Genomic DNA, 112,826 nt, shown 5'->3' with positions numbered 1-112,826 from the left:
AGAATCCAGTGTAAACCTTATTTTTCGTTTTAAAACATAGCGTTATTTAGAATTTCTTTTGTGACATGGTTTTCAATTAAATGATTGGAAATCGTCATTTAATTTAATGAAATATTATAATAAAACATTTCGTGGAAAAAATTCACATTTAAATATATTTTTTAGAAATAGGTTAAAAATTACATCGAAATTATATTTTCATACAAAGTTTTCATTGGTTGTAGACCATGAGCCTATAATGAAGCAAAATTTTCATGATTTTTTTACAACTTGTTTGTTTGATCGACAAAAACATGTACCTACTTAAAAAGTAATCAAAATTTTTGTAAAACAATTTAAGCAATAAATTATTTTTCTAAAATTGATCATAATTTGAAAAAAAAATTATATTTTTAACCGTAAAAAATTAATTTTTCTATAAAACACTTATGGTATTGTTATTTAAACAATACCATTACCAAATTTCCGGCTAGCGTTAAATAAACTTTCGAAATATGTTGAAAAAAAGTATTTTCCTATGCGTCAATTCCTCTTGGTGCAGGTAATGTAAAATTATCCGTTAAAAATCAAATTAATGGGTGGGTGGCCCGTTTAAAAAATAAAATTTTTGTTTAAATATCTATCTACCTTTAAATGAAATCATTGAGGCTTGAAGGCTTTATTTACTTAGATAATCAATTTTTATTTCTAAAAGAAATTCTTATAAGGAAACAGGAAATCATTTAACGTTAAACAATTTTTTTGATTGTCCACATCGTTAGCTTGTTATCATTGGTAAATTTACAGGATGATTCATGAACTCCACAAATATTCTTGTCTCACATAATAATCGTAAATAAACATAATTATTATAGATTTCAAGCTATTCGCATCGTCCGTGGGTTTTATAGGAGGCGTTTCCATTGTAACGATACACTACTTTAATTATAGAATTGTATGGATGCATTTATGACTTACATTGAAAATTTAATATTATTGTCTCACAAATTTAAATAAATAATTATGATAATTTACATTTGAAAAATAATATTTATGTAATTTGATTTCTTATTTTCTTAATTTTTAATGCATTAAGTTTAATTAATTAGTGTTTTTATATAATTTTAATTTGACATTTTCTATAATATTAACATGTTAAGAATTGCAATTTAGTCATAACAGCCTCCTTTAACGCCAAAATTTTTCACTGGAAGCGCTGGCATCGATTTTAGTGTCCCTACCATGACTACGAATATCTAACTCATAGCACACCTTAGTACCAATAGGTATACTTCAATGACTATATTAACCAAAAATAATTATCATTATCTTTACTTACAAAATAATATACTTACAAATAATTATACAATTTATCATTTGCATTATAACCTATACTAGCTGTGAACTACCCGCTTTGCTGGACAACATCCCCACTTGCACCCCTCCCTCCACATTTCCTTGCGTGGGATAACAGTTTTGTAATGTACACGTCATGCTCTTTTATTTGATACCCCACTTAGGTATATTTGTAAATATTCGATAATTCCTTCCCACTTTCTACCCTCCGAAGGTTAAAAGTAGATAAAAACAATAGATCTTTGAAGCTGGTTGTATATCGTGTCAATATTTGAGCTTAATCGATGCACAACTTTTTTATTTTTTGAAGCATATCCCTTTCAACCCCTATTTCAACCCCTTACTCTACTACAATATGGATGTATTATACATAAAAACCTTCCTCTTGAATCACTCTATCTTTTAAAATCACATCAAAATCCGTTGCGTAGTTTCAAAGATTTAAGCGTACAAAGGGACATAGGGACATAGGGACAGAAAAAGCGACTTTGTTTTATACTATGTAGTGAAGAGTATTATAATATAATAATAATAATATATGCATTGTAATTTTATTATTATAATTCTTAACGTTTTGTAGCCTTACCTTTTAAAGTATCAAAAGCATCGAAGCATTACGTCCGATTTTATATCTACACAAATAATTTAATTGCATTGTATTTTATTATTAGGTATATACAGGACGGTTTTTTTTTACAAAAGGGGGATATATAAAGGAATCTATTGAAATTTAAAACTTCTGACGATGTAGTCTTGGTCACTGACTTTGAAATTATTTACCCCTTCAAAAGTTTTAATTCAATAATGATCATGTTGAACCAGATTAGATATTTTTTCATTTCTTAAAGTTATGACATGAAGCGAAATTACTTTTATAAACTTAAGGAGATATTTAAGGATTGAATAATACTAGGGATTTCAATAATACTTGATAAATTCATTTTCTGATTAACAAAGTTTTCAAAAATTACAAAATATTCCTAGGTCATCGGTCTTTTTATTATTATTTTATCATTCAAAGTTGGCTGAAAAAAGGATGAATCATATAGATTATCCTTTTCAATTGGATATTTCTATATCAAAAAATCTACAGAGTGTGATAAAAAACTATCTAAAATATTCAGGCAATCTTGTAGTTTATACCATAAAAATATAAAATTGCCAGTGGCAAAAAAAAAAATTTAATTTAACTATGAATTCATCGAGACGACTATAGTTAGAGTATTGATGATTGAAGAGAGATATCTATATTCTCAAATTTATAAGTAGCACTTGCAAACAATACACCATATATTTTTGTAGTTGCTTGGTATTGTAAAGCAAAAAATAACACATTATTTGACTACAAAGCATATATTTGGTTTATTTGTATGTACCGTGCAATAAACCAAAACTTTTTTACAATACTGTAGGTTTACTTACAATCACTTTATGTTCTTAAATTCTTTGCATAATAAATTACTCTCGTTTTAAAATTTAATAAATATTAAAATTATTAAATGTGAATATTTGAGGTATAAAAACAAAACTATATTAATTTCTAGGAAATTTGAATTAAAATATTGTTCTCAAGCCAACAAAAAAAGCTCAAGTTGTATAAAATTTATTTGTAATATTATTATTCTAAGAATTTAATCTCTTGAAAAATCAGTTCTTATTCTATATGTTGATATGATAAATAAGTTATTCTCAAACAAATTTAATATTCACTGAAGTCGGATCATTAATAATTAATTTTATTTAAATATTAAGCTACTTTTACCATGATATTAACTATAAATTAAAAATTTTACTTTAAGTATTAAAATTGTTTAAAAAGTTCAGTATACAGCAAAATTTAATTACCATTTTTCCATAAAATACCTAAAATTAATTTTGGAAGTTCGTACACAAACGTATAAAGTGTTTTTGATATAAACCAGACATATCCAAACTTTTTTGTCTTGGATCTTTTGCTACGTTTTTCGATTTTTTTTATCACTTCAAATCAAGAATTCTCACTTCACGAATAGAAAAGTGAAGTTGGTTTTTAAAAATCTTTACTAGTATGCAAGATATGAACGTTTAAAATTCCCAATTAAACAAAAAGGAGATATCTACTAGCGACGCTGTGGATATCTCCTTTTGTGGATATCTCCGCTTGTGAGAGATGTCATGAGGTTTGGGAGCGAGCAAGTTACATTAGTATTGAAATAAGAAATTTTCTAACGACATATTGCAATTTTGTGGCATTTTAGAAGTTTTTCAAAGTATTCTGCCAAACTTACTATAAAAATGGTACCGTTCTTTTGGGGTATAGATTACAAATCTGTTTGGAGTTTTGGGGCTCCTTTTGCTATGGCTATATTTTGACTATTTTGCCATATTTTACGCCAAACTTCGTAGGAAGCAATTTTTATTCCCAACATTCATATATTTATATATAGGAACATGAAATTCATCGGGGTCAAATTCATTTCTGTTACTGACACCCATTCTTTTCAATACTTTATCCTTGCGGTTCAATCACATATTTACTCTCGTTTTAACGTGATTGACCAGGCCACTGAACAATGTCACAAGGTCACAACACTTCTCATTTGATATTTTACGAGTGCTATGTTAATTCAGGCTTTTTTTCCAGGGATTATTCGTTGCAACAAGCACAAGCACTCCAGGGTTCTTTTTTTTGGTAAAAAATTTGACTATTTAACAAAAGGTACACCAAGAAACAAGCCTATTGAAATTCTCACTTGTTATACTTTGTTCACACATGTGTCATTATATTAATTATTTTGCATTAATTTTAAAGATCTTAAGTAACTCAAATTTTAATGAGAACTTTCACTTTTCAATGTTTTTTTTGTTTTGTTTCTAATTCGCTTTTTTTTTTTATAATTATATCGTATAAAAAACATTATTTCACAATTTGTTAATCGGGTTCACACATTTAACTAAATAATTTATTATATCTCCGCCATTACGCTACTTAATACATCGCATGCTAGGTTTGTTCTTATATAAGTAAGAAGTAATACAATGAAGTCAAATCTGGAAAAGGGAGCTTGCTTCCCTGTAAGGTCAAATTTGGATAAGTTAGAAAACTCTATCCCTCCATCCAAACTCTCGCAGAGTATTCAAAATGAAGTACTCACCACCACAATTTTTGTATTACTTGGCAAGTATCTAATTGCCATGGCTGCGATCGAAATGTCAACCATAGAACACCATGGCCCAAAATTTGCAATATGATGAATGAGAGAGAAGACTGCTAGTTAGTTCCTATGTGTCCTTGTCTAATTTATATCTCATTGGCTAGATATTGCATCATATGATTATGACATATGACTATGAGAAGGACACATAGGAACTAACTGGCAGTCTTCTCTCTCATTCATCGTATAATGAAGAAACTCAACAAGAAAGAAAAAATATACAGCATTTTTAACGCCTGTTTACCCAGATTCATACATAATCGATCGGGTTTATCGGGTTTAACGAAATGTACAACGAATTGATAAAAAAAAAGCGAACAAACTGTAACTGTTTATGAACTATTTTGACATAAAAGCCAACCCTGTAAATGTCCATAAAGTTATAAATGTCTGCGATGTTGATGACTAATGTTAAGTGACATACACAACCCAATAGTATTTATCAAATCTACCCAACCATGCTACAATTAAATGACTACCGACCGTCTTTTTGTTATTGTTATTTTATAGACCTTTAATTTTAAATTATCAAGCCCTGATCTTTATCTTGGTGAAAAGAATTAGGGCTTAAACCTTAATTAAACATCTAACGAATTTTTTTTTTAGGTTGATAATCGTTATTTAATTCATTAAATTTTTATGACTAGCCTCCTCATTACAGTAGGTAGCTCAAGCTAAGATTTCAGCAGGTCTAAATTTTAATGGGCCCCAACTGTTAAATTCGCTGTATAAACTACTGGACTTGAGTTTTTATTTAACGCAGTCGGGTTTCCCACCTAACATAAGTCGTCGACTTTCATTTTTTAAATTTTCATTACTGCCGTATCTTTACTTACCCTCGCAAGATTTAAACTTATCGATTGACGTAAGAATTATCAAAATTGGCCCACGCATGGTCTCTAATGTGCCACATAGGAACACACATACATACACTTACTTTGCGTCGCGCAGTCGGGTAAAAAACATTCATTTTTGTATAATTTTCTTTTATTATTATCTCCGGTAAAAAATTAGCAGCAAAAGGGGTATTTAGGGCAAAGTTCAGACCGAATTTCGCTCGATTTAAAGCCAACACTGTATAAATCAATTTTTTTCCTATCTACTAAAATAAAAATTGTATATAAAATACCAACCTTTATCAAAAACTCTTTTTAAAATTATTATTAAGTTCGATTTAAATACTTGAAACACAAATCACAAAAGATAAAAATTCAAATTCACACATAATTAGAACTTCTAAGAATTAAACCTTTCACTATAATACAATCACACTTTTAATTATAGGGATAATTTATTTATAATTTCTTTGATTTAATTAATGTTTTTTTACTATAAGTATGTTTTAGCAAAGGTTTTAGATAAAAATTTCAATCATACAATGAATTAAAAAATTTGATTTAATAAAAACAGTTTAAAGAATTTGTAGTATTATTTTAATTTCATTACGTTCTTAAAATGAGTTCTTAAATAAACAAATTATATGAACCTTTGGTATCTACGAATGCTTTGGTTTAAGTTATAAGTCTTACAGAAAAATTTTCAAGTATACACTTTTTTTTTTAACAAATTTTTCTCCACAAAAAAAAAGCACAAACTTTTCCACAGCACTACCATTCCACAGCAGCGTGGTAATAAGAAATACCTCACACAACAATATAAAAGACTATTAAGAAAAAAAAAATTGATGTAGAGGATATCTACAAGAATTACATTAAAAATAATAACGCTCGCTGTTATTATAAAGACAATGGGAAATAAACTGAACGCGGGAATATTGTTTTATTTTTGTTTTGTTTTTTAAATTGAAGATAATTTTATATATATAACAAAAATTGTTTAGAATTTTATGAATATGTAGTAGATATAATACAGACTACAGAGAATTTTTTTCTGCATTAAAATTACAGGAGTTATTTTAATTTAAATAGGTTCAGTATCACGTACTAAATGTAAATGCACAAAATCCTTACAAAAATAGGCGGGGGAAGTGCCTCTATTTTAAGGAAAACCGTCATAAGCTATATCTCCATAACCGTACACTTCAGACCAAAAATCCTCCCTCCAAATTTGTAATGATTTATTCAGTATCTATTTTTAGAAAAAAAATAACTCCTGTAAATAAGTGCAAAAAAATTCTCAATTATCTGAAGCTGTAATGCAATATTCAAAAGTTTAAAGTAAATGTTTTAGGAAATTTGTAGATTTAAAAGTTAAGTTATTATCATTTTCTTGTTTAAACAAATATTAGAAGACATATCGGTCAAATAGTCATTAAGTAAATCGTCATAGTCGTATAAGTCTGATACAAAAAAAAATAGTTTACAAAAAATGTAGGTAATTTAATTTTCTACAATAAAGCTTATTACCATTTTTGGTCTAAAGTGCACATTTATGGAGATATTGTCTAAAACGGTTTTCCTTAAAATGAGGGCACTTCCTTCGTCTATTTTTGTAAGGATTTTGTGCATTTACATTCAGTACGTGATACTGAACTTATTTAAATAAAAAAATAATCCCTGTAATTTAATACAGAAAAAAGTTCTCTGTAGTCTGAAGTATATCTGTAGTAGATATAAATGTATCGTAATGTATATAAGTTGTGGAGGAACTCCGTCAACCGTGACATGTGGGCACCTGCACCACCTTCAACCGTGGGAGCAACGTTAGTTAATATTGTTCGTCGTTTGACAGCCAGTCACGAAATCTTCCCTTCTTCATTATAAGTTATAAGGATATGGCAATATATGATTAGATCGCATGCATTACATCCCTTATTTTTAAACAATAAAGGAATATAATCAACTAGTTATGACTGTTTAATATTTTTAAAAAAAGTTCTAGAATGATTATTAAGTGGTTGTACGAATTGGGGATGTAAATATCCTGTGGGAAATGGATTAAAAAGAATAAATTGTGAATGGCATTAAACGTTTGATCTTATGTGAATCTTAGACTATCATACTAGACTACCAACATCAATAACTTGGCCCAGATGAATCACCTTTACAAAACCTAATAAGTTGATTGCACTCTATCCCTGGATCTGCGTTATACGTCATGCGTTTCTTGAAATATGACTAATTTTCAATTGTTTACATGTAAATGGTATAGATGAAATAAATAGTCTAAGCACAATGGCGTCTGTTTTGCGCGGTACAGGATGTCACATCCCTTGATGTCTCATCCCTACAACAGCAAATATGTTTGGCGTCGCGGGATACTAACTCTGCATAGGTATTTGAAGCAAATTACATAAATGTCGCACAGAAATAAATCCGATAACTTTGGTACCGGAAGTTAAAAATAAGCTTTTTTTCTCGTCAATTTCCAATACCCTACGTGATTTATTTCTGTACCGCATTTACGTAATTCGCTTCGAAAACTTATGCAGAGTCAGTATCCAGCAACGTGAAGTACACTAATTTGTCACTAAAAAAAAAAAATCGAAATCGGTTGGCGTGATATTGAGTAATTCGTCCTCTAGGTCGTGCATACTTAATGCAAATGTAAGACTTTTATGATTTTGCTTCTCAGAACTGAAGCAAAATGAAATGGGACCACACGGGAAGCACCAGTTTTCAAATAGATAAAGAATCATGAAAATCGGTTAACCCAGTCGAAAGTTCTGAGGTAACAAACATAAAAAAAATACAGTCGAATTGATAACCTCCTCTTTTGTTGTTTGAAGTCGATTAAAAAACACAATTTTCAAAAAAAATTCACATTGTCGTATTCAATAAAAAATATATTTAAGAAAAAATGCCTTACAAAAATAACAGATGCCAATAATAAAATAAGCCTATAACTTCCCTGAATCCGATTACATGAATTACATAAGGATGTATTACATGCACATATAATTGTATGATCAAAAAACCCACCATTATATTTAATTAAACATCCATTTTGTATTGATCTATTATAATTATCATATGCATTTGAACATCCACGTTGAGTACGTTTTCTGTCGCCATGTTCTTCATAAATTTTCAAACAAAAAGCTGAGAGCGATTGTGGACATAGAATTTCCATACTATCATGTTTTTTTGTATTCGACCATAAATTTGGATCACAATAGGATGTATCATCTCCAGAACATTGATAACATTTTAAACGCGGTCTTGGAGGATATATTTTCTCTGTATTTCTTGTGGAAATTGAAGTAATATCACTAATTGATGTTACATTTAATGTTGAAGAATTATTGTCTGTTTTGGTATATTTTATATAAATTAATAAAATTAAATACGTAAATAAAAATAATTTCATAATATTTATGACAGATAATGAGTTTTTAGACGAACTGCATCTTGTTTTACAATAATTTACTAAATTTTTATATAACCATAGCTACTATATCTTAATAACGCATAGTTTTTACAATATAGACCGGTATCTAGGCCAGAAAGTTGATTGCCTCTCGGATTTGAATGCTACTCATATAACTTGCTAAGATTCTGTAAACAAATTTAGAAGGATTACATACTTGGTTTATCAAAATTGGATAAAACTTGGATGTGATAGAGCATAATTAAATTTTTTGGATTCTGATGACGTCATTAAGTTAAAAGATTCGATTTTTTTGATAACACAGGTTTGATCCGATCTTATTAGAATTTTTTTTGAAACCCACTAATTTTGGATCATCCTTTGCAGCTGTGATGTCAATTTTTCACTAGCTATCACTAATGTTCTGAATTCCGGGGCCAGGACTCCACATTCTTGAAACCTAGTAGAGCTAGGTTAATTTTGATCACAAATTTGAAAAGTAGGACCCAAATTTAGTAGAATTACATACTTGGTTTATCAAAATTGGATAAAATTTGGATGTGATTCCTGAATTCTCTTAATTGGAAACATTATTTTAGTCTCTTTTGATTGGAAAATTCAAATGAAATTCACTGTTAAATAAACCAGTAATTAAAAAAATGCAATGTGGACTAATAGGTAAGTATTATTATTTTTTAAGAAGCTATGTTGCTTATTTTCTGATAAAAATAACTATTTTTTCATATAAAAAATGTAAAATGTTTCGACTCTTGATGCAGAATTGAATAATTATAATTCCTGTTTTTATTTTTTGATAAAACTCACTAAAACCATATTTCATGCGCATTTAATCAATCTAAAAAGCGAATTTAAAAGCTCATCTTAAGAAGTAATTAAAAGAAAAATTATGTAGGTACATGAAAAATGTATTAATATTTAGAAAAGACAAGCGTGTGTCACTCTATATATAAGCAAGGGTTCTGTAGAGAATACAAATGGTATTAGCCTTTAAAACGTTCACGGAATTTTAACTTTATATGCCTACAGCACTGTTTTTACTACATCAGCAGTACGAATTTTGAAAAACTTTCAGAGAAGGGTTTTCGTGTCCGTCTCTCGGTAGATTTACGAGGACAGCAAAAAAAAGGGAACATTTAACAAATTTTTTGTCAAAGGGCAAAGGACCCAAGGGGCCCAGTCGGCTCCCTGTTGAAGTGGATCTCCACCAAAAAAAATTCGGCTACAAACCACAGCAGTTGTAATTATGGCACTGTACACCAGATAAGTTTATGGATCATTCATATTCCCTAATGTTGATAATGAAATTCACAAATTTCCAAAATGCTTATTAGAAACATTTTTAAAGTGTACTAAGTATTTATTTTTGTACATACTGAACCATAAAAACGTCTATAGCCTACTTCTTAATTTCAAAACTACTTTCTCAATAGGTACTTATAAATTTTTTTTTTATACCTATTCATAATTTTTTTTACCTTATAATTACTGTATTTTTTCTTTAATGTAATCATTCTTTTCTGTAATACATTTTTTTTAATAGCAATTATTTGCACTTTCGATGGTCTCATTTTTTTTCTTCTACGATTTATATAAACCTTGTTTTAATAAATTTTAAAATTCGGGCAATTTTCTATAAATATTTAAATATGTACCCTAGGTAAATATTTCTTTTTATTTATTTCTTTAATAAACTTACCTTTATCATTTCTCAAAAACGGAGATAAATAAATTCGTGGAAATTTCGCTTCATAAAAGACCACGCGATTCAAAGTCACAAATCTTTAAACTAGGATCCACCTTGATGAACCGATCATTTTTATCATTCTTTTTTTGTCGTAGGTGAAAAAATTCAATCGTAAATTTAAACTACAATCCAAAAAACTACAACGCTTAAATGATTTTCGATTCACTCTGTATATAAATATAGTAATATTGAATAACAAAAAAATGACAATTCGTATTTGATCATGATCAGACATCGCGTGCCAGAAAGTATATAATACAAGATATTCCTTTTTTGGTTGTTGACATGTTTGTATATTATGCAGCAGTGATTATTACCGATGATCACAATCAATATTTAATTTTGTGTGTATGTGTAATATACAGAATGTTCGATTTACATCGAGGCATATAAATATCACATAGAGTACATGCATTAAGCAATGCATCTAAGTAAGAAGTATTATAGGTGCTATATGAAATTACAAAAGGGACTTGTATCGTGGCTTATCTGTTGTAGTTCATCTATTCAACTGAGAAACTCCCAATCTCCAAGCGTCTTAAAACTATCTCAACGCATATCGAAGCTTCAACACATATATATAATACCTCTCACTTAGATGCATTGCTTAAAGCATGTACTCTGTCATACTCGTAAGATTTATATGCCTATATGTAAATCACACATTCTGTATATAGTTTGTCTAAAGATTTGTATTATATTATTACGTACCTATGTAATGTTCTTGAGTATCCTCTGTTCATGGAAGTAGTCGTTACACATCATCTTTTTAGATTGAACCTGGTTTCTTAAATAGCCATTTTAGATTCTATTCTAAACGGCAAGAGATATAGCCGCTAAAGAGGCGACGATGAGATGCTTGCCTAGAGCGCTCTCCATATTTAAACCACATCTGATTTTGTCCTTTATCTTCTTAGCAAATAGTTGATCTATAAATTTCTGTTTCAAATCAAATATTTGATTTATGATAATGTTCTAAGCCTCGTAGCTGAGAAAAACAGAAAAAATTTCGAGGATAGCAAAACCATTACAAACATAACGTGAGAATGATCTTCTAAGCTCATCTGTTATAAAAAAGAATAAAAAACTACGAATAATCGGTTTAATTTTCAACGTGTATCTTCTCAAAGAGTGATTTTATTGTAGGTAGTTATTGGTTTTTATTGGTACATTAAAATCCAGAAAAAAAAGTCTTTCGATTTGACAAAAATATATGTCACGTCACGCAGCTGCTTTGCACGTAGGCATAAATGTGATTTTATCGAATTTAAGAAAAAATAAATGTTGTTTGTTTATGTAGATTGAATATTTGATTAATACTTCTCTGATTATATTGTCAAGAAAATTCGACGCCATACATTTTGTAATCGTATGTATTGAAGAAAATTTGTCACCAGCAACAACAAAACTAATTTCCCAGGATTCCATTGCATTTATGAGTTAATGTCTGCAAGATATGTATAGAGAATTAATTAATAAAAAATTTATTTCCGAGCCGCCATGATGTGACATCATATAGGCAAAAATAATATGCATTAATTACTAATTTGTTGATGGCTTTGATAGTAATTTTAAGCTATGTTACCATAAACTTTATTTATGCATGCACGACTGTTGTTTTTACCAATATTACGTCACCAAAATGGTTGACAGCGTTTTTGCGATAGTAAGAAAGGTTTAGGTGGCTTTCTATTAGGAGAATCAACATTTTGAAGTACTTTTTTCAAATATAATAGAATGCCTTCTAATAAAAATCAAGAGAGATGAAAGAATTGAAAAAAAACCTCGAATACTAACCAAAATTCATCTGCAATTTTCAAATTTTGCAAATTTTGCAAATTTCAATCTGCACAGCCTGCAGGAAGACATACCTATTTCATTCTTGATTTTTCAATATTCTGTGTGGAAAGGTTTCACTTTGAATTTTGCTTTTTTTGGAAAGATTTTTTCTTTACAAACTGTTTCATATTTAAAGAGCTTTTGATATCAAATATGTAGTTCAAGGTAATATCAAATTATATGCTTAGATTTATTCGTAGGTACTATGTTACTGCATTAGTTTAACTTCATACATGTATGTCCTCATTGAGCTTTTTTTACCTATATCAAAAGCTACCCATATCAAAAAAGAGACAATATATTGAAATTTTTTGTTAGGATAACAAATAAATATATACATAAACATATAATATTATATAACGATGTCTCTGTTCAAATCAATAATGTTACTTTATAAACATTCAAATCAAAGTAATATATCTGTTGTGGGAATGAACGAAAATTTAGGAAAATAGTTATTGTACTAAGCAAAATAATTATTGACCGATGATACTTAGACTTAGGGGTCCGAGTTCGTAATGCCCTCACGTGTATGTACTTCATGTACTTCATGTATGTATTACCTAATACATAGATGAAATCACTTATGTGCTCAATTCTCGGATCAGGATTCCACATTCTTTAAACCTATTAGAGCTAGGTTAATTTTGATCACAAATTTGAAAAGTATGACCCAAATTTAGTAGGATTACATACTTGGTTTATCTAAATTGGACAAAATTTGGATATGATAGAGCAAAATTAAATTTTTTGGATTCTGATGACGTCATAAAGTTAAAAAATTTGACTTTTATGTTAAAACAGGCAAATTTGATCCGATCTTATTCGAATTTTTTTTGAAACCCACTAATTTTGGGTCATTCTTTTCAGCTGTGACGCCAGTTTTTTGCTAGCTATCTCTTATATGCTTAATTCCGGTACCAGGACTCCACATTCCTTATATCTATTAGAGCTAGGTTAATTTTGATTACAAATTTAAAAATTATGACCTAAATTTAGTTGGATTACATACTTGGTTTATCAAAATTGGACAAAATTTGGATATGATAGAGTAAAATTAAATTTTTTGGATTCTGATGACGTAATAAAGTTAAAAAATTCGATTTTTTTCATAAAACAGGCAAATTTGGTCCGATCTTATTCGAATTTTTTTTGAAACCCACTAATTTTGGGTCATTCTTTTCAGCTGTGACGCCAGTTTTTCACTATTTATCTCTTATATGCTTAATTCCGGTACCAGGACTCCACATTCTTTAAACCTATTAGAGCTAGGTTAATTTTGATCACAAATTTGAAAAGTATGACCCAAATTTAGTTGGATTACATACTTGGTTTATCAAAATTGGACAAAATTTGGATGTGATAGAGTAAAATAAAATTTTTTGGATTTTGATGACGTTATAAAGTTAAAAAATTCGATTTTTTTCATAACACAAGCAAATTTGGTCCGATCTTATTGGAATTTTTTTTGAAACCCACTAATTTTAGGCCATTCTTTTCAGCTATGATACCAGTTTTTCGCTAGCTATCACTTATGTGCTTAATTCCGGTACCAGGACTCCACATTCTTGAAACCTATTAGCGGTAAGTTAATTTTGATCACAAATTTGAAAAGTATGACCCAAATTTAGTAGGATTACATACTTGGTTTATCAAAATTGGATAAAATGTGGATGTAATAGAGCAAATAATAATTTGCCTATTTTTCTTTATAAAAGTTTCTAACACCAGAGATATATAATATAATAGTTGTCATTCGTCTCGTGTTTAGAGAGTTTATCATCTCTATATTTTGAGTAGAATTGTGAGTACTATTATACCTATGTTATATTTAAACAGACGACATTATTTTGTATTGTTAAATATATATTCTCTTTACTATAATATTATATATATTGTTGAATATAGTATCTAACTATATAGTAAAATATAGTAGATACAACATACATAGGTACCACAAAAGATTGATAACAAATGAAAAACTATATTACTGTAGAAGTGTGTAGGTATCTACTATACTATACCCATTTCAAATGTACCATATACACCATAAAATGATCGATTACATATCTTGTAAAATACTATACCGAGTGAATTTGTTAGAAATCTCTTAGATATGGTTAGATTTAAATCGTCAGATTGTTATAACCAATGAATGGTATTCGTTGTGTGCGTAGTTATGGTAGGGACAATAAAAACGATGCTAGCGCTTCCAGTGAAAAATTTTGATGATAAAGGACGCTGTTAAAACTAATTTGCAGTTCTTTACATGTTAATGTTATAGAAAATATCAAATTAAAATTATTGAAAAACACTAATTAATTAAATTTAATGCATTAAAAATTGTGAAAATAAGAAATCAAATTGCACAAATATTATTTTTCAAATGTAAATTATCATAATTATTTATTTAAATTTGTGAGACAATAATATTAAATGTTCAATGTAAGTCATAAATGCAATCCATACAATTAATTATATATGCATCTATACAATTCTATAATTAAAGTCGTGTATCGTTACCATGGAAACGCCTCGAATAAAACTCACGCACGGTGCGAATAGTAAAACAACTATTTTGGAAGCGAAACCTAAAGTACTGTTAATACTACCCAAAGAGTTTCAAAATCTAAGATACTTACTCAACCGACGACAAATCACTTCCTTATACAATATGCATACTATTGCAAATAACCAATAATAACATCAATCAATAAATATGTATCAAGCAGATTAGTGACACAGACCTTATGTTTCCCAGACAATTCTGATTCTCAAATTTGTCGCGAAGAGTTTCCTTCACAGTGGACACACTCTGGATGTGGCTTTCACCGAAAACCAAGGTAGATGTTCCACGATGCTTTCATCTGTGAGGTATACGTCCAATAGGTTTGGTACAAATTTGTCTGTGTTGTCAAAAAAATCGAATTTTTTAATTTTATGACGTTATCAAAATGCAAAAAATTTAATTTTGCTCTATCACATCCAAATTTTATCCAATTTTGATAAAGCAAGTATGTAATCCTACTAATTATAGGTCATACTTTTTAAATTTGTGATCAAAATTAACCTAGTTCTAATAAGTTTCCAGAATGTGGAATCATGGTCCCGGATTAAGCACATAAGTGGTAGCTAGCGAAAAATTGACATCACAGCTGAAAAGAATGACCCAAAATTAGTGGGTTTCAAAAAAAATTTCAATATGATCGGATTAAATTTGCCCGTGAATTCTAAAAAATCAAATTTTTATACTTTGTGACGTCATCAGAATCCAAAAAATTTAATTTTACTATATCACATCCAAATTTTATCCAATTTTGATAAACCAAGTATGCAATCCTACTAAATTTGGGTCATACTTTCCAAATTTGTAATCAAAATTAACCTAGTTCTAATAGGTTTCCAGAATGTAGAATCCTGGTCCCGGAATTAAGCACATAAGTGATACATAGCGAAAACCTGACATCACAGCTGAAAAGAATGACCCAAAATTAGTGGGTTTCAGAAAAAATTCCTTTTTTGTGGATGCTTTGCGACATACACTTTGACAAACTGCTTTTGCCTTTATAATTTCCATAAATTTGTTTCCTTATTAAAGATTTTCTTTTCTATTACCTGTATAAATGAACAGGTATAAAGTATAAAGGTTTATACATTTTGATTTCAACTGCTACACTAACAATACTTATACTATGTAACGATTGAAACATAATACTTTTGTATTGTATCAAAAAAGTACATTTACCTGTAAAAGCTTCAAGCTATAACGTAATAATAGTTTGGTATATTTTACTTGCTTATTGACATAACACAAGTATCTAATGTGTCTTTCGATTTATTTTTAGTTGTTTTACTTGTGTTAACATAGTTAAGCTCAAGATTATCATATACTTACCACCAAAAAGAAGAAGAAGAAAGCCTTGACATCAAAGTTTTATCTATCGAATTTACGATTTGTGTTAAATCACTTTTATGTATATTCAAGAACGGCACCCGCAAGTTTATCTCATCCCAATTTCCTACGACAATCTTAGGTCTACGTATTCAAGGTATTCTGCTCGTAAAATATCTATTGATAAACAAAAAATGTCCTAAATTAGAATAACTGTTTAACTCGATCTATATTCCGGACTCAGGCGATTGCGGATTGTAGGGAATTTATTTCCAATCTCCAATTTCGATAAGACTCAGTAAATAAGGTAATTTTGACCCAAAAAGTACAAAAATTGGGTTTATTTGATGACTGGTCGAATAGTTTTTGAGATATGGACTTAAATCGACCCAAATATTGCGATATCTCAGAAACTCTGCATCCAATCGTTAAATTAACCGGATTTTTATACTTTTTGGGTCAAAAATACCCCCTCCACCGAGTTTCATCAAATTCCAAAACAAAATTTTTTTTACGATTTTCTCGATTTTTACAAAGGGGTACCCCTTAAAAAAATTCCAAAAAATCGAAAAAATTTATTTATCTCCAATTTTGATAAAACTCAGTTTATAAGGTAATTTTGACCCAAAAAGTACAAAAATCAGGTGCATTTGATGACTGGTCGAATAGTTTTTGAGATACGGGCTAAAATCGACCCAAATATTGCGATATCTCAGAAACTCTGCATCCAATCGTTAAATTAACCGAATTTTTATACTTTTTGGACCAAAATTACCCCATCTACCGAGTTTCATCAAATTCCAAAACAAACATTTTTTTCCGTTTTTCTCGATTTTTTCAAAGGGGTACCCCTTAAAAAAATTGCAAAAAATCGAAAAATTTTTTTTATCTCCAATTTCGATAAAAGTCAGTATATAAGGTAATTTTGACCCAAAAAGTACAAAAATCGGGTGTCTTTGATGACTGGTCGAATAGTTTTTGAGATATGGGCTAAAATCGACCCAAATATTGCGATATCTCAGAAACTCTGCATCCAATCATTAAATTAACCGGATTTTTATACTGTTTGGGTCAAAATTACCCCATCTACCGAGTTTCATCAAATTCCAAAATAAAAATTTTTTTCCGATTTTCTCGATTTTTTCAAAGGGTTAAAAAAATTTCAAAAAATCGAAAAATTTTTTTAATCTCCTATTTCGATAAAACTCAGTATATAAGGTAATTTTGACCCAAAAAGTACAAAAATCGTGCATTTGATGACTGGTCGAATAGTTTTTGAGATATGGACCAAAATCCACCCAAATATTTCGATATCTCAGAAACTCTTGTAACTTGTTTTTTAAAGAAACACCAATACAAGAAGAAGAAGATGCAAGTGTTGGAATAATTTTAATTCTTTCTATAATAAAACGATTCTCTAGAGACTCATAAAGTATTTACAGAATTAATATTTATACTTACCACTGACCACTAAAATTATATCAAAAGTTATTCTCAAATATTTCCAAAGCATCATAAAAAATTCATATTTGTTTGTTTTAAAGTTCAAATATACTACAGCTGGCTGCATTAATATATGAATGACTATTTTAAAGTTGGATAAACCACAAAAACCACACCAATTATTTACTTGGATATTTGCTACTTCATTCAGATTTGAAATCATCTTTTATTAAATTCTTTTGTCAAGAAAATATGATGCATGATGTTTGGGGATTTGAAATTGAAGAAAGTTAGAAAAAAATCTGGCTTTATTAAGAAATTCTAATTATTATAGCTCAAATTTTCGAGAATGGATATCTATCGTAACACCTGTGTTTTTCATTGTTAATCTATTATTTTTGTATAAAAGCTTCGGCTAGACGAATTTTCTTTATTTTAATCCATTATCTCAAAAACCTTCACCATAGCCCACTCCGATTTTGAAATTTCAAATGTCACCTACTTCCTTGTGATACCTCATTTGAAAGGACATAAAATTCTCTCTTCGGCCATGGTAAAACAAATGAAATCGATCGATTGGTTCTTATGATCTCACTAAACAGAAGATAGAAGGCATGAATTCCATTTTCTGGGCAGTCTATCTGAAGGACTAATCGATCGAATACATTTTTATCATGGCTGGAGAGACAATTGTGTGCTCTTTCAAATGAAGGTATCACAAGGTAGGGGATGCGGAGTTGGTGGGGTAAAGGGATTAAACCTAGAATTTTCTAGGAACTAATTTTGAACTTCCCCGTCGATATCTAAATCGACGTGTTTTCACTCAAAGCAATAATCACGTCAGGTCAAGAGTAATTAACCGATTTCGTTTTTTTTTATTATGGTTGAATAGAGAATTTTATGTCCTAGGGACGGAGGGGTGAAACCTACAATTCTCTAGGTAACTGTTATGAACTTCCTCCTCGATATCTAAATCGACGTGTTTTCACTCAAAACAGTAGTTCTAGTAGTAGTTCTACCCTTTCTGGAATCAGTTTAAACTTGAGACAAACACTATATGCTTGGAACGCTATTGGGACCGAAGCCACCGACATTAAGATCGCAGAATAGGCTTACGATTGAGAACGTGGTGCTGGCTAACACCTATGTCTCACTAAAACTACACTTTGTAGCTCTATCAATTTCGTTTAAAAGATCTGTTCATATGAGACTTACCTTCTTGTAAGATACTCTTCAGGTTTCAGGTCTAAAAGGTTTCAAATTTTAAATAAAACAAACTAAATACATTTTTTTTTTCAATTATTATTTTAAAACGTATGAAAATTTATAAAAAAATTGATTTTTTTGTTGTTGTTGAAATATGAAAAAACTTTTCACATAATATAATATTTATAGATTGATTACAATATTTAATTAATTTAAATTAATTAATTAATTTATAAGAACACACATTGTGATTAATTACTTTTATTTGTATAAATAGAATTAATAATATATATATTTATTTAGACGAAACTTATAAATATAATTATTTATTATTTACAACGTTCTATGTGTATGATATGCTACAAATATAAATATTTACAATTTCAAAAAAAAATTAAAATTAAACGATTAATTTCGAAAATAAAGAAAGAAAATTGCACTTAAAAATCGTATAAAATTTATATTTATATTTGAGAAATTAAATTCGATTTTTTTTAAATTAACTAGCATAGAAAGAAAATTTATTTAAAAAAAAAATAATGACGGAATCGATGGAGATAATTATTTTATTTTAAGGCAGCAATTAAAATATTTTTTCATGATCAAAATAAATTAGAATATTCGAAACTTTTCCAAAAAAGTATAATACCAGAAATTTTGATAATACCTCGAATGTTTTATTTTTTGGAAGACTAATATTTGCAAAGATTTCTTATTTTCTTTTTGTTTATTATATTAGTACAATAAAATTATTTAAAAAATCATGGTAATAAGGAAAAAAAAGAGTTGCATCTTGGAAATATGCTACAATTTCCTCCATACCCCCCCCCCCCCACTTTGAGTAGTCGATTTTTCTGTAAGTTGTTACAGCCGAAATAATAAACAAATATGTTCAAAAATGCAGCTCTTTTTTCCTTAAAAATATTTAATTTGTACTTTTTTTTTTCAATTAACAAAGCTTTAAAAATATTTTCCAAATCATTAGGTACCTAACAGTTTAAACAAAGTAGAGCCGGGAACATAAAATACTTCATAACTTTTTAACGACAAGTATTTCGTTATTATGTCGATTTAGTTGTAATAAGTGCCATCTATGCCATGTAAAATAAATTAGAAATGTCCATAATTTAATTTAACAAAATCGAAGAAGAGCTTTTCGAACTTAAATAATTGCTAAAGCCATTAAACTGTAAACAACTAAGCATCAAGACCGGATATGAAAAAATAAACACGTAAACTGAGCAGGAATCGAATTATGTCGAGCACAGTATCTTGGTGTTTTTGTATTTTTGCTCTTTTATTTATAACTTTTGACACCAATTTAGAAATCAACTAATTATTTTATTTTTCCATTTATTATCCTTTATTATAGAAATTTTAAGGTTTAGATGGCACGGCTCTCAAGTAAAACCACTCGGCTCTCTTTTATTTCTAGTTGTCTTTCTAATCATTTTTCACAGCTTGTATTGAACGAAGTGATTTTTTGTATCCTTTTAATTTAAGGAGAAAGTAAATGCTCAAAAACAGCTTTAGTATATTCATAAATACCGTCAACTTCTCTTCAAATTGTCGATTCAACACGTTTCTGTGGCAATATCGTTTAAATATTTAGAAGTACTTATATTTTTGTTTGAACAACAAAGCCGTGAAAACCTTATTCAAACTTAATAGGATTTCCTCCTTGTTATAATGAGCCGAGGATAATTGAAAGTAATAATATCCGGAAAAAAACATGCTGTTCCCAAAAACAGGACGAATTTCGTTAAAAAAAATATTTTAATCAAAATAATTAAAGTCCGTTGATTCACCAAACAATTTATTGAGTACCATGCGGATAAACAAAAATTTTCCGTGTAGTCGTCTTTAATTTTATAAAATATTTAAAATTTAATTTAAATACAAAAAAAAAATTATATTTATAATTCTCTTAATTAATTATTTACAGTGTTTGTTAATTAAAATATAAAAAAATTTAGTGTACAAAATTTACATAATTTAAAATTAAAAACAAATAAATTATCTTAAAAAAAATTTTAACACTATTGTTTTGGTTGTTCCTTATCAATACGCATATCATCGATTTTCGCTACGATTTTTAATGCGGGTCCTAATTTCATACCCATTGCATTCATTAAATGGTCTTCTTTCAATAACATTAACGCTTGACCATCGATTTCTTGTAAATGGAAATCATCCACATAATCGGAACATCCTGGTAAATTTTTTATGAAATTACATACATCCGTTACCTGGAACAAATATAAAATATATTAATTCAACGATTTGTTTGTTAATGCTTGTAAAAATTTCCCCCAGGATTTGGTGGAATATTGTAGTAATTTGTTAAAGATTGCTTCGGATTGTTTGGTAGATTCTCTCAATTGTTTATTTAAGGTGATAGTAAACCTACAGTATTGTAAAAAATTTTTGGTTTATTTCACGGTACACACATATAAACCAAATACATGCTTTGTGGTCTTTAGCTTTACAATACCACGCAACTACAAAAATATATAATATATTGTGTACAAGTGCTGCTTATAAATTTGATAATATAGATATCGCTCTTCAATCACCAATATTCTAACTATAGTCGTCTCTGTTCATCAAATTAAATGATTCCCTTTAAAATGATTCCCTAATGAGTACTCCAAAAAGGTTTCCTCAATATGAAATAGAAACTTACCGTCCATTCAAGTGGATTAACTCTTGGCGTAAGATCGCTTCCCGTACTATCTTCAGTATCTTGTGGCGCATCAGGAGCTTCAGACGGTGATAAACTACTTTCAGCACCAGATGCCGTTGAATCATCTACATCCATATTCTCATCTTTACCAGAATTATTCCACAGTTTTCCATCTTTGTTCTTGTCATTTTTATTCGATTTTTGTCTAAAAAAATAAATAAATAATAATTAAAAACGAACTTTAACTTATGGGAAAATACAAATAAACAGGTCACGAATTTTATTGATTAATATTTTAAGTTTTCCCCATGAAAACAACTAAATAAATTTCCCAATTTTAACATGAACAATTTTAATCCAATTTTAAAATTGTGAGGCCGGCAATCTTGCTAGAAATGACAAAAAGCTGTCGGACACAAATTTTAACATCAATAGGTATTCGGGAGTTTCTTGAACCAATCTTTCTTTGATGACCTCTCCGTCCTGCAATCCGTTAACGTCAAAGCATTCCCGCTGTTCTTAAACAGCTCTAAATGGTCCATGGAGTAATAGCCAGGGGTGAGCCAACCCTTTTTTCGGTATTACAACGGAGCCTATGATCTAAGTGTGTCCTACGCCAGGACAGCCATCTAACCTAACTAACTTCTGCAAATTCTTCTAAAAATTGAATAATAATAATTACTCACCCTTTCGCACAAGCCATCGAACAAAATCGTTTATTCTTCTTGAACTTCGCTCGTAAATCAATTGTTCCACATAATTCACATTTAGCCATATCACCTTTTGGATACAAGTTATTATTGCCAGCATGCTTTTTACGTGGAGGTTCGTCTGATAAATCTTTATCATTTGCATGACTTGTTTTCAAATCATTTGTAACACCCGGTCGTGATACAGGGAATGGTTCTGACGACTCTTGTATAACAAAATCTTCTATCACATGTGTTAATACCTGTGGTTTAACCATTGCTTTTGGCGGTGGTGCTTTTTCTTTTGCATCCTCTATCGTGGGTAAGGTTGTTTGTGGAGGTTGTGTCGTTGGTTGAACAGTGGGTGCTGCTATTGCAATACTAGTTCCACCATTTGTTATTGCAGTATCACCCACAAGAGGTGTTGTAGTTAGTGTACCGTTTGTTATTGGAGCAGGAAGAGTTTGGCCGGCTGCAGGTAGTGGCGCAACGGTCGCTGATTGTTGTTGAGGTAATTGGACGGGCAGTATTGGCGTCGTTGATTCAATTGTGGTATTTAGTACTGGTTTGATATCTTCTTTTGTATCAACACCGGTTGTTGACGATGACAATGCTGAAATTAAATAAAAACTCAAATTAAAAACAATCATACCTCGAATTACAAGGAATTCATCATTTGAGATATGACTGAAACAAAAAAACCGAAATTGGGTTCCGAGTTTTAAAATATCAAGTCTTCCAAAGCAAATTTATTAAAAATTGTAGTAAACGCAACCGGTCTCAGATGACTACTTCATTCCTACCTAAAAGTTATATCATTCATGTATTACGTATTGCATATACATGATTTGAAAAATAATGATATTTTTAATAGTTATTAGTTCGTAAATGTGCTACCTCTAGCGCTACCTCTGTTCTGCATAAAGCGATTTCAATATATTGCGACATCAAAAAATCGTTCACTCACTGTATCATCAAAGAATCACTGACTTTTTCCACTTTTAGAACAATAACTACAATTTTTCCATTTAAATTTTTAAAAGTTCTACGTTTTAAATTTTTTTAAAAATAATATTCGTTCTATTTTAATAAAATAATGACAATTATTTTCGTTTAATTAAAACATAAATTTTATTAGTAATTAATAATATAAACAAATTGAAACATACATCATTCATTGAGATGTAAACTTGAATTAAAAAATATAAAAAAAAGATTATTGTTCAATGTTATGTTATTATGTGACTTCACAAACAGTGATTCTTTAATGAGTCATACGTAATATGTTTGTACCGATGTGATGCCATGCTGGTCGCCGGTGTACTCAGATTCACAAGAAATTCCCGTATATACGTACAACTTGTTACACTGAGTCCAAAAAACACAAAACAAACATAACATTAACAAGTGATTTTATTTTGCAGAATAGTTTGGAAACTACAAACTCGTCAAAACAATTTAGACCCCACAAAATCCGTCATTGAGAATGAATAATTTTGGCATGGATTTAAAAAATGCTCCTGAACGTAAAAGGGCAGGTTGTCTGTGGGTAACCCGGTAGGATAGTTTTTTTTCTTTATCCGAGAGCCACCAAGGTGCAGTCTTTGCATTCTTATTAGTCCATGTTAATCCAAATTTACTAAATAAGAGAAAAAGGAAGTAGAATCGAGTCACTACATCGAAAAAACTACAATTCTCTAATTATTTGCATTTGTAAATAATCCTAAAATTTTTCAACAGCTCAGCTTTTCAAGGTCATTTATTACTCTGTGATTAACAATATAACACCTTGTAAGGTGTTATCAAAAACCGATTGCATTACATGTTTCAACCCATAAAAAAATTAAATTTTCCATTAAATTTGTTTACCTTATTATTATTATGTAATTACCTAATCGTAGGTGTACTAATTAATTTTTTGTATTTATATTTTTGTACACACAATACCTAATAAAATTAAACAAATAAACTATTTAACTTTTTTTTATTGATATACATTTTTGTTTTTCTTCCTTTACTATGGTTCCGTACCAAAACAAATTTTAATGGAGCCCAAATATAGGTCTACGTTGCTAAAGGAAGCTAAAAATTGCAAATTGATAACAAAGTGATTCGTAGTACACCTTCGTTTAAGGAGGCGTTTCATGAAGGTAGAATGCTGTATGAACGAATGGAGCATCGCTCCTTAAACGACTTTTGTATGGTCTATTACGAATCACTTTGCTATCAATGGCTAAACTAACAGTCATCAAAAGTTATTTTCGCTTCAATGGACATATACCCTCAACTCTGGTACCGGAAATAGTTTTTATGTATGATACCGAACCTTCGACGGTTGAGTTCAATTAGCATTTAAATTTTATATTAACACATAAAAATTATAATTGTTTATGGTTTTTATATGTTTTCTACAAAACTATGGTTCATGGAAAAATCTTATTGAATAATCAATTTTCCCAATAAATTATTTATTTTTTTCATTAGTCAAAGTGAAACTATTGAAAATATTTTCTACTCTTCTACATTTTATAACTAGGTTGTTAAAAATTTTCCTTCTAAACATCATAAAACAAGAAAAAATTGGTCAAGCATAAAATTTTTAATGCTTCAAGGAATAAAAACAAAAACTCAATTTTTTTTTAAGATTTTAAAATTATGAGAAATCTTGTAACGTTTCGTATAAAAATAATATACATTTTACAAATTATTAGGTACCTCTAACCGGAGTTGAGATGGTTTTAATTGATTCTCACTAGTTTAGGATCTACAGCAAAATGGGTCCACTATTAAACCTAAGATAAATTTCGCATACTCTGGGGCATATTGGCTGCGTTTTGCCCGTGTAAACACAGTGCTTAAAGAACTAGTGATCGCAGCAGAGACCGAGACTGATATGTACAATTTTTTATACATATTAGTTGAGAAGTCCAGATTCGCCGAACGGGCTCGCCAGTGAATGGCCCACATTAGTGTATTTAATATTAGATTGTATTCGCTACTTCTCTTGTGTGGTTATGGGGAAGAAAAATTTTGAATATCGCACTAAAGATTTAATGCGGTTTTAACTGATAGTATCTGGATGACCGAGCTTTTTTTCGGTAATGTTTAAGTTAAAAAGATATAAATTTTATCACGATTATAAAAATCGTTTAAAATATCTCCACACAAATACCAATATGAATCTCCCGGTAATGTACTTTATTACCTCAACTACGATAAACACCAATAGATGTCAGGAAGAGTCATATTTCGCAGTGTGTTAGTTTTTCTTGAAAATACGGATAAAATGACATTTTTTTAAAATGAAAATTAGCTAGATTGACTTTTCGCCCCTAAAAACCCCTGTATACTCAATTTCATGAAAATGAGCAATACAAGAATTGCTCGTTTAAATATATAAGATTACACAATCAAATATCCGTGTAAAACCTCGTGTCCACCACAAACGTTACAAAACACTTTTCAATTAATCGTCACTCAAGAAACAATTGAAATAAAATTCTAATTAAAACTTATTTTTTTTCAATAAATTTAAATAATTAAAAATGAAAAAGCACGTGTACTTGCAATAATGGTATCAAACAATATTAAATTACATCCATAAGTTGAAAATAAAATTAATTGTAAAAAAAAAATAAGTTTTGTGCAATGTATATTATTTTATTTTTTATTGATAACATATTTGAAATTTATGTGTGAGTCACTGTTAGTCAGTTGATTCATTTTTATAACGTATAAACTATTATTTAAATGAGTTCCATGAGATAAGACGAGGTAAAAAAATTCGCTGCTTCGTTAAAAATAATTACTTAATCAACTTCTTAGGAAAGAAGATTAATTCATTTATTTACTACTTGGCAAAAATCATGTTATCAATGCTTTGTTTCTAACCATATGATATACCCACTCACTACAGTTACTTCTTAAATCTAGCAACTCTTTCCCACTTAGACCCAGCAAAATTCGAAATTGAGCATGAGTAATTTTCTTTAGAAAAATTTTTGCAGGATCCCGTTTAACGTTCGACTCAAGTTCAAGCTCAAATCGCAATTTAGGTATTAAAAAAACTTTTAAAGATTAAAACAATTGTTAGATAACTTACTTTCTGTAATCGCTGATTCTGGTTTTACTTCAATAGCAGGCATTGGTTGTGTCATAGCCACAGCAGGTGCTACTTGAGTTGCAGTCGCTTGTTGTACGGGTAATTGTGTGGCAGGAGTTTGTACTTGTGGTGTAACCACATTTTGTGGTTGGGTAATTTGTTGTGACGTTGCTAATACAACTGGCGCTGCTTGTGTTAGTGTTGTTTGAGTTGGTGTTGTTAACGGGGTTGAATTCGTTGGTGCTATAAGTGATACGGAATTTGGTGTTGCAATTTGTTGTGGAGCAGTTAAAGCATGATTGACTTGTTGTTGAGCTGTTGGCATTTGTGTAGGACTTTGAGCAACTGGCGGTACGGTATTTTGAGTTGGCTGTGTTTGTAGTTGTTGGGTAGGTTGAATTTGACCAATTTGTATTGCATCAGGCGCTGCCATTGACGTTAATTGCTATAAATAAATGATGAAAATTAAATTTTATTAAATATTTCCTAATCATAATTCAAATTAAAAAAAAAAAAATTTCAAAACCCTAGTGTTTAGAAACTTACCGGATGAATTTGTTGCATTGGCATTGACATTGTCTGTTGAGATACGGCCAAATTTGGTTGTAATGGAATTTGTTGCATTGTTTGCTGTATCGATGTTGCTTGTAGCTGTTGTGGAATGGCTTGGGGCATTGACACAACTGGCATAATGGGTCTATCACCAGATACTTGAAGTTGCTGTTGTTGCATTCCAGAAATTGCCATACCTTTTTGGATGAAACATAATAAATTTAAAAAAAATGTTTAACTATGATTTCTTCAGAATCTTAGAATCTAAGTTTAGAGAGTTTTAAGAAATAACTGAATATTAAAGGCGAAAATTGAGCAATAAATGATCAGAATTGTCTATGATTTTTCTACCTCTAAAGTATCATCGAAAGCAGAAAGTATACATCGAAGATTTTTTATTCGTTCAGTCGCAATGTATCAATTCGTAAATATGAAAAGGCGAGATTGAAAGTCAGTTTAACATTCGTTTCTTTTTATTTACACCAATTTTCTCGCGTTCTACGCAAGCCCGTGCGAAGGAATCATAAACTTATAGAAAGAGAAGAAAATTGTAGAAAACTTGGGTACGCATCATAGAATATAAAGCAAAATAAAAGATAATTTTCTTTAGGAGAAACTTACTCATCATAGGTTTCGGCTGTATATGTTGCGGTTGTTGACTCTGTTGTTGTTGCTGTTGTTGAAAATGTAGCTGTTGTGCTTGCGCCTGCGCCTGTGCTTGTTGTTGTTGCTGTTGTTGCTGCTGTTGCTGCTGCTGTTGTTGTTGCTGTTGCTGTTGTTGTGCCTGCTGCTGTTGCTGTTGATGTATTTGCATAGCAATTTGCTGTTGCTGTTGCTGTATTTGCTGTTGCATTGCTTGTTGCTGCTGTTGTTGTTGCTGTAATTGCTGCTGTTGCTGTTGTATCGCTTTATTATTTTGTGCAACAATTTGTTGAGCCTTTTCAGCAGACATTGGTGAGCCGGGGGTCATTGTCATCCCCGTTGGGGTATTCATGATTAACATCCTATAACAATTGATTGGAATATTTAAAATGAGAATATTTTTAGCTCATCACAACAATAGATTTTTTAAACAAGTTCTGTAATCGTACTAAGTATACTTACTTATTACCACCAATTTGATGTTGTGTCATTGTTTGCTGTTGTTGTTGCTGTTGCTGTTGTTGCTGAGTGGCTTTTGTTTGATTTGCGGCATCAGCTTTTTGTGCATTATTTGGAGCGGGTGATGTTCGAACACCTGCTGGTCCTTTTGTTCGTACTTTACCACCGGTTTGTTTCATATTAACCTAAAATAGAGTAATATTTTAGAAAGACCAAATTCAGTAAATAACTCCCGAGGAAATTCAGTAAATGGTTAGGAGAAGTTTTTGATTAAAAGATCAGCTAGCTTCTTGTGTGAATGCGTGGCGTGTATATTCATCCACACTCGTTTTTTGTAGACTAAAAGCACTTTTTGCTACAGTAAATGTTGTCCCAACATGGTTAACTATTCGAATTTAGAACAAGGCTATCTATAAAAATGATTACTTACTTGTCCTTGTATCTGTCCACCAGTTTGTGTCGATACTGAACTTGCAGGACGTATATTCGCATTCGATGGTAAAATATTTGATAATGGACGTGATTGTTTCGGTTGAATATTTTCCATACCAGCTCTTGGTTTACCCATTTGTTGCATATTACCCTGAGCAGCAAGCGCTGCATTATGTTGTGTTTGTATTGTGGTGGTTGCTTGTGGACTATGTTGAATGAACATTCCAGAAGTTCCATCAGGTTGTGTACCACGTATAAATATTGGATTTGGTGCTAAAAGCGCTTGGGATTGTAAACCACCTGTGGTCCATACTTGTGGTAATGCACTACCAAATTGCCATGGTGCAAATTGCATTGGTTGTCCACCAGCCTAAAATAAAAACAGATTTTATGTTACTTACACCAAATTAATACAAAAATTATGAACTTAAAACTAAAATAATAATTTACTAACAAACTTTTACATTTTTACTACTTTTTAGATCCGAAATTTTGAATTCAAGAACATAATATCCATAATTCGAAGTTGATTTTTATGATTTATGGAAAAATTTCTTTTTTTCCAAAATTTTGGATTAGAGAAGAACATCTTAAATCTAAGCCCCATTTTAAAATTTACGACTGAATTTAAGAAACGTTTTCTTGTAACTATAAAGTTCGATTTACTTCTGAACAATCCAAATGTCATCAATGTTATCCTGAATTTGATTCCAGGCAGTACTTCTTCCCCAATTACTTCGAATTGTTCAACCACTCATGTGGCATTGGTAAGGAATCTTACGAAAATACAAAAAAATTAGTTATTTATTAAAAGTTCTTATATTTTGTTAGAGCAAATCTTATTTCCCGTTTTCCTAGGATTTCTCTTCCGTGTATTTCGAATTTTTCCCCAATTAACAGGCGCATCATCGTTTTTTCATAATTACCCCAAAGTTAACGCTTACCTGTAATGGACTAATAATTTGTGCCGTTGGTTGCGTGTTAAGCATTGCTTGTGATACTTGTACACATTGCCCCTGCTGTTGTTGAGTTGTGACCTGCGTACCTCCTGTCACTTTCTGTACCATTTTTTGTCCGCCCATTACTTTATGCATTTCTTGTGATTTTTGCTGTTGTAATGTATTGCCAGAAGAATTTGCAGGTAGGATATTAGGTTGCGAACTAATGACTCCTAATTGACTAAATACTAACGTTTGTTGATTCTGTGTTGTGGGAATTGTTGGAATTGTCGTGTAGCCGGGAAACGTAGCTGAAACGAAATAGGCAATTATTAGTAACTTTCAAATTACTCAAATACAAAAGTAAATTTTTTATCTCAGCCAAGGGAGATTTTTAGTTAAAAATTTCGCAAATGGGCAAACTCGGAGGTATGAGTACATGAGCAGCCATACATCTTGGATTAGGGGGATATTTTCAAATTTTGAACGAAAAAGTTTATCATCAAAGTTGGGTAGAGACAATAATGTACATTTAATGTCCTCATGAAACTTTTGATATTAGATTGATCATTAATTTTTGCAAAAAATAGGCTTCAATAAGGGAGTGCTCCTTTGAAAAGCACTTTTTGCTTTTGGCGCCATTTTTCTCAAGAAAAAGAGCCATTTTTAAAAGAGAAAATTGTTCCCCAATCATTTTCCACAAGAAGAACTAAAATTTTCAAAGAGTGAAACAAAACTACAACCGATAATTTGGAATTTGTACGAAATAGGGAATCTATCTTTTGATATATTATTAAATTTTAATAATTTTGAAAACCATTAATAATATTTCTTCAGAGCTGATTTTTTTAAAAAGGCTAAAATAAATCAATTTATCCATAAATATTCCAATTTTATTACTTTAAAGATAAACTAACCCAAAACCCTTTATTTTTTTGCAATAATTAAGTATTTTAATTACTTGATTATCATAAAAATAATTTAAATAATTCATATTAAATAATAATCATATAAAGTAAATTATTTTAAATTTACCTCCTTGACTAGCTTGAAGAACTTGCTTCCCTTGCGCAGTCGTTAACATATGTGGTGCCAATTGATTTCCTTGAAACGGTTTACCTGCTGTGATAACCTGTAACGATATTATGTCATTTTATTATTTTATTATTATTTATTTTTAATAATAATAATATTTTTAAATTAAAAAGTGAATTATTTGTTATTAGAAATTCAATTCAATGTTTAATAAATTCTTTTCAAAGGTTTACTTCAGTTATTTAGAAGCCATCATCGCTTTAAATAATGTAAAGATAACCAGCATTTTTATTTATTGTTTAGGTAAGAGGACATTTTTTTCTAAAGCAATTTTTTTCAATATAGTTTTCATTTGTTTTCAAAATTTTGGAAGGAATGTTTGATTTTTAAAATGTTTTAATTTGAGTAAACTTTGATTGGAAATATTTTTTGATGAATTTTTGACATTTCAATACATTTTTAAGACTGTCTTTTTGATAAAATTATATTTGAAATTCATGAATGGATTTGAAATTTTATGTTAGGTTTATTTAATTTTGCTCTACGCTTAAAACTTCAATCTTAACAGGCTTAAAATGATCAAGTTACTAACGGCATTTGTAATTCATTATTTTTTTGAAAATCAATCTCAGAAAAATGGTTTTCGCCACCGAGGGCTAAATAAAATTAATTTTATAAATTAAAGTTTTATTATACCATGTATATATGAAATATACATAGTATATTAAGTTTAGTCCCGAGTTTGTAACGCTTAAAAATAATGATGCTAGGAAAAAAATTTTGTCATAGCTGTTCATAAAATCACCTAATTAGTCCATTTCCGGTTGTCCGTCCGTCCGTCCGTCTGTGGATACGATAACTCAAAAACGAAAAAAGATATCGAGTGAGGTCAAGCTCGTAAATGAGCATCATAGGTCAATTGGGTCTTGGGTCCGTAGGACCCATCTTGTAAACCGTTAGAGATAGAACAAAAGTATAAATGTAAAAAATGTTCCTTATCAAAAATTAAACAACTTTTGTTTGAAACATTTTTTCGTATACATCACTGTTTACCCGTTAGGGCGCTAATTAGGCGTAAATTTTATAATATGTACTATACTTGATTATCAGTTATGTATGTGTCACATGTTTGTATGTGTAATGTGATAAAGAAATCAACACTGACTATGCATGGTATTTCAACAATTAACTCAGTCAATTGTTTGTTTTCACTTGTTTTTACGTTTAGTTTGAAAAATCGAATCTGTTTTCACGAGAATTTCAAACTTTGATGGGAAATCTATTCCAAAGATTTCTCCTAAATAACTAGGAATGAGAGTAGTATTTTAATACTTAATTAAGTAATTTTTCAGATTGGTCTAATTGCAATTCTTTTTTTAATCAAATAAAACAATAATTTAATTAAAAATAATAATAATTAATGTTTTAAATAAATAATACTATATGAATTAGAGCGGGGGGGGGGGGAGTAGAAAGGGTGGCCAATCAAATATTAGCGTAGAAAATATTTGCAAATCTCTTTGGAAAACTATTTCAAACAGAAAATGATTTTTTTTTAAATAATGTTTCGAAAACTGGCTCTTTATTTATTGAGCTTTAAAGTGTAGATGTTAAGTTTTTCATACATGAACATTTGCTTAGTTTTTCATATTAGCTATAGGGAAAATTATTCAAAAATTTGGATAAAACGGCTAAAATATGATAACGGACCTTACATTTTGAAAGACAAATTATAAAATGTTTCACAGAGATGGCACTATATTTTTAAATGTTACTTTGTCAATTTTTTGATACTGGTAAACAAAATTTGATTTTCATACCTTGTGTAATGATATATCAAGGTATACTAAGTTGAATCCCAAGTTTATAACGCTTAAAAATATATTAATCAAAATATTATTTGGACATTTAAGTTTTGATGTTCATTTTCTCAAAAATTATAAAAGATAGGGATTTGAAAATTTGCAGGTAGCTTCAACTAGTGGTCTTGTGATTTCAAAAATCAAATTGATATTTAAACACTTTCTATACAAGGTATTTCGACAATTAACTCAGTCAATCGCTTGTTTTAACTTGTTTTTTGTCACATTGATGCGGTAGCACATTTGTTATAGTTTTTGGGATGTTGAATTCGAATTTGTCTTCGGAATTTCTCTAACACATACAATTTTTGAAATATTTTTACCTAAAAAAGGGGAAAATCCGTTTTTAATCCTATGTAATCCTTCGAATGAATGGAAATTTTTTTGTGAGTAAAAATTATTCACTGGTGAAACACGTCTTTGAATTTAGAGGGAAAATAAGTTTTTTTTTTAAATATTAAGGGGTGACTTTCTCGAAAATGTGTCGTGACGAAGCAATTTTTGCGCTCAGATTTGTATTTAAGGCGTCTTAAACTTTTCAAAAAGTAAACTGGTTTCTGTGACAAAATTTCTGCTGGCCAGAGTTAGATCAAAGGTTTTTTAAGGATGTATGAGCATGATAGTGGGGGCACAAATTTAAAAATAGATATTTTCAATTTTGATGATAAATTTATATTATTACTTGACGATATAAAACGAAAAGTAAGAATAAAATTTTTCGATATCTGGCTTAATTTTCAAAATATCGAAAATTGAAAATTTTGTTTAATTATTTAGCTTTCGATATTTCGAAAACCAAGACACATATCGAAAAATTTTATTCTTATTTTTCGTCTACATTCATGAAGTTATAACAAAATTCATCATCAAAGTTGAAAATAAGATAAAAATAATTGCAACCCTTAATCTACCCTGCTCTTACATCCCTTATATGGACGGTGACACTTAGTTTTTTTCTTTTCTAATTCATTGCTAATATGTTTACTTTCTATTAAAAAGTTTTTTTTAAATTTGTTTTCATTCATTCCAAATGAAAATTATCAAAAACTTCCAAAATATGTCGTTTTTTGAGATTCCTCCATAAGAGCCAATGTATTTTATATCGATTTTTAATGACTTTTTTCTTAAAAATTTGCACGGATACCTAAGCTGAAATTTTAACCACATATTCTTTGAGTAAAAGACTACCTGCAAACAAATTTTGAGCCTTTAAATCAAACATTGTTGTCATGCTCATACATCCTTAAGTGCTGTTTACAATTTATTTTGTTCGTTTTTTTGAAACAAATTTCCTAAACGGCTTCGCGTTTGTATCCTGAGTTGAATATTTATAGGTAATGATAATATTTGTATTGATAATAAATTTTACGATGATAAATGTAAACAATAATAAAATAATAAATATTATGTGTAGGTATACTCATACGTTACGTTACGTTACGTTTACGTTACCTGTATCTGTTGTGGAGTATTGATACCCGTAGGATGTAATGCAATATTGCCATGCATTAATAATTGACCCTGTGTGTTGTAAAGTTGAGGCAGATATGTTGTTGGATTTTGTAATGGTTGTTGTATAACTTGCACCTAAATCAATAAAATTATTATATAAGCATTTTATTTATTATTTATTTATTCAGTTATCATTTTTTTTTTTGGTTTTGATAAATTATTAATTTATAACTACATGCATGTGTATTTCTTTGTAATTGGTAATTATATACTTTTCGAGTTCGAATTCTTAATGAAGTTCACGATTTCTTTTCGAAATGGAACAAATTTTATCGTAAAAAAAGTTCGGTTTGTACTTATATAATTACCATTTTTTTAAACTTTAATTTTTTTGTAAAAATCCCTTTAATTTCCTGCCTTTTGATGACGTATCCGACCGAAATGTGAAAAAGTTTATTTTTAAAAATCTTCTTAATTATTCATTAGTGGGAATAAAAATTTATAAAGAAGAGTGGTTTTCCAATGGTTCAAGTTAGAATTGAATTTCAAGCACTGCAATTATACCCTGATATACTCAATGAATGACTATTTTTTATTCAATAAAAAAATGGAAAACTGTACATATATTTTACCTGTGTTAAACAATTCCTATCCCTATTTCGAGTGTTATGGAAAGGATATAAGTGAGAGCAAGGTAGATGAAGGCTCCACGCTGGTCTTAACTAGTCTTTACTTTTAAACCCAGCGAAACGAACGGGTGTCAAGCTAGTATATTATATTTAGGTATACTACGAGTTAAACTCGTTAGATGGCAGGATAATCCAATGTTACAATTTGTCGATAGAACATATTTTACGTAAATATCTACTTTTTGGAGGTTATAAATTGACATTTATTAGAAAACTTATTCTGTTTGGTGATACAAAAAGTTCTTAAAGTAATATATATCAAACATCCTGTTCCCGTGGGTGATGCTTCGTTATCGAAAAATATGTTACCCTTGGGTTTAGTAAAAAAAGGTTATATTGTGAAATTTTCGATTGTAGCTTTAAAAAACTTCAGCCTTCTAGTAAAATAAAATTTTTTTTTCATAATTACTAGTTGATGTTAAATGTCTTTTCCTCGGTTATCGGAGGGAAAGAAAGTGATCTTAACTATGCCTAATAAAAAACCCAAAAACGCTAATTTTTAGAGGTAGAATTTTTAGTTTTCATTAAGGACCCACAGGATTTTAATGGAAAATGGCTTTCTGTGAAACTTTTTCAAATCGCTTCAAGATATTTTTCGAAGCGTTTTGAACAAAAGCTCTCATGCCACAAAATTTTTTAGCGGGTAGTTTTCGAGCTACGGGTGATCAAAGCTGCAAACAACCCGAAGAACATTTTGGGGGCTGTTTGAAAAAGTTTCAAAGAAAAATATTTTCCCTTGTAATATCGTTCGGGGTCTTTTGCTTTTGTTATAAAAGAGCTTTTAAAAATTCTCGCATTCTTCTTTCAACAGAAGCAAGGCTATACGGATAATTTTATTTTAATTACTCGATAAAAAGAAACGTGAGACTAAAAACATTTGTTATAATGAAGAGAAAAAAAATTTAATTAAATAAAAGTGGTAAATGTACAAAAACGTGCACACTTCAGGCGTTTGAACGTCATCAAAGAAAGTAGAAAAATTTATTATTGATTTCTTTTAAAAAATGTTTTTCCTACACCTAAAAACGAATAAAATTTATAATATATTTTCTCAATTTTCATCATCAATTTTTCTTTCAAAATAAATTTATATCTTCTAAGTAAGAATAACATTTTTTTTTCTCTGTATTATTTATATTTATACTACTATTGGTGTTTTATTATTATAGTCATATATATAGAGATGAGAATGTACTGACCGCCCGTCCGTTCCCCCAGTCAGCTGGTGTGGTAACTGTGATGTTCCCCGACGTCGCAGCAGTGCTGGGGGAGGCGGTTACTGTTCCAGAGCTGCTCTGTTGCAAGGCAACGGAGGCACCCTGCTAATTTGAAAATTATATTTCTCTCTCAAAAAAAAAAAACAACTTCTTAAAAATAATGTTTATTATACAAAGAAAATTTAATAAATAATATATTTCAATTGTACTTTTCATAAAGAATTAAGTGGTATTATATTTTTCCTTATTCATACTTCATAAAATCGAATCTACTAAATTTACATCCTTGAAGAAAAATTAGACAAATAGACAGGTTCCTACTCCGAAAAACTGGGTGAATTATTTAACTTTATTTGAAAATCGATTCGGAAAAAATAACCAGAATATTTCCTTTTACGTTAAGTCCTCAAAAAAGCATTCTAGGGTTTTATGACAATTTTGGTAATAAGTATACGCAACTTTTTCATCTAAAAACTTGTCTTACGGTGTGTTATACATTTCGAGAAAAGGCTCAACATACTTGATGGTGAATAATAATAATAATAGGATTTAACCTCCGCTTTTCAGACATTCATTTATAAAAGAGACCACCCACATCATTATTTTTTAATCTTTATTTATTTTAAACTACATCCGAATATAAAATTAAATTTATGATGTGTGTGGAATCGATTTCTTCGTTCTTATCAGATTGCCTCTGCATGGATACTAACCCGCAACCTCCTGGTTAGTAGTCAAACGGTTAAAGACGACTGCGCCTTTACTAGCTCGGCCACTGAGCTGGTTATTAATTAATTAATAAGCCAATAATAATAATTATTATTATTAGCTTCGTACCAAGTTAGTTTTGGCTCGAAATATTGAATGAAAAATTGAAACGTGTAATGAATTCAGGAAATTACCCATCGTAAATATTAATTATCCACTAATTTTTATTATTCATAAATTAAAGTAAATTATGCTGTAATCTCTTAATAAATTAATTTTTCAAGGACTGTAGAACTATCCTTTTGAACAAATAGTTCTGGTCAATTTAACTTTACTTAAAACAAATAATGCAAATATGCATTTTATTTCTACAAAATTTACTTAAAAACAAAAAATATATAACCACTTAATTTCTATGAATTTAAAATGGGATTTTGAGATAATTAATGAAATGTATGGAATGATTTATGTGTGTGTGCTTTAGCAATGGAATTGAGAAAAAAAAAACGGCAAAAAGTACATCACTCATATGAGATAGGTGCATTTTCGGACGGGCTAGTCTAAGAAATATAATGGTTTTTGCGAAGAATGATTGAGACATTTACATTAAACAGTACACGACTCTTTAATGACGATATTTGTAGGGATTCTGCCGAACAGAAAGCCAAGCGATCTACTCGTATCGCCTTGCCTTTATTATAGAATTCTTCCCGTGATCATATCGCTTTCTGTTTAGCAGAGTCCTTAAATTTAAAAAAAAATTAATAGATTTTGATCCAAATAGTTTACCTGTTGCGGTGGGCCCATATTTGTAGGTTGTGCCCCCGAAGAGACAACTGTTACTTGTGATAAATGTTGTGGGCTTTGAGCTGGTACTATTGCTTGGCCAGCAGCCGCGGCCGCTTGTTGTACAGCTTGCTGCTGTGCAGCTTGTACTTGCTGTTGAGCAGCATCATGAGCGGCTTGCTGTTGAGCCGCTTGTTGTTGCTGTTGCTGTTGTACAGCAGCCGCAGCTTGTTGCTGTAATTGCTGTTGTTGTTGAGCTGCTGCTTGTTGATTTGCGTCAACCATCTGCAATTAAAATTTTTATTTTGTAAAATAAAAGTGGAAAAGGAAATTAATTTTAATGGCTCGTGCCATGAATCATTGTAAAAAAATTGTCTATCGTGTCTCTGAACATCCTATAATAATTATTGCATTTAAGGATGTATGAGCACGGTAGTGGGAGCACAAATTTAAAAAATATATATTTTCAATTTTGATGATAAATTATATTATAACTTGACAATATAAGACGAAAAATAAGAATAAAATTTTTCAATATCTGGCGTTATTTTCGAAATATCGAAAATTGAAAATTTTGTTTAATTATTCAGCTTTCGATATATCGAAACCCAAGGCACATATCGAAAAATTTTATTCTTATTTTTCGTCTACATTCATGAAGTTATAACAAAATTCATCATCAAAGTTGAAAATAAGATAAAAATAATTGCAACCCTTAATCTACCCTGCTCTTACATCCCTTATATGGACGGTGACACTTAGTTTTTTTCTTTTCTAATTCATTGCTAATATGTTTACTTTCTATTAAAAAGTTTTTTTTTTTAATTTGTTTTCATTCATTCCAAATGAAAATTATCAAAAACTTCCAAAATATGTCGTTTTTTGAGATTCCTCCATAAGAGCCAATGTATTTTATATTGATTTTTAATGACTTTTTTCTTAAAAATTTGCACGGGTACCTAAGCTGAAATTTTAACCACATATTCTTTGAGTAAAAATCTGCCTATACAAAAATTGTGAGCCTTTAAATCAAACATTGTTGTCATGCTCATACATCCTTAAGACGAATACACTTCGTCGATCATGTCGCAAAGCATAACATGTAAATTGGGAAAAAGTATAGAAATTGAATTATTGTAAGCATTTTGGAGTAAAAGGCTAAAATTTACTAATTCGAAAAGTTTTTATACTCGGAATTGTAATGCCGAATCTTCTACGGCTTGTTTTCATGTTGATAACCCAAAATTATCAGAGTTATAAAGTTGACTACCTGTACCTCGCCACGTTTTTATTTATTTTTAAAAGACAGACTGAATTATATGACCTTAGTTTTGAGAACATTTATTCTTCCTGTTTCGCTCGTTTCTTGATTTGTGATTACCTCCTAATTTAACACCTGTACAAAATTTACCCTTTAAACAGTGGTTGTCAAAAAACGTCATTCCTTTGATGTTAAAATACATCCCAGACAATTCGAGCTATAGCCTTTACATATATTTTTTTTAAAATATACAACCTCTTAGCAATTCTTGAATAATACATCAAATGAAATGTAATCTGATATCTACCAGTATACAATTTTAATAAATTACGACAGTAGGTAATTGAAATAGACATGAGATACTAAAGAAAAAAGCGCGCCCACAGGATATGATAAAAAAAACCTGGGTATTGTCTTAAATGAAGTGGCAATCTCATAAAAATATACTCAGTGTATCAGAATTAGTGAAGCGAGTCCTGTTTTTACTCGAATGAAAACGAATTTGACTCGAGTTATTCACGAGTTTAATTTGCGTTCGAGTAGATTCGGTGATACAAATTAATAATGTTTTACTCATTTTTTGGTACCAGTGAAGATTCTACTCATTATTCCTTTAATTAGATCTTGAATTGGTAGCAATTTCTTCCTAATTTTCTTCTAACTATCCCTGTAAGTAGGAAAAAAGTTTAAGCAAGTCTTTCTTGAGTTGCATGGAGTTTAAATAGTTTCGTCGAGGGATTCGAAAACTTGAGTACAATTCGAATAATGTCATAAAGTTACTCGAGTGATTAGAGTCATAAAATCCTACTCGAATTGCATCACCAATCAGAATAAATAGTTCAAAACAATTTTTCGAAAAGTCAATAGATTCTCCAGAAGTTTGGCACAGTATGCAAAATTTCTAAGGCCTGTAGCTCTCAAGTGAAGAATTTCGGTATACCTTACCTTATCACTTCCTGGATGATGGACCATTTATTCTGATACACTCGGTATATACGTGTAAAAATTTGTACATAAGAAGACAGAGACGCGCAATCAAAGAACTTGCTGATACAATAAACAAAATGTGATATAAAATGGTAACGAACTGGAAAAAATATCTTGTATTTTTCCTGCGGTATCGCTTGTTTTCCACCTATAAATACTATATCTTCATAGCATGTCATGATAAACACATCTTACTTTCATTTTTAAGAAACTAATTTGAGATAAAAAGAATTTTGTTGTTCTGACATTCGGAACCCTCATTTCTTTTTACCCTGTAATGCTCAGAATATTATACTTTGATTGGCAAATTTTTATACCATGTATATATGAAATATACATAGTATATTAAGTTTAGTCCCAAGTTTGTAACGCTTAAAAATAATGATGCTAGGAAAAAAATTTCATAGGTGTTCATAAAATCATCTAATTAGTCCATTTCCGGTTGTCCGTCCGTCCGTCTGTGGACACGATAACTCAAAAACGAAAAAAGATATCGAGCTAAAATTTTTACAGCGTACTCAGGACGTAAAAAGTGAGGTCAAATTCGTCATTGAGCATCATAGGTCAATTGGGTCTTGGGTCCGTAGGACCCATCTTGTAAACCGTTAGAGATAGAACAAAAATTTAAATGTAAAAAATGTTCCCTATCAAAAATTAAACAACTTTTTTTTGTAACATTTTTTCGTTAACATCACTGTTTACCCGTGAGAGCGCCAATTAGGCGGAAATTTTATAAAATGTACTATACTTGATTATCAGTTATGTATTTGTCACATGTTTGAATGTGTAATGTGATAAAGAAATCAACACTGACTATACATGGTATTTTAACAATTAACTAAGTCAATTGTTTGTTTTCACTTGTTTGTTTTATTTTTCTGGGTTATTCTGGCGTTAATATTGAGACGCCCTTACAAAAAAAGTTACAAAAGAAAAATCAATTTACCTGTTGTTGCTTAATATCACTCATTGTGGTCGTAATATGTTGCTCAATTTTGATCTGTTGCTGCGCCTGACTACAATTAATTTGATTGTTATTCGAATGAATACGATCGTAACCCCGTTCTAAATTCAACAAGGTATTGGCAGCATCATATTTAAATTCATCAATATTGATACCAGTCTTTTTAGCTAATGTCTCTAAACACTGTAGTGAATCTTTAGCACCACCACTGCCACTACCTCCACTTTGATTGTTCTGTTGATGATAATTATTGTTTGTTGATGAATCAACTGTCACAACTTCACCATTCGTATTATTGTTGTTGTTACGTGATTGTTGTAAATTATTTGACGTTGTTGTTGTAATTGTTGATGATGTAATTGTATTACTGTTTGAATTGTTGATACCGTTTACTTGTTGGGTATTATTGTTGGGTGTTGTCTGTTTAGTACCGGTATCTGGACTAGTGTTTGTTGTATCCTTTAGAGGTTGTTTATTGTGTTGTTGTTTAGCTAGTTCCGCTGATTGTTGTAAATTATCATAATGTTGAGACCTGTAACAATGACAAGAAAACATACGTTAATTGTTGTAAAAAAATTAATTTTTCTATAAAGTTAAGCTTATTTGACTATCTTTGTAGTAATGAATTTTTGTATAAATGAGTTATCAAATAATAAATATCAGGAATAAATATCAGAAGTTATCTTTGCGAATTGCTCTTAAATGAGGAAAATCACAAGAAGACCAATCTTAGATGATGAAAGAAAGGTACTTGGAGTGCTGCAAGATGTAAAGATTGGCCCATTTTAATCTAGAATGGCTAATAGCTCATTAAGGATGTATGAGCATGGTAGTGGGGGCACAAATTTGAAAATAGATATTTTCAATTTTGATGATAAATTTATATTATTACTTGACGATATAAGACGAAAAGTAAGAATAAAATTTTTCGATATTTGGCTTAATTTTCCAAATATCGAAAATTGAAAATTTTGTTTAATTATTTAGCTTTCGATATTTCAAAAACCAAGACACATATCGAAAAATTTTATTCTTATTTGTCGTCTACATTCATGAAGTTATAACAAAATTCATCATCAAAGTTGAAAATAAGATAAAAATAATTGCAACCCTTAATCTACCCTGCTCTTACATCCCTTATATGGACGGTGACACTTAGTTTTTTTCTTTTCTAATTCATTGCTAATATGTTTACTTTCTATTAAAAAGTTTTTTTTAAATTTGTTTTCATTCATTCCAAATGAAAATTATCAAAAACTTCCAAAATATGTCGTTTTTTGAGATTCCTCCATAAGAGCCAATGTATTTTATATCGATTTTTAATGACTTTTTTCTTAAAAATTTGCACGGATACCTAAGCTGAAATTTTAACCACATATTCTTTGAGTAAAAGACTACCTACAAACAAATTTTGAGCCTTTAAATCAAACATTTTTATCATGCTCATACATCCTTAAATGAGGAAATCACAAGAAAACCAATCTTAGATGAAGAAAGGAAGGTACTTGCTTGATAATGCAAGCACTGACAGTCAACACTTTTTGTATAGGGTATTTCTATAATTAACTCAGTCAATTGTTTATTTTTATATTCAGATTGTGCATTCCAAAATTGCATTACATTTGGATAATTGAAGTTACGTGAATAGGTAAATATTTTTGTTTGCCCTTAGTTTTAATTACATTTTAATCATACACCGATAATATTAGAGAGAACTTAACACCCTTCTCTCCTCGTCGAAGGTAAAACTCATCATATGTTTCATATTATGATGACTTACAAATTATTACTAATATTTTTAAAGGAAAAAAATTGTTGAGTTATATTGTTTTGAAACATTATTTTTTTTCGTGGTGTAGACACAGACAACACTTGAACAGTCACGCAGCGATGCATGTAACGATTAAACGGAGGGAAATGTTTATAAACAGGTGAACGCGAATTATAAACTCATTTATATTAAAGTGCAAAAAAAAAAAACTAACTAATCTTTTCTTGGTCATCTGATTACTATTTATAATGAGAATCATGTTCATTTTTGTGGTCGTGTATACAGGTTGGTGAAAAAGTGTTTCCGTAGTTAAATTCTATGATTTAAAAAAATTATTGGATAAAAAAAGATTCAACTAAATTTCCACTTTTTCTTGTTTCTACCCTTATGCTTGCTACCACTTTTTTGAATCAGTATTGGGGGAAAATCTCTAATGACGTCAAGCAATCAATAACAGTAAAAAAAATTCTTAAATCCTTAAAAAAAATTTAGATTACAGCATTATCCATGGAATAGCTAGACCATTAAATAAAGAGCTATTTTTATACCCTATAGTCTATACCAGGGCTTCTTAAACTTCTTATATATTTACAAACAAATGTTTCAAAGAAAAGTTATTTATTTTTTAATAAAGAACATTTTTGACATTTAAGATTTTGTTCCATCTGTATCGGTTTACAAGATTGGTTCCTACAGACCCAAGACACAATTGACCTATGTTGCTCATTTACAAAGTCGACCTCACTTTTTATGTCTTAAGCACGCTATAAAAATTTCAACTTGATATCTCTTTTCGTTTTTGAGTTATCGTGTCCACAGACACACAACCGGAAATGATTTAATTAGATGATTTTATGAACATCTATATCAAAAATTTGTTCGTAACATCAATATTTTTAAGCGTTTCAAACTTGGGTCTAAACTCAGTATACCTTGATATGTATTTCATATATACAGAGTATAAAAAGCGTCAGCTTGCGTGTTATGTAAAAATTTGAAAAAATTTAGCCTTAATAAAAGGCTTCAAGTAACTACAGTTACTAAAATTCTACTGAAATTTATCCTTGTGCTAACGAAGTTTCGTTAATTCTCGGTTTTATGTTTAAATTTTTCCGATAAATAATAAAATATTTAACCGCGTATCCCCTTCAAAAATAAAAGGTTTCATGAATTGAATTCGTTCTTTCTTTGACTGATTTGCGTATTTTTGCTAATAAACCAGCTTGTTTACTTTGCGAGGGCTCTTTCAAACTCCTGCAAATTAGGTCTTAAGCAACCTAACCATCGATTAGGTTGCTTAAGATAGAATATACTGAACTTGTTAAATATACGTAAGTACAATGAAACAACATCGTAAAAATAAAATTAGCATATATTTTCTTATACAAATGACAAAAAGTAATTAACTTGAAAACTGATTTTATGTACAAAAAAAAATTTAAATTGCAAATATTTTTAATTTTTAACTAAGTAATTTTTGTAACAACTTTTATATAGTTTTTTTTTATACAAAACGAAGGGTAAAGTTATTCTTTTCAACAATAAATTTTATTTGCAATAAAATTTGCAACATATTTTTTTTTTTCAAATGCAAGGTCACAGGTAAAGGAAGAAATATATTTTGGTATTTAAAAATTATTTTTTGACTGACAGATGATGAGGAATTTTTGACCTTTCTCAAAAAAAGATTTTTATGTAGATTATAAAATTCAACGAAATATTTGTAAACATTTCTGGAAAGTTAAAATCTATACTCTATAGGCTGGGCAAACGTGGCTCAGAGAAATCACTCAGACTTCTGTAATAATCACAAGACCACGCCATCGCTGAGAATACTTTTAATATTTCAAGGTAATAAACTATAGAAATATTTTAGTCTAGCCCCCAAATGAGCGGTTTAGCGGTAACTTTGCTAGCGCTAGCGCTAAAACATTCAAATTGGGTCGAGTCTTTGAAATCATTTAAATTGGACGAAACCGCTAAAACAATCAAATTTGAATTGGAAGATTTTTTTTTAAAAGGCGTTCAAAAAACAGCAACCTCATTTCTTTTATAGATGAGACCAAATAAACTCTTCTATCCAGAATTATTTGATACCTAAATTATATTTACCCCGAATTTATAAATCGGGGGTAAAAATACAGTACAGTTTGTGTTTGTTATAATTATGATTATTTCGGGTGTGTCCTAATAAAATATAGGGAACATAAAATAAGGGTTGAGGGTTGAGATATGAGATTTTACACCACCATATAGCCATACGCATACAAACCATCCCTTAACAATACACACAGGAAATAAAAGTTATTTTACGAAATATATAAGTGAGAGTTACTGTATATCTATTGTCGGTTGGTTGATTTAGAAATTGCTCTCTCATCGAGTATTCTCTTCTATATTCTTATATCTATCTCTGTTTATGTTTTGTTTCTATCTCACTTGCTGTTTAGCAACAAAAATATTATTATTTTTTGTTACAATCAAAGACGCCGATTTTGAGAGGGGGAACAAAGATTTTGTAAAGGAAATAAGACAACTATGCGGTAGACAATCTTCCGTAAATTGCAAAAAATCAACAATTTTGACTCTTCTACAGTAATTGTCACAAATTGATCCGAGAAATCGACCTCCAGATGAGATTTTTCTGTTATCTCAAAAGCTATGCGTTCAATCATCAAATAAACCCGATTTTTGTATCTTTTGGACCAAAATTACCCAAAATAACGAGATTTATCAAATTTCGAACTAAAAAGTTTCTCTTGCCGTTTTAAATTCTCCCATTTCAACTCAGAACAAAAGTTAATTTTTACCAAAAATAACTGGCAAACGAACTGGATTTGCGTGACTTTAGGGTCCTGATAACTCTACAGAACTTAGACTAACATTTTTTCCCGAATTGGGGAAGGGTAGGTTTTTCATATATAGAACTGATAAACCTAATTTTGGGTGATGTTTTTTTCGATTTTCCGAACATCTGCGATGTGATTTATGAAATTTTTCCAAGTATTCTATTATTTTAACTTTATATAAGAGTCGACTGGTGAAAACCCCATCTTTTCGGAGAGTTGAAATGAAAAGGTTGATGTTTATCGTTTTTTCCCCGAAGAGTTCAAGCAATTTCGCGGCGAATACAAAAAAAAACCGTCTTTCTTGTCGTTAGTTAGGTCGCTTTGGGAATTTGCAACCTTCTGGCTAACATTTAGATCCGACTGCTTGGTCTGCCCTTTTTGATATTTCAATTCCTTAAATATACCTACTTTTAAAATTCTTCAAAAACATTTTTTTTGTATAGAAATTTTTCTTAAAAAAAGTCAAGGTTTGGTAGGGTGCCGCTACCTTTCAGACAGACTTTGACTATCTTATTTAGGGGTCCTTCAAAGACAATTAAAAAATTTTCCGTAGTGCTTCAAGAATATATTCCAAATTGTTCACCAGCTCTCAGACTAGTAATTAAAAACTTTTTTCAATTATAATCTCCAATAATCTTTTTAAAAATGTCTATAAAGTACGCTCATGACTAAAAACTTTTCAAATACTGTTTAAAGCAATAAAATATCGAAGTATAAAAAAACGTCTTTTACATATTTAAGAATATTTTAAAGATATGTTAATAATATGCTCTTATATTTTGGTCTATCTGCTTTAAACTAGTAAAGTAAATAGCACCCATTCTATAGTCACTCACAGGACTATCACTACACGCTGTAGTAAGGATTGTAAGGACAATGATAATATAATATTTGGGGATGTATTACAATATTTCAGTATTTTTTTTTTTGTAATATATTTATTATTCCTAGTTGTATATTTTTGTTAAAAATAGACATTATTACCTATAAAAATAAAATTTTATTTTTTGCATGAACGGTTTTTATTTATACTATGTTTTTTTTGTCTAACGGCTTTTTATTGACATAAAAAATTGACCATTAAAGATTATGAAAATAAATGTGTATTTGTCTTTGAAAAATGTTTGTTTTCTTTGCAAAATAGTCTTTAGGGATCGTCCATAAACCAACGTTGATATGCTGGGGTGATTACTAAAAGGGTTTGTTTATCCATGTGGTGCTTCAAGGAGGGAGGGGGAGATATTCTTCTAATGTTCTAAAAAAGAGTAATTTTTCATATATTAACTTCTCAATATAGGCAAGTTCTTGTAATGAATCCGAAAAAGTGGAAATTTTTAACATATCTTTAAGTTTTATGCTCAGAATAATGTATTAACAAGATTTGTAGATGGAAGTCTGTACCTATATATATTCGAGGACATTTTTTCGTTTACGATTTATCGTGAATGAAAGATGATAGCGATTTCGAATTAGTTAGAATCGTTGCGTAACATCCAAATGGGCTGACTAGACGTAATCAAATCAACGGTTTATGGGCGGTTTACCATTGAAGGTAGTACCTACACTGGATACAAAAAATGCTAAGGACCTTTCTTGTAGCAGCTCTGCTTTTGTGGTGTGCTACTTTGATTAAGGGATGTTCATTAATTTTGTCAGAAAAGTTCTAAAAATCTTATACTCCATATATTCAAGTTCTATATGTAAAACAGTTTTCTACTTGCAGGAAGTTACAACTAGAGGTCTTGTGAAACATTCTCGAAAACGAAAAACAATTCTGGCAAATACTTTCGAAAATTTTCGAAAAACAAATAGATCAAAAAATTAGATCGTGCATTAATCGTAAAAACTCACATTCCAAATTCATTTTTATTATTTTATTGAAAATAAATTATGAAGGTAATTAAAAATTAGAACTATAAATGATAATAGCTTTCTAAGACGGGCAGTTCTTTATTAACCAAACAAACACTTGTTACCTGAAGAACAAACGATCAAGCTTATAGGTACTTTGTTCTTTTTATCTCAATGTATTACACTGAAGTAATTAAAAAAGGATAGTGTTATTATTAGTTAATCGTTTTTTACATACACCCGGTGTAAATAGTGTGTACACAAGAGTACAAAAAGAACATACTATTGGGCTATGTCTGTATATACCTTGCATGTTTTGTTTAAATGCATTATACCAAGAGCTAGGCCTACTAAATTTTGATGGTGAGATATGTCCGACATAAAATCAGCTCTGATAGCTTCTCCTGGGGCATCGTATACAGATGAATAAATTTTTTTATTTATTTATTTTAATTTAAGGTAGTACTATCGGTAATAGACTTGGCAATCAGAATTTAATGAAACTTGGCATAGTTGTCCATTATTATATCATAATTAACCAGTTCAATTTTTTTGGGACCTATGTGAATAAGTTTCAAGAAAATCAACTCATCCGTTTGATTTCCATTACTTTTTGTATAGTTGCTATCTGTGTGCGGAAATCTGAACTCTCTCTTGAAACATAGCTAAATACACTCTCGATCAAATAAGCTTTCAACTAAAGGAAAAAATCAAAATCGTTTCATCTTTTTAGGAGCTGTGATGCCACAAACGATGCACACAGATGGCAAGAAAGACAGACAGTCGAGAATTGACTCTTTAGATGATTTTATGAACACCTATAACAAAATTTTGTGGTAGCATCAATATTTTTAAGCGATACAAACTTTGGGACTAAACTCAGGATACCTTGATTTACAGGATGGGTCATTTTAATCTATAAAGGCTAATATCTCGTTTTGTAATCAGCCAATCTCAAGAGCAATAGAGGGCAATGTTTAAACGCAAAAATACTGTACATCACACAATCACGCTTTGGCATCTGTAACTTCATAGCAAAATATCGGTTGCCTTTTCAATACCAAAAGTCCAACTTAATCAAAATTTGATAGATCTGGCTCTTGATATATACAAACTTGAACGCCATGTAGGTAATTATGCTGTTTGTTGTAGGTACTTTTTAAAGTTAATATGAAACTAATCTTTTTCAGGTACCAACACAAAACTGTATTTTATAGTCAAACCAACCAGCTTTTTGGTAGTAACCAAAAGGTATTAATAATTTTAATACTTTTCAAAAAAAAATAGAATAAAATTATTTTGAAAAGTTTTCAAGGGTTCCGTTTCAAGAATCAATAGGAGTATAGCCTAGACGTAATAAAAAATGTATAATTTAATGAACTCGTGTCGAAAAAAGACATTTAACCATTAATCAATTAAAGTTTAAAAACAGACCAATGAGTTAGAGAAAGTTTATAATGTATAAATTTTTTTTCTGATTGAAAACATTAACATGAGTATACCTCAAGGAAGTATCTTAGGCCCCAAATTGTTGTAAGTATTAAATTATTGATTAAATACAGGTAAAGTGTACAGTGATGTATTACAAAAATTGATCTTTCTTAAAAAAAAACATGAATTTTTTTAATAATTTCCAAATTCTTTTAAAAACCGATCACTGACTCATAAAAAGACTTGAAATTTCTTTATTTATTATCTTCAAATATCGAAAATATCGGAGTATCATAATATAAAACTCAACAATAAAATAAAAACAAATTTCTAATATAACAATAATATCAAACTGAAACCCTACTATACCCACGTATACAACAAGCCTTAGAATATAGGGTTCGTACGAAACATTATATGTGCGGGCGAACACAATAAGGTGTATTTTATAACGACCCTCTCGATACTTGTATTACTGGATAAAATGTTTACGATACGATGATGCTTGCTATACCAACATAGAATAGAGCTCTGAAGAGTACTGGCGAATGAATGTAGCATTATTAAATATATGAATGGAAATTACTACCACTAAAGCAGATACGTATGTAACATATATGTATTTTACATCAGTGACGTTAAAAAATGTAGTCTAGGCGATATTAGCAAAAAAAAAAAATCTATCAAAACCAAATTTGTTTTGAAACAAGCCAATCGGTCAAAATGTTAAATGTAAAAGTTTTAGAAAAGTCAAATTCGTAGGATCGCGAAGGCAAAAAGTAATGTGGAATTCCGCCAACTTACGAAATTCGATCTTTCGTTTGGTAATATAAACTGGGCAACAAATGGCAGGTATTTGGTCGTCTTTAGGTTTGTCTTCTTGGTTGCCTTGTTTAGAAATGCTTTGTTTGAAGTTGCAGTTATTTTGGCATTCATTTGGGATAAACTATACAGTTAACGAACATGTAATGAAGAGACGGCACTCTGAAACTTACGCTGCTTTTATTGGTAAATTTGAAAATTTCTTACCGTGTATCCAGTAAGATTTATTCTAATGCCTCAGATAGATAAAGAAAGCTAAGTAGATAAGTAGAAGGACTTCTATACGCTACATCGAATATATACGGCGCACTGTCCGTATATATTCGAGTATGGAAAATGCGGGAAATGATGTACAAAACACGTATACTTGATACAATTCAATGTATACATACTATATTTGATCTAACCTAATTTTCACCGTATATAGCTAGAGCTCTCTAAACTATGCATGGGCGAGTTATTTTAAGTCACCATTGTTATAACTCTATTGTGTGCCATAAACTTTATTATGTGTCTCTTTATCCAAATCCGCATTGCTCATATAGGAGGAAATGAGACGGGTTTACGACACTCTTCTACCTATTTCAGTTTCTCTTATAGTAATGAGGTACTTCTGTACCACTGTCTTACTCGTATTTTCGATACAGAAGTATGAGGGACTTCTCTAGCCATGCTTGCCCATTCCTGCTCTAAACCACTGAGAATTTATTTACAATGCAATGTTACGTTTAATGTTTTTTACTATATGGAAACGGGCGTTTTCAAACTGGAAAGAGTTACACATTTGGAACTCTACTAATAATACTGCTATCAATTACAGATGTACATATCCGACATTTCCCAGTAACATAAAAAAAAAAACTGCAGTTCGATATTCGTTGTACAGAATTCGATGCTCATTATTTCAAAGCTCATTTCCCTTTGGAACCCGATCTATCTCCATTCCGTAATATATTTTACATCACATTGACGTTGATATATGTATTCAGACTATACAACATGTTAGTATGAGAGCAGAATAATATTGTTTCGTCATAGATTCTTTATATCTCCCGCCTGCCAGCCAGCCATGCTGTATAAGTTGCGTTTGTATTTCGTATAAAATCGACTGAGACCCGACCAACTGATCGCATGGTGCGTTTATATAACATGCCACTATCTCTGTCTTACTTATTATTTTGTATAGTAATATGGTAAACCAACCAGTTAAAGTCGCAAATCACAATTTTGCCATATTTATATTTTATTACTAGCGAGCGAACATTGTTACCGTTTACACAAAATTGAAGTAAACGTCATCATCGTGTGTGTTTTTGAAGTGGATTCTAATTAAAGCTTATTAGACATTTCACCAATAAGAGAGCCTATTTGAATTTTTTCAAGCACAGAAATATTCTCAAAAAATTATGCATTAAACAGACCACGATTAATTTTGGCTGTATATATTCGAGTACGCGAAGTGCCAAGGGAATAAATATTCTGCTGGTTACACAGATGACCTATTACCAGATATTGCTATTCTTCAATCTGAACGAATTTCGATGGAAATGTTAATGATGTACAAAACACGTATAAGTACTTGAAACAATTCAATACATGTATACATACTATATTTGATCTAATTTAATTTGCACCCTCACGGGTAGATAGTGATGTTTACGAAAAAATGTTTCAAACAAAAGTTGTTTATTTTTTTATAAGAAACATTTTTTTACATTTAAACTTTTGTTCTATCTCTAACGGTTTAAAATATGGCCCACCTCTGCTGGGCCCAAGACCCGATTACCTCATATTCTGAGCATGCTATAAAAATTTCAACTCGATATCTCTTTTCGTTTTTGAGCTATCGTGCTGACAGACAGACAACCAGAAATGGATTAATAAGGTGATTTTATGAACACCTATACCAAAATTTTGTTGGAAGTATCATTATATTTAAGCGTTACAAACTTGGGATTAAACTTAGTATACCTAGATATATTTCATATACAAGGAAAAAAGTTAGCGAGAATAATTCCCTGAAATAATTCGATAATACAGTGGATTTACGTAGGGTGAATTCTCATGAATAAAAGCATCAATCATTTTCAAAATATTCAACCATATATGTACCTTTTATAACATTTTCAAAAATTAAAATTGGATTGCTTACCATTCTATACCCTTCTCTAAAATATAATGAACCCTTTTAAAACGATTTAAATCTGTACCTGGCTTTAAATTTCAAACTTTTTTTTTTTTATTACTTCAATAATTTGAAGCATAAAAACACAATTACGTCTTAATCATATTAAAACACTTCATAAACTATGCAGCTAAAAAATTTTCAATTTCTTTTGTTGAATCACTTCAAATTTATGATCAATCATCAAAGTTATTATTAATTCATAAATATGTTAATTGATTAACATATTATTATTAGCTCATATTAATTAATATAATAATTAATTTAAAATAACTTAATAATTATTGTTTAAACACTTGAAATACATGAAGTAATTATTAATTAGTATTCAAAATTTTCAAATAGTTAAAATTATCTAAAGATGACTTTCATACATATATGCAGTATTTTATTATTATTATTTATTACATTACTCAAAACTTTTTTGATAACGATTATAAAATCAAATATATTGTTATTATAACAGAGTGTGTTTGGTTTTTAATCAGAAACTCTCAAACAATAAATATCTCAATTTATTCTTATCAAGGTATTTTGCAAACAATAGTCTCGCCATCTGTGAGTGAATTAAACAAGTTCTATCAGAAATCTTAGTTTGTAATGCAAGTGAAAAGAAATACTTGTGTATATCCTAGAATATGTGTATACAGGGTGTTCTGTTATTGACTGTAGAAATCCAGCTTACCAAAATAAGCTCATCAAGAGCAATAAAAAATACTCTTTTCCAAATTTGGATTTGAGGCCTAGTTTGGGAGATACGGGTATGTCAAAAATTGATCAATTTTTTCATTCACTGAATATCATTCGATAACCAGTAGCCAATAATAATCAGTAGACTTAAGTAGGTTCACTTAATAATATTCAACTATGAAAGGGATTTTTAAACGTCAAATTTTTCAGTTATATAACGTTAAATACCTCGAATTTCGAATGTCTTTTGACGAACTCCTTTAAGTTTTTAAGTTATTTTGTCTACAAAAAAGATTCCCAACTTTATTTCATATTTTTTTTACAGGATATAGAAAGCTAAATTCATAAAACGTAAAGCTTAATTTTGTTTTAGATTATACCTGACGCAGTCAAACTCAGTAGAATGCCAATTTTAGATGAAATTTTTTTCGAAGTTCAATATGGGAAAAATATGTATGGGTAAGCAAACATTTATTTATAATGTTCAAAGAACCTGAAGGAAATTTAAAAATATCTCTCGTAAAAGTACAGAATTTAAGATAGGGATATTTTTAGTTGACATAAATCAAAGAATGATTCAAGTTTGGGAGGAAGAAAGATAATATCCCTTTTCATTTAAAGGGTGAAAAAACATTGAGCTAATGTCAATAACACATAACAATATAAAAATAGAAAAAGAGCATCGAATTTTAATAGTGCGAAAGTTATATTCTTTCTCAAAAACGAAGGAAGACTTCCTTCGATAAACAAAGAAACAATTATATCAAAAATCAAAACACGGTTTTAAACTTCCTCTATCTGATCTCATACATATGCAATTGTAGAGGCGTGTCCTATTTGAAAATAATTTTAATTTCATCCATTTAAAAAATCTAGACACAAAAAAATATTCTTAACGGTATATGAATATTCTAAAAACCCATGTTACTTTATTTTTAAATTAATCCGCATATCTAATTCTATATTACACAATAGGGGTTGTCAATCAGTCAGATCTAATATAAGAGGGATCTTTTCTAACAGAAAAGAGGGGAGAAAATATTTTTCAACAAAACAAATACAAAAAGTTTGAGGACCCCTGACCTATAATACAAATAAAATAAATATATGTGTGTGTGTGTGTATATACAAAAGAAACTCCCCACCCCTATGGTATATTCAGGCAGTCATTTATAATATACAATTCACGTTTATTTACAATAATAAATTACAATACATTGACGTGCAGATGTAAGGTATGTTTTCCCTCACAACTTACGTCTCTGTTCTCCTTGCCACCAAGTCACTCGGCAACCATAGAAAATTCATATTATAAATGATTGGATTCAATCATGTACGAATAAGAGAAATCTTACTTGATTATTATTTTTTTTAATGATGTATTTAAAAAAAATATATATTATTTAAAGAAGAAAACTTATTTAATAACGGGTTTCTTGATAAAATAAAAAAGATTAAATATGCGCAATCGCAGTCATGTAACCAATTACAACACTAATCATGAGTTTTGATGTTGATATTTAGAAAATCAAATTAATATACAGTTCACAAAAAATATGTTACATATATTTTCATAGAAAAATTAGTACTTTAATACACAATTTTCACGCACATGCGCCATACAAAGAAAATACGTTATATATGAAACTTATTTAATAGTCAAGTAACCAATCAAAAAAAATACAAAATTAAATTAGTATTTCATTAGATAAGTTGTTTTTCGCAACTTTCCCATAAAAAAAAATTATTTCCAAGAATTATTAACAAATGATAAACAAAGATGGATAGAAATATGTAGACAATATATTCGATCTCTTTCTAATGTAATAAATTATCCATTTAAAAGACCCTTGTTTCAGAGAGGTATATTTTTAGGTTCCATTTTTTTTTTAAATAAAAGGGGGAGAACAATAAAAAAAGAATTAAATGTGTACCTTTTTTCTAAAACACATTCCATATACGATCCACTCGTTTTAGAAAAAAATATAACAAAATTAAAAACCAAAAAAATAAAAATAAAAAAATTAACTAAAAATACCTTTTAGTATAAAATCCAAAGGAACGCCGTTGTTCCATAATGTGTATTGAAATAAAACATAAATACTATTTTTTCGAACGAAATAAAAATTAAAAATATAAAACAAATCAAAATTACTCAAAAATAAATAAATAAAATCGAAAAAATATATTTTTTTAAGTTTGATGCCACATGTGAGAGAAAACAAAACACACTTTTTTCACACAAAAATATTCACAACACACACTCGGAAAAACTTCACTATTTTCAATACTCTGGCAATCGCACCCAGAAAATTCTTTCTAGTTTGTTTTGGTTCACCATTAATCACACTAAAGTTTTCTGCTAACCAGAGAGACACGATAGCATACACTGTGGAGGGTACCTTCTTGTTTATTATTTTACATTTGACTGTATTTGTGTGTATAGTTTGTTGTTGCGCATGCGTTGTACATGCGATAGACACTTTCCGATGTGAGTAAACGCAAGCGTCATTACTCCCACCAATCACAATGTATGTATTATTGTATATGTAATATTTATTGTGATTCGTTGAACGGAAATTGTATGTTCAGTTTAGGGAAAATGATGGTAGAGATGTATTCATATCTCTTTCTAAATGAATATGGTGACGATAATGTAAGAATGAGTGAAACAGATATTGGTTTCTTTTTGAAGGTAAAGCTATGATTATGATTATAGCTTGGTTGGTTTTTAGAACACCTGCATACTCTCTGTCTGTACTTTATTGCTATGTATGTGTGTTGGTAGTTTTAAATCTACATATTGAAAAGTTTTTTTCTTGGTGTGGTGGTTGTGACTACTCCGATGGATGGAAGGAGACGACATATTGTATTTATTTGAGTGTGTTTAGTTTGACGGGCGTCCATTGGAAAACCAAACAAATAACTAGGTGCGCGAACTTTATAATCGACATTGCGCACATATCAAAAACTTATTATTTTTGCCTCCTTGAATCAACAAATTTATAATACATCTAAATAATATAAGATTTTTTTTTTCTTTGTTAGTACAAATGTTGATTACAAGTCTTGACTACGTCGTCATGTAAGCTATTTTTAGCATAGCTGATGTATGTAGTATGTAAGCTGCTAGCTAGGTGTATAAAGAGACGCGAACGGACGGACGGACAGATAGACAGACGGACGGACGGTCGGTCGGCATGTGTTTGTAGTTAAACCAATGTATATCAATTTTCCTGTCGACCAATAAAATTACATGCTTGGATTTTCATCATGTATTATCCAATGTTGTTGATATGTACCTAATTTATCAGTGTTTCACATCAATGAAAGAACACTAGTTCGCATGTATTTTAAAATTTATTTTCAGTGATTTTGTCTATGGATAATGAAACGAGAAATTTTGTAACCATTTATGATTAGTCGATTTCCATCTTTCATTAAATAAACCACCCATGATTGTATCTATAAGTATTAAGTATATCCTTTTCTAAATTGAAGCTTAAATATTATTTATCTGACGCGAATTTTATGCAAAAAACCTTGAATAATATTAATTTACATACTAACCATTTTTTCCTTTCAACTTACATATTCCTACGTTATTTTGTAAACTTTCTCACAGAAAACTTGAAGGACTTAACATAAAAAGCACTGTGGCATCTTTTCCACCAAATTTAATCTAAGTTAGATAATTAGTTGTCTTAGACCGTGAGACAGAAAAGTTGTTTTGTTAAATGATTAATACATACTTGCAGGTCGTGATTGGCTTCCTTTGACGTGCCTTCCAAACTTTTCTACCTTTTTTTTTTCAAATGAGCATGATAAAGTCATATTTAAGCTATTATCGATCTTAAAAAAACGAGCCATGGAATTTGTGGAACACTATGACCACTATCAAATGTTCATTATGTTATATCTGTCTATCTCTACTGGTATCAAATGGTTATAATATCCGGCAAATTCCCAGCTGCGTTTTTTCAGACCGATACTTTAAATATGAAGCTATCATGCTCATTTAAAAACGCAACACTTTCGAAATAAGTCGTAGAGAGAAATTTGGTAGACCCGCCAAAAGGAAATGTCTCATGAAGTTTCAAGTATGAATTAATCATTTAACAAAGCACTCTTTTTGTACCAGGATCTCTTTATTCTATGTTAAGTAAACTAATTAATAGGTTTCGTTTAATTTGTGCGTATTATGTTAGCACATTTCTATGTCCCAGCAGTTAAATAAACGACCCTTGCCGGAGCATTAAGTATTCTAGATGGAACTAACGCCTATAAGTAAGCGTCGTAAAAGATAGTTATCTATTGATTAAGCTTCTGAAACAAACGAAAATCCTTACTCCAAAATCTACACAATGAGTATGAGAGAGATCCCAGTTTTAAGTCTTAATGTGATAAAAAAAAAAGCCAAAAAACTACATTTTTGCCACGAAACAATTTGGAGAATCAACCAATTGCGAGCTTTTTGTATAAGAAATATGCATTTCAAATTGAAACACTATACTAAAATAGGAAAAGTTTAGTTTAGTGAAACATTTATTTTTGGAAATATTAGCGTTTTCCACGCTTTATTAAAATAATTCACCTAAAATCAATTTAGTGAGTTCAAGGATAAATCGTTCAGTCTTTATAAATAACTCTAAGCTATATCTTTGTAAGGATTATTTTAGTTTCATGTGATGTATCTCTATTTAAGAAAATTGCGACACTTTAATGAATAAGCTTATACAAAGGTCGCATTTTAATGAGAAAGTATATTTCCTTTAACTTTTTAATAAATTTAGACTTACATACATGCAAAATAAATCCAATTATATAGACTCCACTTTGCATTTCTACTTAATTATATTGGTAAAGGCATGATATGCTTGGAATTAGACCTCAGAGGAACAATTAACAACAAAATCCTTTCTCGAAATACCTTGAAATCATATCACGTATTTAGTATTCTTACTCGTTTAAATCTTTCGTAATCGAGACATGATACCTATATATGTACATACTATACGGCCTTTTCTGTTCCATAACGAAACACATCTCCTGAGGTAGAGCTGACTTTTTATTAATGGATCCAAGGTTTCGGATGTAAATATTATATACCTGGCTTTTAGTATAAGTTTCGACTTTTTTCATACATGATATTCCCAAAACTCTATCCGGGTTATATTCGAATCAATATATTTTACTAGGCTCGAAAACACACTTTGAAGTATTCAAGGCTAACCTCTTTAAAATGGCCCGGGTATAAGTATTTAATTTTGGATCACATTGTCTTCTAATAAAATCTATTTTTTTTAATTTCCCATCTAAAAAAACTAAATTTTTTTGCTTTTTTTTATAGAACGTTTTCTGTATTGCCTGTCAAATAATGGTGCTGTTAGGGCACCATATCTCTCTCATAAATGTATAAATGGATAATCGATTTTTCCCTTAGAAAAAAAAAAGAAATACAAAATACACTGTTATACAGAGTAATATCCCTTCATAGAATGATTACGATACGAGCATCCTTACTTTATTATATATGTATATACAAGATGCCAAAAAAGTAGCTGGCATAGTTTAGCAATGGATGTGCTTGTAATTAAATTTAGAAAACAAGTTCAATTTGAAACTATTTTTAATGTATGGTTTAAGGGGCTGATGAACACCGCGATTAACAAGAGCTACCATGAAAAGAATAATGCACATACTATGCCTTACGTTTTTTTGTTATTGCCTATCTCTTTTTGCTACAAGAACACTCACCGAATTTTATGTCTGTTAACATAAGATGGGTACTGCAAATGAGTAGGTACCACCTACTACCTAGAATATGGGGTCTTCTGTGCCCTCTTTGAGAAAAACCTATCACTTGAAGGCGAGACGCCTCCAGGTAAGAGGTGCTATTTCAAGCATATGGAACTATAAGATTCTATCAAAGCCAGACACCACGCTGAAAGGTCACAGCTTCTCCACTGAGATTGCTCATAGGATTGGTAGATCCAAGGTTTCGGACCCAAACATTCTAAACTTGATACTCTACAGATTTCTGCAAGTGCTAATATCATGTGATTTCATCGCCTTCCTAGTAGACCCTGCAAGTGGGATTATCAGCAGACTCTAGGGAGTAGTGATGGAGTCAACGGCCATAAATGCTTCAGCGTATTCATTTCGCTAGACAATCTAATCTTAAAATGATCTTAGGAAAAAAACGTTCTACATAAGTACCTATCCTTAGGTACTTTTGATTTTCCATGACTTCTTTTAATATACATCAATCTCTTCCTTTAGAAAATCCTATTTCAATATCGCAAAATAAGAATTTCTCGATTGCTTCATGACGCGCTGTATCTATTCGGGATAATTTTTTATATGCCCAAGCAAGTTTTTTGCTTTCAGTTCGAAAATGGAGGTCATAAGCCATTATTCCCATGTTTAATACGAGTGAAGGTAATAACAGGGATATATAGTTTCAAATCAAGACAACCATAGGGTACCTTTCTATATGCATGAAGATTTTAATACATTCTGTAAGACATCAAAACCATTCCCTATATCTAATACATAGATATATGTCTCGAGGGATCACAGAGTTTGTGTTCTATCCATACATCGTTAGCTGACTATAACAGCATCAGAGTAAACCTGCAGTATATACGAGTTAAGCGGCGTAGGCTCCCCCAGGTTAGGGTACATATGATAATACTACACTTCGTGCTGTTGGTATAGTAAAACTAACCAACCTACAATCTCTCTAGATACTATTGCATCGGGAAATAAATAGAAAGGGGAAAAATGAACCAAACACTACATCGACGTTGTTATGTTTATTCCCCCATCATGCAGTCAGTATTGTACAGCGTCGAGCTATGTGCTTGCTCTAACAACGAGGACGGTTGGATGGATATTAAATGGAAAGGCATTTTACTTATTTTTCTATTTCTCTCCTTTATATCACCCATTCCCTTCGAATATATGATGTTTTACCCTATTTTCATTCATGTTCTTCCTGGCTTTATTCATTTGAACTATATTCAATATATAAGTCCCGAAAAACTACATAGAATGGAATGAAAAAAACTTCATGAGCAACAGGGCATCGGTACTAAGGTCATGTTACCCCTTTTTTAGGTGCTTCTTAGTATTTGATGTTTTGAAATTGGACATTTTTCTGTTCATGTTTTTTGAATATATGAAATAATAGCTGTGACCTACCCACTTCGCTGGGCAAATTCAATTTTAAATGCAAAGATAATTGTGTTTTATCTTCACTCAATATGCCGTCACCTATTCTACTTTTGTTCACAATTTCGTCGATTTTATTATTTTGGTGTGGAACCCTGTGGCCTAGTTCATACCCTTTATTGCTTTCACCTTTCTAAATGAACACCTATTTTGCGTTATTGCGTTAATTGTAGCTTCACATTCTGTAATGGCTCCATCATTCTCTCATGGAGATTAAAAAAAATTTTCGATTTTTTGAAATTTTTTTAAGGGGTTTTTCCCTTTGTAAAAATCGAGAAAATCGGAAAAAAAATTTTGTTTTGGAATTTGATGAAACTCGGTAGATGGGGTAATTTTGATCCAAAAAGTATAAGAATCAGGTTAATTTAATGATTGGAAGCAGAGTTTCTGAGATATCGCAATATTTGGATCGATTTTGGCCCGTATCTCAAAAACTATTCGACCAGTCATCAAATGTACCCGATTTTTGTATTTTTTGAGTCAAAATTACCTTATATACTGAGTTTTATCGAAATCGGAGATAAAAAAAATTTTTCGATTTTTTGAAATTTTTTTAAGGGGTACCCCTTTGAAAAAATCGAGAAAATCGGAAAAAAAATTTTGTTTTGGAATTTGATGAAATTCGGTGGATGGGGTAATTTTGACCCAAAAAGTATAAAAATCAGGTTAATTTAATGATTGGATGCAGAGTTTCTGAGATATCGCAATATTTGGATCGATTTTGGCCCGTATCTTAAAAACTATTCGACCAGTCATCAAATGTACCCGATTTTTGTATTTTTTGGGTCAAAATTACCTTATATACTGAGTTTTATCGAAATTGGAGATAAAAAACAATTTTCGATTTTTTGAAATTTTTTTAAGGACCCCTTTGAAAAAATCGAGAAAATCGGGAAAAAAATTTTGTTTTGAAATTTGATGAAACTCGGTGGAGGGAAGTAAAAATCAGGTTAATTTAATGATTGGACCTATAGAAAGTATCATGGGCGAAAAAGTTAGAGTTCCCCACCAAAATATTTGCTAGTATTATATAAATATGAGCCAACACCACCAAAGTTCGATTCTATCCGTAAAATTTTCTTAAAGCGTCTTAAAGCGCGAAAATTAAGGATGTGAGAAAGAATGGTAGAAGGGATTGGAAAATTGGTACCCTCAAAGGACAATTCCTTGACTAGAACAATTTGACGAGGCTATGATGATGAGCAAAACTTTAAAAACGAAAAAAGAACTTTACCCTTTGTGAATCTATTCTAACTTGCTGAAATCTGCCTACAGTAAAAAGCTCTAATACTAAATTAGAGCTTATTTGAAAATAAAGTTGCTGATATATGCCAAAACTCCTTATATCCTCAAACATAAGTATTCAACAGTCTCCCCGTTTACTTTCGTTGCAGTTTATAAGTCTTAATTATCGGAGAAAATATAACTGAAAAATGAGGAGGGGTGTGACGTCACATGTGCGTTACAAATGTAATATAAAATTTGTAGGATTTATGATATTAAAGTAAAAGCCAATTAAATAGCTAGTAAAGTATAAAGCTTTTCATATATTTTCTTTTATTAAGAGGTCTTCAATATGAAAATCTTGGGATTTTTCGTAAATTATTATTAAGGACAACAATTTTTCGTTGTTTAAAGGAATAATCGAGAACGTAAAAACCATTAGTCTGATTGTTTGTTTAAACAACAGCATAGGTTTTTTTACTATTTTCCCAAACTACCCTCCAACATAAATTTTCATTAAATTGTAGAAAATTTTATTTTTAACGTTAATTCCCAAAATAAGACATTTTTGCGCTGTAAGCAAGGCATCATAATGTGTTTTAGGGATACTGTCAATGACAGTTAAGGAAATTTTGTGCTTTTTACATATAAATATAAGCTGGGTATGAATATAAAGTTACGAGGTTTAGACAACATAAAACATCTACGCACCTCATCAGGTTTAGGAACTATCCACATACATTTGAAGCCATTGAATTCTCTTGAAACTGATTTTTATGAGATACTGGCCTATTTCCAAGTGAAGTCCATTTTCTTTTTAGAAGTTCTCATAACAGTTGTACATTTACGAAAATTTTAATTACAATTTTGTGAAATTTTTCAGAATTTACAAAATTCTCGATTGGAAAATGTTTTTAACGGTGCTTTAAACTACATATAGTAAGATGAGAAAATGACTTCACCTCTTTTCTGCATTATTCCGATACTGAAGTTACCGGGTTTATTTCTGAACGAAATTCGCGGCGAATACCATGCAGAGTTAGTACCCAGCAACGCTGTACATATTTTCTGGTGCAGGGATGAGACATCAAGGGGTGTGACATTCATATTCTCATCTGTACCGCGCAAAACTGACGCCATGGTGCTTAAACTTACTTTTGCGGATTATATAGGAGCCTTTTTTAATGGGAACACATTTTCTTACTTAGGCAAAAATACTTCCTTAATTGTTTTAGAAAAACACATCCCAAATATTATTGAAGTGATAAGAAGAGGGTTTCATTTTTAGAAACCCAGAGAGCTTGAAAAATAACGCTTCTTTTCATGATCTTGCATTTCATTTCTTACAAAAGCTTTAAAGACTTAAAATGACGAGACTTAACATTCTACTTTCGCTTTTCTCGCTTATATCCACGATAAAACAATACAGAAATTTAAACCCTTTCAACTGAGCTCTCTTCCCAACGAAGTACCTATATAAGTTTATTCTATTTTATATTTTTACAGAATATTCATTGCGTTTATCCCCCCTCGCAATAATAATTGGACACGTAAAGAGTTAATATAGTTTTAATTCCCAAACGACTATAAAGAGATCATACGTACATTTGTCATAATCCTAATGACGAAAGTTTTAGAGAATCCTCCCTCACTGATAGTCATAAACCTAGTTATCCCTTTCCTTCGAACATTTCGACTGCCTGTCTATATTCTACGTTATAGTAGATACGTATATAAATAGGTTAAAAGAAGAACTACATATTATACACTTGACAAAGGACAAATGTCTATGATACACGTCTAGGTCTCCACAGCTCCATTCTCCAATAACTCTCTTGATTTACACGCTAGATTAGTTTATACTTTGAATTTATATAATAATATTATTATTGACAAGTAAAGACTGTCGTGTGGTGTTCTATACGGTTTCGCCTGGTAGCACACATATTTATTTATGAAAAATGATATTTTTTTATGTTCTTGTCCAATAAAATTTTATTTAAACCTGTTGAAATTAACTCGTTATACCTACATGTTATGTTATACCTTTGTGAAGCAGAAAAATCAATTCCTAAGTTTTGATTAACCAGAAAACCCACTTGACTAACCAGCATAGTAGTGAAATTTTCCTTTTGAAGCTTCTTTGCCATTTCCTCTCATGAACACCAGTTGTATTTTAGCTACTTACTCTCAAAATAGCGACTTCAGATTGATTTTGTGTCGGGGGTTTCTTTAAATTCTTATTTTATGTGTTATTTTTGCCTTTATATTTGATCGCGAATTTTTCTTGCAAAGATCAGTCTAATAACTACTTTTCAAAAAAAAAGGTATCATAAACAAGAAGTATACTTTTCGTTAGAAGACATATATTTTGGTAGAAGTATTGAAAACTTTAAAACTTACTTAAAATCAGCGATAAAATTTTGGTGTCCTTAAAATGGTTCTTAAAATAAAAGTACTCATAGAAAAATTATTGATGTTTCATCGGCTGTCAAAATTTTCCAATCTTGTTTCCGTTGTAATTTTCTTAAATGCAAACGTGAAGCTTAATAACGTTAAACCTTTTGGATAAACGATAAAAACTGGTGAATAAATCCCTCATTTCAAAACTGGTTTTATGTAGACATATGCGAAAAACCTGTTTCATATAATGCTTTATCAAGAAAAAGATAAGGCGATAAAGCGACATATCTTTCTTTTTTATCTCATTTTTTCAAATAAATCTGAAAACCTTCATTAAACTCAAATATTTCATTTGCCAATCTTGGATAACTCTATCTTGGATAACTTCACTGTTTTTCAACACATATCCAACGCAGTTGGGTAGATGGGAGAACTTATAACGGACACATGTAGTCAATTGACTATTAATTACCCAAGTAATTAAGTATGGCCTACCATTATGCTTCTTCTTCTGCTTGCTTCTATTATGTTTACATGGTAACATGTTATGTATGAAATAAAATTTATACTTTGAAGTTTATTTTGTTATTTCGCGATACTTTGGAGTGGATATTTTGAGTAAGAGATTTCATCAGTCATTATAAACTTAAACGTTTGAAAATTCTAGGATTTTATTTTATCAAGTGCCTTGGCGGTTCATTTTAACTGCCACCAAGCCTTTGTTCTTACACTTTGCTTTAATCTGACGCTATAGTTTAAATTCGGAAAATACTCTGAAAAGATAATGCACAATCAATAAACAGCTGTAAAAGCGAGAATGACCGAATTTCGAATCACGCTGTCTGCTCGAAAGAAATCAACATATTTCCTAGACCACAGTTTTAACCAATATGTTTTGAACTTCCATCCCAAATATTTTTGTACTCTCTATAACAATATATTATGTGATATATGCAACAATTAATCATTTTTGGACGCACTGTAGTACATTAAACCACACAATATACAGACAGTGTTGCTCCAACAAAGATGGTGTGAAACCGTATAATAATTATATTATATAATATAAAATCTTGTTCCGTTTCTGTAAAACGATAAGATTCTTGTGGTTTTAATGGTAAATGGTTTCAATGTTAGAATTACTGGTTTCAGCTTTTTCAATGCCACTCAATGTTAACCAAATTGTATCCATGGAAATACCGAAAAGTAAAAACCTGAGAATCGGACAATCTCTAATGATGGTCTTATTTGACAAACACGTAGGTATCATCCAGGATTAAATAACTGTCTGTCCCCGTTTGGTTAAAAACTATTGTGTCTCGATTTTTTGTGTTTGAAATTATTGTGTCTCAAATTATTTCATTTTGACTCACGTCCATCCTATAGTAGCTCAGTTCATTAAAGCGTAACCGATTCCGTACGCGGTATGCCTACTGTAGAGGGTAATTAATAGATGTGATGGGATGGTGTAGTCATAATATATGCAAGGAGGAGGTGCATTCAGACCCTGAAAATAATTGAGGAGCTGATAAATGAAATTATCAGCGGAAAAGGTGGTAAAACACATTTATGATATCAGAATGTCTGAATCTGATATCAAATAAAAGAGCATGACGTGCACATTACAAAACTGTAACCCCTACGCAAGAGGATAAGAGCGAAGGGGTGTCAATGGAGATGTGGTCCAGCAAAGCCTGTAGTTCACAGCTAGTATAAAATAAGATACTCTTGTCAGCGAGCATATCAGCATACTTACCAATCAGACTACATGTGATCAACTTTCACATGTCAGAGATGTGATCCGTATTGATGTTCTTAGGTGAATGGAACACTTTACAATCTCTGTACAGCGAGGATTAGCTTAATCCTAGTTCATTTTTTTTGTCAAATATTTAGAAAAAAAATATTACAAAAAATAAAAAGACATTACCTACTGTAAGAAAATAACGTTCAAACAATGTTGTGGATTAAAGTGTCATGAAGCAAGCTTAAACACAAGACAAATATATAAAACCAAAAATTTTCTTTGTGTGAAAATCACGAAAAGTTCTGCCACACATCTAATGAGGGTGATTACTGTGAAACAAATGTTTGAATGAGGGTGCAGATACTACTTTAGTTTCTATATCTATGATGTTGCGTGTCTGTGTTATAATATATAAACGTTTTGTCTACGTATGCTTGAGGAGGAGTTCGTTCATTTGTTAATTGTTACTTTACTGACACCATTAAAGTACCTTGGTCTCCCGTGTATTACAATTCATAAAGTAAAACAACTTTAACAGTCAAGCTACGTTTTCTTTTCCTCTCAATAAAATTGATTGACCGTAGAATAGTGATAGATTCTGCTGCCTCATTTTGTCTTCTTTAGGATCGAAGAAAGATGAAAAGTATTTTAGTGTTGACTGAAATGACAGGAAAGTGATTTAAATGTGTGAAACCAAGAACGCAAATATTGAAGACATGGAACCTGCTATAAGCGACCATGGCTGAATTTAAGAGCGCACTTTGTACTGTGCATCAGTCTGTCGATAGGCGCCTTTTTTCCTGCTACCCTCTCCACTCTAGTTTTACGTCCTTAATATATATATTATTGTGTAGAACAATTCGGAAATTTTCTTTTTTTTTTCTATTCTTTAGACTCTTAATTGTATTAGAAATTATCATTTTTTCTAAAAAGATCAGGGTCTTTTTCAAGTCATACTTGGTTTTACCCCAAGGGCTTCGGCTGATACCCCCCCCCCCCCCATAAAGAAATTTAACCAAATGCCAAATTTTGAATGTCCGGTTTATAATTCCTACCAGAAAGATCAAATTTCAGCTTAGGTACTTGTGGGATTTTCCATCATTTTTCTTCTTAGCAAATCACTCCCATTCGGTTATTTTTAAAAAATTTTTACTTCCTATTCCTACCCTGGTTCATTGGATATCTGCATGAATGTGTCCGTATCTTTCATTTACACCGTACATTCGATGAAAACAAATTTTCAAATAGAAAAACTTGAGAATTCAAACAAAGATGATAATATATTTATAAGAAGTTATAATAAATGTATTTCCCTTGTGTTTACAAACAAATTTTCGTTTTAAGGGAAAGAAAATGGGAATAAAACTATTAGAATATATAATGCTTTTGTCTTCTATTATTTGTCTCGAAAGTTTCTTGAAAAAAACGAATGTTTTTCTAAAATTATTTATAAAATATATTCGGAAAAACTTAACAATACATTAAATGATTTTTATCACGAAAAATCTAGTTATTTTGACTTTTGTCTATTATCGAAGAAAGATTTTATGGTTCTGGTCATAAATTTGATGTGAAAACTATATGGCCTTTTATTTAAGACAATTCTTAAGACTTTTTCACTCTGGAAATTTTTTGCCAAACCTCTGCACTATTTTATTTATAAGCGTTAGAAAAAAAATCTTTTTTGTCAAAAATTTGTTACTTATTGACACAAAATAAAGATTATTTTGTAGTTCTGGTCAAAAATTTGACTTGAAAAGCATATTCACATGACTTTCTTTACTCAGGCAAACAATTTCCACTGATTCCCATAAAAATTTACTAGCGAGGAGTTGATTACTCGTTTAAATGCTTCATTTCCTACAGTATAACTGACTTATGCTTGTTAAGATTAGAAAACTTAGACACAAGTATGAAAGTTTGTAGTTTATAAAATATCAAAACAAGTCTCAATTATAATAATTTATAAGAAAATTCGGGAAAGATAACAAAACACACTTGTTTCTTGTAATCTTGTATATACTTAGATTTTAATATTATTCAAAAGTTTTCTTCTCTCAAACATACTTAACCACATACGAGTGAAGTATTCAGTATAATATCTACCTATTGTACAGATATAGATATATATCTTTGGTTGTAATGGTTCAAGTAGCGTAAGCAAGAGAAGGTTTCCTTTTCCTACTTCCAATGGTATTATTAAAACTAGTTTAAACAAACAACCAAACAAATATCATATATTCTCTGCCTTTATTGACTAAAGTACCTACAACTAGGTAGTTTATTAATTTTATTCTGATTTGTAAAAACATATCAAGACAAGATGTGGAGAAATAATTAACTTTGCTTAATTATTTATACAGATCCACCTTTCTCTCTAATTATTATTAATCTCTATACGATAATAAAAGAGTTGGATGTGATTTGTAAGAAGTTGAAAAGATCTTAAGGTTCAGTAAGATGTTACAATGTATGCGCCAACTTCGAGGAAAATATATATGAAACTAACTGAACCGGCGAACTTCGTACCGCCTAACAGTCGATTATTTATTTATTTATTTTTTTAAATACTTTTTAGGTTTTTTATCTGTAGAGGGGAAAAGTATATGGGCTAAAATAGTTTTGATTAATAAACATATAACTGCAAATATTATTACAAACCTTAAAAGTTGGCATGAAATTTTCCCAAACTACTTTTCTTGCTCCAAATGAAGTCATTTGAAAGAAGTCGTTGTATTGTTTTGCTTTCCTGGAACCCCTCTACTAACACTTAAACTTTACGGTATGGTAAATTAAAGTTCAAATTGACTTTTAATTATTATTACGTATCTTCTGTATGGGAATATAGAAAAGTGTTGTTTTTAGACATTTTCAGGCAATTTTTTTTTATTTTTCTCTACGTAAGAACCATCTTCGTACTTCAAGGAATATTATAAAAAAAGAATTGGTGAAATCGGTTTAGCTGCTCTCGAGATTTGCGCTTAGCAACACATTCAGCGATTCATTTTTATATTATAGATAATCAAAGACAGATTATTCAAAAAGACCGTACGTTTTTCAGGTTGTTTTTCTTTTGGAGTTTCACATCTTTGAGTTGGCAACACACTTTTGTTTGATAACCGATTTGACAGCAGACAGTTGTTTTGTGTTTAGCCCAAGCCCATGCTAAAATTTTTCGAGTGAAATGGCAATTCGCAAGAGAGTGGGGGAGGCGTAAAGTAGTTCATTTATTAAGCAAGAATAGAAAATGTTCCAGGATAAAACTAGCCCTGAATTTAACTATGGGAAATATATACTTGAACTCACTTTTTAATAACTTTATTTCGTTATTTAGAATTGTTTTTAGTCGTTATAACTACCTAAGTATAATTCGATGTCCCCTTATTATTTTTATAAAATTTTTGCAAATTATTTACAACAACAACAAAAAAGATTATATTTCAAAGGAAAGTTTGCAAAAATATTGTTAAAATAGACGAATAATGTTTTTATATACATACAATGCCTGCCGTCGGCAACTTTTCTATACATACCAATGTCACTCAAATACAACACACATAGGTAACATGTACATACTTTGTATGTCTCTTTAAAAACTTACAAAGTTAAAATTACTACATATTACTTGTTACAAGAAACTTTTAAAAGTACCTAAACTATTTTATACCATTTATTCCATGAGCCAGACCTGCTAAATTTTAATTGTGAGTTGGAGTTAGTACCTATATATCGATAAGATAGGCAATATGACTTATTGTATACAAAACTACAAATCGCAAAGGGTGGATTTACGAATGGCGCTATCTTTTCATTTTAAGTCTAAAGAAGTTCTTGTGGATCCTTGTTTTGAATTTCTTACGGATCAGTCAACCCAGTTATAGGAATTTCTATCGGGGTTTTTTGATGAATTTGTTTTTGTTCCATAGAATTTTAACTTATTTCTGGAAATTAGTGCTATTAAAGATAGTAATAAGTTGCCTTGTCAGTTATGTTAAATATCTATGATATTTTGAAGACGATGAGACGAAATTCTCGAAAGGGGGCTATCCTTAAATTAGATCGCACAAATTTTATGGTTTTTTGACCCCTCCCCGTCTATGTCACAAGTGGTCACATTTGTGAAACACCGCCTCTGCACTCCGTTTAGAAATAATTAAATTAAAGCAGCTGTTTCAAAATTTTTTTTATTTCATTCAGCATAATCTTTAATAAAATTAGCATGAAGTCGTAAAGAATGCAAAAATTTCGCGTTTTAATACTTTTGATCCCTCCCCTACTCCCTTGTTACACAATGCCACAATTCGTTGACCCCCCCCCTCCATAACATGTGACGTAATTTTTGAATTGAGCTTAATCATCGAACCTCTTAAAACGAAAATGCAAAGTAATTCGTAAAGTTACCTTTTGCCTGTAATCAGTAATGGTAATTTAACTAAAAGTTTGAAAAACTGCAACGCATAAACGTTGAGTAAAGTTACAATTCGTAGTTTGTAAAATTACTTACATTTTACTTCAGGTGATGAAATTTTACTTCACGTACAGGAAAATGAAATTGATTTTTTAAGAATCTTTAGAAATACGCAAAATATGAACGTTTAAAACTTCTAATTAGACAAAGAGACTTCATATAAAACTCTATTTCGTCTGTGTGTCTGTCTGTCTGTCTGTGGCATCGTATCGCCTAAACGGATGAACCAATTTTGATTTTTTTAGTTTTGTTTAAAAGGTAATTTAATGGAGGTTGTTCTTAGCAATGTTTCAAATGCGAGTTTAGGGGTTTCGTACTCGAAAAACTAAAAAATTTGCAATGATCTTCAAAAGCGGCTCAGCTTTGAAAAGACTTTAAAGACAAAGATAATTTAATGGAGAGTGAGTGTTCTTAGATGTATTTCAAATGCGAGTTTAGGATTCCGCACCCGAATAATTTGTCGGGGTTTTTTTAAATTTTGTAAATTTCACTTGTTAACAGGTATGAATGGCTCTTGGTATATTGGTAGCATAATTTTATGTTTTATATTACTTAAAGTTTGTTTTTAATTTATTTATTATTATGTTATTGTTTAATTAATTATATTGTAATTTTCTTTTTATATACATTGTATTATATATATTATTATTATATTATATTTTATAAATTTAATTAAGTATACATGTTCAAGAATTTGTTGTTTTTTTTGACGAGAAAATTTTTTTTTTTTTATATTGAAGTGAAACTTTTTTTTATATAAAAAAAACTTCATGTAGTTATTAGTATGGAGAAATGAAGTTAATCATATTCGTGTTTGGAATTTTAAAATCTAGTACATTTTTTTTGTTCAAATAAGATAATTAAATTTTACAATATATTTTGAGGTCGTAGGAATATACAAAAAAATTTCTCCGAAATATAAAATAGTTATAGTTAGTAGAGAAACTCGAAGTAGAATTTGTTCTTTAGTTTACGATTTTGTAAACTATATAAGTACCGGAAATATCTTAACGAACAGTTTTGTGCTGGTTTTTACAAAATCTAATTAAGATGGAAGCAAATCCGAGACAAAAAGAGTTTTATTCGACCAGTAAACTGATAATTTTGAACACATAATATTTTTCTTATAAGATGTTTTTTCTTATCCAACTTCAACCTTATATTTCAAATATATTTCCTTAAATCGTCTGGTAGGCAAGAGTTCGTGTTTTTTCGATTAATTTGTCCTACTGAGATCGATAAAAGCATTTATTCTTTTTTTTTTTCAATCAAAATTTTTCCATTCTAAGATCGTAAACCTTTTTGCGCCTTTTTTTTTGTAGCCATCTGGAACTTTATATTATTTCCAAGATAAATGTTCTTAGACCTCAATATATAAAAGTTTTTTTATATTGTCTCTTTTTTATTTAAACCTGATTTTGCTACAACTTATGATTTGATCATTGAGGGAATAGTAAAATTTACAATAGTTAAGGCGGACGAGTCAATGCAGTATGGACGTCAGCCCCCCCATACTGGTTGGCGATATCGACAATACTTCTGATGGATAACTCTTCAATACTGTAATATAACTTATGGCAATATAGATGCCATAGTCTATCTCTATACAATACCAGCATTGTAGTAAACGCCACACATTTCTTACCATGTACTTTCCTGGCTAAGGTAGACTTTTTTTAAAAAAATAACAGTTCATTACCTTTTCTCCTTCTCCAAAAAAAAGAAGAATAAAATCACAAAAAAAAATTTATTCATAACTTTAAAATCAAATAAATTTCATCCTAAAAAAAAATTATGTATACAGAATTTTTTTGTCAAAAAAATACGATTAAAAAAATTATACTTAATTGGCAATAACATTCACACTGCATTGCCATCATGCTAGAGGGGTACTAAACACATCTTTATGTATTCCCCCTTTTAAAAAAAAAAATACAAATAATTTATGTTCCTACATTTTATTTATCCTATATTCTCATTTTATTTAGGAAAAAAAGCGAGGGGAACTAAATAAAAATGTATGGAGACACACAGAACTGTAGATGAATTGACCTACAAAAAAAAAATAATAATACAAAATCCAGTTACCAAAATTAAGTAATAAAATTATTGATTTTTTTTAATACTTGTAAATACTTCTTATAAGGTTAAGTCTTTTCCAGCGCAAGTAACGAACAGTTACTTTCATATTGGACAGTTTTAACGTTGGTACTTCAGGCATTAATTCTAGATATTAAGTACACCCGATTAAAGTGTAAAAATAGCGCTGGTTGCAAGAAAATATGTTCTTCAAATGATACCAAGATTATTGATTGGAGATTGACTCAGAAAATATTTACATTATTATAAGAACATCAACCGTCAAGTAATCACGTTAATTTCAATCCAGTAATTTTATTTTATAATGTTGGCGATCGAACTCAAGACCGGTTTTACTAGACCAGCACTCTAAGTGACCTTTTGGAGTCTAAAATAACTGCCACTATATCTACTCCATTTACCATTCGGAGCAATTTAAGAAGAGTGGGAGTGTTTCTGATCGGAGACGTCAACTTCACTTGACTGATTTGACAATTAAATGCAGACCCACTGTATTGTGAAATTGAGTCATTGTCACCTTTTCCTTCTCATCATGCTTGGCAGATCTTACAAAAGTTACGAAGTTCGGTAACCTAAACTTCCAGCAAGTTTTCCACTTAGCCACAACTGTCCTGTAATAGATATTGCTTATGAGAGGGGGGGGCTAATCATCCCTCTTAGCTTCTATAGGTACCAAAGTCAAGGGTGCCTTAAGATCGAATTTTGTATATCTGCAAAATTTCGCATCATTTTTCGCCTTCGAGATATCCTTGAATTTTATAGTGTTTTTAATGTTACATTTGCAAATATAAGCTTCAACCATCAATCATCCTTTCGCCCTCTACCCCCGGATGACGGCGCACTTGATAGGAACGTCCCCTTTTCGATTTGTTTTGTATTTCCTTCTATTTGTTTTACACCATTTTATAGATTATTTTTGGTCTAACCTCTTCCCAACTATTGTTACTGCAAAGTTATACCTTTAACAACGGAAATGACTAGTGTTTCCTTACTTTGACATTTTGTTCTTCCTACTACCAAGTCTTCTAATCAAGGAAAAAACAGTAACAGGAAATTAAATAAAAATGTAAAAAGATTCAAAATTATAACAAAAAACAAAATAATAATAGAAATCAAGTTATAAAAATTATTGATTTTTTTCATAAATATTTTGATTAAGTAAATAAAAAATTATTATCAATGTTATAGTTTGTTGATAACATTATTTAAAAAAATGTATCTAATTTTATTGTCTATTATGAGGTTTTTATCATCAGGAATATGATTAATATTATGAATAACCGATTTTATGCGAAGCACAGCCGAATCAAATTATTGTTATTTTTATGGATTAAAATTGTTGGTATATTGAGTATTAGAAATCTAAATATTTTACTCGGATCTTACTAAATTTGATAAGAATCTTTAAGATTATAACCCACGCAACAGTGTGACTGAATCGAATTTCTAGTATTTCGGGTTATGGCTACTTCAATAATAGTAAATAATTTTGATTTTTGTATTTATCCTCCTCACAGAATTTCATACCGTTTTTCAAAAATTTTACTTTGTCAAATGATCAAAATATCGTTTTTTTTTCGTTCCTCCTTATTATCCACTCGTCGAACCCCTATGTTTTGAGGATATTTTCTCATTTTGTTGTTAATCGATTAAAATTTGAATGTTATCAGTTTTATTCACTAAAACAGGGACAAGAAAATTTACGCAAAAACAGAATTATAGAGTTAAAGCCTGTCTCCATCCAAAATGTCCCTTAAGCAAAACATTTCACGCCAAATTTTTTATTGAAGACATTATACATAAAGTTTTTTATTTCAACCATTGTAAAGAAATTGCATGTTTTTACATAAAACAACACTCATCGTCTGTGATTTGAAAGGTCGTTTTTTATTGAGGAGGTTACGTAAACTCTTTTATGAAATACCCATTCAATAGGAGGAAATATTTATCTTTCTTAACAATACTTCTACTGCTGTTCTATACCTCTTTGATATCAAGAGTGTAGATGAGAACAATTTTACTTTTTTTTTTATTTCAACTATTTCAAGATTTTTATGTAAAAACTTTTGCGAAATATACAAAAAAATATAGATACTTTTCTTTTATAAAATAATGCCTCATAATCTCAATTTACAGTATAACATAATGGTTCACAATAAAGTTGTCACTTAGGTAACTAATCTCGATATATTTAACTCATATTTCAATGAGATTTCGAATTTAAACTCGCAATATTTTGCCTGGAAATCGAAAGGAAATTACACAACTTCTTTGTCCTAGCTTTTACACCTCTGAGCCGATGTCATGTCACGTTCATACTGACTGGTGATATCCGCAATACTTCTGACGAATAGAACTATTTAACACTGTAATGCTACTGATGCTTACTAATGACATACCAGTAATATTTATTAAAATGACAAAATAGGCTTAGAATAATAGAGTGACGAGCAGTATGACAACAAACATAGCGTTTACATCTATACTGAATAGGATCGTAGCTCAATAATGCGTATGGATAAACGCGTTAAAAATCATATAGGGAAAAACAAGTAGCATTGCGACCATACTGTTTAGTTAAACTTACTATTACTTATATAAGTGGCGTCAAAGTTTTTATACCATACAGCAGGCATGAGAGAGTTATTTTAAGTCGAAGTCACAATTGTTATAACTTTATTGTGTCCCATAAACTTTATTGTGTGTCTCTTTGTCCAAGTCCACATTGCTCATAGAGGAGGAAACGAGACGGGTATATGATTCTTCTACCTATCTCAGTTTCTCTAATAGTAATGAAATAGATAGAAAAAAAATGTTGTCTTTCTATCTTACTTGTATTTTTGGTTGTCACTGCTTAGGTTGCCACTGTCTTGCCCGTATTTCAGTTACAGAAGTCTGAGGGACTTCTCAAAGTCACGTTTGCCCAAGTAAAATGTAAATAACACCATAGTTATGGATCTTACAGAAATATTTTATAGAGTACTACCATATAATTTTTGAGATTCTGTCCCTATACCATACTAGCATTGTAATAAACTCCATGTATTTCTTATCGTGTATAATTTGGACCATCCTGTATACAGAGATGGTGTGGCGTCCATACCCAAAACTTTTTTTTATCTTATTTGCATTCTGTACTGTTCTATTGTGTTCTTGCACACATACTCATATTTTGGATACTTATCTTATTTATTGCCATGCAATAAAAAAGTTGATTCTTTTATACACAACACACGCTTGTAAAATATTTTAAATTTGTTTTCATATCAGAAAAAAAAATTTACTTATTTTTTATTTTGCATTTACTTTACTTTTTTTTTTATTGCTATTTGACTCCTCCCATCTTTATGATTGGAAGGTGGGTACATGTACTTGTAAAAAATTGGGCGAAAAAATAAACTTTTTTATTGCAAATTTCAAATACTATTTATTATGAAACATTACAAGTAAAAAAAACAACATGGATTTAGAATAAAGTTTTATAAAGACTTAATATTGCTTTTAAAATGTTTTAGTATCTATTAAGGATATAATCTCTTGTTTGAGATTAAGAAATAGTACTTATCCTAAGTACATTATTTATTTGACGAATTCAAATTGTATTTACTATCTGACAACCAAAATATATGCTCTTTATTTCTTAAATTTTTTATTTGCTTTTAAAACAAAAACTCATGTATAGAGCAAAAATATTATTCTGCGAACTTTTATTCACATTCATGAAAACGATATGCCTACTACTTAGTATTTTACAGTAAGATCAGAAAAAAAATCGTCTCATGTCTGTTTTCTAAAATTGAGGAGCTGAACGAAATAAGGGCGTAAGTTCGTATAGTGTATTTTGAGAAACAAGTGAAATTTACAAAATTTAAAAAAACCTTCGACAAATGCGATTTAATTATTGTAAACCGATTTATGGAAACTTAGCTATAAAATGTTCTCAATGAAGTCGGTTCGACGGTTTAGGAGCTACGATGCCACTGAGAAAGACATAGGCGCACAGATAAAAATTTTAAACTTATAACACTCCTTCTGATATGAATATAAAAGTGTTGGTCAAGGACATCAGATGAGATGAAAACGATACTTAGAGAGCTATCATTTTTTGGGACCAATTTTTGGAAATATTTTAATTAAAATTGAAATATTTGAGTTGACTTTGTTCTTTTGAATTATTGTTTTGAAATACATAATTATTTTACCAATTCACTTTTCGAAATGAATTAAGCCAGGTTTATTTGACCATTCATTTCCATAGTAATTATTTATCTGTATATGTTAAAATTATATGTCATGCCTTTTCCAAACTGAATTGATTTGGAAGATCACCGTCAATTTTGTTAATTTTTTCGGGTATGTAATCCTTAGCTTGCACTTAGCTAAGAACACTTCCCGTTATATAATAAGGTTGAACGAATATAATTTAAAATCACCTTTTTTTACCTAGTGTCAAAAGCTTTATTAAATATTTAGACCATGTTAGAAACATAGAAAACAAAAGTCCTTTTCAAATAACATAAAACATTTAAAGAATGAAACTGTTACTCTGGAAAAACTTTGAAATGAAGAAAATAGCAAGCATACAAGACAGACACACATCAAGGGTGAAAAATGAAATCAGTAGGGGTTATTTTTTCTCTCTAATATGAGAAAAAAAAAAGAGAACCTTTGAGATTGATGTTAAAACTCCACCATCCAAAACCATATCGTATATATCTAATGTTTGTATGTTACTTTCAAATATTAAATTTAGGGACTTGGCATTTGTATATCTGTAGTATATATATATATATATATATATATATATATATATATATAGGTAATATTATTATTATTAGAGCAGCTGATTTTAATTCTAGGACCAACGCAACGTAACGCGTACTATTCTACTTCTATAACTAAATATGTTTAGTTGCTTGCTTTGCTGATGATGACATATCTACTTTAATATTATTGCTATTTCTTTTTAGTTCATTTATAGGGTATATAGCTTGTTTATTCATTTTATTTTATATAAGAGTAGAACGACCGCTTGCTCCAGCGCTTTCAATCCCATGCGGTGTTTGGATAAATTTGATGTTTTGTATATAATCAAACAAAGTGGTTATAATTTAAATTGCTTACTATGAAATAGTTCACAACAATCAAATAGGTATGATCAAAGTGGGAATTGTCCCGAGAAAATGTTATAACTATGTTATTTTGTGGTTATCATATTTTAAGGTAATTCACGCGTGTGAGTATCGGCGGAGATTTTAATCCCCAAACTCCAGCATAAAGAATCATTCTATAAAATATTCATAGATAGGCAACTCTAAAATCCTGAATTTTTTTTTAATATTACGGAATTACTCAGTCTAAAAAACCGCAAAGGTAGCACTGGATTGCCGAATGTCCTTAAACGAGCTCGCGGAACAAATGAATGTAAACCTGATATGGGTACCTGTACACAAGGACATTCCAGGAAATTGTGAACGTGCTTGCCAGAAATGGGATACAAGCATCAATAACAACAGACACAAGTATCAATAGACATCTGAGAGTGCCATTTGCGAACAACAAGTTGCCCCTCACAGAGGATATCTTATAAAAGGCCAACTTTAGATGGAGGGAGGAACGTACTTGTGGTACTACAAGACAAATATGGTCTGAGTGTAATCGTAGGCGTTCTGAAGATCACTTACAAAGGCTTAACTATTATCAAAATTGCTGTGGCTATTACAGGACAATGAATACTCTATTGATAATATACCGTAAAAATAACGATATAATATACGTTATTTTTGAGGTCAGATGATCACGTGTGAACTACCTTAATATGTATTTGCAAACTTGTAAAAAACAAGTCGATTGAGAATCAAAATATATCCATTCAGACGAGTGTCCATTATCCTATCTATGAGTTTTCATTGATTTCCCAATGGGTGTTGAGTAAACATCAACATAATATAATGATATAATTTCACTAAAAGAGTGACCACCTTTGGTCTCTATATTCATTCCCACAAACAATCTCATAGTATTCATTTTGTTTGTTAAACTATGGAATCACCTCTCCACTGGACATTAAATTTTAAATTGTATATTCTGATTATTTTACTCGAAAAACTGTTCAGTAGTGACTAAATCATTGTCCTACTATTTTAAATTACTTCAAACTGCAATTATACTTTGCCGCTTTAAGATTTTCATACCTTTTCAAGTTTAAGGACTCACTTATAAAACTTATAGCTCCTGGTTTTCAAGTGTGCTGTTATTAAACATGAAAGCTTGTGACAATGAGAGGGCGATATTTTAAATTTTCAGACAAATTTTTAAGGAATCTTTCAAGAAACTAGAATAGTTTATTTTTTCATAGTTCAGTGTCAAAATTTTGCACAGTCCTTCTGCTGTACACAAAAGGCTTTTAATTATTTGGCCGCATCTAGCCATGTGCTATTACTCAATAAGGATTTTAAAAAAATTATCAAAATAATGAAGAGACAATTTCGTTTCTCCGTCATGTCATCACTGGCCGCTTATATTTAAGCTTCAAGAGACTCTAGCTTTTCCTGTTAAGTAAACTTTCTTCTCTTTTGGATAAAATTGGTCAAGCACGACAATTAAAATAATGATAAAGATAAAGACAAACTAATTTTCCTGATATAAAATAAAATTCAAATTAGTATAAATTATATTAAATACAGAAAGTCGTCCTTTTAAGAATATTGAAAGTTTTCAAAAGAAAATTGAAAAGGCATATACGCTTGGATGCTTCACAGAATATTTTCATTACTTCAATTTGTACAAACATTCTGAGAATAATAAGCACATCAGGTTTCATAAATATACCTTTTATATTTCGCACATCGTATAATAAAGAATTTTTAGAATCTATATAACAAAAATATTCTCTTCATATGGAATTACTAACGAGAGGAATATGAATCTTTATGATAAAGATGTGGTAGGTGATTCAATTCAACAACAAGAAGGGTATCCATGGAAACTCTATAGAATAAAACCTGATAGGCTACAGCCAGCTTTTTAGATCATAATACCGTACCATCCTTATCTTGACTAAGAGGCTATTATAACATGAACTTACTTATAATAAGAAGAAAAATATACTGAATTATATAAATATCACAGACAAAGAGGAATTTCTTTTTTTTTTGTGCTTGTAGTACATAGGATGTAGAATCTACTTTTTGAGTTGTTACACCAGCAGCTGTTTTAATACACCTTGTAATATGAATATGTGTGTACTCCTGCGTTGATGATACATCAGAAACGTGATGTGTCAAGAGGACAACGACTGGAAATTTGTTCATTCCTGAAATGGCTGGTTAAAATAATTGAAATAATTCATTTCGATTTACATTTCAGATAAATCGAATTGACTTATATCACAGTCGATTGTACATCAGCAGGAAAAATTGAAGGAAATAAATTGCAATATCACCTCTTTGCCTAAACCTCCTCCATACTACTGACTCTATAAGTGACGCTGAGACTTCTACACGCTTACTTTAGCCCAACATCCCTAAATTTGAAATCTGTTGCAAATATTTTTTAAAGAAATATGTGCTTCAATTTTTTGGTAACCTTTGCAAGTGAGAGGAAGCTTCCACAAGTGAATTTGTAAAACTTGTCTTGACTTCCATATACGAAGTTGCTTTAATGAACTCTCGATTATTCATTTCCAGTCGGGTTCACCGCAAAAAACAGTGAAACTCAAGTTTTGGGAGGAAATGTATTCCGGATTTATACACTTCCAGGTCTAAAAGTTCAAAACATGATGCAAGATCAAAAACAAGACTCGACTGACCAAAATCAAGACTGAGATTATATTTGAAAGATCAAGACTAAAACTAATCATGCAAGAATAAGATTCAATCGTCAAGATCAAAGCTTAAGACCAAGATAACTATGGTCTTGGTCTTAATCTTCCTTCATCGCTAGTTCTTCTTAAGTACAATTGGTGATCTGATGTCTGTGCATGATGCAAAGGGTCCTTAGCTTCTCTGCTGAAATTTGGATACAGATATTTCACAACCAATAATATTCCCTTTAGACTCTATATATCCTGAATGGGGGAAGGTGTCTAAGGACACTACATGTACACTTCGGTTTGACAACTCTAGACATATTATAAATTGCAAAAATTTCCTCTTTACTTCCCATTTACAATACTCTAGTGAAATAGAAACGAGGGATAAACGAACCCTTGCAATGTCAGACGACATGCAATGTGTGCTTCATATGTGTGTGTGTGTGTGTGTGTGTACTGTGTATCAGCTGATTTCCCTAACATCATCTATATGCTAAAAATATATAATTTTATTTCTTTCTTTTTCATTCGCATATATACAAATCTATCTTTGTTTATATAATGTAGTTGAGCGAACTAGTAATATTTGAATGTTTATGAAATAAAAGAATTATTAAACATTTTTTAATGCTTTTACCCAGATATATAGGTTTTAGGAGGCTATACGGTGTTTCTACAGAAAAAAAAACATGAGTGGAAAGAGGTGTTAAAATATGTGGGCCACGATGGAAAATATTCCATTATCTTTTATTTTTATGTCTTACTTTTCCCATATTCTAACGACATGGTTTTTCTTTTCTTATTGAATATCGAAATGCTTTTAGATAACTTTTCTTTCGCAGAATATTTTACACTTCGATGGCTTAATAAAAATTTATAAAAAGGAAAGTAAATATCACTTTAAGTGTGTTTTTTTGTTTGTTTACAGGGACATTCTTCGAACGGAAAGATAAAATCAGTTGAATTCTTCAATGACGGAAGACTTGTCAAAAAATGCTAATGATTTTAAGTAAGTATTCTTTTTGGATGTTTTCGACATAATATAGTTTAGTTATTTAAATCATACGAAAATGGAATTTTTCTTTGAATCACCTTGAAAATTTCTCTGATAAAAACTAGCCATTTAAATACATCGCCACGAGTTACCTGCAAAGTTTCCACTCGATTAGAAGAGTTAAAAAGCGATCCAATGCTTTTTTTCATTTATTGAATTCTCGCTAGGATTTAGGAAAAATTATAACTTACTAGCGTGATACCCGCCCGCTTCACTGGCCTTAAAAGTAAAAACTACCGCTTAATAGCCTCCAACTCTCTTGATCTCACTTAATCTCCTTCCGCAACACTGACAGGAATTGTTTTATACGCAGCTTAAATATACGGGGTGTTCCAAACCACCCGTCCAGGCTGATTATTCTGAATAGTTTTCAAAAAAAATTGAAACGAAAAAACACGTATCAAATATTTTTTGAAACTCTATCTAACCATACCAAAAACACCCTCCACCCTCAACCCCTGTTAGGGGTAGGGGGTGTAACTTGAAAAAATCAAATGGAAACCCCTATTTTTTTCTGCAGATTTGGATTCTTCAGAAGAAAAGACAAACATTTTGTCTAAGAAATTTTTCCCGATTTTCGGTAGATCACGCTACAATCGACAAAAATCGTTCTTTTAGATTTGGCATTAGAATTGCAGTTCAAGTGAAGGCGAGAAAAGTTTTTTGAGTCGAGAATAGTTATTTTCAATTTTGTTTTTGTTTTTTTGAAGAAAAGACTATTCTGTTTTTGTTTTTCATATTTTATTATGATTTAGAAAAATTATTTTTGTAAAAATGTTTTTTTTTATTTTGGAAAGTCTGAAAAAAAATTAAATCTAAAATGATTCATATCTAATTCTTTCTAAGAGCTTTATTTAGCATCCTCCCAATTGTCTAGTGGTTTACCTCAATTACCGCAATTCGACATTTTCGCTTCTCTTTTATTTTCGTTGAATTTCTAACTTTTGTGTTGCTTTTGTTTTGTTTTTGTTTTGGTTCTGTGTGTTTGTGTTTTTATTTTTATTTTTACTTTTTCGTTTTGATTTTTGTCATTGAACGGCGCAATTCTTATGCCAAATCTAAAAGAACGATTTTTGTCGATTGTAGCGCGATCTACCGAAAATCGGGAAAAATTTCTTAGACAAAATGTTTGTCTTTTCTTCTGAAGAATCCAAATCTGCAGAAAAAAATAGGGGTTTCCATTTGATTTTTTCAAGTTACACCCCCTACCCCTAACAGGGGTTGAGGGTGGAGGGTGTTTTTGGTATGGTTAGATAGAGTTTCAAAAAATATTTGATACGTGTTTTTTCGTTTCAATTTTTTTTAAAAACTATTCAGAATAATCAGCCTGGACGGGTGGTTTGGAACACCCAGTATGTACAGTACAGAAATCTTTAACTTATGGTTCAAAGTGATGATCATCGATGGAGCAGATTAATTTTTTTTTTAAATATATATTTATAAATTATTATAGCTCATGTGTTATTCTGATCTATGAGCTATATTATTGTACAGTTTCATTCAAATCCATTTGGTAGTTTTTGCGTGAAAGCGTAACAAACAAACAAACAAACAAACATCCTTACTTTCACATTTATATTTTATAGGGATGTAAATTATGTTATGTTCTTATGCTTTTTTCTAACCTTCTTCGATGTCTGTCTGTTAGGTTTATACCGTCAATACTAGAACTAAGGATTTGTTAAGTGAAGTAAAAATTTAATTTACGTAGAAGATGGGCGTAATCCGATTTTTGATATATTTTCAAAAAAGCAATTTACAAAAAATACAATATGTATCACGTTTACAAAAATCTGACACTCCAACATATACAAATCCTACGCCTCCCTCAAAGTGAATGTCAAGATCTTTCTCTAAAATATATTTAGGTAAAAAAAAGACCCAAAAAAATGATTGATAATCATCTCTTTAAGGATTTTAATCTATATAACAAAAATATTTCAATTTTTTTTTTTTTAATAAACTATTTTTGTTATTTAAATTCTTGCCTTTTTCCATTTCTTTTAAATAAATCTTTACCTACCTGCTGCTCTGTTAAAATACTAGAATGGAGGACAAATAGATGAATACTATTTGACACATGGTGTGCGATAATGAAGTTACATAACCTAAGATTTTAAAGGTTATGTTGGCTCTTTTTCACTTAAATGTCAATAATAAATGATTTTAAAATAAATGATCGTTAAAGACTTCGTTCGATGTTCTTTAGAATTGTTTGATTAAGATATATTGCTAGTCATTAGTCATAAGCGTCGACATCGACATTTTGTTCATTATGGTGTAATCGGTAAATATACTTTCAATTGGATAAAATCACAGCAGGTGGAATTCATATATTTTTTGTAAGATATCTAAAAGTAATAGGTACGTCACAAGACAAGCAGTTTCTTTTGATAACATCGGTGCAATATTATATTATTAATTGTTATAAAAGATGTCTTTTATATCATTAAATATTGAAACATATTAATTTTCTAGTAGAATTATCAATTTTTTAAGGTTATGATAAAATATGTTATATTTATCAATGTGTCAATATTCGGTATAACATTAGGTATAACATCCAACATCTATTTATGATTTATGAAATAGCAGACCTCCAGAAATCAATTGCGTTAAGGTATAAAAGGAAACGAGTTAGCTGACAAAGCGGCAAAGGATTAGAGCTCGATACAAATATCGCAATCACCCACAGAGATGCTAAGAAACTCATCAGTTACAGAATGAAATCACATTGAGACCAACAGTGGCGCAACTTAGGCGGAACCAAGCTGCATGAGATACGTGAGAGTGTGTTCGATTCGGTTCCCAAATTTGGCAGACGAAATCAGGTTCTGATCACCAGAATGAGAATTGGACACACAAAACTCTCCCACTCGCACTTGATAACGAAGACAAACCCAGAGGCATGCCAAAATTGTGGAGCCGTACTGACCGTTCCACATATAATGGTGGAATTAGAGAGCCTCTAACAACAACGAAGAGTCGTGGGTCAGCAAATTAATGTTTTGTAAATAGTAGTCGTTAATGACCTCGCCGTTAAAAAGCGACTTTAAATAAATTTATGATGGTGAGAAGTTCCTGATGAAATTATTAGGAATATCCGTTTGTATAGCAGATAGATCTCTCATCATTGTTAATAAATTTGTACCTACGAAAGTATTCAGTGATAAAATTTAATACCTACGTATCGAATTCAGAGAATTCGATCGAAATACATTTCCCATAAAGTTTTGGTGTACGGTTCATTTAGGAATGTTTAGGTTATGAGATTATATGAAATATTATGTAATAATGTAATAAAAGTATGATATAACATACTGACGTCATACTTTTTATAAGTTTTCTTCTCTAGTTTAGAGTCTAGCCATGAATATAGATAAAATTCGAATATTTTTACAAAAATATTTTAAATTTATTTCGATCAATATGTATAAAATATTCTTACATATTTCATACTCCTAGCTAAGGAATCAGCATATAGCTTTCGAATAGAATTGATATAGAAGAGTCAAGGTGTTTATCAATTGGCTATAGCGGAGTTAAGCTAAGACATTTGGGGGAGTTCCAAATGAAGAGACGATACTTCTTTGGAGGTTTTATTACGAGCCTTATAATTAGACATCTAACGATATTAAGAGTTTTATGTGGTAATTGTTATCAAACTTCTATAATGTTCAACTTCATCAATTGTTTTGCGGAGTTATTTGAGAGAAAAATCTGGGTTGGGAAGTTTGTTTCTCCCCATGCTACAATTTACCGCGTGAATAATTCTCCCACTCCATGACCGGATGACGGTCAAAACTATCCAATAGTAAGAGTTGAAGCTTGCTAGATTTATTAACTAAAGCAGGACTGCCAAAGGCTCTAGTGAGTCTAGGCTCCGTCAAAGACTCTTGACTAATTTACTCAACCAGCCTCAACCGGTTTCACCGCCTTTGCCAGGCGCTATACTTTCATTGTGAAGTAGTGGGAGTTAAAAAATTTGGGTGCTAAGCATTCTTCCTCCAATTGAGTAACGATCACATAGTTTTCCTATACCTCGTAAATATCTAAAAAGCAAACACCGAGTCATAGTCCATATCTTGTATTAATAATATAAATACCATACAACAGAAATATTTCTATACATTATTAAAATATTCACAATAGCTACTAAGCTATAGGTTCTTTCAACTCTCCAGCTCTAGCAGTAATAGCAGTGCAGTATAGACTTATAGAACAGAGAACGAACGGTTGTTAGATATGTTATAACGTTCATATTCTGGCTATAACATAGCACACAGTTAGTAGTGCTATACTATACAAAAAGAGGGGATTCAGACGAACAGACAAACAGACAGACTTTTATGGGTAAAATACTACTAGATGGATGGATGTGGAATGGTTTTGTATATGAAATGTCTGTTATAAAAGTTTTTTTGTACCTCTATGTTCATGGAATATTAACAGGTAGTCAATCATACTAATATTGTAGTTGATTGGAGCTATATAACTGAGATAGACAGTGCTGAACAGCCTTTGACTTTGTTGTGCTCTGAGTAATTTTTAGCAAAAGAGGTATGTTCCGAAATGAGAAGGTGATGTACAGTATCTATGTTACGAAGTGAGATGGATGATACTCTTTGAGAGAAACCGTTAAAGTTAACTAAAGAGTAACCGTTGCCTATCTGTAAGTAAGTAAGCGCTCACCACCACACTCTCATCTCATTCGCAAGGCTTACATCTCATTGATAAGACTTACATCGAAGTGGCAATAGCTGATGCAGCATGTCTCTGTGCATTATATCAAAACTTTTGACCAATAATGTTGTATACAAGCCACAATACTTACTGAACTACAAAAGTAATCACATGAATGTGGAGATGATACTCGCGTGTACTCGCGTCGAAACTTGTCTTTGACTTGGATACAAAATCACTTTCTTTGTAAAGTTGGGCAAGGGGAGGAAAAGGCAGGCGAGATACCGCAAGTATCACCTCTATAGTCTTGGTCCTCGTCTGACTTGAAGCAACTTCGCGAAAGTGTGAGGAGGTTTCAAAGTTGCCTTTGAATTGGGTACAAAAACACCACTTTTTTTAGTGAAGTCAGGCAAGGTGAGGTAAGGACAGGCGAGATACTACAAGTATCACCCCCACATTCCTGTTGATCTTCCGGCTTCAAGCAACTTCACAAAAGTGTGGAGGAGCCTTTAAAGCTTTAAACTCTTATCGAGGCTAGCGACGATTTTGAACGTCCTTTGCTTTTCTTCGGACTTATTTCACCAGATTCATAGGAAATTGCCGTATATTGGTACGAATTTAGATTATATTAAATCAAAATCAGGAGTAAATCTTGTAAACTCTTTTGCACCGCAATCAGTTTGATCAGTTGCATCTCGTCTTTCTTCAAAAATGTTTCACGAGTATCACAATCTTGATAAAAGAAATGTACCCGCTTGTTTTTTGGTGACAGACAATTATTATATCTGATTGAAGATTTTTTTAACCCAGGTTAGGTTGGGTTAGGTTTGAGTAGCTGTCCAGGGGTCAGACATACTTAGACCATAGGATCCGTTGTGATACCGAAAAAGAGTTGGCGCATCCCCGGCCACTAATCCATGAACCATCAGGAGCTTTTTAGGAACAGCAGTAATTCTTTGACGTCATCGAGTTTCAGATTTTATTTATCTCAAGTGAATGTAGGTTTACACATGGATTTCTCGATTTCTTCGACCTTGTGGCAATGTTAATGCTTGCCGAACCTTTGTATGTCAGGGGTATCTTCGCATGATCTGAGCCCTGAGTAAGTAGAAAAGTTAGCTTAGGCGCTTTGAACGAATTTTGCCTGTAATTGAGAACCAATCTATGCATTGAAGTTACATGACGTTAACATAGAATTTTTGTATATAAAATGTCTGTTGTATAAGTTTTTTTCTTCTGTATCGTACACTTTGTTGATAATACTCTAGACAGACTTCCATACACTGATCGACTGACAGACAGACGTACAGACGTAGAGACAGACAGACGTACAAACAGACAGACATATTTGAGAGGTAAGGAATGTTGTCATGTTCGTTGGATTTGTATATTCATAATAATATGTATTATAAACAGTATTAGTTAGTAGGTATAGTGTGTGTATGTATGTGTGATGATTATGATGATTTTTTTAAACAATAAATATATAACACAACACTACTTTTATTCAAAAAGTTTGTCATCATTCACATTTATATTTTATTATTTGAACTACTGTTTAGTGTGTTGTGTTGTGTTGTTAATATAATGTTTGTTATATGATGTGTTATAATATGTTTGGTTCGTTCGTTCAATGTTGAATAACTATAACTATAACTAACTGCTGTAATTTATTTATTATTATTGCACTAATTTTATTTTAATTATCTGGAAAAAAATTATATTTTGTAGTGTGTGTGGTTTTTTGTTTCAAGTGTTTCTTAATTATAGTAACAAATTGCATGTAAATTGCATTTATATATCTACAGTGAAGTTTAAGTGTTGTTTTAAGTGCGATTTTAGAAAGTGTTTTTTTGGATATTTTTTTCTAAATTAAGATAGTTAATGTTGTTACGTTATTGGACCATCTAAGAATCAAAAATTTCAGTTTCTTGTGCTTGTATACGATGTTTCAAATAATTTAAAAATTACAGTTTCAATTATAGTCATTTCAGACTTCTTTAATTCAAAATATATTATTAAATCATTTAAAATTTTTATTTAAAACTTTTCATAGTAAATAAATTAAAAAACTGTAATTTTTATATTTTTGTGTTTGTATTTTCTGAGAGCTCTTTCTAATATTTTTGTACCTTTTGTACCTAATGTGGGTCGTTACTTATTTAATTCAATTCAAATTTTATTTTCCAATATTTTTGTAAAATCAAGAAAATATAATTTAATTTAAACGTAAAATAAATATTAATAATTTTTAAATTTTATAAATTAATAATAATAGACAAGATTAGAGAAATTTTAGTAATAATGTTAATTGTAATTCCAGTTGTATTTAGTTATTCCTTTTTGGTTTGTGCATTTCTAAAATAATGTGATGCTTTATGTCAAAGGCTCTTATACCCCGATGTCTTCTCAAATCTCAAAAACTTCTCAAATGTTTCTACAGAAAACATATATATACCCGTCTTGAATATGATAAAGCGTCTATAACATCACAAGGAGTCTAGCGGTTTTTGAAAATCTGGAAATGTCCTTGATTTTTAATTTTGTCCTGGAAATATCCTTGATTTTTTTCGCATCCTTAAAATGTGTATTTTCGTACTTAAATATAAGTATATTGAATTTTTCTCGTATTTTATCTTTATTTAGAAGCATTTTGAAGCATCGGATTGAAATATCTATTAGCCGATCATTTTTTTTTAATATTCATAATTTTTGTTGAGAGTTTTATTATTTTAATTCTTATATTAGATAAATTATAAATTAAGCTTTTTCAATTTAATTTTTAATTAAAACAATAACAAGAGATTAAAGATGTGCATATAGTTAAAGCACTTTTGTAACGAAGTATTAAAAAGATTAAGACTTGATTATTTTGTTTCTTATACCTATTGAACAGATTCTAAAAGTTAGAAGAGAAAGAATCTGTACAAAGGTTTTAAATGAATTATACCTATATAATATTAAAGTTTGAGTTTAAATACTCCTAGGAGGTACCTGTTATGACGAAACTTATCGACATATTTCTATAATTTTTATATAGAAAAATATTTTAAAATTTATACCTAAATATTGTCTGAGATTACAGAAATATTGGATCATATTTTATTATAATTTTAGTTTTTATTTTAAACATTTTAAGTTTGTGAGAATTGTAGTGAAAGTTTTAAATAAAAAATTTTTTTTTAGATTTTGTTTGGTTTATTTTAATGCTTTTTGTGACAAAAAAAAAATCATGAAAACTTAAATTATGTTAAAATAATTTACGACAATTTTCCTGTAAATCTACAGGAGTTGTCTTTAAACCTATCGAGGACGCAAGACAACTTAGGGTAAATGTTCCTATGATTACAAGCATTGTTTAATCTATGTTACTAATTTTTCATTCTTCCATCCGCTGTGACTTTTCTTTACCGCAGCAATACTGAAGTACTGAGAGAGCAGCAAGTAGGAGAGCCCTAAAAATCCCTGGACACTTGCCCACAGTACTCAATAGATAAGAGAATCTGTTGAGGAATCGATTTTGATTTTTTAGTTCAAGCTTAGGGTTCCCTACCCGAACAACCAGATAAGAGATTATAATTATAATCTACAAACGGCTTTGCTTATTTTCTTTAAACATAGTTAAAAACACTCTCGATCAAATAACCTTTCAAACAAAATCGAATCGATCAGACCTGATTTTATTTCAAGGTTTTTTTTAAACTCAAATTTAATAATATTATTATTTTCTTTCTTTTTGTTAAAAATTTTAAGCAAAATAAACCACCAACGCCTGGTTTTTTTAAAATGTTTTTCAAGTTAATTATACTTTTAATACAATGAAGATTTATATAGACAGTTTGTATTCGTAGCTTTATCCTATGACATTAAACATTAGACATAATTACACGGAACGACTGAACCCCCAACAACGAGAGCATTTATCTAAATTACATTTCTTTTTACACAAAATGTATTATTATTACTTAAAAAGCCTCCTATTATTTATTAAAGGACATTAAACAGCTGAATCAACTGATAGTGATAACATATTGATTTTTTCCTTCCGCGATACCAATAAATACAAAGGCCACAAATGATATTGGGTTTTCGCATCACGGAATGTTTTCCATAATAATAATAATAATGATATAGACTGGAAAGGCATATATAGGAAAAACCATGGTTAATGACTTTTTTTTTTTGCTTATGTATGTATATATTCCCTCCTATTGGAAATGATGCACGGAAGTTTGAGTGTCAACCTCCGTTCGCTCCACATGTTTTCAAATACATTTTCTCTTTCTGCAGCTTAAATCAATCGTAACTAATGATCTTTGGTTTTACATATAACACGCCTACAAAGTTTGCATTTATATATAGGTTTATTTTTAGTTATAATAAACTTTTGGAATCCAAACAAGCAATTTCATAACTTTCGAGTTTAAAAGGAAGTTGAAATCTAAAGATGGACTAGATCACTGTTGGACAGAATTTAACTTTATTGTGCTCAGAGTGACTTACCAGAAGAGGTATGTTCCGAAGCGAAATGGATGATGTACTGTCTGCTTCTACTGTCTGCTTCTGCAGAACTGAGTTACTCTAAAGAGTAACCGTTGAAAACCAGAAGACTAGATGTAAAAAGAAATATAGCTTTGAGCGCATGGGTTACTTGAATAATGTTCTTGCAAGACTTAAATCGACTGAATCATTTTTAATAAGCAAATCTAAAAGATAATAACAATAGTACAAAAAACTGGTACCGCTAATGGGTCCTTAGCATTTAGATCAAGGGGTCTGTGTCCTCCTTGAGAGAACCTTTCACTTGAAGGTGAGACGTCTCCAGTTAAGAGGTACTATTTTAAACAGATGAAATTATAGTATTCTATCGAGGCGAGACTCCACATATAAAGCTCAGAGCTTCTCCACCGGAATTGTTTTCACACAAGAATTTAGACCCAAACCTGCCGTGAAAATAACATGTAGAGAGGTTTCATCTTCCTCCAGACAGGCTTACAAGCGGATACATCAGATATCTATGATATGAAGGTAGTTCGATATCTATATTATGAACTTCAGTAGACAGTGTCTTGTTAAGAGTCCCAACATCTTTCTCAACTGTGTTCTAGTGAATTTCAATCTAGCACAGTCGAATACCCTGCGCAAAGTCCCAGTAATTAAAATAGCTTGTCGCAGCCATTCCTTGAAATTATATGCAATTTACATTTTCGAGAATAAAATGAGTAATGAAACTGCAATTTTTTGCCTAGATTTTGTCAGATTTCGCATAAAAACTATCAGTTATGAGAAAACCGGCTGGTACGATTTAAGCACTGATGCGCAATAGATTTCTCTCCCCCACATCTTTAATAATAAAAGTTAGAATGTCTCCACTTTTCAAACAAATCAAATCAAGTATTTTTTCATCATTTTTATAAAATCAAATTTATTTTTGATGTTTCATTTTTCGAAATAATAATTGGCCTAGAATCAAATTTGATTATAATATAATAATATATTTTAAATTTAATTTATTGATATTAATGCAAAAATATACAATAGAATTTGATCGTTATATATGTGAGTGCGTATTTGCATATTTATTGAAATCTTCATTTCAATTTTAAAATATTCAATGATGAACAACCTATCGCTATATTAATATAAAAAAAAATATAATATATTCATCGATTTATTGTAAATCATCAAACGTATTTTTTACGTCTCAAATATAGGTAACAACAGAGAAAGACTACGTGATGTAGTGACATGTAGATGTTGACAATACTTACTCAAAGACGAGAGAAAAAATTATTGAAATTAAAAAAATAAAAGATAATGTCATTCATCAAGGTACATGTAAAACAGATAATGTCAAAGCAGTTTATAAAAAAGATGACTTGAAGTATATATTCTTGAAATTATTCATGTCAAGATGATTATGATAAAGGTACCTGTACGAAAAAGCTGTATGTGATCATTTTAAAACTCTTTTTATTAATATTAAATCAATGGACACACATGAAGCCGGGAATTAAGCCATGAACCCTATACTTGCACGATGGATGCTCTGACCACTAAGCTACAAGATTCTTTCTTGGTGAAGTTGTCAATCTTTTTTAAAATGGAGGACTCAACGAAAACAGGACGCGTTTTCACAGTTGGGGCCAGGGTTTTAAAAATAAAAACGTTTAAGTAGTTACAGCTCACGATTTTCGTATGAACTGTGGGTGAAAAAGTAATTTAGCTTCATCAAATGTGTAGAGGTAAATTTAGAGTGAAAACAAACAATTGGCTGAGATAATTGTTGAAATATTATGTATAGAAAGTTTTGGATGCCAGTGCTTGCATTATTTTTTAATAAATTAGAAAAATCTAAAAAACCAACACAATTATTGCGATTTCAGACCGCCAAAGAAAAAGGCCAAAACATTCAAATATCTTAGTCAATAATTAATTCGAGACCACAAAAATCTAGGTATCTTTATATGCATAGATATCTACCAATCAAATCTCAAAAATCAGGTTTCGTAAAATTTACAATTACATAATAATTATCGGATTTGAAAAATGACTTCAGTGCGATTGGGGTGATTCTTAGAATTAAACAGTTTGAGATCAGTTATTTCAGTTTTTCTGTTCTCTAGTTGTTAGCTAAGACAGATTATATTTTCTGTTTAAAGGTTTTTATATATCCAACTATAGTTCTTAAAATAAATCTTTTTAAATTTCAGCAAAAAACGGAATTTATATATTTTTTATGTAAACAGGAAACAATCAAATTTATAAAACTATCACCCCTAGGTATAAAAAAAAAAACAAAAACTATAATCCTTTTTCTTTTTATTATAACGTAATAAAAACAATTTTATCAGTTTTTTTAGTTGAGATTCAGCACTACCGAGAGATAACCTCAAATAAAATTACTGTTCCAGTGTTCAAACATACGATGATTTTTTTTTTCTTTATCACAGTGCCAGTAAAATAATTTTATGAACAAATATCATAAAAGATAAAACAAATAAACATACACACGAAAAATAAAAATTATTAAATTTTTTTTATTTCATTCTCTACACTTCCCATGTTTCATAAATACGAAAGAAATACATCATACATAACGTACACCATATACAAGAGGCAGAAACAAAATAGTTAAGAAACATGGCAACGTTGATTTTGATTACATACTTTGACTCAATCCACATACGGATTCCATTTTGTATTACAATTATAAATACAACAGTAACATTCATATACATTAACATGTATATTCGATAGAGAAAGCTACAACCTGAATTATGGTTGTTGCGTGCCATAGACGATACAAATGTTATCACATCAACACACAGTAAATATGACAACACTGTAGTTATAGTGAAAGCATTGCATATAAAATAAGATAGATGTATAAATTGTAATTGGATAAATAGAGATCGAATTAAAACTGGTTACAAGTATTCCCCTTGTTTGTGTGTATATTGCATACGATACACACATGCAAGAACAAAGACAAGATATGTTTTTTTAAATAATATAAAGAGAGATGAAATTTTTAAAATGAGTTGCATTTTTCTTTCCTCTAAAAAAATATCGTACAGTATCGTATTATTTTGTTGTAGATCCAATGTACGATGTCCTGTCATATGAGCGTAATCACAAAAAACATCTTAAAATGGAGCCTGGCATGACTTTATGGATCTGGCATGAAAATCTGCATTATTTTCGTTTTAATACTTTCATGTGGTACTAAATGTGTGTAGTTCGCCTTTGTTGGGAGTAGAGAGGCCTGATTGAAAGAAGGCTTTATGACAGATTTTGAGTCATGAAAATAGCTCGTGGCGGTTTATGGCCATTGAGGTCTCATTAGTCATAGTTGAGTATAGGGCTGCTAGGAATAGTTGACTTGCTGAAACAAAGGCCTCAGGATCAGCATCTGCATGGTGCCAAGCTTCCTGTAAAGCCGTGTTATTTTGAAGGAGCTCGACTGACGTAAAGTGAATATTTTGGGGTAAGACATACTTAAACCATAGAGTACGTTGTAATACCGAAAAGCGGATTGGCCCATCCCCGGCCACTACTCCAAGAACCATTTGGAGTATTTTAAAAACAGCATCAGTGCTTTGACGTTAACGGTCGGAGAGATCGTCATAGAAACGCAGGCTCAAGTTAGTCCATCTCCTCATTGCAAGAGGTGGACAGTGACTTTCCTCACTCAGACACCTCCTATTCTTCTTCTCTGTGATAGCTCCTGCATTAATCGTGATGCATTTCCACCGTTGATTTTTCAACAAGTTTTCGTCATATATTTTTAAGATAAAGATAGAGAACACATGATTTTTTTGTTCGTATCGAGAGAAGTAGACAACACAATGTGGCGTTTCATTTCAGAACTACTGATGACTGACATGATGATGCGTTTTAATCGCAGACCGAATAGGCAATAATAGGGTAGTAAAAAAAATAAAAAAGTATAAATTTAACGAGTTTTTAAACAGTAAGTTTTTTTTTCCTATGGTTCTTCTGTGATGAAGTACGAACCAAAACTTAACTTTTTTATTTTTTTGTAACTCGAGGCGTTTTTTTCTTATAAAAAATATATAAAAATGTCGGGTAATTTTAGATTAAATTGTAAATGTACCTACCTACCTACGTTATCGTGATGTGACGGTCGGTGTATCGAATGTTCATTTTGCACCGTATTGAAAACGTGTATAAGGAGGAACTTACGTTTTTTAATCGGAAATGAAATGTTTATCAAATTTTAAACGTTTCAATGACTTTTGTGCAAGAATGTGTATACTTATAATCTATTAGAAATCAACATCGTTTTTCTTTCCAATATTCGAAAATATTTAACTTTGTTAACGGAGTTTCTCCTCTCTATTTGCGTTTTCTGGTGACTCTTTGATCATAATATTTATTTCGATATTATTCAACGAAAGCGATTCGAGCGTTATAACAGGTCCAAATCTTGACAGCGACAGTCTGTCAGTTATAATTAATGATGATACCGGCCGGTAATGCAGTTTCTAGAGAATTCAGATGAGTGTAGCACATTCTTAGCTCTAAAAGTTACTTCTAACCTTTGAGATTCCAGAATTTTCTTACAATCGACGATTTCTTAATAAGATACTTATCTATAATAGGTATCTACTTACCCTTTCGTTCTCCTTCCAATTTTTCCCTTATTTTTTAGTGGTACAACCTGTAACAAAATCGTTTTAACTATGAGACAAATTATTTAAATTAGAGCTCACAAAATTTTGTAAATCTATTTTTATTCTATAATACATTTTGTTAGTATAGAGTAACATTAAATGCTTGAGTAGAGGAAGGTGTCTAAGTTTATAAACTGCATAAAGACTTCCCCCTCACCAGTGACAGATTTAAGGGGTGATAAAGGAGCAGTTGCTCATTAGACCTCCGAAATAGGACACCGGAAGAGTTCCGAAATGCATATACGAAGACAGAAAATAAAAAAAAAGTAGAAAACGACAAATTCCTATGAATCTGCAAGTTTCTGAAGATGCAAAAAACATGTATGGATATTTCGCCCTTCATACAGGCCCTACAACGTGAGATCATCAGAGATCTTCATGTTATGAAGGTGATAGTTCAATCAACAGTGACTTGTTAAGAGTCCCACCACCCTTCTCAACTGTGTTCTAGTTTAGGCCTCTTAGAATTGCCTAGTTGTAGTTAAACACAGTTTCCCAATAATCAAAATGCATTAAGCCATTCCTTGATTCGATAAATTATGAAGCATCTTTCTATAGGAATGACAAGCTCACGTGAAAGAGGCATTAGAAAGACCATTTTACTGTCAACGAGTCCATTTTTTCGTCTCCTTCAACGCCAGAGTGGCCTGGTACCCAGATCAGGCTGACTGTATCGTTCAATGTCAGAAGTAGACTATCCTAAATTGGAACCTTAACGCCTCAAAAAATTGATAATAGAGAATAGTTTTCCGTTATATTAATTAAAGATTGAAATTTCTGTAAGACACAGTATTTTTATTATTAGTTAATTAAAATTAATTTATATATGGGAAATTAATTCACTAGTTTTTTTTAGTGTTTTTAATAAAAATTAATATTATTGATAAAGATTATAATAATTATTCACTGAGAAATGAAACCGTATGGTCGTGTCAGCATTAAAAAAAAACTGTTGAATAAGTATTAATAATATACCTATCTTATAAGAAACTTTATTTCTTTAAGAGTCATTCACTCATTATCACATTTCGATAACACTTCATTATTATTCCCGGAAATAGTTACTGCTTCTTTCTTCATACTCTTTTGGTTATATCTTTATACCATGTATATATGAAATATATCAAGGTATGATAATTTTAGTCCCAAGTTGATAAAGCTTAAAAATATTGATGGTACTAAGAAAAAGGACACCAAAGTTTTGATCTAATTTGCGCCCTCACGGATAAAAAAGTGATTTAAACAAAAAAATATTTCAAGCAAAAGTAGTTTATTTTTTTTAAGGAACACTTTCATAGTTAAACTTTTGTTCTATCTCTAACGGTTTACAAGATGGTTTCTGTGGACCCAAGATTCTGACATATGTTGCTCATTTACGAATTCGACCTAATTTTTTTTGTCCTGAGTAAGCTATAAAAATTGCAACTAGATATCTCTTTTCGTTTATGAGTTATCGTGTTGACAGACGAACAGACAACCGAAAATGGAATAATTTGGTGATTTTATAAACATCTATACCAAAAATTTGCTCGCAGCTTCAACATTTTTAAGCGTTACAAATTGGAGACTAAACTTGGTATACCTTAATATTACAGGGTATAAATTTAAACGTTTGCGTGGAAGACTCACTGATAGATTTTTTTTTCTAGCTTTAAGTGCATGAGTTTCAACTACAATTTAAAAATTCTTTTCAAACAAATTCTATGCTAAATCGCTCCCGATTCAGTAGGTAAATTTCATCCCTGAATAAATATATGTATCTTGAATAACGTGTTTCAAGTACTCATATAAACCCATAAATAATAGACACAAATTACTGCCCATACCAGTACAGACTCCTATAGATTTACCTCATGCTTTGTAATTTTATTCAATTTTTGTCAATCATAACAATATTTATAATAATTGTCATTGACAAATTTGCTTGCAGCTGCTTACAAAAAAGTTTAGAATGAATTAGTATTAAAAAAATGATCTAAGTGCCTAATACTAAATTAAAATTTTTTTTCAATTTTTACAGATCAAGATCCAAAAAAGATTAGAAATTGTACTATATTGGACGAGAATTTACTTCGACATTCAGGTTAGTATCTAGTATTTTAAGTAACAAAAAAGGCATAATTTTTTTAATGCTCTACTGGGTGTCCTACAACACCTGTCGTCCTTTTTTATAAATTGTGCTAATCTGCGAAGAAATCCACGAACCAAATGTACTACTGTTCATAATGCCCATTAAAAGAAGTCCTGGCAGAAGACGAACGAATCAAAAATATAACTTAACAAGTTTTAGCTCATTAAAGTTCTAAATTTTTTCCAAATTGTCTGATCTAGCGATCTTATTATCTTTCTCTGATTTTCAAAGAAATCTATAACTATTCCTATTCATGATTTTGAAATTTATAGAGCATTTTGTGAGCGAATCGATTTTAATTATTGACACCTCATAAAGTTTTCATGATAAGAAATTTCGAACAACGAAGTATATACATTATACATTAAAACTTTTTCTCCACACATGATTTTGAAATCACAGATACCTATAATTTTATTTATTTTCGTAGTAGATAATATCTATATAGAGATAGCGATACAACAAAGAGGAGGGAGATATCTATACGTGATATGCATGGTATAGTTACAGTTAGAAGCAGCTATAGCCTAGCCTAGCAGTAGTACTGTACCACTGTGGTTATAATAAATAGATTTAAATAAGTAATGGTTATAACCAAACAAACCTCTCTTTATTCAAACATAGGTTTAGGGTCAGCTTTAATATTTGACAGTCATTTAAGGAAGATTGTTTTACGTAATCTTGAAGGTAACACTGAACGTATGACCTGGCGGAACAAATGAATGTAAACTTGATAATGATGGGTACTGGTATTTAAATCTAAGGAATTGTAATGCCAGCGAACTAACTAGAAATGATCAAGGCTGTAGGATACAAGCATCACTAAGGATCTTAAGAAAGGCCAATCTTAGATTCCAGAGAGCCCGTATAAGGAAAATCGTTGCGACTATAAAACGATACTGTCTTAGTCTTAGCGCCCTCAACAAGCGGACAGGATGAGGAAACAATGCCTTATCTTCTCTGTTACAGGTCAGTTTTTTCCCCGAGGAGATGGACTAATTTGAGTCCATCGGGAGAGAGGAGATGGGCCAATTTGAGGAAGCATTTTTTGATAATCTCTCCGATGTGTAGCCTGTTGACTCCTGCTGTTCTTTAACAGCTCTGAATGCTTCATGGCGTAGTGGCCGGTGTTAGGACAACCCACTTTTCGGTATCACAACGGACTCTATATGGTCTAAGCATGTCTCACCTCAGAATAACCACTCTAACTTAACCTAGACTTGCTACCTTTTTTTCAATTTTTAAATGTCGGAATGTATATCCCCGTCTTTCGAGTGCCATACAATTCCAAGCTCGCCACGCAATTAAAAATTTTATAAATATTTATATAGAGGATAATGTAGTTAGATAAAATCTTGACAAAAGCCTCTCAAATTTCCAACCGTTCTAAAATGACTCTCAAATACTACGCCTAGCTTTAGACCTAACGATGAACACACAAAGACCTATACATGAGCACACACACACACACACACGCACACTTCATATCAATGCACAACTCACAACACATGCACACTTCCTTTTACATTATTAAAGTTTGTTAACTCCCAGGCATTAGAAATTGTTGTTGTTCGAATAAATTTATCCATAATATATTTGGTTTGGTTGTACGTAATATACTCGTAGCTGTTTAAGGTGGGTGATATGGAAAAGTTTAGGCGAATAATATAAGCACTTGTCATATAACTGAGAATGTAGCAATTAGTTGTTCGTGAAGTGTATTACAACGTGGTGGGTGGTTGTATTAGCGAACAACCACCCACGCTACAAGAGATTTATACATTTCGCGATTAAACAAATTTTTCACAGGATAACAGAATAGCTACTCGCTAAAAACGAAATAGTTAAAAGTATAACAAATCACTATTTTGTAGTGACTATTTACTATTTTCACTATTTCAAACTTAAGAGAGTAGTTATTAACGAATAATCTTCTATTTTCTATATATTCCCATTAATTATAATTGTTCACACAACCGCTGCCTGGATTCAAACCTGCAACCTAAGTCTAAGTAGACAAACGGTCAAAGTCTATTGCCTTAGACCGCTCGGCGCTTTGACTGTTTCACTTAGTAAAAAGTATAATCAAAGGACTATCTCAAGGTACAGTAAAATTTGTGATTTAAGTATTAAGCTGTTTTTTTTTTAGGAAATAACAACTTCCAATTCATTTTTGGTTGCTGGCGTCCATTGAATAATACTATAACCAGTTGCAGCTACTTTGATGTCAGCCATAGCAATGAGATACTTGCAAATTAAGACGAAAGTGTGGTAGTGACTGCTTCACTTCGACCAACTTTGGCCAGTCAATTTAATAAGGTGTAAGTCCACCGTTATCTGAATCAGCGGTAAAAACTATCATATTTGATTCTCTTTTTTGCCCATAATGTTAAAAAGTTTTCCTATGTTTCAGAATATCTGCCGTCAAGTGAATGAAAATAAAGTTTTGTTAATTCTTCTACACAAATAAACAGAACAACCAGTTGAATTCAAGAAAGGTATCAGCTATCCATTTTACTACGAAATTAAACCATTTTAACAATTTTGTTTTTCTGATCCTTTCCTATTTTTTGTCCTTTGATTAACAATAATCAAGCTGTGTTTAATGTCAGAATAAATTAGGCAGTTTTTTTCATCTGCCTAACAACACCACCCGAAAACTCGTGGGAAATTCCAAATTATTTCACACATTATCTGATGCATATTATTAAGAAAAATTCTTCCTTAAAACAACGCCTTTATTTTAAAAGTGACCACCACACTTCCACTGTCGCTACGGAGCCCTAGTATGCAACAGTTTTTGTTTCATAAATTTTACTTAACCTTTATTGTATGGTTATCACTAGGAAAAAAGTGGAATAAATACATATTTTCCCCTACCTCTATTATTATTCTAATTCGTTTTATAAATATACATGAAAGTTGACCTTAATGGGTGGTTAACACATAGAAATGGGTGGATAAAAATGCTGATTAGACAAATCCAAAATCTCCACAGGTTCAAAGTCTTAAAAATTGGTAACTTTGAGTAATTAAACTGTCAAAGTTCAATAGGTACACGTAGATGAGAGGATACACCCTACCTAATATTCGTCAGAGAATAAAAATCACTGAAAAACTGTTCTCATATTTATTAAGAACCATCCAACGGCGCAAGAAAAAGAAACACAATAGAAATTGAAAATTCGTTTTTCAAATCGATTAAAAACCATTTTAAAGCAGGCACCTATATTTTCACTTCAGGGCTACAAAACTAATAAATTCAAACTATAGCAAAAATAATTGTGCTTAACTAACTTTTAAAAGACCACAGCCAATTGAAAAAATATGTTTGAAGAATGGAATTCAATTTAAAAGTTAAAAGAATTCCATAATTAACATTAATATTGTGAATATTTACGTAACTAAAAAAAAAAGAAAGCAAAGAACGCAGTAGAGTGCCTATTAGGCCTAATAATTGTAAGTATACACACAAGTGAATGCACCCAAACACACACACACACACAGATACAGTAAATCGTCGGAACGAAACCTCTACAATGATTGTCTACAAAGATAAAACTGTTATACATAATAATTTATTATTACTACAAAAAAAAAGAATCCTGAACAAAGAACCTTTCAATAATCACCCAGAAAAAATCATCCACTTTCACAAAAAAAAATTATGCAAAACAAATTTCTTTTTACAACCTTGAAAAGGACACATTATGAGCCTTTTTTTTATCTCATCACATATTCAGGGTCAGCATATGTTCTTAAAAAAAGAAGCGTCGGTGAACAAACATCTCAAGAAAATATATATAATTTACATACAACACACAAAAAGAAAGAAAAAATATTCTTAAAATATATGAATAAAACAAAGATGGAAATATATAGAAAGATATAATTGTCCTATTGACCTAGTCTCGCACAAGTAAAATGTAATCGATTTCCATCCAACTGGTGAAAAATATATTAATCAAGTAAACACAATTGGCAGCCATATTTAGATTAACAATATTTATGGTTGAGTATGCATGTATTATAATTTATTAAATAGTGGGTACAAAAGAAAAAAAAAAATTAGCCATACATAAAGCGAGCTAATCAAAAATTCACCGATAAAATAATATTCATTACATTCACACACACACACAATAAAAATGGATCCGATTTATCATCGAAACCGGTTTAAAAAAAATTAAAATAATATTATTTGCAAATAACTCGAAATTAGACTGTGAAATAACACCCATTATTTAACATTATATGTATACACATTCTTATAACTATACTGCGAGACTTACCCGCCGGACAAGTTTATTTCTATAATGGACGAACCCAAACAATCGACGAACGTCCCCCCTCCCCTCTTTACCTCGTATGTATGGATAGATAGATGGCTGCCACTCGTTATATGTGTGTATATGTTATACATGCATAGTGAAGATACAAACTCAGTTCACTCACTTTAAATAAAATGCTGACGTTTTTTTTAAAAGAAATTTTATAACAAAATTACTTACCATTCAGTAGATTTTCTTTAGTATTTTCTACACATTTTCACACAAGAAAAATTTCCATGTCACATGTCACACAAAATTCGAGGAAAAGAAACAAAAAAAAAGAAAGTTTTTTGTGTGTATGATAGAACACAAATTGTATAAGCTTACCGAACACTGACGACACTGCTGAGGGTATATCAACTGTGTGTCTAGACCCCTCTTTGTGCGAGAGAGAATTATTTTAAGTTGATTGGTGCCACAATTTACACCAATCACAAACAATGAGTACGAGTGTAAACTGGGCGGAGTTTACTGCTGTAGACTCTAAACAGAGATAGATAAGAACTGTTTTTTTTTTGTGGACCAAAAACTATCTTGTATCTTTGTTTATCAACATGATAAAAATAGGAATATTTTCAGCACCACAATATGAGGGCATAATATTGATGGCCAATGAGTATACGAGATGGTAAGGAGTCAAATAATACACACACAAAAGCTTGGTGCCCGTTCATAGGAGCAAAGATATGGTAAGTTTTATCAAAAGTGTGTACAATGAGAGAGTTTTTGGAGCATGGCTGATAAATTAATGACGCAAGCGCTTTTTTTGAACAAAGGCAGTGACATTAGGTCCAATAAAAGGGTGATCGACCGATCATCGACTGCCTCTGCCCGAATAGTTTTTATGACTAAGTAATCTTAAAATTGTTATTTTATTATTATAAATGCATTTCTGTATGCGTTGCGCTATGATCGTATTGTAAATAGGTGGGGCCTTCCGTCTAGGATTCGTAGTGATTCGATGTGGACAATCAACAAATTAATGCATGTTTTTGTGTTATAATTATATGTAATATTTTAATACATAGGTATGTTGTAAATGGATTTGGAAGTGGTTACAGCCTTTTATCTTATTTGTAAACACCTAAAATATGATAACACTACGAATCATAATCAAATCTTATTGTACGTGTTTGCTCCAATCGATATGACTCGAAAAATTTATGGAAATAATACATACCTACCAATATTAAATGAAATAACTAATAGAATAACTTGTTTACGGACTCTGTGTATATTGATTTTTTTTGGTTAAAATCGAGTTTCAAACAAAACTTGTATGTGGTTCCTAAAAAGGGATATTTTATTGTCCTTGAACTTTTCTGGAATCTCTCACAGTTTTAAAATGCACGTATTAAACACGATAAGTCACAAATGTTAATAAAAACTAAGTGAAAATAAACATTTACAATTGAGTTAACTGTTTAAACACTCTGTAGTTATAGACTTTACACTTATTATTTCGAAAATTATTCAAAGAATTTTATAGATAATTTCAAGATGGTTGAATGTAAAATTTTGTCTTTTTCCAACTAGTTACAAGATGAACCCTACAGACCCAATTGACCTATGTTGTTCATTTACGAACTCAAGCTCACTCTTTACGTCCTGAGCAATAAAAATTTCAGCTGGATATATTTTTTTGGACGGACGGGCAAACGAAAATGCACTAATAGGGGATTTTAGGAAAAATATATTATTTCATTTAATCGAAAGTAAAAACGCTAATTACGGAAAAATGCTTTAGCCAAAAGTTATCAAGAGCAATGGAAAACATTTGCTTGTATCCATGACTTTGACCTACAATTATCGATAAACTTAAATGATATATTCTTTCAATTAAATGCAATAACGGCATATTTTTTGTCGTATTGCCTCCGAAAACTAACGTTTTTCGAGGAAGAAGGATAAAGTGTTGATCTATCTTTTACCGTTTAGAATCGAAATAAATATAAATAAATATTATAGTAATCCGAAGAACTCGGTCCAACCTGGTGTCAGAACATGATGTCTTTCATCAAACTCTGCAACTTTTGTTTAAATTTTTTTTTTGATTGGTTAACTACAAAACTAGTTATTTAGGTGTATAGATTGAAATGATTCACCCTGTATATACATGAATTCGAAGCACTTAAAATTATTGGCGGATGTACCTAAGACTGGAAAGCGTTTGATAATGTTATATTTATAGGTTTATTTGTAGGTTTTTATAAGGTCACTGCTAAACATATATTAGGTATTATTGATAAAAGTTTGGAATAATTTGACTTAAGAGTGGATTAGCCACATAAAAAGATGTAGCAAATGCTACAGCCAGCCAGAACAATTAAGGGGCTCGCGGACCCAACGTAAAAAAAATACTCGTTAGTTTAAAAAGAAAAAGTTAATGGCCTTAAAAAAGATGGCCTTAAAAAATTTGCATATTATTTTGTTCACTTTTGAAATATTTTACCAGTAATTTATGGACAAAACCCAGGCGTAGCCGCGGGTACAATCTAGTCAGTAATATAATTTAAAAATGCAGCACCTAGTCGCATGTATTTTTCATGCCTGTTTTTACATAGGTACGGGTTTGTTTCAAGCTTTATTTTATTGTTTTAGCTATAATTTCGATTAAAAATCTCAAAATCTGAAGGTTTTTGGCCAATTATCAACGGTTATGGTTTACAAAAACATTTTTCTTTGTTTTTTGTCTAAAGCTGAAGAGTTTGTTTGTTTGTTTGTTTGTTTGAACGCGAAAATCTCAGGAACCGCTAGTCCGATTTCAAAAATTCTTTTAGTGCTGGATAGTACATTTATCGAAAATGGCTATAGGCTATATTATATTTTCAAAAAAATTAGTCATCCTTACTAAAAGTCCTATAATGTAACTCAAGGCGTAAAAAAGAGACCCGAAAAAATCCTTATTCTTACAAACACGGCGTGCACTGCGATAGTTTATCAAGCTAGTATTTTATCAAGGGTATCAAGCTAGTTAAAAATAAAACATCTCATAAAGTGGGACCTAATACCTTTATAATACCCCATTTTGAACACTCCTAGGTATTTCAAATCAAATTATCTATATTAATTATTTTAATATAAGCTTGTTTCAATGGCTAATTATAACAGAATTATCGGAAATTATGTAAAATAACCATAATCGATCAAATAGTTTTATTTTAAATATGCATGTTGGAATAAAAAAACAAAATGTCGTTACACCCAAAAATATTTAAAACAGGTGTCGTATAAAAGTACTCCGTGTCACAGAAATATGGTACATTATAATTTTAAACCACGCATCAATTTTAGAATGCATCTACATAAAAAAGTATCGAAGTATCGATAATTATGTAAGACTTATCTCGGTATACATGTATTTAGGCATAAATTTATTAAGTAACTTACTGTACCGCCTGTAAGGTACCTGAGGTGAATAAAGCCCACATTTGAAATTTCGCGGTAAAACAATCAGTCATCGCACTCCAATTTTTACCCGATAATTATTTCGGGTACGGGACTTGACGCAAATATCTTAACTCTTTACTAATTTACTTTTCAAACAAAACAAAAACAAATCAAAATCGGTTCATCTGTTTAGGATGCCAGATGCCACAGACAGAAGACACACACACTAGCGGTCAAACTTATATCAAACAACCCTCTTTTTGGTTCGGGGACTAAACATACTTTTTAAAGGCTATATATCATGGGAATGCATAAAAAAATAGCTAGTGCTCCCATATTGGATTAATTATGCCGTCATTTAATCATGCATTGTAATCCCAATAAACGTGTACTTATACATTTTTTTAAGTCCATCGGATGAGGATAACTATTTTAAAATTCATTTGCAAGATTTGACCCGAACAAACGTATACAAACATTTATAAATAAATGATTATAAAATATGACACAATTATTTCTGTAGCTCTCTGTAAAATATAAAGTTGTATGTATAGATATACAGAAGCCATGATTTAAATGCCATAAATACTACCTACTCGACTCTTATTCGTATACAATAGAACCATAGAACCATAGAGTTGAGTTGGTTGTTTAAATGAACACGTATACATAACGTATTACATCAATATTACGTTACTACGCATATACAACGTTTAATATAAATCAATGATAGGATATGTGCAGTATAATATGCGTATTATCAAACATGTATGTATGGTAGGTACTGGGTAATTATAAATGTTTGATTCTTATACAATCAATGATATTACATATGTGTAGAGGGATCATGAAAAAGTATCTATTTTTCGTCGAATTTCCATTTTTCTCTTAACCAACAAACCTTTAAAAAGGTACTTTTGTTTCGTCGATGAAAGACACTGCCTACCCTACATAATTCAGGCAAATATGTATAATCTTGTCCTGATATCTAATATTATTTATCTACGAGTACTAGCAATTAACACAACTTCTTAACACGGGTATCATCCATAATTCTATGTATACGGCATACATTGAATTTGAAGTAACATTGTATTGCGCTGCACTAACGTTGCTGAGTACTTTGAAAAAATCCGTATACTCACATCACCATCTTTGAACTGCTATTATTTAATTCTAATCTTTAAAGATCAGCCAATCTGTGGATATTTGTGATTACAAATTCCTACATCATTATTAACTCACCATGACGATGTACCTTAGATATCAATAGGGCTTTCCTATTACAAAATGATTCTTTTCTGTTTCGGATTGTTTTCAATCAAGTAACGACATTATATCTTCTATCCTTGTCAAAAAGCGCTGCTTGAAAAATATGGGGATATACATCAATTTAAAGCTTGAAGACTTGTGTAAGACCTGAAAAAACTCAAAATTTTCAAACGTAGAAAATAAAATTCGTTGTTATAAATTGCGAATAGAAAATCCGTAAATAAAAATATGAATGTCACAGGTTTTCTGATCGTTTCCTTTCAACGTAGGTATTTTTTATTGAAGACTAGAGTGGCGAATTTTGAGAGATGCCAAAATTTAAAATTGTTACTTAAAGGCTCCTGAACCTAAACAATATGCTTGTAAAGCAGAAGAAAAAAGATACACAAATGTTATGTTAATTTGGCGCCCATTATTTTTTATTTATAATATTTAGATTAATTTTATGACTACAAAATTCTTAGGTTACAAAATGGCTACATAAACAATAGATATACATAGTAGATATATTTACATAAGTATCAATTTATCACAACAGCTCGGTACCTATATACTGGGAATAATAACTATTTTCAAAATTGGGCGTTAAAATTAAAAACTTCTAAATAAAATTCTATAATGTTAGATAAGTGAGTATTTAAATTACACGTCAAACAATTCAATTTTGTCTTTATCTTTATGAAAACGCTCCTGTGTATTGAATTTTTCAATCACCAAATACAAAATACATCGTCGCCATTGTAATAATAAAAAAAGTGTTCTTTTGTAGAGGTCCACATCGGTTTGATATCCGATTTGCCAACAAAAAAACAGTTGCTTTTTGTTTAATTTGGTTTTTACATTTCATATAATGAATACATCCACACCAGAGCAACGCTTGCAATTTGTTAAAATTTTTTAAATTATATTAAGAGTATTATTAGATACTTTTTGAGGATTAAACAAGCGCGGGGGTTTAAACAAGATGCAGACAAGTTTCTACCAATAAAGAGAGAAATTTGTCTGCATCATTTGAATATTTTCTTTTTAGTCAGCGAGATTTTCACCACCATTTTTAAACCTACATTAATCGTGTCGTTTTAATCGGCGCTCTCATCAATAATATTAATTTGCTACTCTTGCCATATACTTAGTAGATCCCGAAATTTTGCAGTTTTTCACGTGTTACACTTGTAGCACAACTTTTTTCCATGCAAAACGTAGTTTCAAAGTCCTCTTAGGGATTCAAATAACATATCTGAAAAGCAGCTTCACGTCGCGCTTGCAAATTTAATTTAAAATTTGATTGGTAATTCATATTTTGTTTGTACTTATAAATAAATATAACCACAAAAATCATCGATATTCTCTATTACCTTGATTGCTTCTCTCTGGAGCAATATGCTCCTGCTAGTGAATAACAAAATCAAAAATTATTTTTAAGAATGTCCCAATCAATAAGATAATTAAAAAAAAAAAAAATGTTTTTAATTAAAATTCCATATTTAATCAAAGTAGATAGGTATATCTTTGGGTTTTCCCCAATATAATATATGACATCATATTGACATCATAGTATTTTATATCAGCCATTTCTTAAACACACAATAATGACTGTCATTAGTTATTTTTTTTATTTATCTCTTACATATTTAATCGAATGATTTTCGAAGATGAAAGGGAACTTATTATTTAATGTTTTTATGAGGGGGATTGCAAAAATGTAAGAAATATTTAGCCAAGGATCCTGTGGTAATACTGTAATTTTTCTGTTTGCAGATTTAATTTACAATGATAATCCATTTTTGTTGGTCCTAAAGTATGTATATTCTTACGATTCCGTAGTAAAAAATAAAGCATCTTTATTAGTATTTTTTGTAATCTAAAATTTCAATATTAATATACTTGGATCTTGGACAAATTTAAGTCAAATGTGCCTTATACATATACTTTTGTCCCAAACTCAATAGTTAAGTTATAGTTATGGGCACTACAAAGTATTAAAGGAAACAGCTAACAAAGAGAACTTTCCAACATGGATAAAAATTTAACTTTGAACTTCAGTTACAGCCCTATTAATCAATGTATTTTGAACGACACTGTAAAATACCTAAAAATGAATTTAAACTTTAATAAGATAAAGCAAGTTAGCCAAATCAAAGTCTCAGGAAATGGTGAAAATACGGGTAAATGGTTGTTTTATATAAATGGAATCTACTAATTTAATGAATTGGTGACTCCTAGGTACTAATTTAATGAATTTGATAGATCTGTGAATTCATAAATCTATTTTGTCCATAGCCATATCTCCTGAATCAGGCCACAGATTGAAATTTGGTAAAGAGCTTTTCCATTTATCTTGATAAGCTTAATTTACTGGTATAATTTTCTGCTATCATGTTACAGAACACCATGTTTATTAGTTTATTAGTTAAATATATTTCGTATAGGTATACAGAGTATTAAAAGCAAATTAATTTTGCAGAATTATATCAGCTCCAAGTTTTTAATTAATGCATAATGCAATGATTTTCAATATTTGTCGGGAAATTTTATATTTTGATTGAAAACTAAGGCCCTATTACATATTTGATTAACATATTTACGAAAGGGCATAGTATTAAAGTGAAAGGCTGCAAAGACAAAGCCTCTTCATTCATCATCTTGACTCTAAAGTCTAAACTTTACATGATTTAAATTCAATAAAAGCATTTAGCTTTTTCTTGAGTATTTGTAATGGCGCTATATATGTATAATTCTTGTGATTAATGATGCATTATTAGAATTCAATTTTTGATATCTCTTACATTGATATTAATTTAATGAAGTTGTTAATTTTTTTATCAAAATAATTATCTTATCGTAAATTCATATTAATTAATAATTAATTAGTGGAAATTAATGATTTATAAAATAAACAACAATTCATGAAATTAAATAGAAGTTTGTAATTGTAGGTAATTATCTTATCAAAGAAAAAAAAATCTTTGAAAATGAAATTTTTTATCGTTCATGTATACCTACCTACTTAAAAATATTTTTACTTTTTGTAAAAGTTTTGGTTTATTGCACGGTACATATATGGCTTATAAATTTGATAATATAGATATCGCTCTTCAATCATCAATACTCTAACTATAGTCGTCTCTGTTCATCAAATGATGGATCTTCGATGAACTCATAATTAAATTAAAATTTTGTTTTTATATCAACGGCAACCTTATATTTTTATGGTATTATTATAAACTGCAAGATTGTCTAAATATTTTAGATAGTTTTTTTATCACACTCTCTAGATTTTTTGATATAGAAATATCCAATTGAAAAGGATAATCAATATAATTCATCATTTTTTCAGCCAACTTTGAACGATAAAATAATAATAAAAAGCCCGATGACCTAGGAATTTTTTGTGATTTTTGGAAACTTTGTTAATCAAAAACTGTATTTATAAATAGAAATCCCTAGTATTATTCAATCCTTGCATATCTACTGAAGCTAGCAACATATTAAATTATTAATATACATTCAGTTGCAGGCACCATCGATCGGTTGGTGGGTGATATCTGCGTGCAATCTAGCTTATATGGCTATTCCCGTTAACTTGTTCCGTACATATCTATCCCATTTGTACCTTTACGCATATACTAAAGGACATCAATACTTCTCTCACTTGCACTTGTGTACTAAGCAATAATTTCATTTCTTTTTCTCCATACGATATCAGATAAACACGAAGGACATTGGTTGTTGGGTTCATGGTAGTGTTTTTATGTTTTATGTGTTGAGAGAGATTATTAAACGATTATTTGCTAAAATGATTTATTGAACGTACCTACATTGTGTGATATATGATTTTACAAAGTGTTCAACATTTATTTATGTTATGTAACAAATTGTTTGGGTATCGTTGTGATACCTATTTGTTTAGTAATATTATTATAGCTTATGTATATGAAATATATCAGACTGTTTTTATGTTGGCATATGCTTGAAACTCGATGAATAAATTTAATCGAGGAAAATGCTTCACGAAAAATAATACACATCTTTTACCGGCCTTGAATTCGATCTAAGATTTTAGGTTCAATTAAAATCTCACTCTGATTCATAATTGACAAACAATAGATGAACACTAAATTAGAATGGGGTTTGTTTAAAAATTTATTTCAAAGCATTTATACCTTCTAAACCGATTTTTGAAAATCTAGCTATAAAATGTTCTCAATCAAGACGATTCGACCGTTTAGGGACTATGATGCCACAGACAGACAGACACACATAGCGGTCAAACTTATGACACCCCTTTTTTTAATTCGGGGTTAAAAAACACTCTTTTTCTAAGGAGAGCATTCTAATAAATATTTACGACATTTTTAATTATATCATTATGACGTCGTAACATAAAATAATTAGTAAATACTTTGTACACTATTTATTACAGATTATCATGAGATTCGCTCACATATATCGTATATCTGTCTCATTTCCTTTCATTTATAAAATAATCATTCTGTCCTTGTTAATAGTATTTATATAAACAACAAAAAACTTGTTTTTCAAGGTCCGTAGGTTCTAGGTATGCGTGTATAAGGAAGTACAATCATATTTAACTCGGGTGTCTGTCCATCCGTCACGCCCTCCTACAGTTCTGCATTATACATACTTACCTACACACACACACACACACACACACACACACACACACACAGGTCAAACATAAATGAACTCTTGAGAAAAATATGTTGCGAATTTTTAATTAAAGATGTCCGTTAAATAATTGAATTTAGAAAACTTTATACAATACTTCACGGTGTTTGGGTTTAAGAAGATATGCAAGGATTGAATAATACTAGGGATTTCATTAAAACTTTATAAATACATTTTTTGATTAACAAAGTTTCCAAAAATCACAAAAAATTCCTAGGTCTTCGGGCTCTTTATTATTATTTTATCGTTCAAAGTTGTCTGAAAAAATGATGAATTATATAGATTATCGTTTTCAATTGGATATTTCTATATCAAAAAATCTAGAGAGTGTGATAAAAAACTATCTAAAATATTTAGACAATCTTGTAGTTGATAATAATACCATAAAAATATAAGGTTGCCGTTGATATAAAAACAAAATTTTAATTTATTATCAAGTTCATCGAAGATCCATCATTTAATGAACAGAGACGACTATAGTTAGAGTATTGATGATTGAAGAGCGATATCTATATTATCAAACTTATAAGCATCACTTGTACACAATACATTATATATTTTTGTAGTTGCGTGGTATTGTAAAGTAAAAAATAACTTATTATTTGACTACAAAGCATGTATTTGGTTTATATTTATGTACCGTGCCATAAACCAAAACTTTTTTGCAATACTGTAGGTTTACAAACACCAATAGTGTAGGCGCTGAGTGCCTACAATTATCTTATATATAATTATGTGTGGTGTTGGTTCTAAGGACTCGCTTTCGACTTATGAAAGTTGTTAATTTTTTTCGTCAGGAATAGCTTCTATATTTAAACTTTTGTTCTATCTCTAACGGTTTACAAGATGAATACTTTTCTCTTTGATTGAATGAGAGAATTGGGATATCTCGATCAACTTTGAAGCTAGAAAGTCGTAAAAAAACCAAAATGTGCACAAATATTTCAACTAGAACTTTTAATTGAAGTTTTTCTTTATTGGATGCATAGTTTTTTAATAGGTAATTTGTAAAAAACTGATTAAAACTCTCAACTATCCCCGCAAAAAAGGGAGCTAGGTACGCCCCTGAGGGGTCGACTTATTTTTATACAAAGTGTTTACAACCATAAAAACTATGTAGAAAATTTCAAAGATGCATTAATTTTTTCTTTATTACCATTACTCTACCTAGGTTAACAGTACCCTCGCGTTTTCTATGTACAGTCACACCTGGATAAGCGAGAGTTTAAGGGAGCACAATATCATTCTCGCTTATAGAGGTTTCTCACTAACCAGAGTTTCTCGCTAATGCAGGTACAGGGGTAGCGTTTCTCTCTGATAGAGGAACGCAGCAATAACGAGTCACAGCAAGTACGAATGTAATAAATATGTCTCCTAAATAATATAAATAAATAAAGCTCGACTGTCACTTATAGAGGTATAGATAAGTAACAGTCTTACTTACGGAGGTCCATGAGGAAAAAACGACTCTCTCTTACAGAGGTTTCTGTTTCTCGCTAATAGAAGTTTTGGGAGCCTAAAATGACGGGTCCTGGCTATTACTCTCACTTATAGTGTTTTCTCACTTATCCAGTTCTCACTAACCCAGGTTTGATTGAATATTATCTCTGTGATTACAAACCAAGGAGGAAATAAAAAAGCTTTAAAGAAATATAGATATACAATACATGATAAAACAAAGATAGATTACATTAATAATACATTTCATCATCTCTGTCATACACACATATGTACATATATAGGTAACAACTATAGGTACACTATGACGTAATCACATCTCTTTACCGCACGTCTCTACCGCAAAAAGATAATTAAAAGCTGACATTTTAATATACATGTTTTATTATGTTATATCATCCCCATGATTGTACATACAAATGTATTATCCTATCGGGACACGATTATATATACATAAAATATATAAAAAGGAAGGAAATATAAACTTAAATCGAATAGAATGAGATAGAAAATATAATATGTAGTATATGTGTAACAAAAAAATATTATTATAGGGTTTGTAGGGGAGCGAAGGGTACAAAATGTTTTTATTTGTCGTGTATTTATATTTATAGTTTTATTTTACGATATATTTGTATACACTTAGTTAACCCTCCTATGTAGAAGTGTAGAATCCCCCTACGTTAACCCTTCATCAACTAGAAAATGCTTTTTTTTATTACTCTTTATAATCTTTTACCTACACGGTATCAAAAAAAGTTCTTTTTTCTTTTGTAAATAAATAAATTAAAAAATTTGATATTTTTGATGATAATTTGTATAGGGGAGGGTGTTCTTAAATGATCCTCCTAAGAATAAATAAATTTTAAAGTCAAATTCTTGGAGATATAGTAAGGAAACGTCGAAATATTTTTTTTATATTATATTCAAGTGTTGCAATATTGGCATGCCGATTTCTTTTAAGGTTTTCGATACCGAAACGAAAATGTTAAATACCATATGAATATATGGTCAAATATCCAATATCATATATCTCCAATATGAAATTTTGTGTCAATTAATGAATATTTGATGTCTGCGCTTTCTGTATAAATTTCAAGACGATTTTTTTGCACCGTTTACGATAAATAACCTATTAAAAACAGCCCTTTCTGTAATATCTACTACAAAAATAAATTTGAATCAAAAAAATGTTTTATGCAATAAAACTTGATAGAAAAAAATGTCCGCTTGAAAAAAGTTTTTTCAAGCTAAGTTATTGATAATTTGATGACAATATAAGCTTTATTATTGCTAAACTAGCGCCATATTAAAGAAAACATTTAGTTTTGATGTAAATGATTGTTTATCAATCTGAATTTGTGGACACGATATACACGCAATACTCGATTTCGATCCCGATTTTTTAAATATTTTAAAGCAAGAGTTAAATCAGCATAATAAGAATCTGTACAACAGTTTAAATATTAGCATATTTTACCCTGTTATTGTCGAATCTTTCTATTGGTGAAGGCGCAAGTACTTTAAATCTATGTTAGGTATCTACAGGAAAAGTCGATTATTAGTAAGAGTTGACTCTTTCTAGACAGAGTGTAAACCTTACTAAAAACGTCAGAAACAGTTG

General features: G+C 30.4%; 1 protein-coding gene across 1 annotated transcript; it reads right to left on the bottom strand.

The window, feature by feature from the left end:
* Nucleotides 1-20,982: 20,982 nt before the first annotated feature.
* On the bottom strand, nucleotides 20,983-100,669 carry LOC123293881 (polyhomeotic-proximal chromatin protein-like). Its single transcript, XM_044874856.1, has 15 exons — nucleotides 100,574-100,669; nucleotides 93,872-93,918; nucleotides 40,387-40,936; nucleotides 37,196-37,477; nucleotides 33,793-33,927; nucleotides 30,479-30,575; nucleotides 29,450-29,754; nucleotides 28,504-28,875; nucleotides 28,077-28,258; nucleotides 27,594-27,982; nucleotides 26,967-27,169; nucleotides 26,421-26,865; nucleotides 22,316-22,931; nucleotides 21,630-21,834; nucleotides 20,983-21,192 (listed from the first exon to the last, which is right to left on the bottom strand). Exons 1-15 carry the CDS (start codon nucleotides 100,574-100,576, stop codon nucleotides 20,983-20,985), a joined length of 4,041 nt encoding a protein of 1,346 aa, XP_044730791.1. The 5' UTR covers nucleotides 100,577-100,669.
* Nucleotides 100,670-112,826: the final 12,157 nt, after the last annotated feature.

Source organism: Chrysoperla carnea, chromosome 2 (assembly GCF_905475395.1).
Source record: "Chrysoperla carnea chromosome 2, inChrCarn1.1, whole genome shotgun sequence".
NCBI lineage: Eukaryota > Metazoa > Arthropoda > Insecta > Neuroptera > Chrysopidae > Chrysoperla > Chrysoperla carnea.
The sequence above is the reverse complement of the archived record's forward strand: the minus strand, read 5'-3'. Positions and strand labels throughout refer to the sequence as shown.

Coding starts and splice junctions, on each gene's coding strand:
- LOC123293881 (XM_044874856.1), bottom strand. Junction 40,937..93,871: donor ATTGGAAGGAGAACGAAAGG/GTAAGTAGATAC, acceptor TCATTGTTACAG/GTCTCAACATTATGATAATT. Junction 27,170..27,593: donor ACAGCCGAAACCTATGATGA/GTAAGTTTCTCC, acceptor TCATCCAAAAAG/GTATGGCAATTTCTGGAATG.